Genomic DNA, 144,179 nt, shown 5'->3' with positions numbered 1-144,179 from the left:
TTTAACCGGATGGCCACGCTGTCCTCCAACTGGTTTTGGTTTTGCCACGCGTTTTTGGCCAGATACGGGCCCGGTAGATGGAACCTGTTGTGATGTTGATGCCTGCTGCGGCTCCTCCTCCTCCGCTTCAGAACTACTGCCGCCTGCACCCTGTTCCCCAATGGCTGCCAATCGGGGTCCACAACTGGGTCATCTATGACTTCCTCTTCCATGTCGTGTGCGATTTCGTCTGTGTCCACCGTGTAAGCCGGTGGTATAGCATCCGTGACGGGGCACCATAGTCTCCGCTAAGTTTGATTCTGCCTCAGTACACTGCGAGGGCAATGTTCTGGTCTGAGTCAAAGGAACAGCATAGTAATCTGGCTGTGGCTGTGCATCTGTGCACTCCATGTCCGATTCAACTTCTAATGGGCATGGCCTGTTAACTGTTTCACTGTCTAACCCAGGAACGGTATGTGTAAAGAGCTCCATGGAGTAACACGTTGTGTCTCCTGACGCATCCTTCTCTCTTGTTCTGGATGAAGAAGACAAGGAAGCAACTTGTCCCTGACCGGGAGCATCCACTGACGATGCACTGCTGTGACATTTGGCACTTTCCGAGGAGGAGGCGAAAGAGCTAGAGGCAGAGTCAGCAATGAAAGCCAATACTTGTTCCTCCTGCTCCGGCTTCAAAAGTGGTTTTCCTACTCCCAGAAAAGAGAGTGTTCGAGGCCTTGTGTAGCCAGACAACGAACCTGGCTCAACAACTCGAGACTTAGGTGCTGTATTGCTTTTACCACGACCACCTGATGCTCCACCACCACTACCATCATTACCAGCTGACAATGACCGCCCACGGCCACGACCTCTTCCACTAGACTTCCTCATTGTTTGCAAAACGTAACCAAAGTAACACTATTTGTTACTGTAAAACAACTTATAAGGTGAACTCAAACTTCTGTAGGATTTATATATACCTTTATAGGTGCCTGACACTGAAAGGAAAATCAGGCCCAATGTTACACACTAGGTTTTCTGTGGCCCAATAATTTGAGACAGATGGCACACACAGGACCAGCACTCAAGCAGAAATGCCAATCTTAATCTCCCACAATTTTTTTATTTTTCTGGGAGAATTTACCCTAAAAAAAAAAAAAAGGCCCAGTATTACACAGTGGGCTTTCGGTGGCACACAATGAGAGACAGATGCCACACACAGCAATGGCACGGAGGCAGACTTGCCAATATTTATCTCCCAATAATTTTTTTTTTTTTGAAAAGGGAGAATGTACCCCAACAAAAAAAAATGGCCAAGTATTACACAGTGTTTTCAGTGGCACACAATGAGAGACAGATGCCACACACACCAATGGCACGGAGGCAGACTTGCCAATATTTATCTCCCAATAATTTTTTTTTTGGAAAAGGGAGAATGTACCCCCCCCCCCAAAAAAAGGCCAAGTATTACACAGTGTTTTCAGTGGCACACAATGAGAGCCAGATGCCACACACAGCAATGGCACGGAGGCAGACTTGCCAATATTTATCTCCCAATAATGTTTTTTTTTTTGAAAAGGGAGAATGTACCCCCCCCAAAAAAAATGGCCAAGTATTACACAGTGTCTTCAGTGGCACACAATGAGAGACAGATGCCACACACAGCAATGGCACGGAGGCAGACTTGCCAATATTTATCTCCCAATAATGTTTTTTTTTTTGAAAAGGGAGAATGTACCCCCCCAAAAAAAATGGCCAAGTATTACACAGTGTTTTCAGTGGCACACAATGAGAGAGAGATGCCACACACAGCAATGGCACGGAGACAGACTTGCCAATATTTATCTCCCTGCTGTTATCTCAGAAAAGTATGGCAGGCAGCTGAATAAAGACTGCTGCACACAAAAGTGTGGACAAACACACAAGATAGCTGTGCAGAAAGGAAGGAAAAACAGGATTTGTGCTTTGAAAAAAGCAGTTGGTTTACACAGCGGCGTACACACAAAGCAACGCAGCTATCAGGGTCAGGGAGGCTTCTAGGGCAGCCCAATGAGCTACAGCGCTGAGGAAAAAAAAATGTAGCTTCCACTGTCCTGCAAACAAAAGGTGGTGTTGGACAGTGGAAATCGCTACAGCACAAGCGGTTTGTGGCTTTATGTACCCTGCCTATCACTATCCCTGCTTCTGAAGAAGCGGCAGCAACCTCTCCCTACGCTCAGATCAGCAGCAGTAAGATGGCGGTCGGCGGGAATGCCCCTTTATAGCCCCTGTGACGCGGCAGAAAGCAAGCCAATCACTGCAATGCCCTTCTCTAAGATGGTGGGGACTGAGATCTATGTCATCACGCTGCCCACACTCTGCGTCCACCTTCATTGGCTGAGAAATGGCGCTTTTAGCGTCATTGAAACGCGACTTTGGCGCAAAATTCACGTACCGCATGGCAGACCCCACACAGGGATCGGCTCGGTTTCATGAGACGCCGACTTTGCCAAAAGTCGGCGACTTATGAAAATGAACGATCCGTTTCGCTCAACCCTAGTCATCACCAAAACCATTCCATCCTTTCTGGCTGATTTTGAGGAAGTGTTCTCTGAAGAACTGCTTCCTCATCGTGTGTATGATTGTCCTGTGAACGTACTTCCGGGAGCAAGACCAGATTATATAATCTGCCAGGTCCTGAGAGACAGACCATGAAAGATTATATCTCAGAGAGTCTTGCAAAGGGACACATTAGACCCTCATCTTCACCTGTAGTGGCTGTGTTCTTCTTTGTTATGAAGAAAGATGGGGACCTGTGTCCCTGTTTAGACTTGTTTAGACTTTTGTTAGTTAAATCGGATTACTATCCTTCAACCACATTCTGTCCCACTCATTCATGATTTGTTCAATCAGATTGTTGGGGCAAAATGGTTCTTCAAGTTGGATCTAAGTGGAGAAAATAATGTGATTAGGATTAAGGAGGAGGGTGAGTGGAAGACGGCCTTTAACACCCTAAAAGGGCATTATGAAAATGTCATGCTTTTTGGTTTGACTAAAGCTCACGCCATGTTCCAACATTTCATTACTGACATCTTCCGTCACCTCGTGGGTAGATTTGTAGTAGTGTATCTTTACGATATTCTAATCTGCTGAGTTAGAGAAGTGTGTATTCGCCATACAAGAGTTTCAGTTCTTAGGTTTCCTAGTGTCAGCTGCAGGTTTCGGCATGGATCCTGATAAGGTCCGAGCAGTCCTGGAATGGAACCGCTCAGAAAATCTGAAAGCATTAAAACACTTTTTGGGGTTTGGAAACTATTATCGGAAATTTATCTGAAACTTCTCATCTATTGTAAAACCTTTCACTGACATGACTAGAAAAGGTGCAGACTTCTCTAATTGGTCCGACTGCGCTCAGCAGGCATTTTGTTCTTTGAAGAAATGTTATTCCATTGCGCCAATACTCATACAACCTAATGCTTCTCAACCATTTATTGTTGAGATTGATGCTTCGGAGGTGGGGTCGGGGCTGTATGGGCTCAAGGGTAGTCACCTGGTAAGTGGCATCCATGTGCTTTCTTCTCCAAAAAGTTGTCATTGACCGAAAGAAACTATGATAAAAGCCAGTGAGGGTGAACCTTTTAGAGATGGCGTGCCCAAGCGGCAACCCAAAACCCACTTACAGTTGTGTTCAAAAGTTTACACACCCTGGCAGAATTTTTGCTTTCTTGGCCTTTTTTCAGAGAATATGAATGATAACACCAACATCTTTTCTCACTCATGATTAGTGGTTGGTTGAAGCCATTTATTGTCAAACTGCTGTGTTTTCTCTTTTTAAATCATAATGACAACCCAAAACATTCAAATGACTCTGATCAAAAGTTCACATACCCTGATGATTTTGGCCTGATAACATGCACAGAAGTTGACACAAATGGGTATGAATGGCTTCTAAAGGTAACATCTGTCATGATATGTACTTTTGCCCTGTCCTGTATTTGAATAATATGCCATTAGATGTATGTAACTGTTCTCTGGTTTCTATAAGCTGTAATTTATGTATTTTCTTGTGCTGGGAGTTCACCTGTAACAATATGTCTCCTTCCCCCAATACTTGCAGCCCTAAGCTATAATGTAATTAAGCTTTGTCAACACCACCAGTGAAGGAATAGCCATTCTTCCTCACAGCAGGTGGCTAGTCAAATGTACATACTAGATAGACTAAGCGGAGCCGACCAGTCTAGAAACTTCTGGTGGACCCAACCATTGAATAGAAGGTGTGACCCCTACCCCCCTTCATGGGCAGATCCCAGGAGCACAGACAAGAGACCCATGTGTGATCTAGCCAGTTGTGTGTTGGATACTGGAAGAGAAGGAACCAAAGCTGTCTGAGGAAGCAATCGGTATCCGTGTGATTGTGGTGGATCTGTTGGACTCGTGGAAGGACTATTGTTTCGTTTATCGGGTGCGGGATTACTGGAGAGCACTTCCAGATCTGTTTCTTTACGTGGACTTCTCGTGGACTTGAAGGACATTATGGATATTTGATGTTGTATGCTCCCTGCTTTAATAAATCTCGTTGGATCGTCCCTCGGCCTGTTGTCCCTTCCTGCACTGCCGTACACCCCGTCACAACATCCTCCCCTGTGATCTGTTTGCTTGTAATCAGTGTGTGTTCATAAAAGCTTAGTGAGTTTCTGGGATCTAGACAGACTCCTGCATCTTTCATCCAGCCACTGACGTTTCCTGGATTGTGAGTCATGGGGAAAGCAAAAGAGTTGAACTGTATAAAACAGGAAAGGGATATAAAATGATATCCAGGAATTGATAATGACAGTCAGCAGCGTTGAAACTGCAATTAACAAATGGAAAATCAGGGGCTCTGTAAAAACAAAACCACGGTCAGGTAGACCAACAAAAATGTCGTCCACAACTGCCAGAAAAATTGTTCGGGATGCAAATAAAAACCCACAAATAACATCAGCTAAAATACAGGACTCTCTGAAATGCACAATAAGGAGGCACTTCAAGAAAAATGGGCTGCATGGTCAAGTCGCCAGAAGAAAACCATTACTGCGCAAATGCCACAAAGTATCTCGCCTACAATACCCAAAACAGCACAGAAACAAGCCTCAAAACTTCTGGAACAAGGTAATTTGAAGTTATGAGACCAAAATTGAACTTTTTGGCCACAACCATAAACGTTACATTTGGAGAGAGGTCAACAAGGCCTATGATGAAAGGAACACCATTCCTACTGTAAAGCACGGAGGTGGATCACTGATGTTTTGGGGATGTGTGAGCTACAAAGGCATAAGAAACTTGGTCAAAGTTTAAGGAAAGATGAATGCAGCACGTTATCAGCAAATACTGGAGGCAAATTTGCACTCATCAGCCCAGAAGCTGCGCATGAGACATATTTGGATTTTTCAACATGACAACGATCTAAAACAGAAGGCCAAGTTTACCTGTCAATGGCTACAGCAGAACAAAGTGAAGGTTCTGGAGTGGCCATCTCAGTCTCCTGACCTCAGTATCATTGAGCCACTCTGGGGAGATCTCAAGTGCGCAGTTCATGCTAGACAGCCCAGGAATTTACAGGAACTGGAGGTTTTTTTTATCAAGAAAAGTGGGCAGCTTTACCATCTGAGAAAATAAACAACCTCATCCACAACTACCACAAAAGACTTCAAGTTGTCATTGATGTTAGAGGAGGCAACACACGGTATTAAGAAATGGGGTATATGAGCTTTTGATCAGGGTCATTTGGATGTTTTGAGTTGTCATTCTGATTTAAAAAGAGAAAACACAGTAGTCTGACAATAAATGTCTTCACCCTACCACTAACCATGAGTGGAGAAAAAGGTTTTGGTGTTATCATTCATATTCTCTGAAAAAAGGCCAAGAAAAAAAAAATTCTGCCGGGGTATGTAAACTTTTGGGCACAACTGTATTTCCACCATTATTGAGACCCATTATGGTTGGTATAGGTAGTCTGAATGAACGCCTTAGTTTTTGGGTGGATCTCTATCTTCAACCATTGGTCAGAAGTCTTCCTACCTTCTTGAAAGACACTAAACATGTCATCACATCACTGGACAGTAAACAATGGCCAGTTGGATCTATATGGTTTAGTTGTGATGTAGTAAGTAGGCTTTGAGTGATATGCATACCACTGTGATTCTGGTTTCTTATCCTGCAGCATTCTGCATGATAATTTTATTGTATTGGGACCATGTTATTGGGCTCCCCATTGTTTAGTTCCTTGTTGAGTCATTTAATTTTGATAAAACGCATTGGGGCTGGTAGGTATGGGTATTTAGCCTAAGTCAGCATTACAAGAAAAAAGTAATGAGCTCACTGTGCTTCCTAATATGCCAATATGCCGAGAACTGAGATACCAGGAACCATTGGGTGCCAAGACCTGTTGGTGAAGAACAGCAATAATGGAGGAAACAAGGATGATGTGAAGCTCAACCATCCAATGAAGATAAAAACTCCTTTATGCTTAAGCCTTGAAAACAAATGGGTCAATACAAAGTATGTTTAAAAAGTGACGCGTTTTTGGAGCAAAACGACCCCTACCATGATTAAGAGCTTTTTAAGCCAGAAATGCTTCAGTTTTTATAAGTTAGCACTAAACTTATGTACTGTCCTTGTAAGGGTAGGAGTCAGTACCAGAGTATGGCAGTGGTACAAGAGTATAGCCCCTGTATCCTGTGGGAGTGCACCTGCTTTGATGGCGCATAGCTGTGAGATACAACCTCATTTCTTTATTGGGCACTAGTTATATCTAAGCGTCTTTCATTGCCCAATTATGTGGACATCTAAATCTTATCTATTTAGGTTTATGTCGATTATTATGACTCTATATGCCCCATCATAAGTGAGCACACCATCATTTCCTAAAGGGCAGTGGAATCCACTGTGGTGAGGCCGCATCTGGAGCACTGGCAACTTGACAAGGAGGGAGATGAATTGGCACAAAAGAAGATTCCTGGGTGAAAATTTTGTTTCATGGCCCCATAATCAGGTACGGATAGCCAACGCTGCAACAAAAAAGGAGGGGCAGTCCAAAAAGCAGTAGATGATGATGAGGATGAAAATTACACCAACCACATACTATAAAGTATTGTAGAAGAAACACAAAAAGAAAATTTGGAAAAAGCCTCACCCTCTGGTAAATGTAGCATTGCTCCTTATTAACACAGCATGGATCCAATACTTCTGGAGAAAATTGGCAAAAAAGGAAGAACAGGATCCACCAGCAGTTAAAAGGTTACCTCCGGTGACAGGCATTGGCTGATGAGAGACTATTACTCCCATCTGCCTACGCTTTTTGTCGCTGATAGTAGTGAGCAGGCCACTGACATCAAACACAGGTTAGCAATGGAGAAGCATCTATAAGGCATCCCCATTACTGACCCCATAGTTAGATTGTAAAAGAGACACAGCCAGAATAAAATTCTTTATTTGAAAGAAAAACACAGACTCCTTTATTTGAAATAACAATAAGAAAGCACATTTATACTCTCCTTATGCCTAATCCACCGATGCCCATGTCCCCTGGAAAAAAAACAGAAAATAAAAACCAACCATATCGTTTACCTGTCTGATATGAAGATAATACATACTGTCCCACAAGAGATCTGGATGATTTGGAGAGCAGCCACATCAGTGACAGCGCTCCAATTCAGCTGGAACACACTGACAGGAGCATAAGTGCTCCTGCTGTGTTTAGAATTGAGCTGACATGAGAAAGTTCTTGCACCACAAGTGGTGCCATAAGTCAGGTCACTGGGGTTCATCAGGTTTGATCTCCTGGGAACCTTCTTATGGCAGGTCAGCACTAGACTCAACAGCTTGTCAGTGTGTTCTGACTGGCAAGGATAACGGTCGCATCACTGATGTGACTGCAATCCAAATCATCTGGATAGTCATAGGATGGTATAGATTATATTTACAACAGACAGGTGAGGGGTACGGTAATATATTTCTTCTTTTCCAGGGGACATGGACATCAGTGGATTAGGCATAAGGTGAGTATTATGGTTATTTACAATTTTCTGTCTTTTACATGAAACATGGGCTTCAATGGATTCGGCGAAAGTTGAGTATAAATGTGCTTTTTTATTTTCATTTCAAATAAAGGAGTCTGTGTCTTTCTTTCAAATAAAGGACTTTATTCTTGCTGTGTCTTTTTTGGAATCTAAGTATGGGGTTTGTAATGGAGTTGTCTCATTGCTAACCGCTGGTCTTCATATCAGCTGACAATGCAAAGCTGACATGAACCCCTCATATGACATATTACCCCACTTCCAACCACCACAGGGCAAGTGGGAAGAGCAAGGCTAAGCGCCAGCTTTGGGGCATCTTATTGATGCTCCATTTCTGTGGAGCTTAGGGCTGATGTTCTTAGCCTGGGAGGAGGGCCAATTTCTGTGGCCCCTTCCCTGACTATTAATATCAGTCCACAGCTGCCTGTTTAACCTTTGCTGGTTTGAAATTATGCAGGGACTGTAGTTAATTTTTTTCTGGGGTACCTCCATAAAATAACCAGTAAAGGCTTTATTTGTTTTGAGCAAAGGCACTGGCTGATGACTACATGACCCCTAATTTTGCTGTTATCAGCGACAGCAGGGGTAGACTGATGGGTGTAGCAGTCTATCATCACTGGCGGTAAAAAGCTTACTGCCGGTCAGAGTCACAGCTGTGGGCTCACGCTGACATCTGACAGTGTGGCCCCGCAAAGCTCTGACTGGCAGTAACAATCTTACTACCGATCAGAGCCAGTGGTGCTTCTCGCACTGTCATCTGTTCACGACACACCGGATATAAGAGCAAAAATGCAGCAAATCTACAAACATTTCTATAGCTTCATTTTTGCTGCGTATTTTGACAGAATTGGCATGCTGCAGATTTAGGGTATGTGTCCACGTTCAGGATTGCATCAGGATTTGGTCAGGATTTTCCATCAGTATTTGTAAGCCAAAACCAGGAGTGGAACAATTAGAGGAAAAGTATAATAGAAACATATGCTCCACTTTTGCATTTATCACCCACTCCTGGTTTTGGCTTACAAATACTGATGAAAAATCCTGACCAAATCCTGATGCAATCCTGAACGTGGACACATACCCTTAAAGGCACCACAAATCCCGAAAGGAAAAATACTGATCATGTGCACAACACTTCAGGATTCTCATTGCCTTTGCTGGCATAAGGATTTCCTAGCGTTTTGGGGCCAACTCCGAGGAAAAAAAAAATGCTGCAAAAATGCACCAAAAATGTACCATGTGCATACAGCCTAACTTTTTTTTGAGGGAATGGGGAATGAAGTATTTGTATTTTGCTCAATCTTTTTTGGAGCCATTTTGCTTTTGCAGAGCCTCTTTTTCCTTTTTAATTATAGTGCAAAAAATAGTTTTATTTATCAATTTCTACACATTAGCTGCATTTTTTTTTACGTAAAACATTTTGTGTTTTTCTACTATTCTATTTTTTTCTGTTTTTCAAATGTTAAATTTTTTTAGTTAGTCCCTCTGAGTCCCTCTCAAACGTTTTGTTTTTTAAGATAGTTGACAAAAATGTTCTGAAATGCTTGTTTAACCTCGTTGTTCCTCAAGCTGTATATCATTGGATTTAGTACAGGAGTCACTACACCATACATCAGAGAAATATATTTAAAGCTAGAAGAAAAATGTTTTGTATGTCCCATATACATGGTCAGGCTTGTCCCATAAAACATAATTACCACCGTGAGGTGGGAAGCGGAGGTGGAGAAGGCTTTAGATCTACCTCCTTCTGAGCTAATATTCAGCACTGCTACAATGATACAAATGTAAGAAATGACAATAAAAATAAGTGGTGATAAAAGAGTAAAGAAGCTGATGATAACTATTGCCATCTTATAAAAGGAGATGTCACCGCATGCTAATTCTAAAAGTGTCAGAATCTCACAAGCAAAATGGTCCATCTGGTTCTTACTGCAAAACACAAGAGGTCTTGCCATAGTGGGAGCAGTTGAAATAATGAAAATTCCTGACCACATGATGACGGTGATGCTCCAACACACCCTCCAGCTCATAATGGTGGTGTAACGTAAGGGGAGACATATAGCGACGTACCGGTCATAGGCCATCACCGCCAGCAATATACACTCAGTTCCTCCGAGGAAAAGACCAATGTACATTTGGGTCAAGCAGCCGATGACTGAAATTCTTCTTTTTTTCGAAAATACATCAAATAACATTTTCGGAAGAGAATTTGAAGAGTAGCACAAATCCAAAAATGACAAATTGCTGAGAAAAAAATACATGGGTGTGTGGATCCTAGGACTGACAGCGACAGTGAAGATCAGAAAGCCGTTCCCAAAAATTGTCAACGCATAACAGATTAAAAACAAAAGGAATAACACTGTTCTTTTCGGCAAGCTTTGAGAAAATCCCGTCAGGACAAATTCACTGAATGTGGTTTGATTTCCAGGATCCATGTTACGGCTGACATTTTTTAGACTTAGAAACCTGGAAAAGAAGGCCAAGAAAATGTTGTGTTTGACCACTGAAATATGCTATCAAATTTTTTGTAATTTAGTATAAAAGTGATTATTTAAAGAAGACCTTTCACTAGCAAAAAGGCTATTCATGCAATAATTATTTAAAGTAAGCACACCAGCCTCACCTGGTCAAACAGATCTGTCAAATACTTTAGTGAATTTTGTTTTGTGAAATGTGAACACAGATCCAGTTTAAGAAGTCCAATTTCTCACAATATGAACTTAATATAACATCATAACACAAATAACAAAAACACTTCTAAATTAAATTTGGAAAATCATATATATTTTTTTAAAATCTCATCATCTCGCATCACTCGTTTAGGAATCATAAAGGGAAATGACCTTGATATGACTATAAGCTGATCTTAGCAGTGTGCAGAGTTCTGGTATTACGCTTTGTACACAATTTACTGCCAGACCCCCAATGATGCGATATTGATGACCTATTGAAATTTTGTCAAATTTATTAAAAAAGTAAATCTGAAATCTCCCATGGTCATAAGTCTTCAGCCCCTTTGCTCAGTATTGGGTAGAAGCCCCTTTTGAGCTAGTACAGCCATGAGTTTTCTTGGGAATGATGCAACAAGTTTTTCACCCCTGGATTTGGGGATCCTCGGCCATTCTTCCTTGCAGATCCTCTCCAGTTCCCTCAGGTTGGATGGTGAACATTGGTGGACGCCATTTTCAGGTCTCTCCAGAGATGCTCAGTTGGGTTTAGGTCAGGGCTCTGGCTGGTTTGGTCATGAATGGTTACAGAGTTGTTCTGAAGCTGCTCCTTTGTTATTTTAGCTGTGTACTTAAGGTCATTGTCTTGTTGGAAGGTGAACCTTCGGCCAGGTCTGAGGTCCAGAGCACTCTGGAAGAGGTTTTCATCCAGGATATCTCTGTACTTGGCCGCATTCATGTTTCCTTCAATGGCAACCAGTCGTCCTGTCCCTGCAGCTGAAAAACACCCCCATAGCATGATGCTGCCACCATCATATTTCTCTGTTGGGATTGTATCGGGCAGGTGATGAGCAGTGCCTGATTTTCTCCACACATACCGCTAAAAATTATCACCAAAAAGGTCTATCTTCCTCTCATCAGACCAGAGAATCTTATTTCTCATAGTCTGGGAGTCCTTCATGTGTTTTGTAGCAAACTCTATGCGGCTTTCATATGTCTTGCACTGAGGAGAGGCTTCCGCCGGGCCACTCTGCCATAAAGGCCTGGCTGGTGGAGGGCTGCAGTGATAGGTGACTTTGTGGAACTTTCTCCCATCTCACTACTGCATCTCTGGAGCTCAGCCACAGTGATCTTGGGGTTCTTCTTTACCTCTCTCACCAAGGTTCTTCTCTGATGATTGCTCAGTTTGGCTGGACAGCCAGGTCTAGGAAGACTTCTAGTGGTCCCAAACTTCTCCCATTTAAGGATTATGGAGGCCACTGTGTTCTTAGGAACCTTGAGTACTGAAGAAATTATGTTGTAACCTTGACCAGATCTGTGCCTTGCCACAATTCTGTCTCTGAGCTCCTTGGCCAGTTCCTTTGACCTCATGATTCTCATTTGGTCTGACATGCACTGTGAGCTGTGAGGTCTTATATAGACAGGTGTGCGCCTTTCCAAATCAAGTCCTATTAGTTTAATTATACACAGCTGGACTCCAGTGAAGGAGTAGAACCATCTCAAGGAGGATCACAAGGAAATAGACAGCATGTGAGTTTCTGAGCAAAGGGGATGAATACATATGACCATGTGATATTTCAGTTTTTCTTTTTTAATACATTTGCAAAAATTTCTACATTTCTGTTTTTTTCAGTCAAGATGGGGTGCAGAGTGTACATTAATGAGAAAAAAATGAACTTTTTTGAATTTACCAAATGGCTGCAATGAAACAAAGGGTGAAACATTTAAAGCAGTCTGAATACTTTCCGTACCCACTGTATGTTCTATCTACATGAGGTATAAGCAGTGATACTTACAGATCTTGCCTGCTTCAGCCATTGGACTGTCAGTGAGATCGCTCATTTTACTTGGCTGATGTAAATTAAAGTTTATTAACTATTCATTTGCTGAAATGTAGAAAAAAATATCATGGGAAACTGAACTCCGAAGATTGAAGGGCTCAAAGACACAGCCTGACAGGTCTACTTTATGTAGGGTAACAACAGCGCTACCATAAATGTCGAAATTTCATATAAAGTGCTTCCAGGGCATAATATGTCGATGTATATGGCACTCGTACACCAAAGCGCAAAGGTTTAATATTACATAAGCCCTAAGGCGTTTGTAAGGAGTTATGGAATATGATGGCACTAAATAACGGAATACAAAACATAATCCATAAGTTTGATTTGTTGATGTGCGTCCTTTGCTGCCGAAGCTTTCACACAAGAACAGCAAAGCTGCAAATACTCCACGATAAATGAGCGATCATCATGGGTTTTAATACAAATGGAAAAAATACCTATATTTCAGGAGAAGCTACTACGTGTGCTGCCTCCAATCCCTTTACCTTTCTGATGCCGTCTCTCGGTGCCATTTATAAGAGATCTCAGCATGAGGATAACAGGGTCAGAGACTCAGCTTTGTAAAAGAGCAATTATCTCAATATAATTAATTAATTCCTTGAACAAATTATATAAACGTCCCAAAAGAACATGCAAGAATTCTGTATTCAGCCTTAGCATTCTTTATATCTACACATGTTTCAGATAAGTTTCTCCTGTCTGAAATTTCCAATAATTTTGCACCAAACTCCAAAAGCTAACTTCATCACATTCTTTCAATTGATCAGTATCGATATTTATTTGCTTCACCATTTAACACTTTTTCATTATTCTTCATGCAAAACGCCATAAGTTAGTGGACATTTTTTTTAGCTTTATCTTACATGAAGGTGTCGGGGTCGTAACGACAAATACCCTTCCTTCACCAGTCATTCCAAATTAAACTATAAGCATGTGGTACCGGGTAAGAATGAGTCAGGCAGGTAGCTGGTTCAATCTTAGTGCATGCTCGTGGATCCACACACATGTGTGAAACCGTCACAGCAACTGAACTTTATTTTAGAATACACAATATTATATTGAGTGTTAGGGGAAGGCGTGCATTAGGCGGGGTTTAAGCTAGCATTCAGTCTTTCTGATTTGTTCTGACGTCTTCTGGTGGATCCTCCTTTTCTTCACATTCCTGAGTTTCATTTCTGAAGAAATGAATCTCAATCCTTCGGACACTAAACTGAAACGAAACTGAACACTGGCAACCATCTTTAAATACAATTACATTTGCATTAGCAAGGAATTAGGAAAAACTTATTGTTTCACAGTATAAGAGTATAAAAGTACAAAAGTATATAAGAAAGTATATTTTCACCTTGACAATCCCCCCTAAACACTAAGTTTTTCCCTTAAAGAAAGATCCTTCGAGACTGTCCATGTGATGGGAAAAGGGGAGGTGGATTTCTTCATCCAGACACCTCAGAAACTCTCCCCTAGCGAGAGGCCTCCAGGCAGCTGAACCCTTCACTAACCTCACATGGAGTTCTCCCACTGTCCCTAAACTAAATCTCTTAGCATCATCTGAGAATGGGGGTTTTGTCTACTCTCTTGAGAGGAATGTACTTAGGGATCTCCCCTGGATCAGTACCATCGTACTCTGGTGGGTCTACTTCTTGATTGAGGAAGATGCCAGTCGGAGTTGCTTTGGCAATAACCTTTTTATACAAAAGAATAACACAACAGAGGATTATCGATCCAATTACAAGGAGGGCAATCAGTACTAAACAAGCTTGTTGAAGGAATCCCTCGATCCCACCTAACCAACTGGAGAAGAAAGATGTGTCTATTCCAGCATACATGACACGTCGTCTTATTGTCCTAATTCGTTCAACTTCTTTAGAAACATTCAGGTCTTTTGGATCCTCATTTCGCCATTCTGGCTGTCTATGTTTCGTATCGTAAGTCTTTGGTCATACCGTCAATGAATGTATTTACCAATACTCTAACATCAAGTGGGTTTATGGGACTGTACTCCACGTCTTCCCATTTCAGCTGTATCCGTCCAAAGTATAGCTCTACACTCTCTCCTTTTGTCACATTTGTAGAAAATCTTAATTTGCGTCCTAGCACGTCACCTGCTTTTGTGCTCACTAACTACCTAGGCCTGCCCAGGTGTACTTATACATCCATCATATAATCATTATTTGTCTGTAAAATGAGAAAGGTTGGTTCTCAGGGTCAGCCAATTGTTTTTGCATAGCTAGCTAGTCAGAGGGCCTCCAGGGATAATACTCCTGTATCTGTCTTACCCTACCTGATGTGGTTGGTTCTCTGGTGGTGGGGAGTGACATGACATGCTGGTCTACAGCTCCTTCCCAAAAGGATTACTGTCAGCCTACTCCTAAAAGTTAATGTCCCCACTATCCACCAACCACAATCCTGTGTCAGCTTCTTATATCACTACATGTGATCTTGTCTGGACAGGATTCAGTGTAATTCTCTTAAGGCCCCGTCTCACTAAGCGATTTACCAACGATCACGACCAGCGATACGACCTGGCCGTGATCGTTGGTAAGTCGCTGTGTGGTCGCTGGGGAGCTGTCACACAGACAGCTCTCTCCAGCGACCAACGATCAGGGGAACGACTTCGGCATCGTTGAAACTGTCTTCAACGATGCCGAAGTCCCCCTGCAGCACCCGGGTAACCAGGGTAAACATCGGGTTACTAAGCGCAGGGCCGCGCTTAGTAACCCGATGTTTACCCTGGTTACCAAAAAAAACAAACAGTACATACTCGCCTTCTGATGTCCGTCAGGTCCCTTGCCGTCTGCTTCCTGCTCTGACTGAGATCCGGCCGTACAGTGAGAGCAGATCACAGCAGTGACGTCACCGCTGCGCTCTGCTCTCACTGTACGGAGGCTCAGTCAGAGCAGGAAGCAGACGGCAAGGGACCTGACGGACATCAGAAGGCGAGTATGTACTGTTTGTTTTTTTTTTTTTTACATTTACGCTGGTAACCAGGGTAAACATCGGGTTACTAAGCGCGGCCCTGCGCTTAGTAACCCGATGTTTACCCTGGTTACCAGTGAAGACATCGCTGGATCGGTGTCACACACACCGATTCAGCGATGTCAGCGGGGCCTCAACGACCAAAAAAAGGTCCAGGCCATTCCGACACGACCAGCGATCTCGCAGCAGGGGCCTGATCGCTGGTACGTGTCACACATAGCGAGATCGCTATGGAGGTCGCTATTGCGTCACAAAACTTGTGACTCAGCAGCGATCTCGCTAGCGATCTCGCTATGTGAGACGGGGCCTTTAGGTCGGGTTGCAGCACGGGTCATACAAGTGTTAGGGCCCAAGCCCTCAACTATATCCTGAAAGGCATCACAGCTATAATTGACAAATCTTTGTTCACTGTAATATATATATTTGATCCATTCAACATTTTTATTAATCTGCACCTGTGGGATTATAGAAGCAATGCCGGCATAAGTCTGGTTCTGGGCTTTAAATTGGTCAGGCACCCCCCTTGGCACTCCAATGGCATCAATATATACTAGTGGATCTTCTTCATAACTCATGTGGAGTTGACCAAAACTTCTCCTCTTTCTGGTAGGTTCATCAGGTATCTTTGGTGTACATATATTGTGTATATTTAATTAGCAAGTCAGTATCTAGAGAACTGTTCCCTTTGCAGAAACCTGTCTCAAAAATCCCTACTGGTGTACCTGTGGTGTCGTGGGAATTATAGCAGGTGTAATTGTCAGCTAATACGGTTACTTCTCCTGGGACCTTTAGTCTGGGTTCCTTATGAATTAGTGGAACATAATCTGGGCAGTCAGTGGGCTTCAAACCTTTCAACAGATTCATGACACAGGCAGTGGTGTCGTCATCAGGAAAAAGCAGTGCATGTGTGTATAGATGTGTATTCGCAGCAGCACAAGCAATACATCCTACAAAGATATTCTGGACTCTTACATTGTATCTCACCCATTCTAACCACAGGTTTTCCTTGGGGCTGTTTGTGTTTCTATGGAGAAAACTTCTTGCCAACTGAGACCTGGAATGGGGATCACTTCATTAACTACATTTTGCAAACGCTCACCTGGGCTTGTTTTAGGTGTACTGGTAACAGGGGCTTTGGTTGGTCTGAAACTAATATCCTGGAGCTGTATATGGCCTAAATTCCCATGGTATCCACTACTAAATACATAATTATAATGCCTTCCCAGTACAAATGTCTGTAGGTCAGCAGATTGGGGGCTTTCAAGATTTAGGAGGAGGGGGTGACAACTTTTACCCCATTTACAGCCCCTAAGTGGTTGCAGAAGGGCTGTTAGATGCATTCTCTCACGAAGACTCCTACCCGTCCCATCCTTGGGAACATGGCTTCACTAGGTTTATATCCCCAATCATCTCCCGTATTCCAGGCAGCATCTGACCAATAATAACGGTTATTGTTGTCATTTCTGGTAACACACATATAAAACTGGATAATTCCCTCTACCACCCGTTCAGTCTCGAGTAGTGTTGAGCATTCCGATGCTGCAAGTATCGGGTATCGGCCGATACTTGCTGTATCGGAATTTCCGATACCGAGATCCGATATTTTTGTAATATCGGATATCGGTATCGAAACAACATTAATGTAAAAAGGTGTAAAAGAAAGAATTAAAATAAAAAAAATCGCTATACTCACCTGTCCGACGCAGCCGGGACCTTGGCGATTGTAAGCGGCAGCGTTGTTTCTTTAAAATTCGCGCTTTTACTTGCTTACGTGAATTCCCGGCTTCTGATTGGTCAGGGCGGCCATGTTGCCGGGACTCGGACCAATCACAGCAAGCCGTGACGAAATTACGTCACGGCTTGCTGTGATTGGTCCGCGTCCCGGCAACATGGCCGCCATTAACCAATCACAAGCCGTGACGTCACGGGAGGCTGGACACGCGCTTATTTTGAAAAGCGCGCGTGTCCAGCCTCCCGTGACGTCACGGCTTGTGATTGGTCACGGCGCCATATTGCCGGGATGCGGACCAATCACAGCAAGCCGTGACGAAATTACGTCACGGCTTGCTGTGATTGGTCCGCGTCCCAGGAACATGGCCGCCATTAACCAATCACAAGCCGTGACGTCACGGGAGGCTGGACACGCGCTTATTTTGAAAAGCGCGCGTGTCCAGCCTCCCGTGACGTCACGGCTTGTGATTGGTCACGGCGCCATATTGCCGGGACGCGGACCAATCACAGCAAGCCGTGACGTAATTTCGTCACGGCTTGCTGTGATTGGTCCGAGTCCCGGCAACATGGCCGCCCTGACCAATCAGAAGCCGGGAATTCACGTAAGCAAGTAAAAGCGCGAATTTTAAAGAAACAACGCTGCCGCTTACAATCGCCGAGGTCCCGGCTGCGTCGGACAGGTGAGTATAGCGATATTTTTTATTTTAATTCTTTATTTTACACATTTATATGGTTCCCAGGGCCTGAAGGAGAGTTTCCTCTCCTTCAGACCCTGGGAACCATCAGGAATACCGTCCGATACCTGAGTCCCATTGACTTGTATTGGTATCGGGTATCGGTATCGGATTGGATCCGATATTTTGCCGGTATCGGCCGATACTTTCCGATACCGATACTTTCAAGTATCGGACGGTATCGCTCAACACTAGTCTCGAGGTACTTCACTACATCACAGAAATCAAATCGCCAGATATTTACTGGGGCTGTCAGGTTTACCCAGAGAATAGTGGGGCCAGAATTCTTATTTACAATAGGGGCCAAAGACGTAGGGGCGAGGATGGCCCCCATTTCCAGGATCAAAAACAACAGCAACATTTCCTTTCAGTCACTACTGTGACTAAACACTGGTTCGGTCTCTTTTACAGTGTGAGGCGTGGATCCAGGTGCTCTTTCCTTCTAGTTTTACTGCAGTGGGGGTGACCAGGATCACCGTGTGGGGTCCTTCAAATCTCGGCTGGAGACAATCTCTGCGCACAAACTTTTTCACATACACCAGGTCTCCTGGCACAAAGAGATGGTGTCCAGGAACCTTGTCTGGGTCTGGAAGAGAACTGAAGACAGTTAAATGCACTTTGGCAAGGTGTCCATGTGAGGCCTGCACATAGCTAGTCAAGTCCTGGTACTTGAGCTGCAACTGTTGTGGAAAGAAACATTCAAGATTGGGGCTCCTGCCAAACAGAATCTCATACGGTGACAGTCCTGTCTTCCTGTTTGGGGTATATCTTACTGAAAACAAAGCTAGAGGAAGGCATTCTGTCCATGGTTCACCAGTCTCTGTCATTGCCTTCTGGATTTTAAGCTTAAGAGTTCCATTTAGTCTCTCCACTTTTCCACTGCTCTGCGGATGGTATGGATTATGCAATGCTTGACTTACCCCCAGTGGTGCCATTACCTCTGACATGATCTTTCCAGTAAAATGGGAACCCTGATCGCTTTCAATGACTTCAGGAACTCCATACCTGCATATGATCTCAGCCATCAGTTTCTTTGCCGTTGTCTTAGCCGTAGCTTTGGCCACTGGGTAGGCTTCTGGCCAACCTGAAAATAAATCAATGCAGACCAACACATACTCATACGTCCCTACCCTGGGTAACTGAATTTAATCAATCTGCAGTCTCTGGAATGGGTTAAAGGGGCCGGGGAGTGTGTTTGGATGGAGTTTTCACTGTCCTACTCTGATTATGTGTGGCACATATCATGCAGCTCTGTACCTGCCTTTCTGCGCAGGTGGAAAACCCGTGGGCAATCCATTGTTTCTGTAGGGTGTCACACATGGCCGTCTTCGAGTCGTGCACATTCCCGTGCAGAACCTGTGCCATCATTGGGTACAGTACCTGTGGTAGGCAGACCTTTTCACCCCTCCCCCATAGTCCAGTGATGGTATCAGAGCAAGCCCCTATCCTTTGCCACCTATTTTTCTCCTCCTTACTTGCCTGTTCTTGTAACCGGGCTAAGATGTCTTTCAACACAAGTGGAGATGGTGGGGTGTCCAGGTGATGTACTTGAGAGGCCACAGGAGTGCTTGCTGCTTTCTTGGCAGCCTGGTCTGCCAGTGAGTTACCCTTTGTCTGTCCACCAGTGCCTTCGGTATGTGCCTTTACCTTTATGATGCCTGCTTGGGTGGGAAGCTGTAGTGCATTCATAAGTTGCTGGACTGCCTCAGCATGTTTAAAGGGGTGGCCATTTGCTGTCAGGAAAGCCCTGGCTCTCCAGATAGGCCCATAACCGTGTGTAATGCCAAAAGCATACCTGGAATCAGTGTAGATATTTACAGTCTTACCTTCTGCTAGTTTGCTCTGCTTCTTGTGCAGACATATGAGCTGGCATTGACTCTGCCTTGATTACCTCATGTTCTGAGACCACAGCATATCTGGTACAGTAGCATCCTTGGTCATCTTGGTGACGGGATCCATCTACAAAAAGCTCAAAATCAGCATTAGAATAGGCACACTAGAGACCAGCCATTTCCTAAGACATTAATTCTAGACAATCATATGGTTTGGAAACCTAATCTTGTTCCTCTGGATCCATTCTAGAAAGAAAAAGAGTGTCCTTGCTCATGTCACCTACTCCTCCCCCCTTTGGATCCAGGGGAACTAGGAGAAAAGTAGCGGGGTTCAGGACCGTGCACCTTTTCAAAGTCACATTAGCACACTAGAGTCGCAGCTGTCCAGCCATGGACATTGTCATGATTCTCAATGGCGAGAGAACATAGCCCAGCATATATGAGAACTAGCTCTTGGAAGATGGAAACTATACTGACCATGAACTAAACCTGCCGCACAACTAGAAGTGGCCGGGTAGCATGCCTACGTTTTTTTATCCCTAGATGCCCAGCGCCAGCCGGAGAACTACCTAATCCTAGCAGAGGAAAAGACAGTCCTGGCTCACCTCTAGAGAAATTTTCCCAAAAGGCAGACAGAGGCCCCCACATATATTGGCGGTGATTTTAGATGAAATGACAAACGTAGTATGAAAATAGGTTTAGCAAAATCGAGGTCCGCTTACTAGATAGCATGAAGACAGAAAGGGCACTTTCATGGTCAGCAGAAAACCCTATCAAAACACCATCCAGAAATTACTTTAAGACTCTAGCATTAACTCATAACACCAGAGTGGCAATTTCCGCTCACAAGAGCTTTCCAGACACAGTAACGAAACAGCAGCTGTGAACAGGAACAAAATGCAAAAACACACAAGGACTAAAGTCCAACTTAGCTGGGAGTTGTCTAGTAGCAGGAACATGCACAGAAAGGCTACTGATTACATTGTTGACCGGCATGAAACTGACAGAGGAGCAAGGTTATATAGCGACTCCCACATCCTGATAGGAGCAGGTGAACAGAGGGGATGATGCACACAAGTTAAATTCCACAAGTGGCCACCGGGGGAGCCCAGAATCCAATTTCACAACAGGACATGTGGCTAGATTGTACTTGGTTAAGGATACTATGTACATCGTGTGGGGTGTGGACCATCAGTGGGTGATCCAAAACAATCTCTGAAGACTTGTGTAGCAACAGCTGGACAGACAACACGGCCCGAACTCAGAAGGGGCTTCCTCTTGCCACCGTATCCAGGCGGCCGCTGTAATAAGCAACAGATCTCTGTTTGTCTCCATAAAACTGAATCAGCACACCTGTAGCATGTCCTGCATAGGTGAGCTCTGTCTGCAAGGCAGTCTGCAATACTGTACGGCAGTGCTCGGGTGTCTTGTAATCATATACGGGGCCTGCAGTGTGTAACACTATATCACAGGGCAAATTCCCTCTTTGGGTGGACATAGCGTCTCCTGGATGCAAGGGGCCATAAGTGGCAAAATATGCCTGACACTCTTGGGCTATGGCTGGGCTTCCCTTGTTAGCTATCTGTTAAACCAAACCACCTCTATATGACAGGGTAGAGTTGGCTGGGTTCACTATGGCTCCTACCTGGTGGGTAATCATGTCACCATACCCCACTGAGAAAAGAACCTGGGATTCCTGAGGTGTGATGTAGTAACGTGAATGACAGGGAATCCAAACTTCAGATTCCTGGAAAGTCTGGCCTTGTAGGTGTGAAGGTTTCACGGGAAGAGGAGATGTAGGGGCCTTTCCGGGCTGGGGGGTCTGCCATTTACACCGATTAAAGCAAGCTCTTGGTCTGAAAATTGACATGGGGCTGGGGAGGGAGATTCCCAGACAGGGTTAAAAGGGATATTTTAGTATGAGACTAGATTTGTGTAAGGTGGGGAGGGCAGGGGCTGAACTCTGATAAGGAATGAAGCTTCGTCCTTGTACTGCGGACTGCGATAGGGTGGGGGCTGTATTTGGAGCAGGGAATTGCTGTCAGCGTTTAGCAAGGGAAAGGTGGGGGCTAGTGAGCGAGCAAAAATTACTACGGCCAGTGATTTAACCCTTGTCTTTCCTGCTGGGCTAAATTCTTTTGAAAACCTTTTACTATTTTCAATGCATCATCTGGAGTGGAAATCTCAATATCGGGTCTACTACAAAAGGTATGAATGGGCTTTTTGTTACAGTGAAAATCCCAGATCTTTAAACACTACCATAAGACGCCCATAGAACTTCTCGGCAATCCAGTATATTGGTGCTTTGGGATTGAGGGGCACAGATCTTACAGTCAGGAGAAGAGGCTTAATTTCCTGGGGAGGGACCATATTATCTAACAGGGAGCCCCCCTGTTGATCTTCAATTTGCTATATATCAATCACTCAACTTGATACAGGTAATTACCAATCTTTCAATTACTTACAAGTTTTCCTCTAAGACTAGACACAGATCTATTTCACTTCCAATTTCATACAGTACTTATTGCTTTAAATATAAATCTCTCAGCGTGTACTAAACCAAGGACAGAGAAAACTTAGAATACAATACATGGTTCCCCATCCCTCTAGCCCGCAGCTCCAAGGGGAGGAATTGCAAGCAGGTCACGCAGGGATTCACTCACCCCCTCCCATCTGGTAACACGTAGATAAGAACTTTCACTGCATTCTTCAGCGCTGAAGGGAGAGCAAGAGCCCAACACTATACCCCCCTTCCTCCAGCACGTAGCGCAGATCAGGAGAAAAGAGAACTGACAAAGAAATCTCGCAGTGGTCCGCTCCCCCCCTCCCCTACACAGCACTGATAAGGGCTCATATCTTCCACAAAGTAACAAATTACAGCAGTTTTCAGACTTAATTTCTACAAAACTTTCCTATGATCCTCCGTGATCTGGGCGGAGCCCCAAAACGGCCCGTACGCACACACACGGCAGGTTTCCACCCAGGTTAGATTCTACACAACACAAACAGAACACACCTACGCTTCTGGAAAGCTCTTTCCGCCGCCATTACAGGGCGGTGGCTGGGACTACATTTTCATCATCAGTGGCACGGCGGCCATTTTACAATCTGTAAGATCACAGTTCACAGGCATTTTATAACCAAACACGGGCTCTACATTGTCTGATCCTTCCTCTCCATCAACCTATTTTCATCCTTTGTTCTTTAAGCCTCGCGCAACTCGCAGATAAGCTTCTTGACTGCCTCTTGCCCTCCCGTGACCATTGTCTTGACTTCCACAGCATCCTCATCTAACTTGTGGGGCACGGACTTCCTTTGCTTTAAGATACGCAGCATGACTCACAGAATACTACGCCCTGCTATAGCTCAGGATCGCTGGCAGCGATATCAACACTGGGTTCTACAATACGGAATCTCGCTCAACGTATTAGAAAAAGAAGAGCCTCGCGCTCAACATTTTCTGTCCCTAACCTGAACACCAGTGATTACAGACTATCCTGCCACGATATTCCAACCGTTGGGAGGCAGCCTCCTAATGAGACCCCTCCACAAAAAAAAAATAAAATATATAGGTGGTCCCCTCTCGGAACGTCTTAAGTTACCTATCAGCACAGGTGGTCCCCTCTCGGAACGTCTTAAGTTACCTATCAGCACAGGTGGTCCCCTCTCGGAACACCTTAGTTACCTGTCTGGACAGGTGGTCCCCTCTCGGAACGTCTTAGTTACCTATCAGCACAATATCACACAGGCTGCGTCTCCTATCCCTTTTTCTAAGCTGCCCCACAATCTACAACTAGCTCAATTTATCACTCCACTTCACTACTAGACAATAGTCACGGGTAGGATGGTTGAACGGAGTACAATGACCGGTGGAGGAGGTGTGGTGTACAGAGGACGCACAGAATGCGACGTCTCTCAGTTGCTGGTTCAGAGCGTGGCACAGGATCACGTTCGATCTCACCACTCGACTGGTCACCTCCCCAGACCCAAAGAGACCACAGACAAACCAATAACGGCTGAGACACTAGCAAGTGTGACACATACAGTGTATATGATCGCCACTTACCGTGTGCGGAGGGTGATCAGTTCTCGAGGTCAGCCACTACGGGTATCATCCACAGACATCCAGGCATGGGTCCAGGGGGTCTCGGATCGCTGGCCACGTCCCCCGTTGGGCTGCCAATTGTCGGGTTCGTAACGACAAATACCCTTCCTTCACCAGTCATTCCAAATTAAACTATAAGCATGTGGTACCGGGTAAGAATGAGTCAGGCAGGTAGCTGGTTCAATCTTAGTGCATGCTCGTGGATCCACACACATGTGTGAAACCGTCACAGCAACTGAACTTTATTTTAGAACACACAATATTATATTGAGTGTTAGGGGAAGGCGTGCATTAGGCGGGGTTTAAGCTAGCATTCAGTCTTTCTGATTTGTTCTGACATCTTCTGGTGGATCCTCCTTTTCTTCACATTCCTGAGTTTCATTTCTGAAGAAATGAATCTCAATCCTTCGGACACTAAACTGAAACGAAACTGAACACTGGCAACCATCTTTAAATACAATTACATTTGCATTAGCAAGGAATTAGGAAAAACTTATTGTTTCACAGTATAAGAGTATAAAAGTACAAAAGTATATAAGAAAGTATATTTTCACCTTGACAAAGGTACCATCACTAATAGATTGTAGCTGTATACTCTATTTCTACTGCCTCCATCTTCACAAGTGGTCGTTACCAGAAACCTTTATCACCATTGCTTCTGTCCAACAGTTGCCCGCCTCGTGATCTATCAGTGTCAAATCTGTACAGGAGGAGGCAGCAAGCTCAGTCCACCAGTTGTCCACCTTTTGGTCTATCAGTGTCACCTCTGCACAGGAGCATGCAGCCAGCTCAGTCCAACAGTTGCCCATCTCTTGGTCTGTCAGTGTCACCTCTGCACAGGAGGAGGCAGTCAGTTCTGTCCAACAGTTGCCCACTAGTGATGGGCGAGCACTAAAATGCTCGGGTGCTCGTTGCTCTGGCCGAGCAAAAAGGTATACTTGGGTACTCGAACCGAGCAACGAGCCCAATGTAAGTCTATGGGAAACTTGAGTGTTTTTACCCCCCCAGGGGTCCTTTTAAAGTCTAAAAACGTCTGAAAATGATGGAAACACTGCTTAAGTGACACGGGAACATCATGGGGATCTCCCCTGGAAGCATTCCTGACTCCTAGGTCTCAGCTGTAAGCAATGCTGTCAGAGTTTCACGCCATTTTTACAGGTGCACTAAAAAACATACAAAAATGAAACCAAAATGGATTTTGCTGGGAAATATGTTAAGGTACATCCTTTCCAGGGTAATGACTTGTATATAAGGCAAAATAATTAACCCCAGACCAAAATGTTCCTCCACCACTTAGGCTATGTTCACAAGCAGCATTTTTGATGCGTTTTTCAATTTTTACATTGCTTTCAACCAAGACAAATGCATTCACTGGGAAATGTCATTGTATCATGTAACAACCCTAGCTGGCCATGTGGTGTGTGACACATAAGCAGACCCATCATGTTTCTTTTCTGAAGGAGGGATTCTTAAAGTCTCAAAGCCTATTTTTAGAGGGGCATCAGGAGGCATTAATATTCTTAAAGGGCCATTATTAAACAGTGGGTCTCCTATGCTGTTATTGCCTATGAAGTGAGTGGCTGGGCTGCCAACAATTACAACGCACCCCAATACCCCTTTCACGAGAGGTTCAGGAGGGCTTCCTGAAAAAATGTTGCATTGACTGCTAGGCCTACCCTGCTATCAAGTTATATGCACCCCAATAAGCCTTTTAACCCAGGTACTGGATGGCCACAGGAAAACCAAATTCACATTCTTCAGTTGGTCCTGCCATACTGATTTCTTATGCATTGAATGCAAGGGCCACCTTGAACCAAATTTGCACACACCCCAATCCCCCTTGGAAGAAACATGGAGGAGGGCCTCATAAAAATACTGTCCCTTTACAAAGGAGCGGGTCTCCTAGACTCGTAATGCTCATACACTAAGTGTATGGGCTGACAAACATTTCCCCACGGGGGATACATTTTTTAAAAATATTTAATTGGGATCACAGACACCCTTGCCAAAAAATTGACTGTCTGTAGCAGCACGGAACACATGAACCCTGGTGATGTAGTGGTTAAAAATGATGAGAGGTGGAGGAAGGCCTCATTAAAAATTAGGCCTTATTTAAAGGAGCTTCTAGACTTGTAAAGCCCATACACTAAGTGCATGGGCTGACAAATATTTGCCCAAGGGGGATACATTTTAATTAAATATACTATGGGCATCGTAGACACCATTTCTAAATATTGGACTGCATATAGCAGCCAGAACACGTTAAGCAAGGTGATCTAGTGGTGGAGAATGAGGAGACATTGCTGAAGGCCTCATTAAAAACTAGGCCCAATGTGTTGTGAACTCCGTTTTCAGGCTCCCTCTTGTGGTCACAGATGGTATTGTGTGACTTTGGTTTTTGGCTCCCCCTGGTGGCTTGGTTTATTATCCTGCAGGTCTGGCTGGATCAGCTGCCTCGTTATCCACCAGGGAGGCTCTTATTTAGCTCTGCTTCACTTCCACTTGTTGCCGGCTGTCAATGTATTCAGTGCTATTCTGATTGCTCTTGATCATCTGGTTTTCTGCCTCTTCAGGATAAGCTAAGTTCTGTTTGTATATTTTTTGCTCATCTGCTTGCAATATGTTTTCTGTGTATGATGAGTCTAGTCCAGCTTGCTATTATGTGGTTTCTTTTTGCTGGTAAGCTCTGGGGTACGGAGTTGCTTCCCCCGCACCGTTAGTTGGTGCGAGGGGCTCGAGCAATCTCTGTGTGGATATTTTGAATAGGGTTTTGTATTGACCGCACAGTCCCCTTCCTATTTTCTGCTTTCTAGTATTAGCGGGCCTCATTTGCTAAATCTAATTTCATCTCTGCGTTTGTGCTTTCCCCTTAACTAACCGTTAATATTTGTGGGGGGCTATTCTATATCTTTGGGGGTCATTTCACTGAGGCAAGCAAGGACTTTCTTTCCCTCTAGGAATAGTCAGTTTCTCAGGCCGTGACGAGACGTCTAGGAATTTTTTAGGTAACGTTCCACGGCTACCTTTAGTTGTGTGCGGATAGGATCAGGTTGCGGTCAATCTAGTTACCACTTCCCCAGAGCTAGTTGTCCTTTAGTACTTAGCTAGTCCGACCTGCGATCCTTGCCACTGGGATCATAACAGTACAGCCGGCCCGTAAAGTGTTAATTGCATGGCAGAAGCAGGAGAAAAGAAGCCTGGAGAATTTTTTTTTTTTTGCTGCCGTGTGTCTAGCTGCTGTGTGTCTGGCTTCTCTCCTCCTCTTAATCTTGGTGTGGCTCTGAGTTCAGCTGCTGATATGGATATCCAGAGTTTAGCCTCCAGTGTAGATCATCTTGCTGCAAGGGTACAAAGTATTCAGGATTTTGTTGTGCACAGTCCTATGTCAGAGCCTAGAATACCTATTCCGGAGTTGTTTTCTGGAGATAGATCTAGGTTCCTGAATTTTAAGAACAATTGCAAATTGTTTCTTTCTTTGAAACCTCGTTCCTCTGGGGATTCTGTTCAGCAAGTTAAGATTATTATTTCTTTCTTGCGTGGCGATCCTCAAGATTGGGCCTTCGCATTGGCGCCAGGGGATCCTGCATTGCTCAGTGTGGATGCGTTTTTTCTGGCCCTTGGATTGCTCTATGAGGAACCTAATCTTGAGAACCAGGCTGAAAAAGCATTATTGGCCCTCTCTCAGGGGCAAGATGATGCAGAGGTGTACTGCCAGAAATTCCGTAAATGGTCGGTGCTTACTCAATGGAATGAGTGTGCCCTGGCTGCAAATTTCAGAGAAGGTCTTTCTGAAGCCATTAAGAATGTCATGGTGGGGTTCCCTACGCCTGCAGGTCTGAATGAGTCAATGACTCTGGCCATTCAGATTGATCGGCGTTTGCGGGAGCGCAAACCTGCGCACCATTTGGCGGTGTCTTCTGAACAGACACCTGAGTCTATGCAATGTGATAGAATTCTGACCAGAAGTGAACGGCAAAATTATAGACGGCAAAATGGGTTGTGCTTTTACTGTGGTGATTCAGCTCATGTTATCTCAGCATGCTCTAAGCGCACAAAAAGGATTGATAAATCTGTCACCATCGGTACTTTACAGCCTAAGTTTATTTTGTCTGTTACCCTGATTTGTTCCCTGTCATCTTACCCGGTTATGGCTTTTGTGGATTCAGGTGCTGCACTGAGTCTGATGGATTTGTCATTTGCCAGGCGCTGTGGTTTTGTTTTGGAGCCTTTAAAATTCCCTATCCCACTAAGGGGAATTGATGCTACACCATTGGCTACGAATAAACCTCAGTACTGGACACAAGTGACCATGTGCATGACTCCTGCTCATCAGGAGGTGATTCGTTTTCTTGTATTGCATAATTTGCATGATGTTGTCGTGTTGGGCCTGCCATGGTTGCAGACTCATAATCCAGTCCTGGATTGGAAGGCAATGTCTGTGTCAAGTTGGGGTTGTCAGGGAATTCATGGCGACGCTCCTGTGGTGTCAATTGCTTCATCCACTCCTTCTGAGGTCCCTGCGTTTTTGTCAGATTACCAGGATGTATTTGATGAGCCCAAACTCAGTTCTCTACCTCCTCATAGGGATTGTGATTGTGCTATAAATTTGATTCCTGGTAGTAAATTTCCTAAGGGATGACTTTTCAATTTGTCAGTGCCGGAGCATGCTGCTATGTGGAGTTATATAAAGGAGTCTTTGGAGAAAGGACTTATTCGCCCCTCCTCATCCCCTCTTGGTGCGGGGTTCTTTTTTGTGGCTAAGAAAGATGGTTCCCTGAGACCTTGTATTGATTATCGCCTTCTAAACAAAATCACGGTCAAATATCAGTATCCTTTGCCATTGTTATCTGATCTGTTTGCTCGCATTAGGGGGGCTAGTTGGTTCACCAAGATAGATCTTCGAGGTGCGTATAACCTTGTGCGTATTAAGCAGGGTGATGAATGGAAAACTGCATTTAATACGCCCGAAGGCCATTTTGAGTACTTGGTGATGCCTTTTGGACTTTCTAACGCTCCTTCTGTCTTTCAGTCCTTTATGCACGACATCTTCCGGGAATATCTGGATACATTTATGATTGTGTATCTGGATGATATTCTGTTTTTTTCGGATGATTGGGAGTCCCATGTTGAGCAGGTCAGGATGGTGTTTCGGGTCCTGCGTGCCAATGCGTTATTTGTGAAGGGCTCAAAATGTCTTTTTGGAGTCCAGAAGGTTTCTTTTTTGGGTTTCATTTTTTCTCCTTCTGCTATTGAGATGGACCCAGTCAAGGTTCAGGCTATTCATGACTGGACTCAGCCTACATCTGTTAAGAGTCTTCACAAGTTCTTGGGTTTTGCTAACTTTTACCGTCGCTTCATCGCTAATTTTTCTGGTGTTGTTAAGCCATTGACGGATTTGACCAAGAAGGGCTCTGATGTTACTAATTGGTCTCCTGCGGCTGTGGAGGCCTTTCAGGAGCTGAAGCGCCGGTTTTCTTCAGCTCCGGTCTTATGTCAGCCAGACGTCTCCCTTCCCTTCCAGGTTGAGGTTGATGCTTCTGAGATTGGAGCGGGGGCTGTTTTGTCGCAGAGAAGCTCTGATGGCTCTGTGATGAAGCCATGTGCTTCCTTTTCAAGAAAGTTTTCACCTGCCGAGCGGAATTATGATGTTGGTAATCGGGAGTTGTTGGCTATGAAGTGGGCATTTGAGGAGTGGCGACATTGGCTCGAGGGAGCTAAGCATCGTGTGGTGGTCTTGACGGATCACAAAAATCTGATTTATCTCGAGTCGGCCAAGCGCCTGAATCCTAGACAGGCTCGTTGGTCGTTGTTTTTCTCCCGTTTCGATTTTGTGGTTTCGTACCTACCTGGTTCGAAGAATGTGAAGGCTGATGCTCTTTCTAGGAGCTTCGTGCCTGACTCTCCAGGAGATTCAGAGCCGGCTGGTATTCTCAAAGAGGGAGTGATTTTGTCTGCCATTTCCCCAGATTTGCGACGTGTGCTGCAGAAATTTCAGGCGGATAGACCTGACCGTTGCCCACCAGAGAGACTGTTTGTCCCAGATAGATGGACAAGCAGAGTTATTTCCGAGGTTCATTCTTCGGTGTTGGCAGGCCATCCTGGGATTTTTGGTACCAGAGATTTGGTGGCTAGGTCATTCTGGTGGCCTTCCTTGTCGCGGGATGTGCGTTCCTTTGTGCAGTCTTGTGGAATTTGTGCTCGGGCTAAGCCTTGCTGTTCTCGTGCCAGTGGCTTGTTGTTACCTTTGCCTGTCCCGAAGAGGCCTTGGACGCACATTTCCATGGATTTTATTTCTGATCTCCCTGTCTCTCAGAGAATGTCTGTCATTTGGGTGGTGTGTGATCGTTTTTCTAGGATGGTCCATTTGGTGCCCTTGCCTAAGTTGCCTTCCTCCTCCGAGTTGGTTCCTCTGTTTTTTCAAAATGTGGTTCATTTGCACGGGATCCCTGAAAATATTGTTTCCGACAGAGGATCCCAGTTTGTGTCTAGATTTTGGCGGACCTTTTGTGCTAAGATGGGCATTAATTTGTCTTTTTCATCGGCCTTCCATCCTCAGACGAATGGCCAAACCGAGCGCACTAATCAGACTTTGGAAACCTATTTAAGATGTTTTGTTTCTGCTGATCAGGACGACTGGGTGACTTTTTTGCCATTGGCCGAGTTTGCCCTTAATAATCGGGCTAGTTCTGCTACTTTGGTTTCGCCTTTTTTTTGTAATTCAGGGTTTCATCCTCGTTTTTCCTCGGGTCAGGTGGAGCCTTCTGACTGTCCTGGAGTGGATGTTGTGTTGGATAGGTTGCATCAGATTTGGAATCATGTGGTGGACAATTTGAAGCTGTCACAAGAGAAGGCTCAGCGCTTTGCCAACCGCCGTCGCTGTGTGGGTCCCCGACTTTGTGTTGGGGACTTGGTGTGGTTGTCTTCTCGCTTTGTTCCTATGAAGGTCTCCTCTCCTAAGTTTAAGCCTCGGTTTATCGGTCCTTATAAGATTTTGGAAGTCCTTAACCCTGTGTCTTTTCGTTTGGACCTCCCGGCATCGTTTGCTATTCATAATGTGTTCCATCAGTCGTTGTTGCGGAGGTATGTGGTGCCTGTGGTTCCTTCGGTTGAGCCTCCTGCCCCTGTGCTGGTTGAGGGAGAATTGGAATACGTGGTGGAGAAGATCTTGGACTCTCGTATTTCTAGACGGAGGCTTCAGTATTTGGTTAAGTGGAAAGGCTATGGTCAGGAGGATAATTCCTGGGTTGTCGCCTCTGATGTTCATGCGGCCGATTTGGTTCGTGCCTTCCATGTGGCTCACCCTGATCGCCCTGGGGTTTTTTTTGAGGGTTCGGTGACCCCTCCTCAAGGGGGGGGTAATGTTGTGAACTCCGTTTTCAGGCTCCCTCTTGTGGTCACAGATGGTATTGTGTGACTTTGTTTTTTTGGCTCCCCCTGGTGGCTTGGTTTATTATCCTGCAGGTCTGGCTGGATCAGCTGCCTTGTTATCCACCAGGGAGGCTCTTATTTAGCTCTGCTTCACTTCCACTTGTCGCCGGCTGTCAATGTATTCAGTGCTATTCTGATTGCTCTTGATCATCTGGTTTTCTGCCTCTTCAGGATAAGCTAAGTTCTGTTTGTATATTTTTTGCTCATCTGCTTGCAATATGTTTTCTGTGTATGATGAGTCTAGTCCAGCTTGCTAATATGTGATTTCTTTTTGCTGGTAAGCTCTGGGGTACGGAGTTGCTTCCCCCGCACCGTTAGTTGGTGTGAGGGGCTCGAGCAATCTCTGCGTGGATATTTTGAATAGGGTTTTGTATTGACCGCACAGTCCCCTTCCTATTTTCTGCTTTCTAGTATTAGCGGGCCTCATTTGCTAAATCTAATTTCATCTCTGCGTTTGTGCTTTCCCCTTAACTAACCGTTAATATTTGTGGGGGGCTATTCTATATCTTTGGGGGTCATTTCACTGAGGCAAGCAAGGACTTTCTTTCCCTCTAGGAATAGTCAGTTTCTCAGGCCGTGACGAGACGTCTAGGAATTTTTTAGGTAACGTTCCACGGCTACCTTTAGTTGTGTGCGGATAGGATCAGGTTGCGGTCAATCTAGTTACCACTTCCCCAGAGCTAGTTGTCCTTTAGTACTTAGCTTGTCAGACCTGCGATCCTTGCCACTGGGATCATAACACCAATGTAAAGGAGCGTTTCTCCTAGACTTGTAATGCCCATACACGCAGTGCATGGGCTGACAAACATTTCCCCAAGGGGGATACCTTAAACCTTAAGACACTGATGCAATATAACTTGGTAACAGAGTTGCCAAGTGTAAAAGGGTCCAGCTAAGTTTCTATCAAATTTCAATTTTCTAAAATGCATTAGGCATAATATTGTCTTTATCTTTTCCCTATTTGTATTCTTCAACAAGAACTTTACCCCTTCCCGGCCGAGCAATTTTTCATTTTTTTTAGTTTTCGTTTTTTCCTCCTCTATTTAAATAACTTTTTATTTTTCCGTCAATATTGCCATATAAAGGATGGTTTAACTTTGAATAACACCATTTATTTTATAATGTGAAGCACTGGAAAGTTTGAAAAAAAATCTAAGTGCAAAAAAATGCAATTTCACATTTATTTGGGTTTTATTTTTAATTACCATGTTCACTATATGGTTTATGTGAACACCCTGCAAGTTTTTTTTTTATATAAGACTATGTCCTGTGTTATTGTATGTAGATTTTACGTGGTTAATTTTTAATCCATTAATGCCAGGCAATTTTTAACTTTTGCACTTTTGTTTTTGCCTTCCTTTTTCCAAGAAGCATAACTAATTTTTTTGCCAACATAGCCATGTGAGGGTATTTTTTGTCAGATAAGTTGTAGTTTTGATTTATAGAATTCATTTTACTGTGCAGTGTGTTAAAAATCTGGAAATAAAAAGGATCAAATAAAGAAAAAATGCAATTCTTCCATAGTATATTGGGTTTTGCGATGTTCATTACGAAGTGAAAATGATTCAATACATCTGTACAGTTAAAACAATAACACACTTGCATACTTCTTTTTATTGAAGTGGGAAAAAAATTGATTTGTGTTTTATTTTTATTTTATGAGACTCGTAACATTTTTTTCTATGGAGCTGTGAAAGGGCTTATTTTGGGCATGGCCTGCTGACAGTTGTTTTTTTACACTATTTTGGTATAAATATGATGTTTTCATCGCTTCATTTTGTATTGCTTCTTAAGATGGTGAACAGAAAGCTGCGAGTCTGGCATTTTCATTTTTTCTCTTTACTGTGTTTACTTCACAGGTAAATTATTTTTTATTTTGCTACATATACCAGATATGTTTATTTTTTATTTGTTTTACATTTTTGTATTTTTAATAGTGGAAAAGTTGGGTGATTAGAGCACCAGCAACTTCTCCATTTATGTGCCGTTATCAGAGATTGACAGTGGCATTTAAATGGTTAACAGCAGTGGGCAAAAGTCAGTTCCAAATGCGACAGTTACACACAGATGCCAACTATATAATTTAAGCAGGATCTGCTGAATCTGGAGCAGTCTCAGCTGCTGTGCCCGCACACACATCCCAAACTGCACCATTATGGATACATGTTGGCAGTGGATTAATCTCTTCTACTGTGAATTTATATTTATTCAGAAACAAAGGTAACACAGCTTACAACTGGTATTTCTTATAGCTTAGGATCTGAGCCTCTTGTCTGTCAGCTTGTACAGTCAAAGTAAAATGTGCTCAGATCCTAAGCTATAAAAAATATCAGTTGTAAGCTGTTTTACCTTTGTTTCTGAATAAATGTATATTCACTGTTGTACGACTGGATGGTACGGTGATTAATCCGCAACCAACAGGCTATGGGCTCAGAAAACCAAAGACCCAGAGAACAACCTAGAGAAGAGAAAACAATAGTGTACTAAGAAGATGAAGACAAAAGATGTCCACCAGCAGCAGCTCGGTGAAGTTCACAGTGCCAAATCTGACTAACCAGAAAAAACAATCCTGGAACTTCAAGGTAAAGATGCTGCTGATAAGATAAAGTACATGGAAATATACACACGAGTATAGACCTGACCCACTACCAGAAGACTGGGTAGAGAAGGATCAAAAAGTACAAATCACTATTAGTGATGAGTGAGTGTACTTGGTACTAGGGTTTTCCGAGCAAGCTCTAGTGGTCTCCGAGTATTTTGGGCGTGCTCGGAGATTATTTTTTTGTCACCTCAGCTGCATGATTTGCGGCTGCTAGACAGCCTGAATACATGTGGGGATTCCCTAACAAACAGGCAATCCCCACATGTATTCAGGCTGTCTAGCAGCTGCAAATCGTGCAGCTGCGGCAACTCAAGCATAATATCCAAGCACGCCCAAAATACTTGTAGAACACCCGAGCATGCTTGGAAAACCTGAGTACCGAGTATACTCGCTCATCACTAATCACTGTCTCTCTCAGTATAGATGATGATCAGTTGGTGTATGAATGTAATGTGAAGCTGCAGAAAGTGAATGATAAATCTCGGCAATATGCTCTATTTAATGAGAAAGCTACATTAGTCTAAGCTAAATAAGGGCCAAGATATGCAGAATTACATAAGAAATACTCTAGAAATTGTAGAGCAAGTTTTGTAGGGCATTGGGGAAGATCTAAAGGATTTCCATATTGCTGCACTACTGCTAAGTAGAGATGTAATGGCTGTTGAGAACTTTGTGTCACTCAAGTTTCATGACATCATACCAGCAGTCCAGCTGAAGCAACTACAATCTCAGTTACAATTTTAAAATAACAAAAAAAAGTTGTAGAAGTTTGGTTAGGTTCTTCAACCAATGAAATTTGGAGTATGAGGTGCAGAGGATCATGGATTCTCAGAAGGTCCAAAATTCCCTCCAATATCTTGTTCATTAGAGAGGATGTGGATCTGAGGAGAGATCCTGGGTTCTGGCTTGTTTGGTAAAGCCTGATCATTTAGTCGGAGTTTTTCATTGCAAGTTTCCTTGGAAACTTGGGGGTCCAGTGGCCCTCTAAAAGACGGGGTACTGTCACGATTCCTCCACTCAGTGTGTCTGGGACTCAGTGATGAACAGCTCAGTCATCCTATCCTGTGCTGGGGCGTGCTGAGCTTTAAGTGCTCTGATTGACAGCTGAGTTGACATATCTGAGACTGGGAGGTGCAGAGATTTCTCCAGGTGCTCCCTGTTTTTAGTAATTGCCCTGATGTTCATGTGAACTGTCTGGCCTAGATCACTGCCAGGCAAAAGATTCTGCTCTCTGGTGTGTGCTTGCCTGAATCCTCTGCTTTGTGTTCTGATCTACTGCTGTTTGACCTTTGGACCATGTTCTGACTTCCTTTTTGTTATTGCCCATTTGCTTATCCACTATTTCTTTTGTATTCTGACCCTGGACTGTGTCTTGACTTACGCTTTCACCTTTTCCCTTAGCTAACTACGTTCTCTCTTGGTACTAACCTCGGAACATCTGACTTCCTTACCTCATGAGTCATGGCCTGTCCGTGAGTTGTGACTAGTGTCACATTTTGACTGACTCTATACTTTTTTTTTCCTCACCAACGGATCCAGTTTGTAGACTTGATCACGTGGCAAATCTTACCCAAATGGTTCAGGATGTGGCCAGGGAAAACCAAAGACTAGAATATTTACAGTCCAAGCTGCATAGTCAGTTTTCTAGTACAATTAATGCTTCCCAAAGCTCTCCAGTATCGACTGTAGCAATGTCTCATGTACCTTCTAATGTGCAGTTGGTCTTTCCTGAACCAGTAGTGGCTAGTGTTGAGCATTCCGATACCGCAAGTATCGGGTATCGGCCGATACTTGCGGTATCGGAATTCCGATACCGAGATCCGATACTTTTGTGGTATCGGGAATCGGAATCGGAAGTTCCCAGTGTATGGTTCCCAGGGTCTGAAGGAGAGGAAACTCTCCTTCAGGCCCTGGGATCCATATCCATGTAAAAAATAAAGAATTAAAATAAAAAATAGGGATATACTCACCCTCTGACGAGCCCTGGTAGTAACCGGCAGCCAGCTTTGCTTAAAATGAGCGCATTCAGCACCTTCCATGACGTCACGGCTTCTGATTGGTCGCGTGCCGCTCATGTGACCGCCATGCGACCAATCACAAGCCGTGAATTCGGAATTTAGGACCTGAGAATGACGTCACGGCTTGTGATTGGTCGCGTGGCGGTCACATGAGCGGCACGCAACCAATCAGAAGCCATGATGTCATGGAAGACCCTAAACGCGCTCATTTTAAGCAACGGAAGCTGCTGGTTAACAGCGGTAAGGTGCAGGGGCCTCCGGACAGGTGAGTATATCAATATTTTTTATTTTAATTCTTTATTTTACACATTCATATGGATCCCAGGGCCTGAAGGAGAGTTTCCTCTCCTTCAGACCCTGGGAACCATAAGGGATACCTTCCGATACTTGAGTCCCATTGACTTGTATTGGTATCGGGTATTGGTATCGGCGAGATCCGATACTTTTCGGGTATAGGCCGATACTATCCGATACCGATACTTTCAAGTATCGGACGGTATCGCTCAACACTAGTAGTGGCACTTCCAGACAATTTTCTTTGGGAGAAGGATCAGTTTAGAGTATTCAGGTAGAGCTGCAGACTATTTTTTACCTAACGACCCCAGTATTCGAGGGATGAGGGTGAGAATATTCATGTCCCTATTGTGAGGGGGACCTCAGGCTTGTGCATTCTCTTTGTTCCCACTAGCCCAAGAATGGTTTTCCGTTGAACCCTTTTTTGACACCTTAGGGATGTTCTATGACAAACCTGACAGGGTCCAAGTAGCAGAGGCAAAGACCATGAACCAGTGGGGCTGCGTTAGCACCATGCCGGATCCCTGCTCTGACGGGCAGAATCTTTGGCGTGTCTCTTCACTCACCCATGCTGCAGACAGTTCTTCCCTTCCCCATGCTCTGCATGCTTCCAGCCGGTCCTCTAGCCATGTCCTTAGGGCACGCGCGCATGCGCTCCCACCTTCTTAAAGAGCCAGCGCGTGCACTTGCTATGGCTGTGGGACATTATGTATTTATTGCATCCTCCCCACTGGGGAGGTGCCTAAGCAACCTTCTTGTTTCGCTGTCGAAGTTGTGTAAGGTTGCATACTGCAGTCGCTGCACTCAACTGCAGATCCTGCCTGCTGCACTCTACTGCAGATCCTGTCAGCTGCACTCTGATACAAACACTGCCTGCTGCACTCAAATGCTGAAGTTAAGCCACCAAGTCTGCATTTTTAACAGGTTTACCAGAAGAACCAATAAACTTTCTGCTCTTCCATATGGAACCGTAATCATGGAAAATGCCAAATGCGCGGCACTATCGGAAAATGCTCTGCCATTATACATGCCTCAGTGAGTGCTTTCAGTTCAGCTTCTTGAGCAGACATCCTAAAAGGTAAAGCTTCACTTTTTGCCACCTTATATTGATCAACTATTGCACAACCTGTATGAGGTGCTTCATCTTTTTAAAACCGTGACTCATCTACATAAAGCTCTAAATCTGCATTAGGGACAGGTGTCTCTTGCACAGTGCACCCTTAACATGTCCCCCCGATTCATGACAGTACAAATGGAAAGGGACGTCATAATTTGAGATTCCTAGTGTTGGGGCTGAGAGAATGGCTTCCTTCAGGTCTGTGAACCCCTCTTTTGCTTCTGTGGTCAGTTGGTATGGCTGACCCTTGTTTCACATTGACAACATATCAAAGAGAAGCTACATGATCTGTGATGCAGAGGGAATCCATTCTCTACAGTAGCCGATCAGCCCTAGGAATGGTCTCAGTGTACTGATGGACGTGGGCACAATTGCTTGGCTTATGTTTTTTTTTTTACCTTTCTGGTGTTATGTGTTTCAGCTGAGGTGAAATGCAGTGACCTAAGAAAACAACCTTTTCCTTTTTTTTATTTATTTTGCTGTTTATCTTTTGAAACCTTACATCCTTCCTGGTACAAAAAGATTATCAAGGAATCTGATTCGATTAGACATACCTGGTTGTTCTCTGCTCAGGGGGTATTGCCTAATACACACCGGTACAGTTCCTGGCTTCAATTTGATGGATACTGGTGTTATCCTTAACAAACCAACGTCTCTTTTATCCTTTACCTGAGGGTTTTCCCATTAGAAATCCCCAAAGACTGACTCTAGAAAGCCTCCTTTCCCGGAGAGAAAACTGTGTGAGTAATAAATCAACAAACTTACCTGGGATCTGGCTTTCTGTTCAGGAGGGAGGCAGTCAATTGTTCAGTCTGAGATTAAATTATATCTTGCTGGGGCCTCCAAGTTATTAGATGAGGGGTTTCTAACCTACTCAGGTGTTCTGTCTTAGGTACCTAAGTGATGATACAATAATCAGAGAGACACACTGCTCGCTGTCTGTCCAAATAGTCTCTGTTTATTGGGGGGTTAGGGAGATCTTTTAAAGTACAAGATCAAAGGAAATATAGCATTACAGAATAATTTGGCAAAAATATAGGTTAAACAATGGGTTGTTATACACATCCTGGGATACAAGATAGATTACATGAGAAAAATGTGGGGGTGCTTCCTGCATGTCAGCGTGCTCTGGTTCAAAAGTTAAAGTTCTCAAGAGAGTTTGGCTGAACATTCATGATTTTTGGGTGGTTACAGACAAATATCGTAAAATTAAAGAAAAACAGTAACATGTCCTTGACAAATTCTGGGAAGAGATGAGCTCGGCCATGTGGATTGTCCGGGCAATTGTTTGCTTGTAGACAGATGATAACTGGAACACAGGCCATTCTTGCATAATATTATTTTCTGCTATTTTATTCAGAAAATGGAAAGAAGCCACTTCTTTAACACCATCTTATCACAGGGCACCCATGCACATTGTTCTCAAAGTAACTGTCACCGGCTGAAAGAAATTATGACATTGGTAATAGAGAACTTTTGGCCATTATGTTGGCCTTTGAGGAGTGATGTCACTTTCTGGTGTGGGCAACTCATCTTGTCATGGTTATTACTGAATATAAAAATATTTAGAATCCATCTCTTATCGTCCTGGGGATAGAAACGTCAAGGCTCATACCTTGTCCTAGAGTTTCCTTGGTGAAGGTAGTACTGAGGACTCTGTTCCTATTCTGCAATAGGGAGTGGTTATTTCTGCCATATGTTCTGATCTTGAAGGTGAGGTATTGAAGGCTCCTGCTTCCTGTCCTTTAGGGAAATTATTTGTGCCTTTACATCGTTTTCTGCTTGTCACCCTGGTAGCAAAGCTGTTATCTTGTTTCTTGTTGTTTTTGGTGGCCTAGGCTGAGTCGGGATGTTGTTGATTTTATGTCTACTTGCAATACTTGTGCACCTTCTAAGATCGGCCCATCCGGGTCTCTCCTACCTTTAGTTATACCTAATAGACCATGGGCTAATCTATCTTTGGACTTTATTACCAATGTTTCACCATCTGCATGTAAAACTGTGATTTTAGTGGTGGTAGATAGGTTTAGCAAAATGGCACATTTTGTTCCTTTATATAGCACATCCAGATAAACCTTATTCTGAGGGTTCTGAGGCCCCTGGTAGAAGGAGGGTACTATCATGAATGTGCCATATTCTCCTGGAACCTGTGGCACATCTGAGATTAGAAGATCACAGTGATTAGCTGAACACAGGTCCTCTTTAAATCTTCACATTCATTCATGAGTTAACAGGTGTGTCGTGACAAGGAAAGAATATAGAGTTGCTTGTTTTCTATTGGATCCACATCCTTCCATTCTATAAAACTGTGCAGGGTTTCCCTCCATGCCAATAGAATCTTCATTCTGTTCTTGGCTGCATTGGAGAAAATGTTCTGGGGGTCATTCTTGTCCTCTTGAGATTGTTGTATGCAGTTTGTTATGAATACCTCTTCCTTCTCATTTTAGGCATTCCTTCATGTTGCTTTTCTTCTTCGTTACTGTTAACCCTTTTCTCTTTTCTCTTTTATCCTGAGTGCCTGCTATTTGATTGTTTGATTGTGCCTTGGTTTTCCTCTGTTTGTCCAGCAGGTGTTACCCCTTTTTACTCCTGCCCCTTTCCTCCCTGAGGGGAGTGTGGGAGCTGAGTAGGATTTTGCAGCAGCACAGAGAGGTATAATAATTGGGCATCATCACCTTCAGAAGTATCCCCGAGGTTAGGGATAGACTAGGGCTTCTCTAGAGTAAGGGACAGTATGGGGTCCCTTCTCCCTGGCTTTCCTATGGGCACAGTGTGACAGCTGTAAATTGTAGGAGAAAAAATATATATATTTATAACCAAAAGTTACACAAAATCATGTTCACAACACATCTGTTAAAATAAATTTGAGTTGAATTTCATAAAATTTGCTGGCTTCATACAAATTCGAACACTTAAGAGATTCAATTGGCAATTTGAAAAAAAGCCTTAAACTTGTTTGTGACCAGTTCCCGTGCTATTTCCTACTATATCAATGCATCATTTAGTGGGCTAATCGTGTTTTACGTGGCCACATTACTTTCCCCATACTGCGTTGCAGCTATGACATCATCGTCTCTAATATTTAGGGAAAATTTCAAACACACCTCTCATCTCTAATGAGTATAGATGTCTGAATGCAAATTCACAGGTATATGGTAATTTTGTTCAAGGGAGAATTTAAACAAATAATATTTAAAAGAAATATAAAAAATATGCAAAGTTTTTGCATAACTCTTTTACTAGTCCACTTTAACAGGTACACTGTTAGGTGTTGAGTTCCGGCCGCTGCACAGTGGGAATCTCGAACAATGTCATCTACGGTGTACCAATCTTCTCAGGCCACAGTGGAGTCTGCTCAGCAGAGACGTCGGTCCCAGCATCTGGCTCAAGCTGATACTGTGCGTCTGGTTACAGCTGCCATCCTACGTTCAGCCTTTGTAACCAGCATTGATCAGCGGCGAGCAGATGTTCCAGGGACTAAGTCCTGCTTTTCATCTCCTGAGCATGCTCGTGGGATGATCTCTCATTGGAGGTCAGAGGTCACATGCTCAGGTCCTGAAGCAGCTCCGATTGGACCACCAGGAAGGTCCCGGACGGCTACAGCTATAAAAGGTTATTTCTCTGTGTATTCACAGTTGTCCGCATTGATGCAATGGACTTCAAAGCACGTGAAAAGACGTGGCTTGTGCAGCTAGACAAGGTGTTCAACGATAGCACATGTACGGTTTTAGATTCCAGATCCAAGGATCTGACGGACTTGACAAATAGATTTAAGGAGCTGCTACAGAAAAAAACCCGGTTGTGGTGGAATAAATCCTTCTTAGAACGGTATATAGCATGTGGATTGATCCCGAGAGGATTACGCATTCAAGTATTCCCTTCCTTTAACATAGAGAATGAATCCTTTAAGAATGAGTGGGAGGAAGTTGCAGCAACATGCTCCAAAGGCTTTATGACCCTCCTGATTAAGAATAATGAATCAACTATTTGTGACTTGGATAAAGAATTAGAAGGGATTCAGGAGGAGATCAATAAGATTCTTACACCAGAAACTAATGTCTCCTTTAAAAACGAACTTGATGTGGAGATTCAAAAATGGGAGAAGGAAATTGTATCCCTGAAAACTAAAAAATACCAGCGTGATGTCTCAGATGCTAAAAACAACAGAGTATATAGGTGGAGGAATAATCTATCTAATAGATCAGTCTCAAGAACTAGATCCGTTTCCTTCTCGTCAGTATCGTCCATAGACGAGAAAAGAGAGAAGGGCAACACAGGATCAGAGAGGAGCGATACATACAAGGATCGCTGGCAGAAAGTAACCAGATATGGTAATAAAAGAAAAACACCGACATCTCCTCAGAAAGACAAGAGACCTAAGAACGCCACACTTGAGGTAATTAATTTGTCACAACATACCCTTACAGAGACTCAATGTGAAGTTCTTGGTCTCGGTCTTTCTTTTTCTCCATGCAATAATTATGATTACTTTACAGCACTTAAAGACTTGAATTTATTTTCGCGAAAACTGATTTTGAAAAAACTCCACTCCCGTTCCTTATCTGAGGGAACTGTGGTGTCTGAGCAAGAGACCCTCGCCATTCTGGAGGAACTGGAAAACGAATCCGCGAACTCCCCTACAGGTATGCCTCCCCCATCGATTTATGCCAGGTCAACCACGTTCCCTCCTCTATCACTCTGCCCTCAGATAGAAATATTTACCAATCTTGTGGCTGCTGATTTAAAAACTATCAGTAACAAAAATAAGAAAGATAATCTCACATGGGGTCAGAGAAGAGCCCTGCAGGAAATACGTGAATTGCAGGATGTGGTGATAAAGCCCTCAGATAAGGGGGGGGAACGTGGTTGTATGGCCTACCGATAAATATGAAAAAGAGGCATTCAAACAGTTGCGTAATAGGGAGACATACACTTTGCTTCCGCATAACCCTCTACCGAAATTTGTGAGGGAGTTGACGGATATTTTGGAGGAGGCTCTATATCAGGGAACCATCAGTAAAAAAACCTTTGATGGGTTGGTAGTGGAATGCCCCATTTTGCCCACGTTTTACCTTCTCCCCAAGGTCCACAAAGACTCGGTTAACCCCCCGGGGCATCCGATTGTCTCTGGCATAGGAGGGCTCTGTGACCCAGTATGCAAATATATTGATTACTATCTCAGGTCGCAGGTAGAAACATTGCCCTCCTATGTCAGGGACACTACGGACGTCCTGAGGAGATTGGATGGCCTCTCCTTGGAGCCAGACATGATGTTAGTTACGGCAGACATTGAAACACTCTACACCTCCATACATCATGATGACGGGATGGAGGCTGTAACTTTTTTTCTTGAGTCAAGCAGTATTGACTCGGATGTGGTGGGCCTGGTGTTGAGGCTCTTGCAGTTCATCCTGACACACAATTGTTTTACGTTTAAGGACCCATACTACCTCCAGAGTCGCGGGACCGCGATGGGGGCGGCGTGTGCGCCCTCTTATGCTAACTTGTTTTTGGGGTACTGGGAGAGAGCTATTTTTGGAGGCGCGCACTCCGCCCCCCAAGTACTGGGGTGGTATCGGTACATTGATGATATTTTGTTTATTTGGCAAGGGTCTGAAGAACACCTCCACCAGTTTATGCAGGAGTTGAACTGCAACAGCCTCAACATCCGGCTCACTTACAACTGCAGTAGAGTGAGTATTTCCTTTCTTGACATCATGTTGCATATCCAAACTGACGGCTCCATTGGTACAGATGTTTTTAGGAAAGAAACCTCAGTTAATGCACTTCTCCATGCCTCCTCGTCCCATACTGGCTCGACTATTGGGGCAATTCCCATAGGGCAGTTTTTAAGGATGAGGAGGATATGCTCTACTGAGGAGGCCTTCGCAAAACAGTCTGTGGACCTTGGGGAGAGATTCAGGTCACATGGATATAGCAATAGGAGCATAAGAAGAGGTTTTATTCGGGCCAAAAAACAAAAAAGAGGTGATCTTCTATCATATGTACCCAAAACAAAAAAGAAGGATGAGAAAATCAGGTATATATCCACATTTAACCACCAGTGGGGAAAAATGAGGAACATCTTGAGGAGACATTGGCCCATATTAAGAACAGAACCAGTTTTGGCCAAATATCTCTCAGAAGAACCCCTGATGACAGCAAGGAGGTCAAAAAATCTGAGAGATATTTTGGTCAAAAGCCACTACGTTACTAAGACTCCTTCTATCTTTGGTGCGGGAAAAAGAAAATGGGGCTTTTTCCCGTGTGGGGACTGCCTGGCGTGTCGCAATCATGTGAGGACACTATCATTTGCCTCTGTGGATGGAAAACAGTTCAAAATCACAGATTATATCTCGTGCAGCACCACTTTTGTGGTCTACATGGCAAAATGTACATGTAATCTATCCTACATTGGACTGACCTCACGGGAACTGAGAGTCAGAACACGTGAACACGTCAGGGACATCATGGCGGCCAAGGAGGCAAAGGATGATGTACCTCTCAAGTCTATACCTAGACACTTTAAGCAGCACCACAAATGTAATCCGAAGGAATTAAGTGTTTTTGGGATTGATCATGTTAGGGGGGGAATAAGAGGTGGGGATTTGAAGAAAAAACTCAAACAACTTGAATGCCGATGGATCAGCATACTGGGCACTATGTCCCCACACGGGTTAAATGAACAGCTAAGTTTTGCGTCCTTTTTATAAGATCTCTAGTCCTGGATCCGTTTTGACTTCTTGTTTCTGGATTTTAATTTTATGTGTCTTTGTATATTTTTAGTATATTGCACGTATTTATTTCCATCACCGTCTGTTCTTCTGGGCGCGTATATGAAATCTGGATATCAAGTCGGCTGCATTCTTGGATAGATGAAGAAATTGGAAGAAATTGGAAACTAGTTACGGACATTGTCATTTATGTCATTTATTTATGTTATTTATTTGTTTAATAATAAGTAAGTACCTTGTGGCAGCAATAAGATGGCGGGGATATATATTAAAGGGTTGATTTTTAGCACAGAGTGTGGTAATATATGTGGTTCTATGTTGTTCTCTTTTTTGTATATTTACCATATATAAGTTGTGATATATAGAGGGATGGGGCCTGTATGAATATATAGGTGTTGTAGGCATAATCCCCATCTTACAATAGGGGTGTAGTGGATGCTTTAAATACATCTTTATGCACCTTTTATATATCGGGTTTTTTTAGTTTTTGGTAGGACATTTTATCAATATGTTCACATCTGCACTTTTTGCACTCTCTGCACTTTATTCACTCAGTATAAGTACTGGGATTCTTCCCCACTATATGCACACATATGAGTTGTGTCCATAGATGACTGTCACTATCTGTGACAGTCTCATTAGCACTATTATTCTTACTCTATAGGATGAATAGCCGAAATATTCGGTTTACTCTGGTTGAGATAATGTGATTATTTTACACACGTGAGAAGTTGCACTTGCTGCACCTCATTCATATTTTAGGCACATAGTGCCCTTTTTCACATTTCTCACATTTCACTTAGAGGTATGGGTGGGATCCTGCATTCCTATGGCCACAACTGTGACAACCTTATTATCTCACACTTCACATAATATCGCCACTGCTGCCCTTAGTCTCTCCCTTAAGGAAGATGGCCGCGAGTGTACGAGCGCATGCGCGCCACGGCGGTGCCCGCGGACTACCTTCCCCGGCATTTAGTAGCGGTGGAGCAGGAAATGACGTCTTGAGGGATTTCCCTCTGCCTGCTCACAGTGCCGCAGGTGCCGGGGATGGTGTGTGCGGCGTCCCGGAAATGGCGGTGTGCATGCGCCAATTACAGTGCGCGATGGCCGCTCCAGCTGACATGATATCTTTAAATACAGCCCAGTATGACACATAGGCACGTCCCCCCGAGGAAGCTCTACACGAAACGCGCATCGGGGCCGCCGGACACACACTGGCACTGACTCTGATGCGGGTAAGAATGACAGAACTGTTTGATCACCTTATATTTATGGCTGATTCATGATAAGAGATAAGTGATGGTATTGGGCTCAGAGTTACTCATGTGGAGCACTAGGCACTTTATTGTTATATTTATCAGTTACTGATTGAGTAACATGTTCCCAATAAACATCAGTTTCTGTTGTTTCTGAACCCCAGGTGCGACTTTCAGTGTGGTTGGTCTGCCATACATGTGCTAAAACGTGTACCTTGTCTGTTAAATATTTGTTGTTATATATATGTTTAATAAAATTTGTTATCTTTTTTAATTATCATTGTGTAGGGTGATTTATACTCCGTAGCTTTTTGTAGGATGTATCTGTTTTGGAGTTTTCCCTGTTATTATTTATGTCCAGTTTAGGGTGTTCCTATTTTGAGATCTGATATGCATCAGTGGTATCTGTATTCAGCTATAAAAGGTTTGCATGGCCGCTCGGCCATGCGCTGGTATAAGCCTGACTAGGTGCGTGAGTGCTGTGTGTTTGAGATTGGTGAAAGCTCCTTAATGATCTCCATCCCTTTGGTTGTTGTTTGGGTATTAGGGTGAGTGGAGGAAACCATCAGCGCCATATCAAGGCTGCACAGCCGCATTTTTATCACCACAGTGTATGGTGTGAATTCTCACTTGGACTCAGCATCTGACTCAGGGAGTCCTCAGATGCTGTTAGGGCCCCAGTTCCTGCCTCTGCACAGGGGGAATCTCGAGCCATCTCCGTGCCATGCGCTAGTATCAATCTTTGTCATGAGCTTTACGCCAGTGTGGTCATGTATGCTTCTGGTCAGGGCCCGGCTGAAATAAGCCACTAGAATACCGGCACCTCTGGTGAGGAGTTTGTTTGCATGTATTCAGGGCCCAGCTGAAATAAGCCACTAGAATACCGGCACCTCTGGTGAGGAGTTTGTTTGCATGTATTCAGGGCCCGGCTGAAATAAGCCACTAGAATACCGGCACCTCTGGTGAGGAATTGTTTGTGTGCTTCTCTGACTGCATGACCACTCACTGCTGTCAGCTCAGCAGTTAGCTGTGTACTCCTGTGAGCTTAACAGGACACAGTGCTTTTCTATCACTGCGACACTATGAAGTAACAGAGCTCGCTTATACCACCATATAGTGCCATTTGCTAGCAGCAGGTTCTCCTCCTGCACGGTGGACCCCAGGCTGCGAATGCACCAATAATAACATTTATATTTACTCCGTGCGTTCCGCCAGCCCTAACAGACATGGGCTCAAAAACCACCGAGGGTCAGAGCGAGTCCAATCACCAGTATAGTGTGGGTGAATCATAGGGATCCCTCTATTGTCTACCAGCTGCACCCTGTGACTGTTAACAAAGCACAGTCTTCATTTTGCGACTCTGTGAAGCAACAGAATTCACTTTCATTCACACTGCGTGAAGTCTAACCCACATGTGAGGAAACGTTCATCCGCCATCTTGTTCCACCATTACTTAGCAGCAGGTTCCATCTCTGCATGGTGGACCCCGGGCTGTGAATTATTTGGTGCGTTCTGCCAGCCCTAGCATACACACTCCATGAAAATACTCCTGTCATAGCCACAAGGTCTTTTCCTTGTGCATACCTAGGCTTAATATTAGAAAAGCGGACAAAGCCATAAAACACTGAAGAAACTGTACAGTTAATGTGTGAAAAGAAGATGTGACTTTATCACTACTTACGGACAAGCCATGAGGCTGAGTAGTCAAGAGGTTAGGGGTACAATAAGATGGCTAGAGGGTTCATCATAAAAAAGGGTAATTCAAAGGCATAGTCAGGTCACATTCCAAGTTCAGAATTCCATGAAAGTAGTGAATCAAGACAAAGAGGCTAGACAAACGGATGGTCAGAGGAAAGGTCCAAGATCAGGAAGCAATAGATCAGAGACAGATCACTGAAGAAGAAGGCAAACATGCAACACTGAGCTAGGGCTACAACTGATGGTAATCAGAGGCAGATAGCCTGCTAAATATCCAGGGAATCACACAGAACAGGAGACACCTGAAGGAAGCCCAGCACTCCCCTGCCCTTATAGAATGACTGGACTGTCACTCACCACACTGACAGCTCAGCACGCCCCAGTCTCCGACTGGATGGTTGAGCTCAGTGCAGGAATTGTGACAGAAGATTTTTGTGGAGTGTTTGCAGTACTTTCAACGTACCGCAAATCTAATTTTTTTAGAAAAAATTGTTGAATCTGGTGAATTTGAATTTTATAAGAGTTGCTCATCTCTTGTGACTAGTGAAGATTTGGTTAATATTTTCTGAAAGGCTCCCTTTACTTCATTATTTCTCAAGCTGTAGATCAAAGGATTTAACATAGGTGTAAAAACCATATAATTTAGAGAAATATATTTCAGAGAAGTTGAAAAACTTGCCTGTCCCATGTACATAACTATACTTGTTCCAAAGAACATAAAGACCACAGTGAGGTGGGAAGCGCAGGTGGAGAAAGCCTTAGATCTTCCGTGACCAGAATGAATTTTTATTATAGAGTGAATGATACAAATATAAGACACCATAATAAATACAGGCGGTGATAATAATGTGAAAAAGCCAACAACAACAATAGTTAGCTTATAAAAAAATATGTCACCGCATGCTAAGTCTAAAATTGCCAAAATTTCACAGAAAAAATGATTCAGCTGGTTCTCTTTGCAGAACACAAAAGGTTTTAGTAAAGTGGGAGCAGCTGAAAACATGAAACTTGCCAACCACATGATGATAGTAATGTTCCTACACACCCTCCAGCTCATAATGGTGGTGTAACGTAAGGGGAAGCATATGGCGATGTACCGGTCATAGGCCATCACCGCCAGCAATATACACTCGATACCTCCTAGAATTAGAACAGTATTCATTTGAATTAAGCAGCCAACAACTGAAATTCTCCTTGTCTGTGAAAAGGCATCAATCAGTAATTTTGGAACGGTGCTGGATGAGAAACACAAATCTAGGAAAGACAAATTACCGAGGAAATAATACATGGGCGTGTGTAGGTTTGGACTGACGGTGACAGTGAAGATTAAAAAACCATTTTCAAAAATGGTCAATATGTAAATGAAAAAAACCATTAAAAAAAGTATGATACAAAGCTGAAAATCTTGGGTAAATCCAATCAGGATAAATTCTTTAATGAACGTTTTGTTTCCAGGTTCCATGTCACTATTTACATTTCATGGCAAAAAATCCTTCAAAATATTTAACAGAAGATGTCATTAACAATGTATGATCAACTGTGAACCACAATATGCACACAAAATAATAATAATAATAATAATAATAATAATAATAATAATAACTACATAATTGTAATAAATACACTGAGTTCCGAATAATTACGCAAATTGGATTTTAGTGACATAACAATGTAATTTTTTTTTTTTCAGATAAACTCATGGATGGCCTGCTAAGATGTGTTTGATTGAGAAAGCTTTTGGATTTCAGTAAATGTGACCTCCTAATGCTGAAAATTCCACAATTTACCATTTTCAGCACTTCACAACCTATACAATGTTTGGAAACTGTTGTGCAGAAGAATTTGGAACATTGCAAAATAATCCTGTTCTGAGTGGGAGGTTTGTCCAATAAAATGTGATTTATCCTCTAACTTTTGTTGATTTGAACAATAGACTGACTCATTAGCATCCACCATATAGGAAAATCGGAGAAAAATAACATTTCATAATTTGGAACGCGGTATATATATATATGAATAATACTATAGGATTAATAATAGTATTAATTATAATGTAGTAGATAAAACGAAATAATTAAAATCATATTAATAATAATAATATATATTATTTTCATTATTATTATATTAATTATTTGTTCTTATTATTATTTTTGCAAATTTTCTAAAATTGATCTTGTTTATGAAATGGGCTCATGTTGTGAGAACTGGAGGACAGAGGCTCATGTGTCAGTGTTTAGTGTGACCATAATAACTTACACTCTACAGGAGAGAAAAGCCCCCCTGACCATGAGAGCTTACACTCTACAGGAGAGAGAGGACCCCACTGACCATAAGAGCTTACACTCTACAGGAGAGAGAGAGCGAACCCCACTGACCATAAGAGCTTACACTCTACAGGAGAGAGAGAGCGAACCCCACTGACCATTAGAACTTACACTGTACAGGAGAGAGAGGACCCCACTGACCATAAGAGCTTACACTCTACAGGAGAGAGAGGAAGGACCACACTGACCATAAGAGCTTACACTCTACAGGAGAGAGAGAGCGAACCCCACTGACCATTAGAACTTACACTGTACAGGAGAGAGAGGACCCCACTGACCATAAGAGCTTACACTCTACAGGAGAGAGAGGACCCCACTGACCATAAGAGCTTACACTTTGCAGCAGAGAGAGGACCCCACTGACCATAAGAGCTTACACTCTACAGGAGAGAGAGTACCCACTGACCATAAGATCTTACACTCTACAGGAGAGAGAGGACCCCACTGACCATAAGAGCTTACACTCTGCAGGAGAGAGAGGACCCCACTGACCATAAGAGCTTACACTCTACAGGAGAGAGAGTACCCACTGACCATAAGAGCTTACACTCTACAGGAGAGAGAGGACCCCACTGACCATAAGAGCTTACACTCTGCAGGAGAGAGAGGACCCCACTGACCATAAGAGCTTGCACTCTACAGGAGAGAGAGTACCCACTGACCATAAGAGATTACACTCTACAGGAGAGAGAGGACCCCACTGACCATAAGAGCTTACACTCTCCAGGAGAGAGAGGACCTCACTGACCATAAGAGCTTACACTCTACAGGAGAGAGGATGCTGCTGATCATAAGAGCTTACACTCTACAGGAGAGAGAAGACCCCACTGACCATAAGAGCTTACACTCTACAGGAGAGAGAGAGGACCCCGCTGGCCATAAGAGCTTACACTCTACAGGAGAGAGAGGACCCCACTGACCATAAGAGCTTACACTCTACAGGAGAGAGAGACCCCACTGACCATAAGAGCTTACACTCTACAGGAGAGAGAGGACCCCACTGATCATAAGAGCTTACACTCTACAGGAGAGAGAGGACCCCACTGACCATAGGAGCTTACACTCTACAGGAGAGAGAGAGGACTCCACTGACCATAAGAGCTTACACTCTACAGGAGAGAGAGGATCCCACTGACCATAAGAGCTTACACTCTACAGGAGAGGGAAGACCCCACTGACCATAAGAGCTTACACTCTACAGGAGAGAGAGGACCTCACTGACCATAAGAGCTTACACTCTACAAGAGAGAGAGGACCCCACTGACCATAAGAGCTTACACTCTACAGGAGAGAGAGGACCCCACTGATCATAAGAGCTTACACTCTACAGGAGAGAGAGGACCCCACTGACCATAAGAGTTTACACTCTACAGGAGAGAGAGAGGACCTCACTGACCATAAGAGCTTACACTCTACAGGAGAGAGGACCCCACTGACCATAAGAGCTTACAGTCTGCAGGAGAGAGAGGACCCCACTGATCATAAGAGCTTACACTCTACAGGAGAGAGAGGACCCCACTGATCATAAGAGCTTACACTCTACAGGAGAGAGAGAGGACCTCACTGACCATAAGAGCTTACACTCTACAGGAGAGAGGACCCCACTGACCATAAGAGCTTACAGTCTGCAGGAGAGAGAGGACCCCACTGATCATAAGAGCTTACACTCTACAGGAGAGAGAGGACCCCACTGACCATAAGAGCTTACACTCTACAGGAGAGAGGACCCCACTGACCATAAGAGCTTACAGTCTGCAGGAGAGAGAGGACCCCACTGATCATAAGAGCTTACACTCTACAGGAGAGAGAGGACCCCACTGACCATAAGAGCTTACACTCTACAGGAGAGAGAGGACCCCACTGACCATAAGAGCTTACACTCTACAGGAGAGAGAGAGGACCCCACTGACCATAAGAGCTTACACTCTACAGGAGAGAGAGGACCCCGCTGACCATAAGAGCTTACACTCTACAGGAGAGAGAGGACCCCACTGACCATAAGAGCTTACACTCTACAGGAGAGAGAGGACCCCACTGACCATAAGAGCTTACACTCTACAGGAGAGAGAGAGGACCCCACTGACCATAAGAGCTTACACTCTACAGGAGAGAGGACCCCACTGACCATAAGAGTTTACACTCTACAGGAGAGATGGAGGCCCACGTACTGATCATTACTGCACAAGGTATGATAATCTGCTGAACGTTTTAGTTGCAAGGCATTATGAGGTAACTGTGTGGCAATGGAAAATGACGTTACTCTGTCAGGCAAGTTTTTTCTTTTGGCAAACCACAAATCTTATGGCAAAATGTTTGAAGTTGCATAAAGCCGCAAATTTCAAGAAATTCGACTTAAAGTTGGTGATCTGTGCGTCGATCTGTTCTAGCAACATCTGGAAAGTTATTGAAGATGGCGACAGCAAACTTGGAAATAATTTCCAGTTGATTCATCAGATCACAACAACGAAAGCTTTAGAAAAAGATAGATTATTTCTTATTTGAAAATATATATTACATATATCAGTAACAATTACCATTTGTGATGTGGATAAATACGGTGAGTTGATGACAGCCCTTATTATGTGTCTGGCGTCTTTGCACTTCAGGTCTGACTACGTGGCATTTTAAAGTCTCTTCACGTGGAATAAAAATGTATTACACCAGAGATTACTATCCACAACAGTCATTATTTCTAATTGCATTATTTTTGTATCAAATTGTTTGACATCAATTATTTCCCGTGTGTCAATTATAAAAAGGTTAAGGTAATTATTAATGAATCCAAAATACACCATGTCCCAATGTTTATTATGGTCGTTACTGTCTTTTAAAATGGTCAAAAAGAATTTTAAAAAGTCCCTCCTTTTCAATCTTTCTGACCTGATTCCGCCCTTCATGTGTGTGATACGTCTGCTGGCTTCTTCCATTCATACCCTCAATCATCAAACAGATCGTTCCAGATTTCTGGAGTAAAATGGTTTGAATAGTTACATTTCTTTTGTGCAACTCATTTTACATTTTCTTTGACCAACTGACAATTTCTTGAAAAGTGCGCAGAACTAGGTCGAGAAAGGTTGTCATAATTTACTCCATCATCAGCTTTGACAATAAATGATCGAGATCATTGGCTTTTTGTCTCACTATTTTCGATGAAATTTTAACATTTAATATGGAGAAAAAGGTGATGTTTTACCAGTAGCTGGAAGACCGTCTTCAATCATTTTTCTCTACATTCACACAAATGGTCGGATTGTGTTTTCTGTGCATTTTGGACTTTATTAATTGGTGAGCTGGCATACATTTTCTTTTTTATCTACTTTAATAATTTATGCCATTTTTGTGGCATAGATTATGACAAAAATGTAATCCAGTAGTACTGTTTTATGGTGGCGGAAGATGTAATGTATTCAGTTAAGAGGCTCAGAGTCATTCTAGTAAGTTTGCATAGATATTTAACTGAAATGTGGAAAAGCTATAAAAATCCCCCCAACATTTAGGGTTTGTCTACATGGGCTGGAAAAACCACTGATATTCTAACTGGATTTTATATGGGAGTGTAGTACAGCATGGAATTAAATAAGATTTGAACCAATGAAGTTGATCTGTAATTTGAATTTTAAATTGAGTGGAAGGAAAAAGTGCGGTAGAAAAGGTGCACAAGCAACCGGGATAATCGCAGCCTGGAAAGGATTAAGAAAAGGCCAATCAAAAATGTGGTGGAGATTCACAAGGAGTGGACTGCTGCTGGAGTCATTGCTCCAAGAGCCTCCACACACAGATGTATCCAGGACATGGGCTACAAGTGTCACATTCGTTGTGTCAGCCACTTGTGGCGCCCCTAGGGGTATTTGCCACAAAAATAGTTATTGACACAAATAAATGTTAAAATAGCAAGACTGCACTACCATCTCCGGCCAGAAAGGGGAGCTCCAGAGATTCCCCATGATCTATTCTGGTCTGAGAAAAAGATTGGCAGTTGGGTTGAGGAGCTGAAAGTGTGAGGTCGTATAACTGAGCTCCTAACAGCCCTATGACGGATTATAGGACCGTAATACCGATAGTAGGAAAAAAGGAATAGAGAAAAAGGACATTGTGAGAACCGGGTAGTAATAACCTCTACCCAGAATAGGCGCAGAGACGGATACCGGATCCGTGGCTATATTCATTATATATAATACAGCAACCGGAAGGGAGGTGATATCAGCTTCACCAGGGTAAGACGCAGCAACAGACACAGAGTTCAGCAGTAATCCCAGAGGGGGTAAGCCGACAAAAAGGGACTCGGGTTGCCCGTCGAACCAGAGCACAGAAGAGACAGATTGGGTCGGCAGCCAGTTCACAAACAGCAGCAGGACCATACAGAAATTGCGCATAATAAGAGGTGGAAATCCTGACAGGGTCAAAGTAATTCAGGGTTCTTATACAGACTCCGGTGACAGTATTGGTGGCAAATCCCTTTATGTTGAAGTAAATTGGTTAAACGTTTCAACGCCTCAGTCTTTCATTTGGACAATAACCATCGGTCCAGGATCGGGGCCATCATAGCTGAGAAGACCTGCTGCTGATCAAGTAAGTGTCTGTTCCTTCATGATATCCCTTACATTGTGCATCGCCTGAGGCCACAGCACCGGGTCAAGCCACTAGTGACATCCCCCTTAAGAGACGGACCTCATTGATCTGGTGCTGGGTACCTCGGTCTCCCGGGCGTCACAACTGGCGTCATGAACAGGATTGAGCCAGCCCATACATCGGGTATTGTGTGCCGTAATTGGAGTCTGAAACTGTGAAAATTTGGATGAAAAATCTTGGAAATTAACTTTGTTAAAGAAAATCCCGTTCCCCATTGAAAACTATTGAAAGTGACTTTTCTCCATTGGTTATAATGGGGTAAAAATGGCTGCCATCCCCTGAAGTAATCATCTCATAACTGTCAGGCACAAAACTGTTAATCGAGCTACGTCATTACCCAAGCCCCAGTCTAACTGAAAAACTTCAAAATCCACCATCACAGAGCGTGCGGCAGTTAGAGGCAGCAGGGGGTGTGTCATTGTCATCCTGCTGCACAGAGGAACGAATCTACATTATCTAGATGGAAGCTGGGACCGGAGGGGTCTGGATTAACTAAGGAGGTACAGTATGTCGCAACACGGAGACACCGCAGCATCCGGCGACGCTAATGCAGCTGAAAGGCAGAGTGTCGATAGAGAGCCTGGCAGCGCAGCAGTGCAAGGAGTGGTGCCCATCATGCCGGTGTTAATGCCATTTACCCCGGGTGGCCCGTGGCTTCCAATGTATGAAGGTGAACCTAATACCCTTGACGGTTTCAGGGAAAAGATGCTGGCTCATTTTGATATGCTCCCAGTGGGTGAAGCTCAGCGTGTTAGTCTCCTGATGATGCAGTTAAGTGGCCATGCTAAGCGAGAAGTCACGGCATGGGCAACTGATCTAAAAGGTACTGTTGAACGCATATTTGCTGGATTAAAAGCTAAATTTGAAACCACTGCCAGCAGCAAAGCTAAAGTACAATTCTTTAATTGCAAACAAAAAGCTAATGAGGGCGTGAGAGATTTTGCCTTAAACCTGCAGGAAGCCCTTAAATCACTTACACTGGCTGAACCCATTTTTAACACAGGAGCCGATAAACTGTTAAGAGATCAATTTATTGAGGGACTCTACACCCCTTCTCACTGGGGCATGTGAGTATGCTTGTTTTTAAGAACCCTGAATTGACATTTGCCCAATTAAAGGAGAGTGCTATACGTCTCCAGCTGGCAGAGGCACCTCGGGATCAGGATCTCACACAACCCATGGCAGATGCACTTCAGCAACGGGGAATGTCAGTGACATCAGCTACATCCGGTGTCAGTGCTAAGTCCCTGGGGCCCATTACTAATGAGGCTCTTCAGCTAAAGCTTGACTCTTTAACTGATGTTGTTGCTTCAATGGCTAAAACCATGCAGGAGATGAGAGAACCCAAGATGGAGTTGGAAAACCGTAGAGAGGATGTTCCATGGATGAGGTCCCGGAGATACCCGACATGGAGAGGACGACCCCGTGACCGCTACCAACCGGATGGACAGCCCATTTGCCGCCGTTGTCAGCAGCCAGGCGACTTCGCACGAAATTGTGATTTAAATGGGAATCCCCTGGGAATGCGGGCCGCTTCGCAGGAATGAATTTTCAAGGCCCAACACCCTGGCACGACAGGTACATCGGAGGACGACCTATCATCCCTATCGTGCTGGACGGAATTCCCCTCAATGCTTTGCTGGATACAGGTTCCCAGATTTCATCTATACCATATATCCTTTATAAGAGTTACTGGGCTGAGGTAGATATTGATAAAGGACCCTCTGATGTTGAACTAAATATATGGGCCAGTAATGGTAAGTTGGTACCGAAACTAGGATTCAGGGAGATGACCATAAAGATTGGTAAAGCAGAATTGAAGAAACAGGGTATAATTGTCGTTGATGTTGACCGACAGAACTGTGAACCAACTGTATTGATAGGAATGAATGTGTTAGAGAACTGCTTTTCCGAAGTTATTTCTGTCTTACAACAAATTGCTGAAACTGCCCGATCCTGCCAGCAGAGAGTTCTCCGGAGGGAAATAAAAGTATTAATGTTAAGGCAACAGATAGAAGTTGCAGGTGGAGAAATCGGCAGTGTGAGGGTGAGTGATCCAACGTCTATTGTAATCCCACCAAAAACAGAAATGCTGGTATGGTGTAGAGCGGCCATTGGTACTAAAGGACGAGACTATCAAGCCTTAATAGAACCATCATACACCGACAGCAGACCCACTATACTCACGGCACGAGGGGTGGTCGAGGTACACCGGGGACGGGTGCCGGTACGACTTTTGAACTGTGGAGAGGAAGAGGTCACTTTGCCAAGGTACGCTACAGTGGCAAAGTTATATACTGTTGACAACAATGCCATCACAACCGTTGAGCCTTTAGAATCGACCTGTCAGGTGGAAAATAACGGCTCAGATGGAGAATCGGAGGATTGGTGCCAACAGCTAGACGTGGGTGTAGATTCAACACCTACCCATCAAAGACAAGGGGTATATAGATTAGTGACGGAATATGAACAGGTCTTCAGTAAACACCCATTGGACTTCGGACGGATAGAAGGGGTGGAACATACAATCCCCACCGGTGACCATCCCCGGATAAAAGAAAGATATAGGCCCATACCACCCGCTCACTATCAATGCGCGAAGGACATGCTGAGAGAGATGAAACAGACCGGGGTAATAAGAGATAGTTGTAGCCCTTGGGCGGCCCCTCTGGTGATTGTCAAAAAAAAGGACGGAACCATGAGAATGTGCGTAGACTACCGGCGGATTAATAACATCACCCATAAAGATGCCTATCCCTTGCCTAGGATAGAAGAGTCCTTGACTGCTTTGAAATCTGCTAATTATTTTTCCACCTTAGACTTAACAAGCGGGTATTGGCAAGTCCCTGTGGCTGAGAGAGATAAAGAAAAAACGGCATTCACCACACCAATGGGTTTAAGCGAATTTAATCGCATGCCGTTTGGACTCTGCAACGCATCCAGTACTTTCCAGTGACTGGTGGAATGTTGCCTCGGACACAAGAACTTCGAGACCGTCCTCCTGTACCTAGATGATGTGATCGTCTACTCAAAGACTTACGAACAGCACTTAACAGACCTGGCAGAGGTGTTCGAAGCCTTATCCAAGTATGGTATGAAAATCAAACCATCCAAATGTCACCTTCTCAAGCCAAAGGTACAATACTTAGGGCACATCGTGAGTTCAGAGGGAGTAGCACTGGATCCCGAGAAAATAACTGCCATAAGGGATTGGCCAAGACCTACCAACGCAAAAGAAGTGAGGCAATTCTTGGGATTAGTGGGTTACTATCATAGATTTATAAAAGGATTTACCAAATTGGCAGCGCTCTTGCAAGATACTTTGATAGGGCAGACGAAGAAACCTTCAAACCGAAACCCTCCTTTTCAGTGGAACGACGAAAGAGAAGACTCCTTTGAACAACTAAAGAAGGCACTAACCGGAGAAGAAGTTCTGGCGTACCCGGATTACCATCAACCTTTCGTCCTCTACACCGATGCCAGTAATGTGGGATTGGGAGCGGTGCTGTCACAAAAGCAAGAAGGTCGGGAGAAAGTCATCGCCTTTGCAAGTAGAAAACTCCGGCCTACTGAAAGAAATTTTGAAAATTATAGTTCCTTCAAATTGGAGCTACTGGCAGTAGTTTGGGCTGTGACTGAACGTTTCAAACACTATTTGACCGGTGCAGAATTTATTGTCTATACTGACAACAATCCATTGACCCACCTAGACACGGCTAAATTAGGTGCGTTAGAACAGCGATGGATAGCCCGGTTATCTAATTACAACTTCGTGATCAAGTATCGAGCAGGTCGCAAGAATGGAAATGCCGATGCCCTATCCCGGATGCCACACTTGAGAGATGTAGAAGAAGAAACAGGGGAGCTTGAAGAAATTGAACTACCAGCCTTTCATCAGCTCAAGGCAAAACATCGTCAGTCAAATACCTATCAGAAACAACAAGAAGTGAATTTTAATCCGTTAGCACACCATAGATGGGCTGACACCCAAGATAGCAATCCGGCTGTGAAGATAGTGAAGGAACTATTGATTGAGCAAAGTGCATATTCCGATGAGGATGCCCCAGAAGAGACGCATCAACTCTGGAAAGAGAGAGGCAAAATGTTCCTGTATCAAGGGAAACTCTGTAGAAGATACACCAATCCGAAAACACATGAATTGGTCTGGCAGATTATCGTGCCTAAACAAGATGTGAGGATGGTCCTCGAGGCTTACCACAATGGGGCTGGTCACTTTGGTTGGAAAAAGCTAGAAGTACTTCTGAGAGAGAGATTTTATTGGGTCGGGATGAGAAAATCAATCGAACAGTGGTGTAGAAACTGTGGCCCGTGCAACCTCAGAAGGAATGATCAAAAGAGCCAAAGAGCACCACTGCAGCCCATAATCACCAAACAACCACTCGAACTGGTAGCCATGGACCACGTGAAGTTGACACCGAGCCGGTCCGGTTACGTCTATGCCTTGACCATCGTGGACCATTATTCGCGCTTCTTGGTAGTAGTACCTGTAAAAGATCTGACTGCAAAAACAGCAGCCAAAGCGTTCCAAACGTACTTTTGTAGACCCCATGGATATCCGGAACAGGTTCTCACTGACCAGGGTACAGCCTTTGAATCAGAGATCTTCAGAGAATTCTGTAATATGTATGGTTGCAAAAAGATCCGGACGACGGCCTATCATCCGCAAACAAACGGCTTATGTGAGAAGATGAACCATATTGTGATAGACCGACTAAAGACTTTACCTGAAACGGAAAGGAATCAATGGCCAGAGAAATTGCCTGACTTGGTGGATCTGTATAATCATGTCCCGGTGAGCTCTACCAACTGCACCCCAGCTTATCTTATGCGTGCAAGACCCGGCCAATTACCAATCGATCTAGAAATGGGAATACTGAAACCAGACGCAGAAGTTCAAGACTCCAATTGGGATGTCGTACGGCAAAAGCAGTATCGCCAAGTGCAAGAGAGTGTGGAAAGAAGCCTCAAGCAAACCAGAGAAAGACAAGAGCGAACTTTCAATCAGAATGCTCTAGCAACTCCATTAAGACCGGGTGACCAAGTACTCAAGAGGAATCGTCGAACCAATAAACTGGATAATCAATGGGAAGCCATACCCTACACAGTTTTACCAACAAGAATGGATAATCCTAAAATGTGTCTCATTAGCAAAAACGGAGGTTTAACATCTGTACTAGTGTCAAGAGACAATCTTAAATTATGTCCGGAAACGTTGAAAGAGCCAGAAATTCTCCAGCCAGAATCAGAAGTTATTCAACCTATACAGGTTCAACCAGTAAAGGAAAAAGAGGAGGAAATGTATCACACCTGTATAGGAGACTTTCCTAAAACCTTACTAACATACCATGGTGCAGTAGTGGTTCCCATGGTGGCCTTTTATCCAACACCGAATCCAATATTAGAAGTCCCAAGACAGGAAGAGGCTGACCCCGTACTACAAGAGGTTCCAGGTCAGGAAGAACAGATTCCTGATCAGAGTGATCCCATTCACGGTGGACTTGCCAACCCCATAGTGGGGGAATTATCTTTAGCAGAGAGGGCAGATACTATATCCGCAGTAGACAGTAGTACACCACATAAAGAGACACCGCTATTACGTAGATCCCAGCGTAGTACCCGGGGTCAATTACCGGCCAGGTATGCGGATTACCAATTATAAGACTATAGTCATTGTTATTGTTCTGTAACGTTTAAGCCCAGTACCTACAGAGACTTACCTGTATGAACTTCTTGCATATTCTTTAACTTTTTATCAGCCCGGAAACACTAAATCAAAGCTCCGGAAAGACTGCTTTGTGAACTTTGCTTCCTAGTGCCTTCAAGGATAGAACTGCATTAATGGATGCTATTTGAAGTGACTTTTTACAGAATTCCATTTTTTTTTGTTTCTTTGAGTGGTTTTTGTAACTTTTCATTTTTAAGACTCTGTACATATCAATTGTTATTTCAAAATGTTATCGTCCCACAGTCCCGCAGTACTGTTCTTAACTAAGGGGGAATGTGGCGCCCCTAGGGGTATTTGCCACAAAAATAGTTATTGACACAAATAAATGTTAAAATAGCAAGACTGCACTACCATCTCCGGCCAGAAGGGGGAGCTCCAGAGATTCCCCTTGATCTATTCTGGTCTGAGAAAAAGATTGGCAGTTGGGTTGAGGAGCTGAAAGTGTGAGGTCATATAACTGAGCTCCTAACAGCCCTATGACGGATTATAGGCCGGTAATACCGATAGTAAGAAAAGAGGAATAGAGAAAAAGGACATTGTGAGAACCGGGTAGTAATAACCTCTACCCAGAATAGGCGCAGAGACGGATACCGGATCCATGGCTATATTGATTATATATAATACAGCAACCGGAAGGGAGGTGATATCAGCTTCACCAGGGTAAGACGCAGCAACAGACACAGAGTTCAGCAGTAATCCCAGAGAGGGTAAGCCGACAAAAAGGGACTCGGGTTGCCCGTCGAACCAGAGCACAGAAGAGACAGATTGGGTCGGCAGCCAGTTCACAAACAGCAGCAGGACCATACAGAAATTGCGCATAATAAGAGGTGGAAATCCTGACAGGGTCAAAGTAATTCAGGGTTCTTATACAGACTCCGGTGACAGTATTGGTGGCAAATCCCTTTATGTTGAAGTAAATTGGTTAAACGTTTCAACGCCTCAGTCTTTCATTTGGACAATAACCATCGGTCCAGGATCGGGGCCATCATAGCTGAGAAGACCTGCTGCTGACCAAGTAAGTGTCTGTTCCTTCATGATATCCCTTACACTGTGCATCGCCTGAGGCCACAGCACCGGGTCAAGCCACTAGTGACATCCCCCTTAAGAGACAGACCTCATTGATCTGGTGCTGGGTACCTCGGTCTCCCGGGCGTCACACACTCATGACCAATAGACAACGGCAGAAGAGTCTTACCTGGGCCACGGAGAAAAAGAACTGGACTGTTGCTCAGTGGTCCAAGGTGTTGTGTTCAGATGAAAGTAAATTTTGTATTTCATTTGGAAATCAAGGTCCCAGAGTCTGGAGGAAGAGTGGAGAGGCCACAATCCAAGCTGCTGGAGGTCTAGTGTGAAGTCTCCACAATCAGTGATGGTTTGGGGAGCCATGTCATCTGCTGGTGTAGGTCCACTGTGTTTTATCAAGTCAGCGCAGCTGTCTACCAGGAAATTTTAGAGCACTTCATGTTTCCTCAGCCGACAAGCTTTTTGGAGATGGAAATTTCATTCTCCAGCAGGACTTGTCCCCTGTCCCCACTGCCAAAATTACCAAGACCTGGTGTAAAAACAACAGTATCACTGTGCTTGACTGGCAGCAAATTTGCCTAACCCTAACCCCATAGAGAATCTATGGGGTATTGTCAAGAGGAAGATGAGACGCCAGACCCAACAATGCAGACGAGCTGAAGGCTGCTATCAAAGCAACCTGGGCTTCCATAACCCCTCAGCAGTGGCACAGGCTGATCGCCTCCATGCCACGCCGCATTGATGCAGTAATTGATGCAAAAGGAGCCCCGACTAAGTATTGAGGGCATTTACTGAACATACATTTCAGTAGTACAACATTTTGGATTTTAAAATCATTTTTCAAGCTGGTGTTATAAAGTATTCTAATTTACTGAGATAATGAATGACTTTTGGGTTTTCATTGGCTGTAAGCCATAATCATCAACATTAACAGAAATAAATACATGAAATCCATCACTCTGTGTGTAATGACTCTATATAATATAGGAGTTTCGCTTTTTGTATTGAAGAACTGAAATAAATTCACTTTTTGATGATATTCTAATTTTGTGAGAGGCACGTGTATCTATTATCTATTTATCTATCTACCTATTATCTATCTATTTTATATTATATATCTAGAGAAAAGAAAATGAAAAGCATCACATGCAGATAGCGTTCCTAGGTGCTGTTCCTCCAAGGCAATGACCAAACCTCAATATACAGATAAAAAATAACGAAGGCAGCACACCAGTTCAGGGTGGAAAAATGCTTCTATTTAATTGCCGAAAATGGTGACGTTTCGGCTCAGGATTGTGAGCCTTTGTTAAGCAACAAACAAGTGTCAGTGATCACTTTTAATAGGTGTATATGCAGCTCCCCAGAGTCCTGGTCATTGCAGTACTGTGGCTTCGCCGCTAGGGGGGCCATGGTACGTCTGATGGCACTGAAGGAGTTCATCTGACCAGGTATCACGTACACCAATACATTTCACAGCCGGGCCTCCAGGGGGAGCTAAGGGTTCTATTCATTAGGCCACTCCTCACATACTGGTAAAACTGGGGGTCAGGCAGGAAGTTAGGGAGAAAGCTGACTGGGTTGGAACCAGGCAACACCTTGTGGCAGAGGGTGTTGTGGGAGAAGATTCGGTAGGGTCCCTGTCAGGTTTGGGACCCTGACAGAGGCCTGGCAATGAGGAAGAACGTCACGGGACCGTGCCTGCTCAGCATAGCGGCGGTGCCCTAAGAAAGGATCAGAAGCGAGATATATTGTGCTGAGTGAGAAACGAGATCAAAGCAAAAGGAGAATACCAGTAGGAGTCGTGCTGTGAGACCGAGGCCGAGGCACAACCGGCGGCCGGAACGCCGAGGAAGTATTTCTATATAGCTCCAGGCAATACTTCAAACCAACGGCAGGACAGTCAGTCACAGGTGGGCTGTCTCACATACATCACCTATGAAGACATGGGGGGCACACTAGGAGAGGGGCGACTCTAGGGTCCCGGAAGAGCTCCGAGCCTACTCGTCATACGGGTGCCGTCCTGACCAGTCCATCAGGGAGGGACGGAGGAGAAGAACATCATCCGAACGAGTTGTGAGGGAACACGAGAAACAGACACAACAGTTGTGGGGTACTATCCCGTAAGCTCAGCAGGGGAGGACCACAACACATAGCGCTAGCAGGAAGGCACAGATTTCCACCTGCAAAGAGAACTCTGGAGGTGCCATTGGAGCGGCCGGACTTGCGCAGCCTGGTGATCTGGAATCCGGACTGAGGAGTCAGAGATCTTCAGTAAAGAGGTAAAGAGACTGCACCCCTGTGTCCTTGTGATTTACTTCGGCCGGCACTGCACCGCATCACCCCCACCGTCCTCATCTCCACAATTCACTGTGCGCCCCTCGGCAGGGTCACGGACCGGGCCTAGCCACCGTGACAACCCCAGAGCAGGGACTCAGAGGCCCGGCACCGGGTGCCCCTCGGCCCTGCGGCAGTGGGGGCGCTGCAAAACTTGGCGTCACGAACAGGATCTACTTAAGCCTAAAGAATCAGGTCATGTGTGCCTTAGAACTGTGATTTATTATACTTGGACTGTACTTTATTGCAAAGACTGTGTGCCACCATTTACCGCCAAAACCGCCGCCATTGCAGCGCTAAAGAGGGCGCAGGAGAAGAAGAGGGGCGTGGAGTAGGCGTGGACCAGCTGAAGAGCACGAAAGACAATGGCCGCCCAGTCTAAATATTTCTGCACCTTGAGGACGTGTCCGTCAGCAGCAGAGATCCGCCTCCTGATCCTCAATGGAGGGCGGAGACCGAGAAAACGACACCGCCCATGAAGGAGAGAGCGGGAAAAGGACCAGGAAGAAGAAGTCAGCGACATGGAGGACGCCATGGCCAGCCGCCCGGAGCCGGAGCGTGGGGTCGGAGTCAAGGACTCCCCCAGCTACCCGGAGAGGCACCGCAGCCAGACCTCCACAGTTGATGCTGACCTCCTGCAGACCGGAGCGGACGAGCTGATCCACCAACTCCTGCAGATGCAGCTGAGCACTGAGGCCGGGTGGAAGAAGACCCTCACCGGGAGCCTCGCCAGACGCCTGTCGGCAGCCTCGCTTGGTCCGGAGCAGGAAAGAAGGTCCAGCGCTCCGAAGCTGGAAAGCAAGGCCCTGCCGGAAAGCGAGGTGCTGCAAACGGAGGTGACGACGACGCAGCGCAAGGCCCTGCAACTGATGTTCCAGACCCCAGCGGAGAAGTTGCAGATTGGCACCGGAGGAACCGCATCTGAAGCAGGTAGGAAGAACGACCCTGCCCTGATGACTGACCTTACTCCCGTGACTGCTAGTGCCACAGCTGCTGACTCCGTTCCAGTGACTGATCTTGCAGCAGAACTACCTGCTGCCCTGACTAAGACTACCTTTGAACCGACGAGTTCCAGCACTACTACTACAGAGTGCATTATCTCTACAACTGAACTTACTACCAAAATTGACATTCGAACCCAGATTATACCTGAAAGACCGACTAGTGACCTCGATGCCGCATCGGATGAGAAGGCGAATACAGATCTCCCCAGGCCAGGGAGTGTTCGCTACCAACTGATGCCTTGTAACCTACTATGAGGATAAACCTCGGAAACCTGAATATGTAAATAGTTAACTGTTTGTTTCTTTCCTGTCATGCTGCTTTAAACCCGTCCTGGGTTAACTCTTAAAGGGATCCCTTTGTTGACCCGGGATCCCTATTGCCTTTTTGTTTGTTTTACTATTTTTTGCACAGCTATCCAGAACTGCCGCCATCATGAACAGTGCATGATACAAACTGCTTGTAAATAGTTTGCACCTTCTTAAAGGTGCTCCCTACTGGTTTACCTTAAAGAAGGACTCTTTGTGAAGATACCGCACCGGAGCCTTTGCTGAGTATGGATTGGTAGCTTGAGAAGATGTGCTACCTCATAAAGACTTGGCCCTCTCTTAAAGGGGATGTTCATTTGTGTACTTAAAGAATGGTATTGCTTTAAGACAGATAGATAGCAATAATGTTTTGAAAGAAAGTTAATGATGATGCTGATATGTATAGGTTATATGTAACTAACTCGTTGAAAGAAAGAAGTGTTTAATAATGTGTTTTGAAGTAAAGTAACTATTGGAAAGGTGCAGTAGACCCGTAGGGGTAGACATGAAGTCCTGCACAAGTGAAAGTTAGAAGAAAGATGCAGCAGACCCGTAGGGGTAGACTTAGCGTCCTGCATATTTGTCAGTAAGAAAAGTAATGATGGAAGTTTAATGTTTTAGAAGATGCTTGATGATGTGTTAAAGAATGAGGACAGGAAGTGAACCCGTAGGGGTTAGTGGTGATTCCTCCTAAGAGCCATATAGAGATGGCTCAGTGATCTTAAACTGAAGGAAAAATGATATGTTCTATACTGTGTATAGTAGTGGAAGGACAGTAGGCCCGGGCAGAAAGGGGCGGTCCTGTAACAGAAAGGAGAGGCAGTAGGTCTGGAGCCGTTAGGACAGGCGGTCCTGCAGATATAAAGTAGGAGAATGTAGCACAGTTGCTTAAGCCTTATAATGTGTTATAAGAAGGTCTTTAGTGTATCTAGCGAGTACGTCCTTAAAGGCAATGTTAAATTATTGTTCAAAGTTTTGCACTTAGTAGAATACCCGGTTGGGTAAAAGAAAGTTATTTATAGTCTGATATTTATAATATTTAACCATGTTTGTAACGTTCAAATGTCCTCACCTCCCATAAAGGGAAGCTCTGTTAAAAAGTTTACTTGTACTTGCATTTTCAAAATTGTATGTCTTTTTGCTAACCTGTATTGTTGTTTTCTTCCCAGTCCCGGAGTACTGGATTTAACCGGGGGGAGTGCAGCGCCCAAGAGTCCTGGTCGTTGCAGTACTGTGGCTCCGCCGCTAGGGGGGCCATGGTACGTCTGATGGCACTGAAGGAGTTCATCTGACCAGGTATCACGTACACCAATACATTTCACAGCCGGGCCTCCAGGGGGAGCTAAGGGTTCTATTCATTAGGCCACTCCTCACATACTGGTAAAACTGGGGGTCAGGCAGGAAGTTAGGGAGAAAGCTGACTGGGTTGGAACCAGGCAACACCTTGTGGCAGAGGGTGTTGTGGGGGAAGATTCGGTAGGGTCCCTGTCAGGTTTGGGACCCTGACAGAGGCCTGGCAACGAGGAAGAACGTCACGGGACCGTGCCTGCTCAGCATAGCGGCGGTGCCCTAAGAAAGGATCAGAAGCGAGATATATTGTGCTGAGTGAGAAACGAGATCAAAGCAAAAGGAGAATACCAGTAGGAGTTGTGCTGTGAGACCGAGGCAACATCCTACTGAGGCGCACAACCGGCGGCCGGAACGCCGAGGAAGTATTTCTATATAGCTCCAGGCAATACTTCAAACCAACGGCAGGACAGTCAGTCACAGGCGGGCTGTCTCGCATACATCACCTATGAAGACATGGGGGGCACACTAGGAGAGGGGCAACTCTAGGGTCCCGGAAGAGCTCCGAGCCTACTCGTCATACGGGTGCCATCCTGACCAGTCCATCAGGGAGGGACGGAGGAGAAGAACATCATCCGAACGAGTTGTGAGGGAACACGAGAAACAGACACAACAGTTGTGGGGTCCTATCCCGTAAGCTCAGCAGGGGAGGACCACAACACATAGCGCTAGCAGGAAGGCACAGATTTCCACCTGCAAAGAGAACTCTGGAGGTGCCATTGGAGCGGCCGGACTTGCGCAGCCTGGTGATCTGGAATCCGGACTGAGGACTCAGAGATCTTCAGTAAAGAGGTAAAGAGACTGCACCCCTGTGTCCTTGTGATTTACTTCAGCCGGCACTGCACCGCATCACCCCCACCGTCCTCATCTCCACAATTCACTGTGCGCCCCTCGGCAGGGTCACGGACCGGGCCTAGCCACCGTGACAACCCCAGAGCAGGTGTATGTAAAAAAACCTGGCACTCAACTTATTATATCTGGAGATAAGTTTTATTGTCAGCAACAAAAACGTTTCAGTCCCAAAACGGACCTTCCTCAGTTACTGAAAGTGCAAATAACATAAAGTAAAATGAACAAACAAATAAACAAAGTATTTACAATGCTGGTCATCCAGTGTATGGCAAACATGGCGGTACAGCTGCTACAGTAATACAAAACCAGTACAGAACCAACCAATATTGGCACAATGCTACTTTGAATGGTGAGTGGTTAGAACTATTGTAAGTGAGGGGGTAATCACATACCGTTAGAAGTAGAGGATTGGAGAAAGATGTGCCCGTGTAGGCAGGTGATAAATGATAATGGTAAGATAGGGCATAAGTATTGGACCAAGGAGAAAGTGGTTGTGATAATGTAGGAAAGAAAAAATATAGGAAAGAAAAAAATATAGGAAAGAAAAAATCATACCCATGAGGCTGCAGACCTTGGGTCTGTGTGAGGCTGAGTGGGCAATGCCCTAATCGGTAAAGAAAGGGGGGGGGGTTAAGGAGGGTTGCTAAACTGTAAGCTAGCATGCCCAGGCTATGTTAGAGAAAAGATGCTCGCTTTGGAGACAGGCTTACCTTGCAGAAGTGGCGTGACTGACGCGGTGTCCACCGCTAGTCTGCTGCCATCTGCTTCATGGTGTGTCACTTTATATATGTACGCCTAGACTAGAGGCCTGTGTATTGCTAAGCCGGATGTGGGCGTGTCCGGCACGCTGTGCTGTAAATTGAGGCTGTGGGTGTCATCACCAAGATGGTGGTGCGTTCCAGGGGGCGGAGTTATGCGGGTCACGCTGGGGGGCGTGTCTATTGGAGAGGATGCAGCCCTGTACATGGCATCACCAACATGGTGGTGCGTTCCAGGGGGCGGAGTTATGCGGGTCACGCTGGGGGGCGTGTCAATTGGAGAAGGTAAAGCCCTGTACATGGCAGCACCAACATGGTGGTGCGTTCCAGAGGGCGGGATTGTGCGTGTCACATAAGGGGGCGTGTCTATAGAAGAGAATGCAGTCCTGGCTAAGGAGTAGAGAAAGCCCCTATGTGAACTACAAATGAGAACGCTATCACCCCAGTGGTGGTGCGTAACAGAGAGCATACCTAGCGTATTGTATACAGAGGACATGTAAAGTAGGAGACAGTACTCCCTACATGATAATGGTGATATGTAAAGACATATCACTGGGAGGGAACGTATGCTCCTAGGTGGGTATGGATATTAGAGGACACATGGGTAGGATGATCCCTGTGAGACAGAGGTGGTTGATAGAATATGTCTGTATATATAAAAAAAATATATATGTGTATTGAAGCGTATTAATAAATATGCCAACAGAAAGAGTCACGTGGGAGGATGTAGAGAAAGGCAAAGTTACGTATAATTAGCTGAAGCAGTGCTGGTGACTAGAGGGTGAGCCGTCATATCAGAAGTGAGTGCCACATGGGAGGATTCTGGGTCCAGAAGTCAATACAGACGATTCTAAAATAACAGAAAACAGGAATTATTAGTATACACATAATAAAGGTGGCATAAAACAATAACGCAACCCCAAAATTATTCAGATGAACGCCAATAGGTCATACTCCCTGTTTAACCCTTTGGGTGTTAGGGTTTCCAGGGTATGTATCCAGAAAGCTTCCCGTTTTTTTAGGAGTGCAATCCTATCACCCCCTCTTCGTAGCGGGGGTACTGAATCGATCACCTGGTATCTGAGTTGTGAAATGGTATGACCATGGGTAGAGAAGTGATGGGGGACTGGCAGAAGTAAATTATTGCTGCGGATAGTGGATTTATGTTTGGATATTCTATCCCGCACCGATTGGGTGGTCTCCCTGATGTACAATAAACCACATGGGCATTTAATGAGGTAGATGACGAATGACGATTCGCATGTGTAATAATTTTTGATCTGGAAGCTTTTGCCCGTATGTGGATGCTGGAAAGTATTACCCTTTTGTATATTCCCACATTGGGCACAATGTAGACATGGGAATGTTCCCATTTTGGGGTGTGACAGGAATCTTGATTTTGTTGTTTGTGTGGGCCCAAAATCTGCCCTGACCAAGGTGTCCCTGAGATTCTGTGGTCTCTTAAAACATGGAAGGAAAGGGACTTTGAACTCGGGAACCGTGGGATACGCTACCGAAAGTAAAGGCCAGTGTTTTCTGATGTGTTTATGGAGGATGGAGGTAACCGGATGATAGACATGTACAAAGGGGACTCTTTTTCCCTGTTCATTACTCCGGATGCGAGTTGAAGGGTTTAGTTGTTCTTGTAGAATACGTTCAGGATAGCCACGTCGCTGGAACTTCGTGGTCATATCCCGTAAACGTTGGTCCTGTAAGTCCTGATCAGAGACTATGCGACGTACGCGTTGATACTGTGATTTGGGGATACAGCGTTTGACTGCCGGGGGATGAAAGCTATCATAATGCAAAATGCTATTTCGGTCAGTGGGCTTCACATGGAGGTCTGTGGTTAAACGACCTTCTTCATCTTTCACTACCATAGTGTCTAGGAAACTTACAGTCCTAGTGTCGTGGGTTATGGTAAACTTTATGCCTGGCCATGCTCCATTCAAAAATGAAAAAAATGTTTCCAGGGATTCCAACGTGCCCCCCCATAGGCAAAATATGTCATCTATATAACGTGTCCAGTACAGGACGTTCGAGGTAAAGAGGGGATGCCTATAGATGACAGATTCCTCGAAGTGTGCCATGTAGGCATTGGCGTACGGGGGCGCAACGTTGGAACCCATGGCAGTCCCACGTACCTGGAGGAAAAATTGATCCTGGAACAGAAAATGGTTATTGAACAAAATCAAAGTAAGGAGATCCACACATAGATTAATCTGATTAACGTCTAAACCGGCTGATGTCAGTAGATGGTGGACCGAATTGATACCCTCTATGTGGGGAATTGAGGTGTATAAGTCCTTAACATCCATTGTCACTAGGATTGTATGAGTTGGTGTAGTGCCGATTGATTGAATTTTGTTCAGAAATGCTCCTGTGTCCAGAAGGAAGGATGGGGTATTCCTGATTAATGGTGTAAGGACCTTTTCTAAATAAATGGATAGAGGGGACAAAATGGATTCGGTGGATGCCACTATCGGTCTCCCCGGGGGGTTTTGTAAGTTTTTGTGGACCTTCGGTAAGATGTAAAAAACCGGTATTACCGGGTTCCTTTTAGTCAAGAACTCTATGGTTTTGGTGTCAAGGATCCTCAATGAGGAATATTTCAATAAAGTGGCCTCTATTTTGTTTTGAATGTCCCCAGTGGGATTTCTACTGAGTTTCATGTATACCGACTCGTCCTGTAGTTGTCGTGCAATTTCCGACAGATACGTGGATTTGTCCATGACCACCAGGGCACCCCCTTTATCAGCTGGTTTTATTATCAAACTGCTGTCCTCCCGAAGGGATCTAAGGGCCTGTCTTTCAATGGGGGACAGATTAGGGGGAAAAAAGAGTCTCCCTTTCTCAATGTCGTCACGTATGTCAAGAAAAGATTGGTATACAAAGCTTATAAACGTCTCCACTGCATGCGACCCCTGCGGTGGGCGGATGTTACACCTAAGTCCCAACTGAGTAATTGAAAGGGGATTACTAGCAATGCTTACATCAGGAGGAGAAGGTGGTGTGGTGGAGAAGTAAGCCTTAAGTCTGAGGAGGCGAAAGAATCGTTGCAAGTCCATTTCTAGTTGGAAAGTCTGACATTTGTATGCAGGGCAGAAAGAGAGACCTTTCTGTAACACCTTGAGTTCAGCAATACCTAAGGACCTAGAGGAAATATTAATTACCAATGATTCCATACCATGGAGCGCGTCACTCGCATCCTGTCCGTGTTCTCGTTTTTGTTGCCGCCCCCGCCTCGTCTTCTTTGTGGGAACCGGCGCCTTTGTCCTAAAAAAGGAGCCTGGCTGGAGGAAGGAGCGTCCCGTTCCACATCGGATCCCGAGGTAGAGAAGTCTGTGGATGATCTTGGGTTCCGTGGAGGTGGACGTCTTGTAGAGGAGTTGTCGTGCCATCGATAAACTTGGTTCTGTTCGTAATCGATGGTGTCCCTGGAGAACTTGTTTCTTTTCCGGACTTCAGTGTCTCTCTTGTGTTGTTCCACTCGGGTCTGGATCTGCGTTTTGAGTGCGCTGAGTTCCTCGGGAGTGCCTGCTGTTGTTAGTTGTGCTTCGATGTTACGGATCTCTGCCGCGTTGGCCTCGATCTTCTTATGTAGAAACTCCACCGTGAGGGTCATCAAGTCAAAGGAACATTTGTTAAGAATTTGTATATACTTTGAACAATAATCAGAATTATCATGAAATAGTGTGGGACGTAAAGCCACTCTCAACCCCCTGGGGATGCGCTTAACCCTTAAATACTCGGATAGGGTGGCGCAATGGAGCTCAATGCTGGCCTGATGTCGGAGTGCCTTTTCTAAGTCCCTACCACGTGTTTCGTGCGGTGGACTTTTTAAAAAGTCACATGAGAAAGTTGATTGTGCCAAAATATTGGAAGATTCTTCCGTGTTGTAAGAGAATGTATCTGAAGACGTAGCCATCTATGGCGTGCACTCAAGTAGAGGAGGTACAAATCAAAAGTTAGACTCGTGCACAGCCTTGATTTTTGTGGTGCTCAGGTAGGTTCCAACACCATAACCATATGTAAAAAAAACCTGGCACTCAACTTATTATATCTGGAGATAAGTTTTATTGTCAGCAACAAAAACGTTTCGGTCCCAAAACGGACCTTCCTCAGTTACTGAAAGTGCAAATAACATAAAGTAAAATGAACAAACAAATAAACAAAGTATTTACAATGCTGGTCATCCAGTGTATGGCAAACATGGCGGTACAGTTGCTACAGTAATACAAAACCAGTACAGAACCAACCAATATTGGCACAATGCTACTTTGAATGGTGAGTGGTTAGAACTATTGTAAGTGAGGGGGTAATCACATACCGTTAGAAGTAGAGGATTGGAGAAAGATGTGCCCGTGTAGGCAGGTGATAAATGGTTTCTGTAAGATAGGGCATAAGTATTGGACCAAGGAGAAAGTGGTTGTGATAATGTAGGAAAGAAAAAATATAGGAAAGAAAAAAATATAGGAAAGAAAAAATCATACCCATGAGGCTGCAGACCTTGGGTCTGTGTGAGGCTGAGTGGGCAATGCCCTAATCGGTAAAGAAAGGGGGGGGGTTAAGGAGGGTTGCTAAACTGTAAGCTAGCATGCCCAGGCTATGTTAGAGAAAAGACGCTCGCTTTGGAGACAGGCTTACCTTGCAGAAGTGGCGTGACTGACGCGGTGTCCACCGCTAGTCTGCTGCCATCTGCTTCATGGTGTGTCACTTTATATATGTACGCCTAGACTAGAGGCCTGTGTATTGCTAAACCGGATGTGGGCGTGTCCGGCATGCTGTGCTGTAAATTGAGGCTGTGGGTGTCATCACCAAGATGGTGGTGCGTTCCAGGGGGCGGAGTTATGCGGGTCACGCTGGGGGGCGTGTCTATTGGAGATGATGCAGCCCTGTACATGGCATCACCAACATGGTGGTGCGTTCCAGGGGGCGGAGTTATGCGGGTCACGCTGGGGGGCGTGTCAATTGGAGAAGGTAAAGCCCTGTACATGGCAGCACCAACATGGTGGTGCGTTCCAGAGGGCGGGATTGTGTGTGTCACATAAGGGGGCGTGTCTATAGAAGAGAATGCAGTCCTGGCTAAGGAGTAGAGAAAGCCCCTATGTGAACTACAAATGAGAACGCTATCACCCCAGTGGTGGTGTGTAACAGAGAGCATACCAGGTGTAAGAGCAACTTCCGCCCACCGCAGGGGTCGCATGCAGTGGAGACGTTTATAAGCTTTGTATACCAATCTTTTCTTGACATACGTGACGACATTGAGAAAGGGAGACTCTTTTTTCCCCCTAATCTGTCCCCCATTGAAAGACAGGCCCTTAGATCCCTTCGGGAGGACAGCAGTTTGATAATAAAACCAGCTGATAAAGGGGGTGCCCTGGTGGTCATGGACAAATCCACGTATCTGTCGGAAATTGCACGACAACTACAGGACGAGTCGGTATACATGAAACTCAGTAGAAATCCCACTGGGGACATTCAAAACAAAATAGAGGCCACTTTATTGAAATATTCCTCATTGAGGATCCTTGACACCAAAACCATAGAGTTCTTGACTAAAAGGAACCCGGTAATACCGGTTTTTTACATCTTACCGAAGGTCCACAAAAACTTACAAAACCCCCCGGGGAGACCGATAGTGGCATCCACCGAATCCATTTTGTCCCCTCTATCCATTTATTTAGAAAAGGTCCTTACACCATTAATCAGGAATACCCCATCCTTCCTTCTGGACACAGGGGCGTTTCTGAACAAAATTCAATCAATCGGCACTACACCAACTCATACAATCCTAGTGACAATGGATGTTAAGGACTTATACACCTCAATTCCCCACATAGAGGGTATCAATTCGGTCCACCATCTACTGACATCAGCCGGTTTAGACGTTAATCAGATTAATCTATGTGTGGATCTCCTTACTTTGATTTTGTTCAATAACCATTTTCTGTTCCAGGATCAATTTTTCCTCCAGGTACGTGGGACCGCCATGGGTTCCAACGTTGCGCCCCCGTACGCCAATGCCTACATGGCACACTTCGAGGAATCTGTCATCTATAGGCATCCCCTCTTTACCTCGAACGTCCTGTACTGGACACGTTATATAGATGACATATTTTGCCTATGGGGGGGCACGTTGGAATCCCTGGAAACATTTTTTTCATTTTTGAATGGAGCATGGCCAGGCATAAAGTTTACCATAACCCACGACACTAGGACTGTAAGTTTCCTAGACACTATGGTAGTGAAAGATGAAGAAGGTCGTTTAACCACAGACCTCCATGTGAAGCCCACTGACCGAAATAGCATTTTGCATTATGATAGCTTTCATCCCCCGGCAGTCAAACGCTGTATCCCCAAATCACAGTATCAACGCGTACGTCGCATAGTCTCTGATCAGGACTTACAGGACCAACATTTACGGGATATGACCACGAAGTTCCAGCGACGTGGCTATCCTGAACGTATTCTACAAGAACAACTAAACCCTTCAACTCGCATCCGGAGTAATGAACAGGGAAAAAGAGTCCCCTTTGTACATGTCTATCATCCGGTTACCTCCATCCTCCATAAACACATCAGAAAACACTGGCCTTTACTTTCGGTAGCGTATCCCACGGTTCCCGAGTTCAAAGTCCCTTTCCTTCCATGTTTTAAGAGACCACAGAATCTCAGGGACACCTTGGTCAGGGCAGATTTTGGGCCCACACAAACAACAAAATCAAGATTCCTGTCACACCCCAAAATGGGAACATTCCCATGTCTACATTGTGCCCAATGTGGGAATATACAAAAGGGTAATACTTTCCAGCATCCACATACGGGCAAAAGCTTCCAGATCAAAAATTATTACACATGCGAATCGTCATTCGTCATCTACCTCATTAAATGCCCATGTGGTTTATTGTACATCAGGGAGACCACCCAATCGGTGCGGGATAGAATATCCAAACATAAATCCACTATCCGCAGCAATAATTTACTTCTGCCAGTCCCCCATCACTTCTCTACCCATGGTCATACCATTTCACAACTCAGATACCAGGTGATCGATTCAGTACCCCCGCTACGAAGAGGGGGTGATAGGATTGCACTCCTAAAAAAACGGGAAGCTTTCTGGATACATACCCTGGAAACCCTAACACCCAAAGGGTTAAACAGGGAGTATGACCTATTGGCGTTCATCTGAATAATTTTGGGGTTGCGTTATTGTTTTATGCCACCTTTATTATGTGTATACTAATAATTCCTGTTTTCTGTTATTTTAGAATCGTCTGTATTGACTTCTGGACCCAGAATCCTCCCATGTGGCACTCACTTCTGATATGACGGCTCACCCTCTAGTCACCAGCACTGCTTCAGCTAATTATACGTAACTTTGCCTTTCTCTACATCCTCCCACGTGACTCTTTCTGTTGGCATATTTATTAATACGCTTCAATACACATATATATTTTTTTTATATATACAGACATATTCTATCAACCACCTCTGTCTCACAGGGATCATCCTACCCATGTGTCCTCTAATATCCATACCCACCTAGGAGCATACGTTCCCTCCCAGTGATATGTCTTCACATATCACCGTTATCATGTAGGGAGTACTGTCTCCTACTTTACATGTCCTCTGTATACAATACGCTAGGTATGCTCTCTGTTACGCACCACCACTGGGGTGATAGCGTTCTCATTTGTAGTTCACATAGGGGCTTTCTCTACTCCTTAGCCAGGACTGCATTCTCTTCTATAGACACGCCCCCTTATGTGACACGCACAATCCCGCCCTCTGGAACGCACCACCATGTTGGTGCTGCCATGTACAGGGCTTTACCTTCTCCAATTGACACGCCCCCCAGCGTGACCCGCATAACTCCGCCCCCTGGAACGCACCACCATGTTGGTGATGCCATGTACAGGGCTGCATCCTCTCCAATAGACACGCCCCCCAGCGTGACCCGCATAACTCCGCCCCCTGGAACGCACCACCATCTTGGTGATGACACCCACAGCCTCAATTTACAGCACAGCGTGCCGGACACGCCCACATCCGGCTTAGCAATACACAGGCCTCTAGTCTAGGCGTACATATATAAAGTGACACACCATGAAGCAGATGGCAGCAGACTAGCGGTGGACACCGCGTCAGTCACGCCACTTCTGCAAGGTAAGCCTGTCTCCAAAGCGAGCATCTTTTCTCTAACATAGCCTGGGCATGCTAGCTTACAGTTTAGCAACCCTCCTTAACCCCCCCCCCTTTCTTTACCGATTAGGGCATTGCCCACTCAGCCTCACACAGACCCAAGGTCTGCAGCCTCATGGGTATGATTTTTTCTTTCCTATATTTTTTTCTTTCCTATATTTTTTCTTTCCTACATTATCACAACCACTTTCTCCTTGGTCCAATACTTATGCCCTATCTTACCATTATCATTTATCACCTGCCTACACGGGCACATCTTTCTCCAATCCTCTACTTCTAACGGTATGTGATTACCCCCTCACTTACAATAGTTCTAACCACTCACCATTCAAAGTAGCATTGTGCCAATATTGGTTGGTTCTGTACTGGTTTTGTATTACTGTAGCAGCTGTACCGCCATGTTTGCCATACACTGGATGACCAGCATTGTAAATACTTTGTTTATTTGTTTGTTCATTTTACTTTATGTTATTTGCACTTTCAGTAACTGAGGAAGGTCTGTTTTGGGACCGAAACGTTTTTGTTGCTGACAATAAAACTTATCTCCAGATATAATAAGTTGAGTGCCAGGTTTTTTTTACATATGGTTATGGTGTTGGAACCTACCTGAGCACCACAAAAATCAAGGCTGTGCACGAGTCTAACTTTTGATTTGAACCCCAGAGCAGGGACTCAGAGGCCCGGCACCAGGTGCCCCTCGGCCCTGCGGCAGTGGGGGCGCTGCATATATATTTACATACTTGATATGTGCTTTATAAAACAATTTAGGGAACATTTCATAAATGTTATATTACATATATGATATTCAATAGGTTGTGGTAATATATAGTACATATACACTCACTGGCCACTTTATTAGGTACACCTGTCCAACTTCTTGTTAACACTTAATTTCTAATCAGCCAATCACATGGCGGCAACTCAGTGCATTTAGGCATGTAGACATGGTCAAGACAATCTCCTGCAGTTCAAACCGAGCATCAGTATGGGGAAGAAAGGTGATTTGAGTGCCTTTGAACGTGGCATGGTTGTTGGTGCCAGAAGGGCTGGTCTGAGTATTTCAGAAACTGCTGATCTACTGGGATTATCACGCACAACCATCTCTAGGGTTTACAGAGAATGGTCCGAAAAAGAAAAAAAATCCAGTGAGCGGCAGTTCTGTGGGCGGAAATGCCTTGTTGATGCCAGAGGTCAGAGGAGAATGGGCAGACTGGTTCGAGCTGATAGAAAGGCAACAGTGACTCAAATCGCCACCCGTTACAACCAAGGTAGGCCTAAGAGCATCTCTGAACGCACAGTGCGTCGAACTTTGAGGCAGATGGGCTACAGCAGCAGAAGACCACACCAGGTACCACTCCTTTCAGCTAAGAACAGGAAACTGAGGCTACAATTTGTACAAGCTCATCGAAATTGGACAGTAGAAGATTGGAAAAACGTTGCTTGGTCTGATGAGTCTCGATTTCTGCTGCGACATTCGGATGGTAGGGTCAGAATTTGGCGTAAACAACATGAAAGCATGGATCCATCCTGCCTTGTATGGAGCATCTTTGGGATGTGCAGCTGACAAATCTGCGGCAACTGTGTGATGCCATCATGTCAATATGGACCAAAATCTCTGAGGAATGCTTCCAGCACCTTGTTGAATCTATGCCACGAAGAATTGAGGCAGTTCTGAAGGCAAAAGGGGTCCAACCCATTACTAGCATGGTGTACCTAATAAAGTGGCCGGTGAGTGTAATATACAATATGCATACAAAGTGCAGATAGTGCAGACAATAATAGGAACACGTGATTGCGTATAGATACACCTGCGCATTCTATTACAGGGAAAAGGTTTTTTGAATGCACATTGCAATGAAAAAGGTTTTTTTTATACAATATAAATGAAAATCTTTTTTTCCCTGTGATGTGAATTCAAAAAAATCTTTTCCCTGTAAAGTGAATACTGACAATGCAGTTTTTTTAGACGGACGAAGGAGTCGATCCACATAAGACCTAAGAAGACCCGAAGAGGTGGAAGAAGAAGACAAAAAAGAGAAAAAAACCAAGGGATGGACAAAGGACAAGGACAAAACAAAAGATTTGTTGAACATGGACACTCAGAGAAACATCTTAAGTGTCGTATCATAGACCATGTCACACTGCTTAGACGGGGGGAAGTAGGACTTAGGTGCTGAAAATTAAAGAACTAGAAAGGATTTTCAGACTTAAAACTCTAAAACTGCCCCTGAGTCTCCTTCCCAACATTTATGGATTTATTCTCTATTTATGGTTAAATCGGAGAGATAGTGTCAATTGACCTTCACTTATGTTTGATCTATAACTTATATAATGTTTGTACTAACTGCTTTAGAGAGGACAAATTATGCAAATGTGTGACTTTGAATGTACTTTCTTTAAACAGAAGATCAATATGATCAGAGAAAGCTTTGTCCCTCTTAGCTGCTCAACCCTGTTCCTCCAAAACCAGCTTCTCCACCTTGGCAGAAGATCAGCTCTCCACCCTCCTCTCTAGATCACACCTCACCACTTGCACACTTGACCCGCTCCCGTCCCACCTCATCCCTAACCTTCCTGCGGTCTTCATCCCAACCCTAACACACCTCTTCAACCTCTCACTCACAACAGGTGTCTTCCCCTCATCCTTCAAACATGCAAAGACCACACCCATCCTCAAAAAGCCCTCCCTCGACACATCCTATGTGTCTAGCTATCGCCCGATATCTCTTCTCCCTTATGCCTCAAAATTACTGGAACAACATGTCCATCTTGAACTGTCCTCTCACCTCTCCTCCTGCTCACTCTTTGACCGGTTACAATCTGGCTTCCGACCCCATCACTCAACCGAAACTGCCCTAACTAAAGTCACCAGTGACCTACTGATTGACAAGAGCAAGCGACACTACTCTGTCCTCCTTCTCCTGGACCTGTCTTCTGCCTTTGACACTATGGACTACTCCCTTCTGCTACAGATCCTCTCATCTCTTGGCATCACAGACTTGGCCCTATCCTGGATATCATCATATCTGACAGACCGAACATTCAGCGTCTCCTTCCCCCACACCACCCCCTCATTCCGCCCCTTGTCCATCGGTGTTCCTCAAGGCTCTGTTCTAGGACCCCTACTCTTCTCCATCTACACCTTCGGCCTAGGACAGCTCATAGAATCCCACAGTATGCAGTATCATCTCTACACCGATGGCACACAGATCTTCCTATCCAGACCTGACCTCACCTCCTTATTTACCAAAATCCCACACTGTCTGCTATCTCGGCCTTCTTTTCTGCTTGGTTTCTACAACTGAACATGGACAAAACAGAATTCATCATCTTTCCCCCGTTTTACTCTACCCCTCCACCAGGCCTATCTATCAATGTCAATGGCTGCTCACTTTCCCCAGTCCCATACGCCCGGTGCCTCGGGGTGATCCTCGACTCTGCCCTCTCTTTCAAGCAACATATCCAAGCCCTTGCCTCCTCCTGCCGTCTCAAACTCAAAAATATCTCCCGTATCCACGCATTCCTTGACCGCGACACCACAAAAACACTAGTGCACGCCCTTATCATCTCCCGTCTTGACTACTGCAACCTTCTACTCTCTGGCCTCCCCTCTAGCACTCTGGCACCACTCCAATCCAACACTCTGCTGCCCGAATAATCTACCTGTCTTCCCGCTATTCCCCAGCATCTCTCCTATGCCGAGCCCTTCACTGGCTTTCTGTCACCCAGAGACTCCAGTTCAAAACCCTTACAATGACATATAAAGCTATCCACAACCTGTCTCCTCCATACATCTGTGCCCTCGTATCCCGGTACTTACCTACACGCAACCTCCGATCCTTTCAAGATCTCCTTCTCTACTCCCCTCTCATCTCTTCTTCCCACAACAGCATCCAAGACTTCTCCCGTGTTTCCCCCATACTCTGGAACTCTCTACCACAATACATCAGACTCTCGCCTACCATAGAAACCTTCAAAAAGAACCTGAAGATTCACCTCTTCCAACAAACCTACAGCCTGCAGTGATCCTTAACCTACTGAACCGCCGCACAACCTGCTCTACCCTCTCCTAGTGTATCCTCACCCACCCCCTGCAGACTGTGAGCCCTCACGGGCAGGGTCCTCCCTCCTTCTGTACCTGTGTGCCTTGTTTTTTGCTCATGTTTAGTTGTATTTGTCTATATTTGCCCTCTTCTCACATGTAAAGTGCCAAGGAATAAATGGCGCTATAAAAATGTATAATAATAATAATAGTAATAGTAATAATACTTGGATATATGAGATTCCGGATATTTTGCTTGCTTTGAGCCGGAGATCCATCACAATGTGTCTGTGCAGTTTTTTCTGCCTTTGAAAGGGATGCCATGCTCAGTAGGTGTTGGATAATGAGGAGGTCAGCATGTTAGTGATGGGGTGAGAATGCGTAGGTGTGTCTATATGCAATCAAATCAAATAAATAAGGCAGCACACTGTAGCGCCAAAACCTGCAAACATGAAACATGAAAAGTGAATTTAATAATTTCCTCTATTATCTTCATCAGTACACTAGGATGTTATTCATCTGGACCTGGAGACTTGAATTCCTGATCTGATATTATTGGAATGTTTATTGTGGTATACCTTGATGACATTCTAATTTTTTTTCTGCCTGATCTGGATTCACAGTACAAGCACATTTAGGTTGTTAAACAGAAACTCAGGGAAAAGTCTTTGCTTGCTAAACTGGAAAAATGTACTTTTTCTGGTCAAAAAATATAATTCCTGGGGTTCATTGTATCAGCTGAAGGGTTTCTCAGCCCATAATCTACTAAAACTCTTGTGCATGCCCTCATCATCTCCCGCCTCAATTACTGCAACACCCTCCTCTGTGGTCTCCCCGCTAACTCTCTTGCACCACTCGAGTCTGTCCTCATCTCTGCTGCCCGCCTAATCCACCTATTTCCTTGCTACTCCCGTGTTTTTCCCCTCTGCAAATCCCTCCACTGGCTCCCAATTCCCCAACGAATCCAGTTCAAACTACTAACACTGATCTACAAAGCTATCCAACCTGTCCCCTTCCTATATCTCTGAACTAATCTCCCAATATCTTCCCTCACTTAATCTTCAATCCTCCGAAGACCTCCTACTCTCCTTCACACTTATTTGTTCCTCACACAACCGCCTCCAAGATTTCTCCCGAATATCCCCCATCCTCTGGCCTTCCACGCCTCAACACGTCCGATTATCCACCACCCTCAAATCCTTCAGACGGAACCTGAAAACCCATCTCTTCAGGAAAGCCTACAGCCCGCAATAACCATTCTGCCGCCTCACCACCAAGCGAGCTGCTGCCTCACCACACCAGAGCAGCCACCTCACCACCACCATTGCTGCCGCACCCCCAACCTTCTGTCTCTTCCTCATTATCCCGTAGGATGTAAGTCCGCAAGGACAGGGTCCTCTCCCCTTTGTACCAGTCTGTCACTGTAAACCTGTTTACTGTAAATGATATCTATAACCCTGTATGTAACCCCTTTCTCATGTACAGCACCATGGAATTAATGGTGCTATATAAATAAATAATAATAATAATAATCCCTGGGAAGGTGCAGGTTATAATTGATTGGATTCAACCTCGCGACCTGAAAGCATTGCAACGATTTTTAGAATTCAACAATTAGTATAGAAAATGTATTAGGGGTTTTTCTCAGATTGTTAAACCCCTTACTGATGTCACAAATAAGGGGGCAGATCTTAAGGTTTGGTTGTTGGATGCTATTGGCTCCATTGATTAATTAAAGGAGTGCTTCATGTCCGCTCCAGTTTTGATTCAAACCGATGTCCAGAAACCATTAATCATAGAGATTAGTGTAGGGGATGTTTTGTCTGAAGGTTCCAAATCTCTCACCAACTTGTTTTTTCTAGGAAATTTTCATCTACTTGAAATGATAATGTTGGGAATTGCAAGCTACAGGCGGTCAAGTTAGCTTTTGAAGAATGGAGACATTTTTTTGGAGGGACCTATTCATCCGGTTACTGTGGTGACAGATCATAAAAATGTAGCTTATATTGAATCTGCTACATGTTTAAAGGGACACTGTCACCTGAATTTGGAGGGAACAATCTTTAGCCATAGGGGCGGGGTTTTCAGATGTTTGATTCACCCTTTCCTTACCCGCTGGCTGCATGCTGGCTGCAATATGGGATTGAAGTTCATTCTTTGTCCTCCGTAGTACATGCCTGCACAAGGCAATCTTGCCTTGTGCAGGCGTGTACTATGGAGGACAGAGAATGAACTTCAATCCCATATTGCAGCCAGCATGCAGCCAGCGGGTAAGGAAAGGGTGAATCAAACACCCGAAAACTCCGCCCCTATGGCTTAAGATTGTTCCCTCCAAATTCAGGTGACAGTGTCCCTTTAACCCCCAGACCCCCTTCTAGATTCACTTTTTCCATCACGTTCAGACCAGGGTTGAAGAATGTTAGGGCTGACTCTTTGTCATGCAGCCTTGATCCTGTTTCTCCTCCAGAACCTCCATCCTCCATTTTTCCTCTAGGAATTGTGATTTCTATGGTATCCTCAGAATTGGAAGTTGAAATTCGTGAGGTCCAGTCATTGGCCCCATCTGCTACTCCTGAATCTAAATTGTTTGTGCCTGTGTATCTAAGAGTAAGTCTATTGCTGGAGTTTCATGATTTCATCTCAAGCAGTCACCTGTGGGTCACTGCTACACAGAAAGCTGTTGCTAGACACTTTTGATGGTTCTCCAATCTTAACGATATTAAGGATTTTGTATCCACTTGTGAGGTTTGGGCACGCGCTAAAATCCGTCATCACCGGCCGCGGAATTGGCTCCATTGCCTATTCCAGAAAGACTGTCGACTTATTTGTCCATGGATTTTATTACTGATTTGCCTTTGTGTGGTGGAAAAACTGTTATTTTGGTGATTCAGTAAACTTAGTTCCGTTATCTTGGTTACCCAATGCTGAAATGCTTTCTAGATTATTTAGCAATCATGAGGTGAGTTTGCATGACATTCTTTTGAACATTGTATGTGAATGGGGTGGTGCAATTTGTCTCTAGATTCGTTTTGTAGGAAATTGGGGATTAATTGACCTTTTTTCTCTGCTTATCACCCTGAGACAAATGGTCAGACAGAGAGGACAAATCAATCCCTAAAACAAATTTTAAGATTTTTTTGCTGCTGCCCAGCAGGAGGACTGGCCCCATTTTTGCCTCTTGCAGAGTTCTCCTTTAACAGTCGGGTCAACCAGTCCATTGGAACCCTGCCTTTCTTTTGTAATTATGGTTTTCATCCTCATTTTGATTTTCTGGGATGAGTTCTTGGTGTTTTGAAGTAGAGGTGACTATTCAGAAATTTGGAGATGTTTGGAGGGAGGTTCAGAGGAATATTGGGGTGGCAGTTTTGTCAAAAACATAAGGTCAATTGGACAATTTCGGTGGGTTCTACTTTCAAAGTTGGTGATAAAGTTTGATTATCAATCAAGAATATTAGGCTGTAAGAACCTTCGTCGAGGTTGGGTCCTAGATTTATTGACCCGTTCGAGATTCTGGAGGTATTCAATATAGTTCATAGCATCATAGACTCAGAGATTCATAGAATAGAATGGTAGAGTTGGAAGAGAAATCCTGGGTCATCTCGTCCAACCCCCTGCTGAATGCAGGATGCACTAAAACATCCCAAACAGATGTCTGTCCAGCCTTTGATTGAAGACTTCCATTGAAGGAGAACTAACCACCTCTCGTGGCAGCCTTTTCCACTTGTTGATCACCCTCACTGCCTAATCTGTGTCTCCTCCCATTCAGTTACATCCTATTGCTTCTAGACTTTCCGTGTGCAAATGAGAATAATGATGTTCCCTCTAGACTGTGACAGCCCTTGTGATAATTGTAGACAGCTATTAAGTAAATTCTCAGTTTTCTCTTTTGCAAGCTAAACAATCCCAAATTCTCTAACCGTTCCTCATAGGACATTTTTTGCAGACTGGCCACCATCCTGGTCACTCTTCTATGAACTTTTTTAAAATGTGGTGCCCAGAACTGGACACAGTATTGCAGATGAGATCTGACCAAAGAGGAGTAGAGGGGGATAATTACTTCACCTGATCTAGACTGTATGCTTTTATTAATGCAACCCAGAATTGTGTTTGCCTTTTTTGCTGCTGCATCACACTGTTGACTCATGTGTAGTGTGTGATCTATTAGTATACCCAATTCTTTTTCACATGTGCTGTTACTTTGTTCTATTCCTCCCGTTCAGCATATGCTTTTCTCATTTTTCTTTCCCAGATGTATGACTTTGCATTTCTCCCTGTTAAAAACCATTCTGTTAGTTGATGCCCACAGTTCCAGCCTGTCTAGATCTTATTGAATCCTCGCTTCTCTAGTATTAGCTATCCCTCCTAGCTTTGAGTCATCAGCAAATTTAATCAGCTTACTCTAAATTCCTTCATCTAAATCATTGATAAAGATGTTGAACATCACAGGGCCCAGGACAGAGCCTTGTGGTACCCCACTTGAGATATTCCTCTGTTATGGACCTGGTGGTTAGGAGCACCCGGAATGACCTGATGAGTAAACTAGTAATCGGGACGAGCTCTGGGGTAGTGGGAACTCTGCTAACCGCAAACCCTACTCCTATCACGCACACGAGAAATAGCCGTGGAGCGTACCTAACTCCCCCTAGATGCCTCTTCACAGCCTAAGAGCTAACTACCCCTAAAGACAGAAATAGAAGCCTTACCTTGCCTCAGAGAAATTCCCCAAAGGTAAAGGCAGCCCCCCACATTTATTGACTGTGAGTTAAGAGGAAAGTCACAAACACAGGAATGAAACAGGTTTTAGCAAAGGAGGCCAGACTTCACTAAATAGTCAGAGGATAGAAAAGGGAACTATGCGGTCAGCACAAAAACTACAATAAACCACGCAGAGTGTGCAAAAAGACCCCCACACCGACTCACGGTGTGGAGGTGAAACACTGCACCCCCAGAGCTTCCAGCTAGCAAGGAAATATCATGATAGCAAGCTGGACAAGAATTTAGCAATACTAAGAAATATGTTCAGGCAGCAGTAACAACAAATGAACAAGCAAGGACTTAGCTTCTGCTGGAGTAGACAGGTCCTCAGAGAAGTCCAAGAGAGATCTGAACCAATACTGATACATTGACAGCTGGCATGAAGTAACGATCTGAGTAGAGTTAAATAGAGAAGCCAGCATAGCAATAAACGAGGGCAGCTGGGAATGCCAACCTCAGAAACCAGCAGTTCCGCTCAAAGCCACCAGAGGGAGTCCAAAAGCAGAACTAACCAAAGTACCATTCATGACCACAGGAGGGAGTCCAAGAAATGGAATTCACAACAGTACCCCCCCCTTGAGGAGGGGTCACCGAACCCTCACCAGGGCCCCCAGGCCGATCAGGACGAGCCAAATGAAAGGTATGAACCAAATCGGCAGCATGGACATCGGAGGCAACAACCCAGGAATTATCCTCCTGACCATAGCCCTTCCACTTAACCAGATACTGGAGCTTCCGTCTCAAAATACGAGAATCCAAAATTTTTTACACCACATACTCCAACTCCCCCTCAACCAACACCGGAGCAGGAGGATCAACGGAGGGAACCATAGGCGCCACATACCTCTGCAACAACGACCTATGGAACACATTATGGATGGCAAAGGAAGCTGGAAGGACCAAACGAAATGACACAGGGTTGAGAATTTCAGAAATCTTATAAGGACCAATGAAACGAGGCTTAAACTTAGGAGAAGAGACCTTCATAGGAACATAACGAGAAGACAACCAAACCAAATCCCCAACACGAAGTCGAGGACAAACACAACGACGGCGGTTAGCGAAACGTTGAGCCTTCTCCTGGGACAACGTCAGATTGTCCACTACGTGAGTCCAAATATGCTGCAATCTGTCCACCACAGGATCCACACCAGGACAGTCAGAAGGCTCAACCTGCCCTGAAGAAAAATGAGGATGAAAACCAGAATTGCAAAAAAAAGGCGAAACCAAAGTAGCAGAACTAGCCCAATTATTAAGGGCGAACTCAGCCAATGGCAAAAAGGTCACCCAATCATCCTGATCAGCAGAAACAAAGCATCTTAGATAGGTTTCCAAAGTCTGGTTAGTTCATTTGGTTTGGCCATTTGTCTGAGGATGGAAAGCTGAAGAAAAAGACAAATCAATGCCCATCTTAGCACAAAAGGACCGCCAAAACCTAGAGACAAACTGGGACCCTCTGTCCGACACAATGTTCTCCGGAATGCCATGTAAACGAACCACATGCTGAAAGAATAATGGCACCAAATCAGAGGAGGAAGGCAATTTAGGCAAAGGTACCAAATGGACCATCTTAGAAAAGCGATCACAAACCACCCAGATGACAGACATCCTTTGAGAGACAGGAAGATCTGAAATAAAATCCATGGAAACATGCGTCCAGGGCCTCTTCGGGACCGGCAAGGGCAAAAGCAACCCACTGGCACGAGAACAGCAGGGCTTGGCCCGAGCACAAGTCCCACAAGACTGCACAAAAGAACGCACATCCCATGACAAGGAAGGCCACCAAAAGGACCTAGCCTGTTGTGAACTCTATTTTTGGGCTCCCTCTAGTGGTCACAAGCGGTACTGTGTGAGTGTTGTCTTTCTGCAGGTTGGCCGCATCAGCTGGCTCGTTATCCTGGGTTAGTTTCCTATTTAGCTCTCCTGGATACTCAGTTCCTTGCCTGCTATCAATGTATTCAGAGCTATTCAGATTCCTTCTGACTACCTTGCTCCCAGTCGCTCCATGACAAGCTAAGTTTGTTTGTTCATTTTTTGATCATCAGTGTTCATCATGTTTTTTGTCCAGCTTGCTAAAATGTGATTCCTTCACTTGCTGGTTGCTCTAGGGAACTGTATTTCTCCCCTCACACCGTTAGTTGGTGTGGGGGTTCTTGAAATCTCAGCGTGGATATTTTGTAAGGGTTTTTTACTGACCGCATAGACCCCTTTTCTATTTTCTGCTATCTAGTATTAGTGGGCCTCATTTGCTGAATCTGTTTTCACCCCTGTGTATGTGCCTTCCTCTTACCTCACCGTTATTATTTGTTGGGGGCTTCTATTTCTTTGGGGTTGTTTCTCTGGAGGCAAGCGAGGTCTTTCTTTCTCTCTAGGGGTAGTTAGTTCCTCAGGCTGGCTCGAGACGTCTAGGATTTTAGGTACGTTCACCGGCTACCTCTAGTGTGTTTGGATAGGTTTAGAATTGTGGTCAGTTCAGTTACCACCTTCCTTGAGCACGTCCTATGTTTAGTTACTTAGCTGGTACATTTGTGATCCTCAGCCACTAGGATCATAACCCCTTCCCGACCCATGACGCCTATGTGGCGTCATGGAATGATCGCGTCCCTGCAGATCGGGTGAAGGGGTTAACTCCTATTTTACCCGATCTGCAGGGAGAGGGGGAGTGGTACTTCAGCCCAGGGGGGGTGGCTTCACCCCCCCGTGGCTACGATCGCTCTGATTGGCTGTTGAAAGTGAAACTGCCAATCAGAGCGATTTGTAATATTTCACCTAAAAAACTGGTGAAATATTACAATCCAGCCATGGCCGATGCTGCAATACCATCGGCCATGGCTGGAAAACCTGAAGTGACCCCCCCACCCCACCGATCGCCCCCCCAGTGCTCCGTTATGGGGTCCGGTCCCCTCCGTCCTGTGCTCCGCTCCCCCGTCCTCCTGCCCACTCCCCCCCTGCTCCTATGTCACCCCCCGGTGCTCCGACGCCCCCCCCGTGCCCCGATCTCCCCCCCCTTATACTTACCGAGGCTCCCGGTGTCGGTCCTTCTCCTTGCTGGGCGCCGCCATCTTCCAAAATGGCGGGCGCATGCTCAGTGCGCCCGCCGAATCTGCCGGCTGGCTGATTCATTACAGGTACATTTTGATCGCTGTGGTAGGTTCTAACACAGCGATCAAAATAAAAAAATAATAAATAAACCCCCCCCCCTTTATCACCCCCATAGGTAGGGACAATAATAAAATAAAGAAAATATTTTTTTTTCTTTTTCCACTAGGGTTAGGGTTAGAACTAGGGGTAGGGTTAGGGGTAGGGTTAGGGTTACGGGTTAGGGGTAGGGTTAGGGTTACGGGTAGGGTTAGGGTTAGGGGTAGGGTTATGGCATGTGCACACAGAGCGGATCAGCCGCGGATCCGCAGCGGATCGGCAGCGGATCGGCAGCGGATCGGCAGCAGATCCGCAGCGGATCGGCCGCGGATCCGCAGCGGATCGGCCGCGGATCCGCAGCGGATCGGCCGCGGATCCGCAGCGGATCGGCCGTGGATCCGCAGCGGACCGGCCGCGGATCCGCAGCGGATTGGCAGCGGATTGGCCGCGGATTGGCAGCGGATCCGCAGCGGATCGGCAGCGGATTGGCCGCGAATTGGCAGCGGATTGGCCGCGGATCGGCAGCGGATTGGCCGAGGATCCGCAGCGGATTGGCCGCTGCGAATTCGAAGCAGTTTTCCATCAGGTTTACAGTACCATGTACACCTAAGGAAAACCAAATCCGCTGTGCCCATGGTGCGGAAAATTCCGTGCAGAAACGCTGCATTGTATTTTCCGCAGCATGTCAATTCTTTGTGCGGATTCCGCAGCGTTTTACACCTGTTCCTCAATAGGAATCCGCAGGTGAAATCCGCACAAAAAAACACATAGAAATCCGCAGGTAAAACGCAGTGCCTTTTACCTGCAGATTTTTCAAAAATCGTGCGGAAAGATCTCACACGAATCCGCAACGTGGGCACACAGCCTTAGGGTTAGGGTTGGAATTAGAGTTAGGGTTGGAATTAGGGCTAGGGTTTGAAATAGGGTTAAGATTAGGCTTGTGGTTAGGGTTACGGATAGGGTTAGGGGTGTGTTGGGGTTACAGTTGTGGTTAGGGTTGGGATTAGGGTTACGGTTGGGATTAGGGTTAGGATTAGGGTTGGAATTAGGGTTATGGGTGTGTTGCGGTTAGGGTTGTGGTTAAGGGTGTGTTGCGGTTAGGGTTGTGATTAGGGTTATGGCTACAGTTGGGATTAGGATTAGGGGTGTGTTGGGGTTAGTGTTGAAGTTAGAATTGAGGGGTTTCCACTGTTTAGGCACATCAGGGGTCTCCAAACGCAACATGGCGCCACCATTGATTCCAGCCAATCTTGCGTTCAAAAAGTCAAATGGTGCTCCCGCCCTTCCAAGCCCCGACGTGCGCCCAAACAGTGGTTTACCCCCACATTTGGGGTACCAACGTACTCAGGACAAACTAGGCAACAACTGTTGGGGTCCAATTTCTCCTGTTACCCTTGCAAAAATAAAAAATTACTTGCTAAAACATAATTTTTGAGGAAAGAACAATTATTTTTTATTTTCACGGCTCTGCGTTATAAACTTCTGTGAAGCACTTGGGGGTTGAAAGTGCTCACCACACATCTAGATAAGTTCCTTCGGGGGTCTGGTTTCCAAAATGGGGTCACTTGTGGGGGGTTTCTACTGTTTAGGCATATCAGGGGCTCTGCAAACGTAACATGATGCCCGCAGACCATTCCATCAAAGTCTGCATTCCAAAACGTCACTACTTCCCTTCCAAGCCCAGGCATGTGCCAAAACAGTGGTTTACCCCCACATATGGGGTATCAGCGTACTCAGGAGAAACTGGACAACAACTTTTGGGGTCCAATTTCTCCTGTTACTCTTGCAGAAATTAAAATATTCTGGGCTAAAAAAATATTTTTGAGGAAAGGAAACACATTTATTATTTTCACGGCTCTGCGTTATAAACTTCTGTGAAGCACTTGGGGGTTCAAAGTGCTCACCACACATCTAGATAAGTTCCCTTGGGGGTCTAGTTTCCAAAATGGAGTCACTTGTGGGGAGTTCCTACTGTTTAGGCACATCAGGGACTCTGCAAACGCAACCTGATGCCCGCAGAGCATTCCATCAAAGTCTGCATTTCAAAACGTCACTACTTCCCTTCCGAACCCCGACGTGTGCCAAAACAGTGGTTTACCCCCACATATGGGGTATCAGCGTACTCAGGAGAAACTGGACAACAACTTTTGGGGTCCAATTTCTCCTGTTACTTTTGCAGAAATAAAAAAATTCTGGGCTAAAAAAATATTTTTGAGGAAAGGAAACACATTTTTTATTTTCACGGCTCTGCGTTATAAACTTCTGTGAAGCACTTGGGGGTTCAAAGTGCTCACTACACATCTAGATAAGTTCCCTTGGGGGTCTAGTTTCCAAAATGGAGTCAACTGTGGGGAGTTCCTACTGTTTAGGCACATCAGGGGCTCTGCAAACGCAACGTGACGCCCGCAGAGCATTCCATCAAAGTCTGCATTTCAAAACGTCACTACTTTCCTTCCGAACCCCGACGTGTGCCAAAACAGTGGTTTACCCCCACATATGGGGTATCAGGCGTACTCAGGAGAAACTGGACAACAACTTTTGGGGTCCAATTTCTCCTGTTACCCTTGGGAAAATAAAAAATTGTGGGCTAAAAAATCATTTTTGAGAAAAGAAAAATTATTTTTTATTTTCATGGCTCTGCGTTATAAACTTCTGTGAAGCACTTGGGGGTTCAAAGTGCTCACCACACATCTAGATTAGTTCCTTGGGAGGTCTAGTTTCCAAAATGGGGTCACTTGTGCGGGAGCTCCAATGTTTAGGCACACAGGGGCTCTCCAAACGCGACATGGTGTCCGCTAATGATTGGAGCTAATTTTCCATTCAAAAAGCCAAATGGCGTGCCTTCCCTTCCGAGCCCTGCCGTGCGCCCAAACAGTGGTTTACCCCCACATCTGGGGTATCATCGTACTCAGGACAAACTGGACAACAACATTTGGGGTCCAATTTCTCCTATTACCCTTGGGAAAATAAAAAATTCTGGGCTAAAAATCATTTTTGAGGAAAGAAAAATTATTTTTTTATTTTCATGGCTCTGCGTTATAAACTTCTGTGAAGCACCTGGGGGTTATAAGTGCTCACTATGCTAGATAAGTTCCTTGGGGGGTCTAGTTTCCAAAATGGGGTCACTTGTAGGGGAGCTCCAATGTTTAGGCACACAGGGGCTCTCCAAACGCGACATGGTGTCCGCTAACGATTGGAGCTAATTTTCCATTCAAAAAGTCAAATGGCACGCCTCCCCTTCCGAGCCTTGCCGTGCACCCAAACAGTGGTTTACCCCCACATATGAGGTATCGGCATACTCAGGAGAAATTGCCCAACTAATTTTAGGATCCATTTTATCCTGTTGCCCATGTGAAAATGAAAGAATTGAGGCTAAAAGAAATTTTGTGTGAAAAAAAAGTACTTTTTCATTTTTGCGGATCAATTTGTGAAGCACCTGGGGGTTTAAAGTGCTCACTATGCCTCTAGATGAGTTCCTTGGGGGGTCTAGTTTCCAAAATGGGGTCACTTGTGGAGGAGCTCCAATGTTTAGGCACACAGGGGCTTTCCAAACGCGACATGGTGTCCGCTAACGATGGAGATAATTTTTCATTCAAAAAGTCAAATGGCGCTCCTTCCCTTCCGAGCCTTACCATGTGCCCAAATAGTGGTTTACCCCCACATGTGAGGTATTGGTGTACTCAGGAGAAATTGCCCAACAAAATTTAGGATCCACTTTATCCTGTTGCCCATGTGAAAATGAAAAAATTGAGGCTAAAATAATTTTTTTGTGAAAAAAAAGTACTTTTTCATTTTTACGGATCAATTTGTGAAGCACCTGGGGGTTTAAAGTGCTCACTATGCTTCTAGATAAGTTCCTTGGGGGGTCTAGTTTCCAAAATGGGGTCACTTGTGGGGGAGCTCCAATGTTTAGGCACACGGGGGCTCTCCAAACGCGACATGGTGTCCGCTAAAGATTGGAGCCAATTTTTCATTGAAAAAGTCAAATGGCGCTCCTTCCCTTCCGAGCCCTGCCGTGCGCCCAAACAGTGGTTTACCCCCACATATGAGGTATCAGCGTACTCAGGACAAATTGGACAACAACGTCCGTGGTCCAGTTTCTCCTTTTACCCTTGGGAAAATAAAAAAATTGTTGCTAAAAGATCATTTTTGTGACTAAAAAGTTAAATGTTCATTTTTTACTTCCATGTTTCTTCTGCTGCTGTGAAACACCTGAAGGGTTAATAAACTTCTTGAATGTGGTTTTGAGCACCTTGAGGGGTGCAGTTTTTAGAATGGTGTCACTTTTGGGTATTTTCAGCCATATAGAACCCTCAAACTGACTTCAAATGTGAGGTGGTCCCTAAAAAAAATGGTTTTGTAAATTTTGTTGTAAAAATGAGAAATCACTGGTCAAATTTTAACCCTTATAACTTCCTAGCAAAAAAAAAAATTTGTTTCCAAAATTGTGCTGATGTAAAGTAGACATGTGGGAAATGTTATTTATTAACTATTTTGTGTCACATAACTCTCTGGTTTAACAGAATAAAAATTCAAAATGTGAAAATTGCGAAATTTTCAAAATTTTTGCCAAATTTCCGTTTTTTTCACAAATAAACTCAGAAATTATCGACCTAAATTTACCACTAACATGCAGCCCAATATGTCACGAAAAAACAGTCTCAGAATCGCTAGGATCCATTGAAGCGTTCCTGAGTTATTACCTCATAAATGGACACTGGTCAGAATTGCAAAAAACGGCAAGGTCATGTGATCCTCAGCCACTAGGATCATAACAGTATAACAGGCCCAGAAGTGTTTAATGCATTGCATAAGTGGGATAAAGAGAAGCCTGGAGTTTTTTGTTTTTTTTTCCTCCTCTGCTGCAGTGTGTCTAGCTTGTCTAGCTTCTCTCCTCCCCTTAATCTTTGTGTGGCTTTGAGTTCAGCTGCAGACATGGATATTCAAAGTTTGACTTCTAGCGTTGATCATCTTGCTGCAAGGGTACAAAGTATTCAGGATTTTGTTATTCACAGTCCTATGTCAGAGCCGAAAATACCTATTCCTGAGCTATTTTCTGGAGATAGATTTAAGTTTCTGAATTTTAAGAACAATTGTAAGTTGTTTTTTTCTTTGAGACCTCGTTCCTCTGGTGATTCCGCTCAGCAAGTTAGAATTGTTATCTCCCTGTTACGCGGCGACCCTCAAGATTGGGCTTTCTCTCTGGCGCCAGGAGATCCTGCGTTGCTCAATGTGGATGCATTTTTTCTGGTGCTTGGATTGCTTTATGAGGAACCTAATCTTGAGAACCAGGCAGAAAAGGCCTTGCTGGCTCTCTCTCAGGGCCAAGATGAAGCTGAAGTGTATTGTCAAAAATTTCGGAAATGGTCGGTGCTTACTCAATGGAATGAGTGTGCCCTGGCTGCAAATTTCAGAGAAGGCCTTTCTGAAGTCATTAAGAATGTTATGGTGGGGTTCCCCATGCCTGCAAGTCTGAATGACTCAATGGCATTGGCCATTCAGATTGATCAGCGTTTGCGGGAGCGCAAATCTGCGCATCCTCTGGCGGTGTTCTCTGAGCAGAGACCTGAGTCTATGCAATGTGACAGAGTTCTGACTAGAATTGAGCGGCAAAGTCATAGACGTCAAAATGGGTTGTGCTTTTACTGTGGTGATTCTACTCATGTTATCTCAGCATGCTCTAAGCGCTTAAAAAAATCGCTAAACCTGTCACCATTGGTACTATACAGTCTAAATTCATTATGTCTGTTACTTTAATTTGTTTGTTGTCATCCTACTCGGTTATGGCTTTTGTGGATTCAGGTGCTGCCCTGAATCTGATGGATTTGTCGTTTGCCAGGCCCTGTGGTTTTTCCTGGAGCCTTTGGAATTTCCTATTCCTCTGAGGGGAATTGATGCTACGCCATTGGCTGAGAATAAACCTCAGTATTGGACGCAAGTGACCATGTGAATGACTCCCGTACATCAGGAGGTGATTCGCTTTCTTGTTCTGCATAATCTGCATGATGTTGTCGTTTTGGGTCTGCCATGGCTGCAGGCTCATAATCCAGTTTTAGATTGGAAAGCTATGTCTGTGTCAAGTTGGGGTTGTCAGGGAATTCATGGCGATACTCCGTTGGTGTCTATTGCTTCTTCCACTCCTTCTGAGGTCCCCGACTTCGTGTTGGGGATTTGGTGTGGCTGTCTTCTCGGTATGTTCCTATGAAGGTCTCCTCTCCTAAATTTAAGCCTCGCTTCATCGGTCCTTATAAGATCTTGGAGATCCTTAACCCGGTGTCTTTCCGTTTGGACCTCCCAGCATCATTTGCCATTCATAATGTGTTCCACAGGTCTTTTTTGCGGAGGTATGTGGTGCCTGTGGTTCCTTCTGTTGAGCCTCCTGCTCCGGTGCTGGTTGAGGGCGAGTTGGAGTACGTGGTGGAGAAGATTTTGGATTCTCGTATCTCTAGACGTAGGCTTCAGTATTTAGTTAAGTGGAAGGGCTATGGTCAGGAGGATAATTCCTGGGTTGTCGCCTCTGATGTTCATGCGGCCGATTTGGTTCGTACCTTCCACGCGGCTCATCCTGATCGCCCTGGGGGTATTGATGAGGGTTCGGTGACCCCTCCTCAAGCTGGGGTACTGTTGTGAACTCTATTTTTGGGCTCCCTCTAGTGGTCACAAGTGGTACTGTGTGAGTGTTGTCTTTCTGCAGGTTGGCCGCATCAGCTGGCTCGTTATCCTGGGTTAGTTTCCTATTTAGCTCTCCTGGATACTCAGTTCCTTGCCTGCTATCAATGTATTCAGAGCTATTCAGATTCCTTCTGACTACCTTGCTCCCAGTCGCTCCATGACAAGCTAAGTTTGTTTGTTCATTTTTTGATCATCAGTGTTCATCATGTTTTTTGTCCAGCTTGCTAAAATGTGATTCCTTCGCTTGCTGGTTGCTCTAGGGAACTGTATTTCTCCCCTCACACCGTTAGTTGGTGTGGGGGTTCTTGAAATCTCAGCGTGGATATTTTGTAAGGGTTTTTTACTGACCGCATAGACCCCTTTTCTATTTTCTGCTATCTAGTATTAGTGGGCCTCATTTGCTGAATCTGTTTTCACCCCTGTGTATGTGCCTTCCTCTTACCTCACCGTTATTATTTGTTGGGGGCTTCTATTTCTTTGGGGTTGTTTCTCTGGAGGCAAGCGAGGTCTTTCTTTCTCTCTAGGGTTAGTTAGTTCCTCAGGCTGGCTCGAGACGTCTAGGATTTTAGGTACGTTCACCGGCTACCTCTAGTGTGTTTGGATAGGTTTAGAATTGCGGTCAGTTCAGTTACCACCTTCCTTGAGCACGTCCTATGTTTAGTTACTTAGCTGGTACATTTGTGATCCTCAGCCACTAGGATCGTAACACTAGCCACTAAATCTCTGGTACCAAAAATCCCAGGATGACCAGCCAACACCGAGCAATGAACCTCAGAAATAACTCTGCTAGTCCATCTATCAGGGACAAACAGTTTCTCTGCTGGACAACGGTCAGGTCTATCAGCCTGAAACTCCTGCAGCACCCGCCACAAATCAGGGGAGATGGCAGACAGAATTACCCCCTCTTTGAGAATACCAGCCGGCTCAGAGACTCCCGGAGAATCAGGCACAAAACTCCTAGAAAGGGTATCAGCCTTCACATTCTTAGAACCTGGAAGGTATGAGACCACAAAATCGAAATGGGAGAAAAACAGCGACCATCGAGCCTGTCTAGGATTCAACCGCTTGGCAGACTTGAGATAGGTCAGATTCTTGTGATCCGTCAAGACCACCACGCGGTGCTTGGCTCCCTCAAGCCAATGTCGCCACTCCTCGAATGCCCACTTCATAGCCAGCAGCTCCCGATTGCCAACATCATAATTACGCTCAGCAGGCGAAAACTTTCTAGAAAAGAAGGCACATGGCTTCATCACAGAGCAATCAGAACTTCTTTGAGACAAAACAGCCCCTGCTCCAATCTCAGAAGCATCAACCTCGACCCGAAAAGGGAGCTAAACATCTGACTGACGCAACACAGGGGCCAAAGAAAAACGACGTTTCAGCTCCTGAAAAGCCTAAACGGCCGCAGAGGACCAATTCACCACATCAGCACCTTTCTTTGTCAAATCAGTCATAGGTTTAACCACACTAGAAAAATTAGCGATGAAGGCGACTGTAAAAATTAGCAAAGCCCAGGAATTTCTGAAAACTCTTCACAGATGTAGGTTGAGTCCAATCATAAATGGTCTGAACTTTAACAGGATCCTTCTCGATAGTAGAAGGGGAAAAAATGAAGCCCAGGAAGGAAACCTTCTGAACTCTGAAGAAACATTTAGACCCCTTCACAAACAAGGAATTAGCACGAAGGACCTGGAATACCATTCTGACCTGCTTCACATGCTGATTCTGACGTCTGTGTTCTTGCCGTTCAGTTCTGGTCAAAGTTCTATCACATTGCATAAGCTCAGGCCTCTGCTCAGAGGACTCCGCCAAATGGGGCACAACTTTGCGCTCGCGCAAACGCCGATCAATTTGAATGGCCAAGGACATTGATTCATTCAGACCAGCAGGCAAGGGAAACCCCACCATAACATCCTTAAGGGCCTCAGAAAGACCCTTTCTAAAAATTGCTGCCAGGGCACACTCATTCCATTGAGTAAGCACAGACCACTTTCTAAACTTCTGACAATATACCTCCGCTTCATCCTGACCCTGACTCAAAGCCAGCAAGGTTTTTTCTGCCTGATCCACTGAATTCGGTTCGTCATAAAGCAATCCAAGTGCCAGAAAAAAACGCATCTACATTAAGCAATGCAGGATCTCCTGGCGCAAGGGAGAATGCCCAGTCTTGAGGGTCGCCACATAACAAAGAAATAATAATTTTTACTTGCTGAGTGGGGTCACCAGAGGAGCGGGGTTTCAAAGCAAGAAGCAGTCTACAATTATTTTTGAAATTCAGAAACTTAGATCTATCCCCAGAAAACAAATCAGGAATTGGAATTCTAGGCTCTAACATCTGATTCTGAACTACATAATCTTGAATGCTTTGTACCCTTGCAGCGAGTTGATCAACACAAGAGGACAGACCCTGAAGATCCATATCTACACCTGAGTCCTGAACCACCCAGAGATTAAGGGGAAAAGAGAAACAAAACACACTGCAAAGAAAAAAAAATGGGTTCAGAACTTCTCTTATCCCTCTTTTGAGATGCATTAACACTTTGTTTGGGCCAGCTGCACTGTTATGGACCTGGTGGTTAGGAGCACCCGGAATGACCGGATGAGTAAACTAGTAATCGGGACGAGCTCTGGGGTAGTGGGAACTCTGCTGACCGCAAACCCTACTCCTATCACACACACGAGAAATAGCCGTGGAGCGTACCTAACTCTCCCTAGACGCCTCTTCACAGCCTAAGAGCTAACTACCCCTAAAGACAGAAATAGAAGCCTTACCTTGCCACAGAGAAATTCCCCAAAGGTAAAGGCAGCCCCCCACATTTATTGACTGTGAGTTAAGAGGAAAGTCACAAACACAGGAATGAAACAGGTTTTAGCAAAGGAGGCCAGACTACACTAAATAGTCAGAGGATAGAAAAGGGAACTATGCGGTCAGCACAAAAACTACAATAAACCACGCAGAGTGTGCAAAAAGACCCCCACACCGACTCATGGTGTGGAGGTGCAACACTGCACCCCCAGAGCTTCCAGCTAGCAAGGAAATATCATGATAGCAAGCTGGACAAGAATTTAGCAATACTAAGAAATATGTTCAGGCAGCAGTAACAACAAATGAACAAGCAAGGACTTAGCTTCTGCTGGAGTAGACAGGTCCTCAGAGAAGTCCAAGAGAGATCTGAACCAATACTGATACATTGACAGCTGGCATGAAGAAATGATCTGAGTAGAGTTAAAAAGAGAAGCCAGCATAGCAATAAACGAGGGCAGCTGGGAAAGCCAACCTCAGAAACCAGCAGTTCTGCTCAAAGCCACCAGAGGGAGTCCAAGAGCAGAACTAACCAAAGTACCATTCATGACCACAGGAGGGAGTCCGAGAAATGGAATTCACAACATTCCTCCAACTGGATGTGCAATCATTTATTACCAATTTTTGGGTCCAATCAGTAAGCCTGTTGTGAATCCACCTAACAGTTGCCTTGTCCATTCCATAGTTGGTCATTTTTTAAATAAGTAAAGTTTGAGATACTTTGTCAAATGCTTTGCTGTAGTAAAGATATACTATATCTACTGAGTTTCCCTGATCCACCCAGTCAATGATTATGTCATAGAAGGAAATTAAGTTAGTCTGACATGATTTATTAGTTACAAACCCATGCTGACTCTGGTTAATCACTTCATTCTTATCCAGGTACTTACATACATGTTGTTTAATAATTTGTTCAAAGATCTTTCCTGGTATAGAAGTCAGACTCACCGGCCGATAGTTCCCTGGGTCCACCTTCTTCCCATTTTTGAGGATAGGAACAACATTTGCTGTTCTTCAGTCTTCTGGGACTTTTCACGTTCTCCAAGAATTTTCAAAGATTGTGGGGAGTGGTTCAAAAATGTCCTCTTTTATCTCATCAGTACCCTAGGATGTTATTAATGTGGACCTGGAGACTTGAATTCATATATGTCAGCTAAGTGTTTCTGGATCGCCCCCCAGTAGGGCAGTGGGGTACTCGGTACCGGGTCCTTCGGTTCTCAAGGGGGATGTCATGGTGGCTGACCCAGTCCATGGCCCTAGGGATGTCTGTTATAAAAGGGGGAAAGGTCTTTAAAGGGATAATGTTCGTGACACCACCTGTGGTATTTGGTCAGGGTGACCGACGCTGCAGTAAGGGGTCCCCTGGGGTGATGTTATGGCAGCTAGATGGTATACCTTCCCACAGGTGAAGTGCATCCCCAGGGCTTCCAAGTATTTAGATGGTTGATTGTGTGAGGCGCAGTGAAGAACGAGGACACAAGGTTGCAGTCTCTTTACCTTTACTGAAGCATTCAGCATCCACAGTCCAGAGCACCAGATCACAGGGCAGGCAGAATCCGGTCGGTCTGAAGGCAAATCCAGAGTCCCCTTATCCAGGTGTAAATCAGTAGCCTTCGTTTAGTGCCTGGGTGTTGTAGTACCTTACTGCTGAGCCTCTCATAAGGTCCTCACAACTGTTGTAGATGTTCTAGATATTATGTCTCTTTCTCTGTCCCCCAGATGGATAGGAACAAACACGTATGATTGATGGTCTGAGGCTTTTTACAGGGACTGTAGCAAGCCCTGGCCCCCACAAGTTGCCACCATGCCTCCTGGGTATGGGGCGGATCAGTAACTTGAAATGAGCTGTCCTGCCAGTCTCTGGAGCAAGGCATAGAGACTGTTGCTCCCTCGGTGTTCCAGCTACCGGATCCTGCACCTCAGAAGGAGGCAGCCTTTGCAGGGCAGAACTCCTTCTGGCTTCCTCTCCTTTTGCTATGACTTCATTTCTCACCATCTACAATACAATTTGCCATTCGTGTCTCTTTCTTAGGATGCTGCCGCATGTCAGGGAGGCGCAGCTCCGTGGCCTTCTGTCTAGGCCTCTGACAGGATCCCACCCCTGTCAGGGACCCACTCTGTCAGCAGCTATTAGATGTTCCTCCTTCCCCTCTGTCTGCTTGACAGGTACTGACTGAGTGAAGCTCAGCCAGCTTCTGACTAACTTCCTATCCAGACCACCAGTTTTACCTAATTGTGAAGAGTGCCCTAATAAATAGGAGCATAGCTCCCCCTGGTGGACTGGAGTGTGAAGTGTGTTGCATGGTTTGTGGTACCTGGTAAAGAGATTTATTTTATTGCCTTCAGACGTAACATCACTCCCCCTGGTGGAAGAATGACATTACTGCAATGATCAGGACCCTGGGGCGCTGCATTTCCTCACTATCTTTCCATTTATAGATATCCTAGATTCTTCTATTCCTTCAATAGTACATTGAAGATCAGTTGATGTTACATTTACTTTCTGAGTGAAAACAGATGCAAAATAGGAATTTAAAAGTTCGGCTTCTCAACATGCTTTCTTACCATTTCATAGTTTTCATCCTGTAAAAATCCTATAGCATCTTTGACTTTTCTTTTACTTTTGACAAATTCCTAAAATCCTTTTTATTGCTTTTTACGTCTCTTGAAAGCCTTGATTCATTGTCAGCTTTAGATAATCTGATTCGTGCCCTGCAGGTTCTGCAGACATCATTATATTCTTCTTTAGATATGCCTCCCTCTTTCCATTTGATAAACATTTCTTTCTTCCTGTTTAGCATGTGTTTCAGTTCTGTGTTCATACATCCTGGTCCCATTAAATGCTTCCTATTCGTCCCTTTTTCAGTGATTGTTAAAGATTGTGCTCTGAGAATCTCATTTTTCAAAATTTCCCTTCCTTTCTGGACATTTCTGTCCTTTAGAACATTCAGCCATTTCCTACCCTCTTTCTGAGTCCCTTAAAATCTGTCTTTCTGAATTCCAAACTTAAAGTCTGAGTCCTCACTGATCTTCCTCCTCCAGTTATCCAAAATTGTATGATGGTTTGATTGCTGCCTCCTAAATTCCCAGCCACTCTTATCTCCTCAACCATTTCCTCCCTGTTTATAAGGATTAGATCCAAGGTAGCAGATCCCCTTGTTTTCTCCCCTACCTTTTTGAAGATAAAGTTGTCAGCAAGGAAGGACAAGAATTTGCTGGATCTGTTAGTTTTGCCTGAGAGAGATTTCCAACAAATGTCGGGATAGTTGAAATCTCCCATGACCACTATGTCATATTTTTTGGAGAACTTGGCCATTTGATGTATAAAGAGTTCATCCATATCTTCAGCTTGCACAGGTGGCCTGTAATAAATGCCTACAATGGTGTCCTTTCTGTTCTTCTCTCCTTGTACTCTTAACCAAACAGTCTTCACTAGTGTTGAGCGATACCTTCCGATACTTGAAAGTATCGGTATCGGATAGTATCGGCCGATATCCGAAAAATATCGGATATCGCCGATACCGATACCCGATACCAATACAAGTCAATGGGACACAAGTATCGGAAGCTATCCTGGATGGTTCCCAGGGTCTGAAGGAGAGGAAACTCTCCTTCAGGCCCTGGGATCCATATTCATGTAAAAAATAAAGAATAAAAATAAAAAATATGGATATACTCACCCCTCCAGCGGACCCTGGACCTAGCGGTGTTAACTGGCAGCCTCCGTTCCTAAGAATGAGCGAGTGAAGGACCTTCGATGACGTGGCGGCTTGTGATTGGTGGTGTGACCGCTCATGTGGCCGCTCACGCGACCAATCACAAGACCGCGACGTCATCGCAGGTCCTTGACTCGCTCTTTCTTAGGAATGGAGGCTGCCGATTGCAGCGGTTACAACCAGGGCACGTCAGAGGGTGAGTATATCCCTATTTTTAATTTTTAGTCTTTATTTTACACATGAATATGCATTCCGATCCCGATTCCCGATATCGCAAAAATATCGGAACTCGGTATCGGAATTCCGATACCGCAAATATCGGCCGATACTCGATACTGGCGGTATCGGAATGCTCAACACTAGTCTTCACAGAACTCCCAGTCTCTGAAGCTTCAATCTTTGTGCAGATATACGCTTTTCCCGTTTATTAAGTCTGTTTCTTGAAAATAAGTTGTATCCTTCTAGCCTTGTATTCCAATCATGTGTATCGTCCCACCAAGTTTCAGTGATTCCAATGATGTCATATTTCTTCTCCTGTGCTAGTAGTTACAATTCTCCTTGTTTGTTGCCCATGCTTTGTGCATTTGTATAGAAAAATTTTAGTCTGTGATCAGTTTCTCTTTCTCCAATAATTCTATTATGCTGATTTTTTTGTCTTTGTTCTTCCTTTGAACTTCTTATAGCAGAGTTACCAAAAGTAATAGTTCAATGTATGACTTTCCCTGATCTTTTGCTTCCCTACCCACAATGTTCTAGTTTAAAGCTTTATTATTATTATTTATATAGCACCATTAATTCCATGGTGCTGTACATGAGAAAGGGTTACATACAGGGTTATAGATATCAGCTTTACTGATGAGTGTGGCAAGGCGACTTCCAAATATGTGTTTTCCAGTCTTGGCAAGGTATTCAGACCCCTTTACATTTTTCACTCTTTGTTTCATTGCAGCCATTTAGTAAATTCAATAAAGTTCTTTTTTTTTCTCATTAATGTACACTCTGCACCCCATCTTGACTAAAAAAAACAGAAATGTGGTTTGTGACGCCCGGGAGACCGAGGTACCCAGCACCAGATCAATGAGGTCTGTCTCTTAAGGGGGATGTCACTAGTGGCTTGACCCGGTGCTGTGGCCTCAGGCGATGCACAGTGTAAGGGATATCATGAAGGAACAGACACTTACTTGGTCAGCAGCAGGTCTTCTCAGCTATGATGGCCCCGATCCTGGACCGATGGTTATTGTCCAAATGAAAGACTGAGGCATTGAAACGTTTAACCAATTTACTTCAACATAAAGGGATTTGCCACCAATACTGTCACCGGAGTCTGTATAAGAACCCTGAATTACTTTGACCCTGTCAGGATTTCCACCTCTTATTATGCGCAATTTCTGTATGGTCCTGCTGCTGTTTGTGAACTGGCTGCCGACCCAATCTGTCTCTTCTGTGCTCTGGTTCGACGGGCAACCCGAGTCCCTTTTTGTCGGCTTACCCCCTCTGGGATTACTGCTGAACTCTGTGTCTGTTGCTGCGTCTTACCCTGGTGAAGCTGATATCACCTCCCTTCCGGTTGCTGTATTATATATAATGAATATAGCCACGGATCCGGTATCCATCTCTGCGCCTATTCTGGGTAGAGGTTATTACTACCCGGTTCTCACAATGTCCTTTTTCTCTATTCCTCTTTTCCTACTATCGGTATTACGGTCCTATAATCCGTCATAGGGCTGTTAGGAGCTCAGTTATACGACCTCACACTTTCAGCTCCTCAACCCAACTGCCAATCTTTTTCTCAGACCAGAATAGATCAAGGGGAATCTCTGGAGCTCCCCCTTCTGGCCGGAGATGGTAGTGCAGTCTTGCTATTTTAACATTTATTTGTGTCAATAACTATTTTTGTGGCAAATACCCCTAGGGGCGCCTAGGTAATTTTGCAAATTTATTAAAAAAGAAAACCTGAAATATCACATGGTCATATAAGTCTTCAGCCCCTTTGCTCAGTATTGAGTAGAAGCCCCTTTTTAGCTAGTACAGCCAGGAGTCTTCTTGGGAATGATGATTTGGGGATCCTCGGCCATTCTTCCTTGCAGATCCTTTCCAGTTCTGTCAGGTTGAACGTTGGTGGACGCCATTTTCAGGACTCTCCAGAGATGCTCCATTGGGTTTAGGTCAGGGCTCTGGCTGGGCCAAGCAAGAAAGGTCACAGAGTTGTTCTGAAGCCGCTCCTTTGTTAAAAAAAAAAATTAACACCAAATATAAAAGCAATATATAAAAAAATACGGAAATGCATATCAGAACAAATATGTTAAACTTCACATGTCAGCGATCACAAACAAGGGGCAAAACTAAGATTTTCATTAAGCCCCTGTGGGTGTAGTGTCTGCAGGGTCCATATCCACCTAGATTCCAATTGGGCAAGGCATGTGGACAACTTGCCACCACGTATTCCAATGTCCAATGTTTGTTTTTTTTCTTGCTTAGATTTTACTATCTTTATGTCCTTTGTACCATCATGTGCCCCCATGGCTGCCTTTACTATGGACCAGATGAATGATAGGCTTCCCTAACGCTGGAACAGAGGAAGATGTGAGAGACTGTGTATATTATGGATATACACGTATGTATGATTTACTATCTGTATTATATTATATATACCCATATACAGGTGTATTCCCTAACCCGCGTTAACAATGCGATTTCGTTGATTTTAGTATATACAGATGCATGCAGGGCTGTATATTGAAAATGCACTGATTTAATAATACGCTATTCATTATATCTCCTTGCAATTTTATATACGTTTCATATGTTTACTTTGTAATTTATATTTGTATGCATCTGTAGTTACTATATCTATCTATATGTATTACCATAGTTATCTATATCCGGCCTTTTTACCATCAAATTGTTGGAGTTATATGTTACTAACTTTTTCTCCATTGTAATATACTATGTGCCACAATTTCCTCAGTACCAACAATCTCATTTTAATGTACTTAGTACTGTGGTCTCCGTGCGTCAGCTCTTTATATTATAGCCCTGGTGCTCCCAGGACTTAGTATGGGCAATTATAACGCACAATGCGCATGCGCTCCCTCCTACTCGGTCGCACTTTCCGGCAGTGGATGCTGTGCAATTTGACAATTCCAGGGTATAATATAGCACATTTTCTTTGTCACATGCTGCGCATGCGTTGCCTCACTTCCACAACGCTTATCACAATGCATAATGCACATACGTTCCCTCTTTCTCGGCCACACTTTCCGGCGGTGGACACCGTGTGACCAGGCAATGCCAGGAGACAATTTGGCACACTCTCTTCACAATTTATTGCACATGTGTTCCCTCGTTCCCGCCGGCTGCTGTACCTATGGGTGCCGGATCACATGGGGCCCCACGTGTTTTCTGTCTTCACTGCCCTGGTGGTGCGGATGATACTTTTGTATTCATATTCGATATATACCTAGTCAGCTCGATGGGTTTTCTTATGGTCGGCATGCCCCCAGCATGCAGATTATATGTTGGTTCATGTGTGTTTTGGCCACACTTTTCCTTGCCTGTTCAATTTATGCAATAAAGCAATTTTATAAGCACTATATTATGGACCTTGTGTTAGGGTTGGCGGATTGCACTGAATAAAATAAGTAATAGAGTGCAATCGCAACCGGGGGTCCACTGTGCAGAGATGTAAAACTGCTGCTAGTGTGAACAATGGTGGTGCACACGGTGAGCGAACGCTCTTACACAGAGAGTTAACGCCACAGAGTGTGAGCGAAATGCTGAGTTCCAAGCTCTCCACAGAGAGGAACGGCACAAATGAGTGCTAAGTCCTTAGTCCTGTTAACCATCACAGGACAAAGCACGTGGCCTGAACCCGCTCTGCAACAGAATCGTGTCCATTGCACACGGTAACGAAACAGGCGCTGAGTAAAGAGCCCTGACTATGGGATGGACATGCTCTGCAAACTTCAGATGCTATGCCAAGCACCTAATTGCCCGCACTGACGCTAGCTGCCTACCTACAAGTTCAGTCCCAGGCTACACGGAAGAATAGCACTTGCAGGCAGAGTGGTAGAGTCTCCAGACACCTAACCACACATTAAAGATATTAGCGTGCCCACAGGAGCCATTGGGGATCTTTTATACAAAAGGCTCCAACCCAAACACGCCCAGTCAGCCAAGACATTGCCCGCGGGCCAATCCGGAGCTGCCACATCACCGGAGCAGGAGACGTCTGACCACCAATAGGAAGACGCCACATCACGGACATGATCAGTAAGGTGATTTCTGGACTTCGGCTTCAGAGTGCCAGGCTGCTCCTGTATAACACTGGTTACAAAGGACTTGACTGGAGAACCTGCAATAAGGAGCCGTATACTATGAGCCTTAGCTAGACGCTGAGACCGACGTCTATGCTGAGCATCACCTGCAGCGGCCGAGTCAGAATGGTAGACCGCCGAGGCAGACAAGGCTTGGTATCTACCCCGTGCTGCGGGAGAATCCCAGCACCTAACATCTTGTGATTGTCTTTTGGTTCTTTCCCCTCCCTTTGATTATGTTGATTTCACAATCGGTCCTTATTGTCCTTATCCTTATATACACCATATGTATTGGAGGGTATATATACAGTATATATATATATATATATATATATATATATATATATATATATATATATATATATATAGAATATTTCCCTGTATCTGGGGATACTGAGATTAGTATTTTTCTTCCATTTAATCCTGCCAATATATCAATGCCTGTCACTAATCTTCTATGTTGATAATTAGTTATGTGTAAATTCGCATTCTAGGGAAATAGCAAAATGGAGTGATTTCTGTAACAATAACTGTCTTAATACCCATCTCTGTACCACTACACCAAAACCCTACTCTCTTTTCTGTTCGGATTTGAGGATGTATTCTCTGAAGAAAGGTGCCAGGAATTGATTTCTCATACAGCTAATGACTGGCCCGTCAAATTGTTCCATAGAGCAAAACTACCCAAATTCAGGTTATATAATCTCTCGGTTCCCTGAAAGACAGACAATGAAAGAGTATATCGTGGAAAGTCTTACCATGGGACACATCAGACCTTCATCTTCTCCAGTTGCTGCAGGTTTCTTTTTTGTCAAGAAAAAAGATGGAGGTCTGCGACCTTGTCTGGATTTTTTTGGGAGTTAAATCGTATGGCCAACCGAGACCCTTATCGTCTTCCGCTCATTCTGGATTTGTTTTATCAGATTGTTGGAGCAAAATGGTTTTCCAATATGGACCTTAGGGGACCTATAATCTGATTAGAATTAGAGAATGGGATGAGCGGAAAACAGCATTTAACACCCCTGCAGGGCTTTTTGAAAACCTGGTCATACCATTTAGTCTGAAATATACTGTATGCTAAGCCTTAGAAATTTTGTTCACTTTTCAGGAGGTGCAATCCCTGGGTTATCTGGTGTTGGCTTCAGGTGTCTAGATGGACCCTGAGAAGGTCTATTTCCATGCATTATTGGAATGGGACCTTCTTAAAAATCTTAAAGTCCTACAAAGTTTTCTGAAATTTGCTAATTATTATCGGAAGTTTATTCAGAACTTCTCGTCCATTGTCAAACCACTCACCGACATGACCTAAAAGGGTTCTGTTTGGTCTGACCCTGCCCGTCAGGCATTTAATTCCCTATAAAAAACGTATTTTCTTAGCTCCAATACTCATTCAGCCTGATGACTTACAGGAGTTTATTGTGGAGGTGGACACGATTAGAGCCATCTTATCACAGAGATCTTTTCCTGGGAAATGGCGCCCATGCACATTGTTCTCAAAGAAACTGTCACCGGCTGAAAGAAAATATGACATTGGTAATAGAGAACTTTAGGCCATTATGTTGGCCTTTGAGGAGTGATGTCATTTTCTGGAGGGGGCAACTTACCCTGTCTTTGTAATTACTGACTATAAACATTTGTGATATTTAGAATCCGCAAAACATCTTACTATGAGACAAGCTAGGTGGTCTTTATTTTTTACTAGGTTTAATTTCTACGTCCCTTATCATCCTGGGAATAGAAACGTCAAGGCTAATGCCTTGCCCTGGAGTTTCCTTGGGGAAGGTAGTACTGAGGACTCTGTTCCTATTCTGCAATAGGGAGTGGTTCTCTCTGCCATTTGTTCTGATCTTGAGGATGAGTTATTGAAAGCTCAGAGAGATTCTACTGCTTTCTGTCCTTTAGGGAAATTATTTGTGCCATTAAATCGGTTCTTGTGGATCACCCAGGTAGCAAAGCTGCTGTGGATCTTGTTTCTCGTTATTTTTGATGGCGTAGGCCGAGTTGGGATGTTGTTGATTTTTTGTCTACTTGAAATACTTGTGCGCGATCTAAGATCCCACCCATCAGGTCTCTCCTACCATTAGTTATACCTAATAGACCATGGACTAATCTAATCAGCTGACACCCGGCCATGATCAGCCGCTCTCCCCCCGGAAGCACGGCTGATCGCATTGGACGTACTATTCCATCCATGGGTAATAATTCCCAGGTCACATGAATGGAATAGTACATCCAATGCCAGAAAGGGGTTAAAAGAAATATAAAAAATATGCAAAGTTTTTGCATAACTCTTTTAGTAGTCCAATTTAACAGATATACACTCCATGAAAATACACCTGTCCTAGCCACAAGGTCTTTCCCTTGTGCATACATAAGCATAATATTAGAAATGGGACAAAGATATAAAACATTGAAGAAACTGTACAGTTAATGTGTGAACAAAATGTGACTTTAGTCACTACTTACAGACAAGCCATGAGGCTGAATAGTCAAAAGGTTAGGGGTACTGTAAGATGCCAAGAGGGTTCATCATAAACAAAAGGGTAAGGCAAAGGCATCGTCAGGTCATATTCCAAGTTCAGAATTCCAGGAAGGTAGTGAAAAAAGACAAAGAGGCTAGACAAATGGATGGTCAGAGGCAAGGTCCAAGATCAGGCAGCAATAGATCAGAGACAGAACACTGGAGAAGAATGCAAACATGCTACAACTGATGGTAATCAGAGTCAGATAGCCAGCTAAATAGCCAGGGAACCACTTAGAACAGGAAACACCTGTAGGAAGCCCAGCACTGTCCTGCCTTATAGAATGATTGAACTGTCACTCACCACACTGACAGCTCAGCACGCCCTGATCTCAGATTGGATGGTTGAGCTCAGTGCAGGAATTGTGACAAAAGATTATTGTGGAGCGTTTGCAGTACTTTCAACATACCGCAAATCTATTTTTTTTAGAAAAAATTGTTGAATCTGGTGAATTTAAATTTCAAAAGAGTTGCTCATCTCTTGTGACTAGTGAGTATTTGGTTAATATTTTCTGAAAGGCTCCCTTTACTTCATTATTTCTCAAGCTGTAGATCAAAGGATTTAACATAGGCGTAAAAACCATATAATTTAGAGAAATATATTTCAGAGAAGTTGAAAAACTTGCCTGTCCCATGTACATAACTATACTTGTTCCAAAGAACATAAAGACCACAGTGAGGTGGGAAGCGCAGGTGGAGAAAGCCTTAGATCTTCCGTGACCAGAATGAATTTTTATTATAGAGTGAATGATACAAATATAAGACACCATAATAAATACAGGCGGTGATAATAATGTGAAAAAGCCAACAACAACAATAGTTAGCTTATAAAAAGAGATGTCACCGCATGCTAAGTCTAAAATTGCCAAGACTTCACAGAAGAAATGATTCAACTGGTTCTCTTTGCAGAACACAAAAGGTTTTAGTAAAGTGGGAGCAGCTGTAAACACACAAGTTGCCAACCACATGATGATAGTAATGTTCCTACACACCCTCCAGCTCATAATGGTGGCGTAACGTAAGGGGAAGCATATGGCGATGTACCGGTCATAGGCCATCACTGCCAGTAGTATACACTCAAGACCTCCTAGAATTAGAACAGTATTCATTTGAATTAAGCAGCCAACAACTGAAATTCTCCTTGTCTGTGACAAGGCATCAATCAGTAATTTTGGAATGCCGCTGGATGAGACACACAAATCTAGGAAAGACAAATTACAGAGGAAATAATACATGGGAGTGTGCAGGTTTGGACTCACGGTGACAGTGAAGATTAAAAAAACATTTTCAAAAATGGTCAAGACATAAATGAAAAAAACCATTAAAAAAAGTATGATACAAAGCTGCAAATCTTGGGTAAATCCAATCAGGATAAACTCTTTGAAAGTTTTGTTTCCAACTTCCATGTCACTATTTACATTTCACAGCAAAAAATCCTTGAAAATATTTAACAGAAAGTTCAATGTTATTACAAATGTATGATTAAGTGTGAACCACAATATGCACATAACATAATAATAATAATTAATAACTACATAATTGTAATATATACACGGAGTCCTGATTGATTATGCAAATTGGATTTAAATTACATAACGATGTAACGATGTAATTTTAGTTTTTTTCAGATAAACTCATAGATGTGTTTGATTGAGAAAACTTTTGGATTTCAGTAAATTTGACCTCCTAATGCTGAAAATTCCACAAATTACCATTTTCAGTTCTTCAGTTCTGCTGCCTTATACTATAGGGTCTGCGTGTGGGGGGTGCTGCCTTATACTACAGGGTCTGCCAGAGGGGGTGCTGCTTTACACTACAGTGTCTGCCTGGGGGTGTGTGCTGCCTTATACTACAGAGCCTTCCTGTGGGGGAGTTGCTGCCTTATACTACAGAGTCTGCCTGTGGGGGGGTGTCAGGAATCCCACTGCGCTGCCACCAATATGTCATAGTTCACGAGGGAGGATACCTTTATCATCCCCACCACTTAGGGAGGATACCTTTATCATCCCCACCACTTACACCAATTTGTCATGAACCGGTGTTGCTTGGTTGACCCTGGTTCTTTCTGAAAGGGATTTATCTATATCCCACTTCCCAGTTCCGGTTTGAAACTTGCAGCTCTCTGGTGCCCCCTTACCCTCAAGTCAGTCAGAGTACTGCACCTAGGATAATTAGTCACCAGAAAGGCTGCCTTACTTTGTACTGGCTAAGGGGTGCACTGTAGCGAGGGCGATATAACTACTCCCAATCAGGCAGGAACAATAATTATCAATGCCGCCAGTCTCTACAAAGACTCCCAAATGCACAGGAGAAATCCACTGCCATCAGCTCTGATTTCTTAATTATTAACGGGTCCGAAGCCACCCCAAATTAGTAGCATAATTCACCTCAGAGGATGTGACAGTTCGTTATAGAGCAAAGAGAGACAAGCTTGTAAGTTTATATGTTTTACTCCAAAAAAAGGTAGGCAGTGTTCACAGAGGTATAAAAAGATATTATAAAGAAGACAAGTATTGTATGTACTGTAAATTACAAATAAATTGGAATTAAAGTTGAAAAACGCTTACAGCACATAGTGTTCAGATCATTTCATCTCATGCCTGACCATATGCTGTGGAGGAGGGGACACATCTAGATGCATATCACACATCTGGATTGCAGCTAGACCCCGGACAAACACTGGAAGGCTGATTTCCCACTCAGTTATGTCCCAGCCCAAAACCAAAGCACTTTCCGTGTAGTGACCTCACTCAGGGGCTGAATCCTCCCTTTTCTTAGAGTTATGGCAACAATTTTTATACCTAGCTCGCTGTATGAACCTCGTATACGAAAGACACAATAATCAGGAGGTGCACCACATAGGGGAGAATCTTTTAAGTGTAAACACGGCATAGTTACATGACCTGCTTACGGAGAAACCCGCTCCTTGCACTCGTTGGGTTTAGCTTCTAGCAAATTCAGGGAGTTATAGATCTCTTGATGGACATCCATAATATATAATCCTTATATCTCTAGCCCTGATCGGTTCGAATATACATAACCTTAAAAGAACAATAGAATCCCATGCTTTATATACCAGTTTTAGCCAGTATCAAGTGGGAGGAGGGAATCAGGAGTGTGGGGAGACTTGTCTATCGCAGCGCAGAGCCATATAAGTTCCTGAGGGAGGGAAAAGAAGTATAGGGTTACACATGCAGACAGAGTGAAAAGGAGAAAAGCTGTTTTTCCCTCAGGCTAAGAGGTGCTGTCATCACACACAGGCATGTGTCTGAAAAGCCATGGGCCTTAGGCATTTACGTAAAACATGGCATATTCATTTTATCTACAGGGGGTGCTGCCTTATACTATAGAGTCTGCCTGCGGGGAGGGGGCTGCCTTATACTACAGAGTCTGACTGTGGGGGGTGCTGCCTTATACTACTACAGAACCTGCCTGTGGGGGGTGCTGCCTTATACTACAGAGTCTGCCTGTGGGGGGTGCTGCCTTATACTACAGGGTCTGCTTATGGGGGTACTGCCTTATGCTACAGGGTCTGTCTATGGCGTGCTGCCTTATACTACAGAGTTTGCCTAAGGGGGTGCTGCATTATACTACAGAGTCTGCCTATTGGGTGCGCCTTAAACTACAGGGTCTGCCTATGGGGTGCTGTCTTATACTACAGGGTCTGCCTATGGGGTGCTGCCTTATACTATAGAGTCTGCCTATGGAGGTCTGCCATATACTACAGAGTCTGCCTATGGGGGCTGCCTTATGCTATAGAGTCTGCCTATGGGGGTGCTTCATTATACTACAGAGTGTGCATATGGAGTGCTGCCTTACACTACAGAGTCTGCCTATAGGGTGCTGCCATATACTACAGAGTCTGCCTATGGGGTGCTGTCTTATACTACAGGGTCTGCCTATGGGGTGCTGCCTTATACTTTAGAGTCTGCCTGTGGGGGGCTGTCTTATGCCACAGAGTCTGCCTATGGGGGCTGCCGTATGCTATAGAGTTGACAGAATGGGGGTGCAGAATGGGTGCAGCACATGACAGAATGGGGCGCAGGATGGGAGCAGCACATGACAGAATGGGGTGCAGGATGGGAACAGCATATGACAGAATGGGGGTGCAGGATGAGAGCACCACATGACAGGATGGGGACGCAGGATGAGATCACCACATGGCAGAATTGGAGTAGCACATACCAGGATGGGAGCAGCACATACCAGAATTGGGGTACAGGATGGGAGCACATGACAGGATGAGGGAACAGGAAGAGAGTAGCTCATGACAAGATGGAGGTGCACAAAACAGGACGAGGGCGCAGGATGGGGGCTGCACATGACAGGAAGGGGACGCAAAATGGTAGCAGCACATGACAAGATAGGGCACAGGATGGAAGCAGCACATACCAGGATGGAGACAATATACCAATATAAATGCTCGCCACCTGGGCGTAAAACGGGTTCAATAGCTAGTATATATATATATATATATAGATACGGTATATCTATAATACTTTATGATTAATAATAGTATTAATTATAATATAGCAAATAATAACAAATAATTAAAATCAGCTTAATAATACTAATGGCTATTATTAATATCATTATAATATTCATTATTTGTTCTTATTATTTTTGATAATTTACCTTGTTGTGAAATAGGCTCATGTTGTGAGAACTGGATGACAGAGGCTCATGTGTCAGTGTTAAATGTCGGAAACAACATCCTGGAAAAGTGTGAGGAAACCTCGTTAAAAGATTTAATTTAGCTATGTCAATTATTGACATTTATTCAGTCTATAAAGATAAATGTGAAACACTAATTAGAGATGAGTGGATCGTTCTATGAAAGATCAAGTTCAAGTCAAATTACCTGAAATTTCACATAGGTTTTAAAAGTTTGATATTCAATTCTCGGTTTGCAAAAAAAAAAAAAATGCATAGCTTCCCACACTAATGAAACACTGGGCTCACCTCATTTTGCGTTGCCGAGCGAACCTCCTCGTAATGCCCTGCAGATATGATATGTAGGAGATTATTATAACAGTTCTCAGCGGAGTACATTTTGTACAGCAGAATTTTCCATCTCCAATATCACTGGGTAAGTCTCTCTCTCCTATAGAGTATAAACTGACAATCCCGCTGACCATAAGAGCTTACACTCTACAGGAGAGAGAGGACCCACTGACCATAAGAGCTTACACTCTACCAGAGAGAGAGGACCCCACTGACCATAAGAGCTTACACTCTACAGGAGAGAGAGGACCCACTGACCATAAGAGCTTACACTCTACCAGAGAGAGAGGACCCCACTGACCATAAGAGCTTACACTCTACAGGAGAGAGAGGACCCCACTGACCATAAGAGCTTACACTCTACAGGAGAGAGAGAGGACCCCACTGACCATAAGAGCTTACACTCTACAGGAGAGAGAGAGGACCCCACTGACCATAAGAGCTTACACTCTACAGGAGAGAGAGGACGCCACTGACCATAAGAGCTTACAATCTACAGGAGAGAGAGGACCCCACTGACCATAAGAGCTTACACTCTACAGAAGAGAGAGGACCCCGCTGACCATAAGAGCTTACACTCTACCAGAGAGAGAGGACCCACTGACCATAAGAGCTTACACTCTACAGGAGAGAGAGGACCCCACTGACCATAAGAACTTACACTCTACAGGAGAGAGAGGATCCCACTGACCATAAGAGCTTACACTCTACAGGAGAGAGAGGACCCCACTGACCATAAGAGCTTACACTCTACAGGAGAGAGAGAGGACCCCATTGACCATAAGAGCTTACACTCTACCAGAGAGAGAGGACCCACTGACCATAAGAGCTTAAAGTCTACGGGAGAGAGAGAGGACCCCGCTGACCATAAGAGCTTACACTCTACAGGAGAGAGAGGACCCCACTGACCATAAGAGCTTACACTCTACAGGAGAGAGAGGACCCCACTGACCATAAGAGCTTACACTCTACAGGAGAGAGAGGACCTCACTGACCATAAGAGCTTACACTCTACAGGAGAGAGAGGACCTCACTGACCATAAGAGCTTAAAGTCTACGGGAGAGAGAGAGGCCCACGTACTGATCATCACTGCACATGGTATGATAATCTGCAGATTATTTTAGATAATGCAAAAATACCCAGACTCATATTGTTAAGTTTGCGAAGTGAAAATCGCTTAGCTGCTTATATACCACTCCATAGCCAACATATTCAAAAAGGAGAACCATTGGAGTTTTTATAAAAATCTTACTGAAAATTTTTATTTGACACAATCAGACTTTTGTAAACAGAGAGGAATAAAAAGATGTGTTATAAAAGACTCCAGAAAAGTAGCAATCAGCACAATATACACTCACTGGCCACTTTATTAGGTACACCTGTCCAACTTCTTGTTAACACTTAATTTCTAATCAGCCAATCACATGGCGGCAACTCAGTGCATTTAGGGATGTAGACATGGTCAAGACAATCTCCTGCAGTTCAAACCGAGCATCAGTATGGGGAAGAAAGGTGATTTGAGTGCCTTTGAACGTGGCATGGTTGTTGGTGCCAGAAGGGCTGGTCTGAGTATTTCAGAAACTGCTGATCTACTGGGATTTTCACGCACAACCATCTCTAGGGTTTACAGAGAATGGCCCGAAAAAGAAAAAAAATCCAGTGAGCGGCAGTTCTGTGGGCAGAAATGCCTTGTTGATGCCAGAGGTCAGAGGAGAATGGGCAGACTGGTTCGAGCTGATAGAAAGGCAACAGTGACTCAAATCGCCACCCGTTACAACCAAGGTAGGCCTAAGAGCATCTCTGAACGCACAGTGCGTCGAACTTTGAGGCAGATGAGCTACAGCAGCAGAAGACCACACCGGGTACCACTCCTTTCAGCTAAGAACAGGAAACTGAGGCTACAATTTGTACAAGCTCATCGAAATTGGACAGTAGAAGATTGGAAAAACGTTGCTTGGTCTGATGAGTCTCGATTTCTGCTGCGACATCCGGATGGTAGGGTCAGAATTTGGCATAAACAACATGAAAGCATGGATCCATCCTGCCTTGTATGGAGCATCTTTGGGATGTGCAGCCGACAAATCTGCGGCAACTGTGTGATGCCATCATGTCAATATGGACCAAAATCTCTGAGGAATGCTTCCAGCACCTTGTTGAATCTATGCCACGAAGAATTGAGGCAGTTCTGAAGGCAAAAGGGGTCCAACCCGTTACTAGCATGGTGTACCTAATAAAGTGGCCGGTGAGTGTATAATTGTAATTCCAAATTGCTAACCATATACTGTATATGGTTGTAAATTAATTAGCGGATGAAACCCCATCAGGATCAGATAAACATAACCATGCTCCCAACTGTAACTCTATAATAACTAGTCCATATTGTTCAACTATAACCCATGAGAACATGGTTAACATAATGGACCAGAAAAAAAAAAGGAGAAGCCAGCACTGCTTATGGTCAGAACGCAATACAAATGTGCACATGCACCTATTGAATTCTAACTGTAGTTCAAATATGAGACATTTAGCAAATAATTGATCAATTCTTTGAGCTACCCCGCCACTTCACGGCAATCTCATAATGGGGCAGTCTTACGCTACGTATTTTATTAACATTGTGCCATTACGGCCTCCTACATGTATTAAGAGTGAGAAAAAAAAGAGGAAAGACCACATTAAATAACATACCATAACATGCAAGCTGTACCTGGAGCATATCAGAATCACTCCCTTGGTGCCGCGAAAGGCAAGCGCAGGTAAAAGCCGATCAGGAAAATGGACTGCTAAAAATTTTTTCCTTTATTTGACCCTATTGAGAATACAAGTCTTAGATATTTTATATTTATCTTTATTATTGTCTGGCTGGGACATAGGGCTGCTATTTTAATTGTTCATCTCTAATTCTTGCTGATATATACTTTCTTGTTTTCAAATTACCTTAAATCAATGTCCACATCAGTGACATTCTGAAGGAGCAAAGTTCTAACAACATCAGGAACGTTATTGGAGACGGTGACAGCAAACTTGTAAAGGAAATAATTTCCAGTCGATTCATTAAATCACAATGAAAGCTTTAAAAAACAATAGATTATTTTGTATTTAAAAATTATTTTTTTTCCATTTAAAATAGGGAAAACTAAAATCATCATTTTTCATATATCAGTAACAATTACCATTTGTGATGTGGATATGTGTTTGGCGTCTTTACGCTTCAGGTCTGACTACGTGGCATTTTAAAGTCTCTTCACGTGGAATAAAAACTTATTACACCAGAGATTATTATCCACAACAGTCGTTATTTCTAATTGCATTATTTTTGTAACAAATTGTTTGACATCAATTATTTCCCGTGTGCAAATTATAAAAAGGTTAAGGTAATTATAAATGTATATAAAATACGCCATGTCCCAATGTTTATTATGGTAGTTGCTGGCTTTTAAAATGGTCAAAAAGAATTTAAAAAAGTCCCTTCTTTTTAATCTTTCTGACCTGATTCCGCCCTTCATGTGTGTGAAACGGCTGCTGGCTTCTTCCATTCTTACTGTGAATCATCAAACAGATCGTTCCAGATTTCTGGAGTAAAATGGTTTGAATAGTTACTTATTTTTGCGCAACTCATATTTGAGCACAAATTTTGTGACTTTTGTCATTTACATTCTCTTTGACCAACTCCGACAATTTTTCGAAAAGTCTGTAGAACTCGGTCGAGAAAGGTTTACTCCATCATCAGCTTTGACAATGAACGATCGAGATGCGTGGCTTTTTGTCTCACTATTTTAGATGAAATTTAAACATTTAATATGGAAAAAGGTGATGTTTTACCAGTAGCTGGAATACCATCTTCAATCATTATTCTCTACAATCACACAAATGGTCGGATCGCGTTTTCTGTTAATTTTGGAATTTATTAATTGGTGAGCTGGCATACATTTTCTTTTTTATCTACTTTAATAATTTACGCCATTTTTGTGGCATAAATGATGACAAAAATATAATCCAGTAGTACTGTTTTATGGTGGCAGAAGATGCAATGTATTCAGTGAAGAGGCTCAGACTCATTCTAGTAAGTTTACTGTTGTGAACTCTGTTTTCAGGCTCCCTCTTGTGGTCACAGGTGGTATTGTGTGACTTTTGTTTTGGGCTCCCCCTGGTGGCTTTGTTTGTTATCCTGCGGGTCTGTGGCTGGATCAGCTGCCTCGTTATTCACTTGGGAGTTTCCTATTTAGCTCTGTTTCACTTCTACTTGTTGCCGGCTGTCAATGTATTCAGTGCTATTCTGATTACTCCTGATTATCTTCGGTTTCAGTCTCTTCAGGAGAAGCTAAGTTCTGTTTAATTATTTTTTGCTCATCAATCTGCAATATGATTTCTGTGTATGATGAGTTTAGTCCAGCTTGCTAATATGTGATTTCTTGCTGCTGGTAAGCTCTGGGGTACAGAGTTGCTTCCCCCACACCGTTAGTTGGTGCGGGGGCTCGAGCAATCTCTGCGTGGATATTTTGAATAGGGTTTTTAATTGACCGCACAGTTCCCTTTCTATTTTCTGCTATCTAGCGGGCCTCATTTGCTAAATCTAATTTCATCTCTGCGTTTGTGCTTTCCCCTTAACTCACCGTTAATATTTGTGGGGGGCTATTCTATATCTTTGGGGTCATTTCACTGAGGCAAGTGAGGACTTTCGTTCCCTCTAGGAATAGTCAGTTTCTCAGGCCGTGAAGAGACGTCTAGGATTTTCAGGTAATGTTCCACGGCTACCTATAGTTGTGTGCAGATAGGATCAGGTTGCGGTCAATTCAGTTACCACTTCCCCAGAGTTTGTAGTCTGTTTAGTTACTTAGCTAGTCCGACTTGCGATCCTTGCCACTAGGATCATAACATTTTACATACAGCAGATGTTCTATTTTTTATATGCGGAAAAGCAATAAAAATCCCCCCCCCCACCACCATTTAGGGTTTGTCCACATGTGCTGAAAAAAACACTGATATTCTAACTGGATTTTATATGGGAGTGTAGTACAGCATGGAATTAAATAAGAAGTTAATCTGTGCTGGAAATTGAAAATAATCTAGTGGAAAGTTGAGTGGAAGGAAAAAGTGTGGTAGAAAAAGGTGCACAAGCAACCGGGATAATCGCAGCCTGGAAAGGATTGTTAAGAAAAGGACATTCAATAATGTGGGGAAGATTCACAAGGAGTGGACTGCTGCTGGAGTCATTGCTTCACCACACACAGACGTATCCAGGACATGGGCTACAAGTGTCACATTCCAGTAGCATCTTAACTGGGCCAAGGAGAAAAAGAACTGGACTGTTGTCAGTGGTCCAAGGTGTTTTCAGATGAGAGTAAATTTTGCATTTCATTTAGAAATCAAGGTCCCAGAGTCTGGAGGAAGAGTGGAGAGGTCACAATCCAAGCTGCTGGAGGTCTGGTGTGAAGTGTCCACAATCAGTGATGGTTTGGGGAGCCATGTCATCTGCTGGTGTAGGTCCACCGTGTTTTATCAAGACCAAAGTCAGTGCAGCCGTCTACCAGGACATTGTAGAGCACTTCATGCTTCCCTCTGACGACAAGCTTTTTGGAGATGGAAATGTTATTCTCCTGCAGGACTTGGCCCCTGTCCACTCTGCCAAAAGTGTCAATACCTGGTGTAAAAACAACAGTATCACTGGGCTTGATTGGCAGCAAACTCGCCTAACCTTAACCCCATAGAAAATCTATGGAGTATTGTGAAGAGGAAGATGAGGGACACCAGACCCAACAATGCAGACGAGCTGAAGACTGCTGTCAAAGCAACCTGGGCTTCCATAACCCCTCAGCAGTGCCACAGGCTGATCACCTCCGTGCCAGGCTGCATTGATGCAGTAATTGATGCAAAAGGAGCCCAGACCAAGTATTGAGGGCATTTACTGAACAGTGAGACTATGAAACTCTCTGCCGTATGATGTTGCAATGAGTGATTCATTACTTAAATGTAAGAGGGGACTGGATACCTTTCTTGAAAAGTATAATGTTACAGGTTATATATACTAGATTCATTGATAGGGTGTTGATCCAGGGATCTAGTCTGATTGCTGTATGTGGAGTCGGGAAGGAATTGTTTTCCCCAATTTCGAGCTTACTCTTTGCCACATGGGGTTTTTTTTTCCTTCCTCTGGATCAACATGTTAGGTTAGGCTATGGGTTGAATTAGATGGACTTAAAGTCTTCCTTCAACCTTAATAACTATGTTATTATGTTGCTATGCTACATTTCAGTAGGACAACATCTCAGATATTAAAATCACTTTTCAAGTTGGTGTTATAAATAGTGATGGGCGAGAACTAAAATGTTCGGGTGCTCGTTGCTTGGGTACTCGGCCAGAACCACGAGCCCAATGTAAGTCTATGGGAGTCCCAAGTATTTTTACTGCGATCCCCCCAGGGGTCATTTTAAGGTCTAAAAACATCTGAAAATGATGGAAACACTGCTCAAATGACACAGGGACCTCATGGGGATCGCCCATGGAAACATTCCAGACTCCTAGTTCACAGCCTTAATCATTTTCTTTTTCAGAGATTCATGCCATTTTTCCCGATGCCACAAAAAACACAAGAAAAAGAAACGAAAATGAGTTTTGCTTGGAAATATGTCAAGGTACATCCTCTGCAGGTTAATTGTTGTGAATTGGACTTTTTGCTCCCTCTTGTGGTCACTAGCGACATGACACTTTGAGCTTCTTTCTCTAGCTTGGTACCCACCTGGCTCGTTAGTCCAGGGGTGTTGCTATTTAAGCTTCCTGGATTTTCAGTCTGGTGCCTGGCATCGTTGTAATCAGTTCCTTTCTGTTTGCTCCTGTCTGCTGGTCCTGGTTCTTGCAAAATAAGCTAAGTCCTGCTTCCTTATTCTTTGGTTATTTGCATTTGCTCTTATTTCTGTCCAGCTTGTACCAAATGTGATTCCTGATATAGCTGGTAGCTCTAGGGGGCTGATATTCTCCCCCCGTGCCGTTAGATGGTTCGGGGGTTCTTGAATATCCAGCGTGGAAATTTTGATAGGGTTTTTGCTGACCGTATAAGTCATCTTCCTATATTCTGCTATTAGTCAGTGGGCCTCTCTTTGCTAAAAACCTAGTTCATCCTTACGTTTGTCTTTTCTTCTTACCTCACCGTTATTATTTGTTGGGGGCTTGTATCCAACTTTTGGGGTCTTTTCTCTGGAGGCAAGAAAGGTCTATCTCTTCCCTTCTAGGGTTAGTTAGTTCTCCGGCTGGCGCGAGACGTCTAGAACCAACGTAGGTACGTTCCCCGGCTACTGCTATTTGTTGTGCTAGGATCAGTTATACGGTCAGCCTAGTTACCGCTGCCCTATGAGCTGGTTTTTTGTGTTTGCAGACTTGGTAATAAATTCTGAGACCCTCTGCCATTGGGGTCATAACAGTATGCCAGGCCAAAGGTGAATGTTTAATGCATTGCAGAAGTGGGATAATAAGAAAGGAAATTCTGAGTTGTTTTTTTTTTTTTTTTTTTCCTCTTTCTTCCTCCCCTTTACCTCAGAGTGGCTTGAGCTTGCTGCAGACATGAATGTCCAGACCTTGATTACTAGTGTGGATCAGCTTGCTGCTCGTGTGCAGGGTATTCAAGATTTTGTTACCAGTAGTCCTATGTCAGAACCTAAAATACCTATTCCTGAACTGTTTTCTGGAGACCAATTTAAGTTTAGGAATTTCAGGAATAATTGTAAATTGTTTCTATCTCTGAGACCCCGTTCGTCTGGAGACTCAGCTCAGCAAGTTAAAATTGTTATCTCTTTCTTGCGGGGCGACCCTCAGGATTCGGCCTTCTCGTTAGCGCCAGGAGATCCGGCATTGGCAAATATTGATGCGTTTTTTCTGGCGCTCGGGTTGCTTTACGAGGAACCCAATCTTGAAATTCAGGCAGAAAAAGCCTTGCTGGCTATCTCTCAGGGCCAGGATAAAGCTGAAGTGTATTGCCAAAAATTTCGGAAATGGTCCGTGCTTACTCAGTGGAATGAGTGTGCTCTGGCCGCAAATTTCAGAAATGGCCTTTCTGAAGCCATTAAGAATGTGATGGTGGGTTTCTCCATTCCTACAAGTCTAAATGATTCCATGGCGCTGGCTATTCAGATTGACCGGCGTTTGCGGGAGCGCAAAGCCGCTAATCCTCTGGTGGTGTTGTCTGAACAAACACCTGATTTAATGCAATGTGGTAGAATTCAGACTAGAAATGAACGGAAAAATCATAGACGTCTGAATGGGTTGTGTTTTTACTGTGGTGATTCTACACATGTTATATCAGCATGCTCTAAACGCCTAACAAGGGTTGTTAGTCCTGTCGCCATTGGTAATCTGCAACCTAAATTTATTTTGTCTGTGACTTTAATTTGCTCATTGTCTTCCTACCCTGCTATGGCTTTTGTGGATTCAGGTGCTGCCCTGAGTCTTATGGATCTGTCATTTGCCAAGCGCTGTGGTTTTGTACTTGAGCCGTTGGTAAATCCTATCCCTCTTAGAGGTATTGATGCTACGCCATTGGCGGAAAATAAGCCGCAGTTTTGGACACAGGTAACCATGTGCATGACTCCTGAACATCGGGAGGTGATTCGTTTTCTTGTTCTGCATAAAATGCATGATTTGGTCGTTTTGGGTCTGCCATGGTTACAGACCCATAATCCAGTTTTGGATTGGAAGGCAATGTCAGTGTCAAGTTGGGGCTGTCAGGGAATCCATGGTGATTCCCCGCCGGTGTCTATTGCTTCCTCTACTCCTTCGGAAGTTCCTGGGTATTTGTCTGATTATCAGGATGTATTCAGCGAGTCCAGGTCCAGTGCTCTTCCTCCTCATAGGGATTGTGACTGCGCTATAGATTTGATTCCTTGTAGTAAATTTCCTAAGGGAAGATTATTTAATCTGTCTGTACCTGAGCATACCGCAATGCGTTCGTATATCAAGGAGTCTCTGGAGAAGGGGCATATCCGTCCATCCTCTTCCTCTCTTGGTGCGGGATTCTTTTTTGTGGCCAAGAAGGACGGATCTTTGAGACCTTGTATAGACTATCGGCTTCTGAATAAAATCACTGTTAAATTTCAGTATCCTTTGCCTCTGTTGTCAGACTTGTTTGCCCGGATTAAGGGTGCCAAGTGGTTCACCAAGATAGATCTTCGTGGTGCGTACAACCTTGTGCGCATTAAGCAAGGAGATGAATGGAAAACTGCATTTAATACGCCCGAAGGTCATTTTGAGTACTTGGTGATGCCTTTTGGGCTCTATAATGCTCCTTCAGTTTTTCAGTCCTTTATGCATGATATCTTCCGGAAGTATCTGGATAAATTTATGATTGTTTATCTGGATGATATTCTGTTTTTTTCTGATGATTGGGACTCCCATGTAAAGCAGATCAGGACTGTGTTTCAGGTTTTGCGTGAGAATGCTTTGTTTGTCAAGGGCTCAAAGTGTCTCTTTGGAGTGCAGAAGGTTCCCTTTTTGGGTTTTATTTTCTCCCCTTCTGCGGTGGAGATGGACCCAGTCAAGGTCCGAGCTATTTATGATTGGACTCAACCCACGTCAGTTAAGAGTCTTCAGAAGTTCTTGGGTTTTGCTAACTTCTACCGTCGTTTTATCGCTAACTTTTCTAGCGTTGTTAAACCTTTGACGGATATGACCAAGAAAGGTTCTGATGTTGCTAACTGGGCTCCTGCAGCCGTGGAAGCTTTCCAAGAGCTGAAGCGCCGGTTTACTTCGGCGCCTGTTTTGTGCCAGCCTGATGTCTCACTTCCCTTTCAGGTTGAAGTGGATGCTTCTGAGATTGGGGCAGGGGCCGTTTTGTCGCAGAGAGGCCCTGGTTGCTCTGTAATGAGACCATGTGCTTTTTTTTCTAGGAAGTTTTCGCCTGCTGAGCGGAACTATGATGTTGGCAATCGGGAGTTGTTGGCCATGAAGTGGGCATTTGAGGAGTGGCGTCATTGGCTCGAGGGTGCTAAGCATCGTGTGGTGGTCTTGACTGATCACAAGAATCTGATGTATCTCGAGTCTGCTAAACGCCTGAATCCTAGACAGGCCCGTTGGTCATTGTTTTTCTCCTGTTTTGACTTTGTGGTCTCGTACCTACCAGGTTCAAAGAATGTGAAGGCTGATGCTCTTTCAAGGAGCTTTGTGCCTGACTCTCCTGGAGTTTCAGAGCCAGCTGGTATTCTTAAAGAGGGAGTAATCTTGTCAGCCATTTCTCCGGATTTGCGACGTGTGTTGCAGAGATTTCAGGCTGGTAGACCTGACTCTTGTCCACCTGACAGACTGTTTGTTCCTGATACATGGACCAGCAGAGTCATTTCCGAGGTTCATTCCTCGGTGTTGGCAGGGCATCCGGGAATTTTTGGCACCAGAGATTTGGTGGCTAGGTCCTTTTGGTGGCCTTCCTTGTCACGGGATGTGCGGTCATTTGTGCAGTCCTGTGGGACTTGTGCTAGAGCTAAGCCTTGCTGTTCTCGTGCCAGCGGGTTGCTCTTGCCTTCGCCTGTCCCGAAGAGGCCTTGGACACACATTTGCATGGATTTCATTTCAGATCTTCCGGTGTCTCAGGGCATGTCTGTCATCTGGGTGGTATGTGATCGCTTTTCCAAGATGGTCCATTTGGTGTGTTTGCCTAAGCTGCCTTCCTCTTCCGATCTGGTTCCTTTATTCTTTCAGAATGTGGTTCGCTTGCATGGCATTCCTGAGAATATCGTGTCTGACAGAGGATCCCAGTTTGTTTCCAGGTTCTGGCGATCCTTTTGTGCTAAGATGGGCATTGATTTGTCATTTTCGTCTGCCTTTCATCCTCAGACTAATGGCCAAACGGAGCGAACAAATCAGACTCTAGAGGCTTATTTGAGGTGTTTTGTTTCTGCAGATCAGGATGATTGGGTGACCTTCTTGCCATTGGCTGAGTTTGCCCTTAATAATCGGGCTAGTTCCGCTACTTTGGTTTCGCCATTTTTCTGCAACTCTGGTTTTCATCCTCGTTTTTCCTTGGGACATGTTGAGCCCTCTGTCTGTCCTGGGGTAGATTCTGTGGTGGATAGGTTGCAGCGGATCTGGAATCATGTGGTGGACAACCTAAAGTTGTCACAGGAGAAGGCTCAGCGTTTTGCCAACCGCCGCCGCGGTGTGGGTCCCCGACTTCGTGTTGGGGATTTGGTGTGGCTGTCTTCTCGGTTTGTTCCTATGAAGGTCTCCTCTCCTAAATTTAAGCCTCGCTTCATCGGTCCTTATAAGATTTTGGAAATCCTTAATCCAGTGTCCTTTCACTTGGATCTTCCGGTGTCGTTTGCCATTCACAACGTGTTCCATAGGTCTTTGTTGCGGCGCTACGTTGTGCCTGTGGTTCCTTCTGTTGAGCCTCCTGCTCCGGTGTTGGTTGAGGGCGAGTTGGAGTACGTGGTGGAGAAGATCTTGGATTCTCGTCTCTCCAGACGGAGGCGTCAGTATCTGGTCAAGTGGAAGGGCTTTGGTCAGGAGGATAATTCCTGGGTTGTCGCCTCTGATGTTCATGTGGCCGATTTAGTTCGTGCCTTTCACGCTGCTCATCCTGTTCATCCTGGTGGTCTTGGTGAGGGTTCGGTGACCCCTCCTTAAGGGGGGGTACTGTTGTGAATTGGACTTTTTGGCTCCCTCTTGTGGTCACTAGCGACATGACACTTTGAGCTTCTTTCTCTAGCTTGGTACCCACCTGGCTCGTTAGTCCAGGGGTGTTGCTATTTAAGCTTCCTGGATTTTCAGTCTGGTGCCTGGCATCGTTGTAATCAGTTCCTTTCTGTTTGCTCCTGTCTGCTGGTCCTGGTTCTTGCAAAATAAGCTAAGTCCTGCTTCCTTATTTTTTGGTTATTTGCATTTGCTCTTATTTCTGTCCAGCTTGTACCAAATGTGATTCCTGATATAGCTGGTAGCTCTAGGGGGCTGATATTCTCCCCCCGTGCCGTTAGACGGTTCGGGGGTTCTTGAATATCCAGCGTGGAAATTTTGATAGGGTTTTTGCTGACCGTATAAGTCATCTTCCTATATTCTGCTATTAGTCAGTGGGCCTCTCTTTGCTAAAAAACCTAGTTCATCCTTACGTTTGTCTTTTCTTCTTACCTCACCGTTATTATTTGTTGGGGGCTTGTATCCAACTTTTGGGGTCTTTTCTCTGGAGGCAAGAAAGGTCTATCTCTTCCCTTCTAGGGTTAGTTAGTTCTCCGGCTGGCGCGAGACGTCTAGAACCAACGTAGGTACGTTCCCCGGCTACTGCTATTTGTTGTGCTAGGATCAGTTATACGGTCAGCCTAGTTACCACTGCCCTATGAGCTGTTTTTTTGTGTTTGCAGACTTGGTAATAAATTCTGAGACCCTCTGCCATTGGGGTCATAACAGTTAATGACTTGCCTGTAAGGCCAAATATTTAACCCCAGACCAAAAATTTCCTCTCCCACTTAGGCTTAGTTCAGACGCAGCATTTTTGAAGCGTTTTTCAACAACATATGCATTCACTGGGAAATGTAATTGTAACATTTATCACCCCTAGCTGGCCATGTGGTGTGTGACACATAAGCAGACCCATCTTGTTTCATTTATGAAGAAGGGACTCTTAAAGTCACAGAGCCTATTTTTACTGGTGCATCAGGTGGCATTAATCGTCTTAAAGGGTCATTATGAAACAGTGGGTCTGCTAAGCTGTTTTAGCCTATGCTGTGAGTGGATGGGCTGCCAAGAATTATGATGCCCCACAATACCCCTGTCATAAGATTGTGATAGAAATATATATATATCATGTAAATCTCACTTGCATGTATACTGCTCTATAATCATATATACTCATATACTCACAGCTAATATATACATTATAATCAATGGTTTAAAATGGCTGATATAAACTGATATAAGCCAGACAAACTGTATGGGGTTTTCCAAGCAAAAACAGGAACTTAGGCCAGAAGTCCTGAAATAATATCTAGAATATCGCTGAATCTTGCTGAAATGGCAGACCAACAGTGTCAGATGTATTAAGTGCTGATTAGATGTCTCAACTCTGTCCTAGATGCAGAGAGCTCAATTTAGTTGCTTAATCAGCAGTCATATGTGCATTAATCATAATATTCCATATATGTTTAGATAACCAATGACAGAGGAGCTAGACAATATGGTAAATAACTAAGCACCTCTAACCACCCCTAACCACTCCTTTCTATATCAAATTATAAAACTATGTATGTACAATAAAGTATCAGTATTGATGGAATGTTATTGACACAACAATGGTGTGCAGTCTCATTCCTTGAGCGCTCAAAATACTCAGTCTTATTGGGAATGGCAGCAGCACACACACCGGGATAGATTTATCCAACCCAAATTTCCATATCAAATGGCCCCCAACTGTGAGGCGTGGACGAAAAACATGGGACCCTGCTGACCGGAGAGACGGAGGTGTTGGCCACGGCCTTGATTCACGGGACGGAGACTGCGCAGCTCCATAAGTAAGGTAAGAAAATATTATCATCTTACCTGAAAGTCTCCTGTGCCCAGTCCGGGTCTATGCATCTTGCCGGTCAAGTGTGGTCACCACCGCATTCCCAGGTAGTGTAAAAAGTCCAAGCCCGTATCCAAAACCCTGGGATTTTAGTCAAGGTGTCTGCTGTGTGCCGTGTATGTGTTCTGTGTTTGTGTAAGATCCAGGAGAAGGAAGGAACAGTGACTTTTGTTTGTGGTGGCTAGGTAACAGACCGCAGGAGGTCAAATTGCTCGATAAGTTATTGCAGGATTCCCGTGCATAGGAGGGACAGGTAGTCCCGGGGCAGGTAGTCCCATGTTCCAGGCACGGGTAGTGATAACTTAGAGGGCTACTGCAGATTCCTGTAGTGCCGGCGATCCAGTCAGGACGACCGGAGTGGGGGGGTAGATTTCCCGCTTGTTGTGCTTCTCACTCAGGTGGCCCGGGCACAGGTGTGCCCAGTGCGATTGGCAGTAGTCTGTTCCCAGCACAACCTGCACGTGTCACAGAATAATTAAAGGGGCATTTCCCGGACGTCTATCTGTATCTGTATCTGTTTGGTTCGATTCATGTATTGCTGCTTTAAGAACATACAATTGTAAAATAAAGTTTTTTTTCTCTTTTCTTTTTACTTCCTCTTTTCCTTGCTGCAAGCAGAGGTATATGCATTGTAAATCACACTGTCACATCTGTTTGTTTTTTGTTTGTTTTTTTTTCCCTGGCTGTTTCTGCAATGCAGACTATGGTGTAGCTATTTGTGAAGAAGTGAAACAAATTGTATCTATCATTTTTGATGCGACATACGTGTTTTCAGATACGTGATTTTAGTGACATTGGATACAATAGCATAAGAAAAGGGGAAGTGTGTGTCTCTGACTGCGTTGAGCGCAGAGGGGAAAAAAATGTATATAGCTGTTTTAACTTTTTTTTACTCTTTTGAAAGTCTTTATTCTGTTTTTTTTATATATTTTTAAAAAAAATTCAGTTTTTTTAAGTTTTCCAGTTTTTTTTCCTTTTGTATCAAAATTTTGAGTTTTTGGTTGTGAACTAAGTTTTTGACGGTTTTTCTTATCGTTTTGGTTTTTTGGGGAGTTTTTATATACTAATTTTTAGAAGTTTTGTGTTGTTTTCTTTTTTTCCTTTTTGTGTGTTTTTCATTTTTTTGTTTTTGTCATGGGGAATAAGGTGGCCAAGCAACAGGAAAGCCTTTTACTTCCTGGAGAGAAAACAGCCCCTCAGATAGTGATAGTGGCAGGACACGAAGGTGTTAAGTATGTGAAGAATTTTGGAAGGTATAAAGTATGTGAAATTCATAAGAATGGCAGACTTCAAGCTGCGGAATGGCATGATGTAGAATAAGGGAAGTTAGCTGATGTTAAATTGCTGAATACTAATACATGGTATGAAGTAGCAGCAGAGCTTACATCATTTAGGTGGTACAGAAAGTTATGTGAGCAAAACAGGAAGTAATTTTTATGTGTATAACACGGGAGATATTGGATCTGCGCAGGTATATGGGAGTTTTTGCACAGTATGCGGTGCGCCCCGTCTCTCCCTACAGGGAGAAGGCATCATTGTTCCTCTCTATTATTCTTGTTGTTTTTCTCTATCCTCCTTTTTCTCTGTCACTCTTTCTCTCCTCATTCGTCTCTCCCACTCTCCTTTCCTCTCCTCTTTCTCCACACTATTCGCTTCTCTCTCTCTCTCTCCTCCTTATCTCTCTCCTCCACACCTTCCATCTTCTCCTCCCTCTTCTCCTCACTCTCTCTCTCCTCCTTCTCCACTCCCCCCACCACACCTATCTCCTCCTTCTCTTCCTTCTCCACACCCATCTCTCCTCCCTCTTCTCCTCACTCTCTCTCACTCTCTCTCATTCTCCTTCTGCACCTCCTTCTCCACACCCTGATTCTCCCCGTTTCTCTTTACCACACCTTTCTATCTCTCTCTCTATCTCCTCATTCTCCTTCTCCACACCTCTTTCCTCCTTCTTCAATCAGCCCCTCCTTCTTCTTCTTCTTCTTCTTCCTCTTTCTTCCTCTTCGTTGCCAGCTGGGCCTACGCCCAATTCAAACAATGTGGTGCTTACAGCACAAGGTTCCCCTTCTATGTCCCTGGCACAATCCAGCCATTGCCAGTTGTGATATTGGGGAAAGAAGGTGAAAATCCCCCTACACACAATGCAGTGAGCAGCCCCCAGACATAGCAGACAGCTCAGCCCTGGGTGCAGAGGGGGGAGTACTGACATCATCATCTACATATGCTGATAATGTACAATTTCAGCACCGGTCAGAGCTGCCTACATTCACACCAACACAGAACTATAAGCCTAATCCATCACAGCTTCAGCAAGGGGGGAGACATCCTCACAGGAAAAAAAAGATAAAATTAGTCAGTGTATGACCCCAGTACACATTATCACAACTATTCCTCTGATGAAGATGAAGAGGGAACATCATACATGCTGTTCAGTACTAGGAAAAGAAACCCACAGGCACCAAGAAAGCAGTGGCAGATAGAGGCACCACCATTTCACTATGTGCACTGCACTTCAAGTCAGATGACAATCTTCCAGACCCAGGGATGCATCCCATGCCATTTTACCGAAGAATGTAGCAGAACCAGCGAACATATGCAGCCACCTGGAATGATCTCTGTGCCATAAATGGAAACAAAAGCAGGTGATGCACTCTGGCCAATCATAAAGCAACAATTCAAACTTCCAGCAGAATTAGATGTACACGCTTGGTAGTCAGGGCCACAGCTAATTGAACAGCTCAGAGAGTGGGCCAAAGGCAGATTGTCAGGACAAGCCCTTAGCTTACATGACATGAGCCAAGGCAAGACAGAGTCTGTAAAGAAGTTTCGTGGCAGAGTAATGCAAGTATTGCAAGACTTGGGCTTCACCATTCATGACCAGATACACAGGCCTTTGTGCATGGACTTGTTATGAACTGGTGGCTTATGAGCAGCATGAGACGTGCTCTGGAGGAGGTGGCACCTGTACTGACTGCAGACCCTGAACTTAACACAACAACTAGAAGTAGCCGTGGGTTGTACCTAACACGGCCTAGACACCTCGACACAGCCGGGGGACTAGATACCCCTAAAGATAGAAACAGGAAAGCTATCTTGCCTCAGAGAAAATCCCCAAAGAATAGACAGCCCCCCCACAAATATTGACTGTGAGAGGAGAGGGAAATAACATACACAGAATGAAACCAGGATTTAGCAAAGGAGGCCACTTCTAGCTAAATAGAAAGGATAGGACAGAGTGCTATGCGGTCAGTATTAAAATACTAGAAAATATCCACCACAGAGAATACAAAATCTCCACACCTAACTAAAGGCATGGAGGGTAAATCTGCTTCTCCAGAGCTTCCAGCTTGACTGAAAAAATCCACATTGACAAAGCTGGACAAGAAAAAACATAGAAATGCACTGAACTATAAAGTCCACAGTATGTGGACTGCAAAAACAAAGCCAGGACTTATCTTTGATGATTTGGACAGAATAGCAGGAGAATCCAGGAGAGATGTGAATCCACCAAGAAACAATGGGCAACTGGCACTAACTAAAGGATCTAGCCAGACTAAATAGCCCAGTCAGAATTGGTAATAAGTGGAAGCACCTGATGACTATTAAAATCCAAAGGAGCAGCAGTACCACTTATAACCACCGGAGGGAGCCCAAGAGCAGAACTCGCAGCATTACCACTTATAACCACCGGAGGGAGCCCAAGAGCAGAATTCACAACAGTACCCCCACTTCAGGAGGGGTCACCGAACCCTCACGAGAGCCACCAGGCCGATCAGGACGAGCCAAATGAAAAGCACGAACCAAATCAGCCGCATGAACATCAGAGGCAACAACCCAAGAATTATCCTCCTGGCCATAACCCTTCCATTTGACAAGATACTGAAGCATCCGCCTCGAAAAACGAGAATCCAAAATTTTCTCAACCACATACTCCTACTCCCCATCAACCAACACCGGGGCAGGAGGATCAACAGAGGGAACAACGGGCACCACATATCTCTGCAATAAAGATCTATGGAAAACATTATGAATAGCAAAAGAGGCTGGAAGGGCCAAACTAAAAGACACAGGATTGATAATCTCAGAAATCTTATAAGGACCAATAAACCGATGCTTGAACTTAGGGGAAGAAACCTTCAAAAGAGCATGACGGGAAGACAACCAGACCAAATCCCCAACCCAAAGCCGGGGACCAACACACCGACAACGGTTAGCAAAACGTTGAGCCTTCTCCTGAGACAACGTCAAATTATTTACCACATGAGTCCAAATCTGCTGTAACCTGTCCACCACAGAATCCACACCAGGACAATCAGAAGGCTCAACCTGCCCTGAAGAAAAACGAGGATGGAAACCAAAATTACAAAGGAAGGGCGAAACCAAAGTAGCCGAACTAGCCCGATTATTAAGGGCAAACTCGGCCAATGGCAAGAAAGCCACCCAATCATCCTGATCCGCAGACACAAAGCATCTCAAATAAGTTTCCAAAGTCTGATTAGTTCGCTCGGTTTGGCCATTTGTCTGAGTATGAAATGCGGAAGAAAAACACAAATCAATGCCCATCCTAGCACAAAAGGCCCGCCAAAACCTAGAAACAAACTGGGAACCTCTGTCAGACACAATATTCTCAGGAATGACATGCAAACGAACCACATGCTGAAAAAACAACGGAACCAAATCAGAAGAGGAAGGCAACTTAGGCAAGGGTACCAAATGAACCATCTTAGAAAACCAATCACAAACCACCCAGATAACAGACATCTTCTGGGAAACAGGGAGATCTGAAATAAAATCCATAGAAATATGCGTCCAAGGCCTCTCAGGGACCGGCAAAGGCAAAAGCAACCCACTAGCACGGGAACAGCAGGGCTTGGCCCGCGCACAAAAGGACTGCACAAAAGAAAGCACATCCCGCGACAAAGAAGGCCACCAAAAGGACCTACCAACCAAATCTCTGGTACCAAAAATCCCAGGATGGCCAGCCAACACAGAACAATGAACCTCAGAAATCACCTTACTAGTCCATCTATCAGGAACAAACAGTTTCCCCGCTGGACAGCGATCAGGTTTATCAGCCTGAAATTCCTGAAGCACCCGTCAAAAATCAGGGGAGATGGCAGAAAGAATCACCCCTTCCTTGAGAATACCAACCGGCTCAAGGACTCCAGGAGAATCAGACAAAAAGCTCCTAGAGAGGGCATCAGCCTTAACATTCTTAGAACCCGGAAGATACGAGACCACAAAATCAAAACTGGAGAAAAACAGGGACCATCGAGCCTGTCTAGGATTCAACCGCTTGGCAGACTCGAGGTAAATCAGATTCCTATGATCGTTCAAGACCACAACACGGTGCTTGGCCCCCTCAAGCCAATGTCGCCACTCCTCAAATGCCCACTTCATAGACAACAACTCCCGATTGCCGACATCATAATTGCGTTCCGCAGGCGAAAACATTCGGGAAAAGAAGGCACACGGTTTCATCAAGGAACCATCAGAATTCCTCTGAGACAAAATGGCCCCTGTCCCAATCTCAGAAGCGTCAACCTCAACCTGAAAAGGAAGAGAAACATCCAGCTGACGCAACACCGGGGCAGAAGTAAATCGGTGTTTAAGCTCCTGAAAGGCAGAAACAGCCGCAGAGGACCAATTCGTCACATCAGCGCCTTTCTTCGTCAAATCGGTCAGGGGTTTAACCACACTGGAAATGTTGGCAATGAAACGGCGATAAAAATTAGCAAAGCCCAAAAATTTCTGAAGGCTCTTCACAGATGTGGGTTGAACCCAATCATGAATGGCCTGAACCTTAACAGGATTCATTTCTATAGACGAAGGAGAAAAAATGAAACCCAAAAAAGAAACCTTCTGAACTCCAAAGAGGCACTTAGACCCCTTCACAAACAAAGCATTATCACGAAGGATCTGAAATACCATCCTGACCTGTTTCACATGAGACTCCCAATCATCGGAAAAAATCAAAATATCATCCAAATATACAATCATGAATTTATCAAGATAATTGCGGAAAATATCATGCGTGAAGGACTGAAACACAGATGGAGCATTAGAAAGCCCGAAAGGCATCACAAGGTATTCAAAATGGCCTTCGGGCGTATTAAATGCAGTTTTCCATTCGTCACCCTGTTTAATACGAACAAGATTATACGCCCCTCGAAGGTCAATCTTAGTAAACCAACTAGCCCCCTTAATCCTAGCAAACAAATCAGAAAGCAAACGCAAAGGGTATTGAAATTTGACCGTGATCTTATTCAAGAGGCGATAATCAATACAGGGTCTCAAGGAGCCATCCTTCTTGGCAACAAAAAAGAATTCCGCTCCCAAAGGTGACGAAGATGGCCGAATATGCCCTTTCTCCAAGGACTCCTTAACATAACTCTGCATGGCGGTATGTTCTGGCACAGACAGGTTGAAAAGTCGGCCCTTAGGGAACTTACATCCTGGAATCAAGTCAATAGCACAATCACAGTCCCTATGCGGAGGAAGGGAACTGGACTTGGGCTCATCAAACACATCCTGGAAATCTGACAAAAACTCAGGAATTTCAGAAGAGGGGGAAGAGGAAATTGACATCAAAGGAACGTCATTATGAACCCCCTGACAACCCCAGCTAGTCACAGACATAGATTTCCAATCCAGCACCGGATTATGTACCTGTAACCATGGAAAACCCAGTACAATAACATCATGTAAATTATGCAACACCAGAAAACGACAATCTTCCTGATGTGCTGGCGCCATACACATAGTCAGCTGTGTCCAAAACTGAGGTTTATTTTTAGCCAAAGGTGTAGCATCAATGCCCCTTAAAGGAATAGGGTTCTGCAAAGGCTGCAAGGGGAAACCACAACGCTTGGCGAATTCTAAGTCCATCAAGTTCAAAGCGGAGCCTGAACCCACAAACGCCATGACAGAAAATGACGACAATGAGCAGATCAAGGTCACAGATAAGAGAAATTTAGGCTGTACAGTACTGATGGTAACAGACCTAGCGACTCTCTTAGTACGCTTAGTACAATCAGAAATAACATGAGCAGAATCGCCGCAGTAAAAACACAACCTATTCCGACGTCTGAATCCTTGCCGTTCAGCTCTAGTCAAAATCCTATCACACTGTATAGGCTCAGGACACCGCTCAGAGGACAAAGCCATCTGTTATGATCCTAGTGGTAGAGGATCTCAGAAGTTCCAGCTAAGTCTGCAAACACAAAAACCAGCTCATAGGGAGGTGGTAACTTGGCTGACCGCATACCTAATCCTAGCACACAACTAGAAGTAGCCGGGGAACGTACCTACGTTGATTCTAGACGTCTCGCACCAGCCGGAGAACTAACTAACCCTTTCAGGGAAAATCAGACCTCACTTGCCTCCAGAGAAAAGTACCCCAAAGTAAATACAAGCCCCAAACAGATAATAACGGTGAGGTAAGAAGAAAAGACAAACATAGAAATGAACTAGATTCAGCAAAGAGAGGCCCACTAATAATAATAGCAGAAAGTAGAAAGTGGACTTATGCGGTCAGCAAAAACCCTACAAAAATATCCACGCTGAATATCCAAGAACCCCCGCACCGACTAACGGTGTGGGGGGAGAATATCAGCCCCCTTGAGCTTCCAGCAAAATCAGGAATCACATTTTGAACAAGCTGGACAAAAATAAGAACAATCCAATTAAACAAAAATAAGAAAGCAGGACTTAGCTTATCTTGCAAAAATCAGATGGCCAGGAGTCAGGAGAAAACAGACATGGACTGATTACAACGATGCCAGGCACTAGACTGAGTCTCCAGGAAGGTTAAATAGGAACACCCATAGCCTAACAAACCAGGTGAGTGCCAGCCTGGGGAAAAAACAACACTAGTGCCGTACCGCTAGTGACCACAAGAGGGAGCCCAGAAATATAGTTCACAACAGTACCCCCCCTTAAGGAGGGGTCACCGAACCCTCACCAAGACCACCAGGGCGATCAGGATGAGCAGCGTGAAAGGCACGAACCAAATCGGCCGCATGAACATCAGAGGCGACCACCCAGGAATAATCCTCCTGACCATAGCCCTTCCATTTGACCAGATACTGAAGCCTCCATATAGAGAGACGAGAATCCAAGATCTTCTCCACCACGTACTCCAACTTGCCCTCAACCAACACCGGAGCAGGAGTCTCAACAGCAGGAACCACAGGCACAACGTACCGCCGTAACAAAGACCTATGGAACACATTGTGAATGGCAAACGACACCGGAAGATCCAAACAAAAAGACACCGGGTTAAGGACTTCCAAAATTTTATAAGGACCAATAAAGCGAGGTTTAAACTTAGGGGAGGAAACATCAGAGGGACATACCGAGAAGACAACCAAACCAAATCCCCAACGCGAAGTCGGGGACCCACACCGCGGCGGCGGTTGGCAAAACGCTGAGCCTTCTCCTGTGACAACTTCAAGTTGTCCACCACATGGTTCCAAATCCGCTGCAACCTATCCACCACGGAATCCACCCCAGGACAGTCAGAAGGCTCAACATGACCCGAGGAAAAACGAGGATGAAAACCAGAGTTGCAGAAAAAGGGCGAAACCAAAGTAGCAGAACTAGCCCGATTATTGAGGGCAAACTCAGCTAATGGCAAGAAGGTCACCCAATCATCCTGATCAGCAGGAACAAAACATCTCAAATAAGCCTCCAGCGTCTGATTAGTTCGCTCCGTTTGGCTATTAGTCTGAGGATGAAAGGCTGATGAAAACGACAAATCAATGCCCATCTTAGCACAAAAGGATCGCCAGAATCTGGACACAAACTGGGATCCTCTGTCAGACACGATATTCTCAGGAATGCCGTGCAAACGAACCACATTCTGAAAGAACAAAGGAACCAAATCGGAAGAGGAAGGCAACTTAGGCAAGGGAACCAAATGGACCATCTTGGAAAAACTATCACACACCACCCAGATGACAGACATACCTTGAGACACCGGAAGATCTGAAATGAAATCCATGGAAATGTGCGTCCAAGGCCTCTTCGGGACGGGCAAGGGCAAAAGCCACCCGCTGGCACGAGAACAGCAAGGCTTAGCCCGAGCACAAATCCCACAGGACTGCACAAAAGAACTCACATCCCGCGACAAGGAAGGCCACCAAAAGGACCTAGCCACCAAATCTCTGGTACCAAAAATCCCAGGATGCCCCGCCAACACCGAAGAATGAACCTCGGAAATAACTCTGCTGGTCCATTTATCAGGAACAAACAGTCTATCAGGTGGGCAAGGGTCAGGTCTACCAGCCTGAAATTTCTGCAACACACGTCGCAAATCAGGAGAAATGGCCGACAAGATTACTCCCTCTTTAAGAATACCAGCTGGCTCTGAGATTCCAGGAGAGTCAGGCACAAAGCTCCTAGAAAGAGCATCAGCCTTCACATTCTTCGAACCAGGCAGGTACGAGACCACAAAGTCAAACCGGGAGAAAAACAACGACCAACGAGCCTGTCTAGGATTCAGGCGCTTAGCAGACTCGAGATACATCAGATTTTTGTGATCAGTCAAGACCACCACACGATGCTTAGCTCCCTCGAGCCAATGACGCCACTCCTCAAATGCCCACTTCATTGCCAACAACTCCCAATTACCAACATCATAGTTCCGCTCAGCAGGCGAAAATTTCCTAGAAAAAAAGCACATGGTCTCATCACAGAGCAACCAGAGCCTTTCTGCGACAAAACAGCCCCTGCACCAATCTCAGAAGCATCCACTTCAACCTGAAAGGGAAGTGAGACATCAGGCTGGCACAAAACTGGCGCCGAAGTAAACCGGCGCTTCAGCTCCCGAAAGGCCTCCACGGCCGCAGGAGACCAATTAGCAACATCTAATAGCTCGGACCTTGACTGGGTCCATCTCCACAGTAGAAGGGGAGAAAATAAAACCCAAAAAGGAAACCTTCTGCACTCCAAAGAGACACTTTGAGCCCTTCACAAAAAAAGCATTATCACGCAAAACCTGAAACACCATCCTAACCTGCTTTACATGAGAGTCCCAATCATCAGAAAAAACCAGAATATCATCCAGATAAACAATCAAAAATTTATCCAGATACTTCCAGAAGATGTCATGCATAAAGGACTGAAATACAGAAGGAGCATTGGAGAGCCCAAAAGGCATCACCAAGTACTCAAAATGACCTTCGGGCATATTAAACGCAGTTTTCCATTCATCTCCCTGCTTAATGCGCACAAGGTTGTACGCACCGCGAAAATCTATCTTGGTGAACCAACTGGCACCCTTAATCCGAGCAAACAAGTCCGACAATAGTGGCAAAGGATACTGAAATTTGACCGTGATTTTATTCAGAAGACGATAGTCTATACAAGGTCTCAAAGACCCGTCTTTCTTGGCCACAAAAAAGAATCCTGCACCAAGAGGGGAAGAGGATGGAAGAATATGTCCCTTCTCCAAAGACTCCTTTATATAAGAACACATCGCGGCATGCTCAGGTACAGACAGATTAAATAATCGTCCCTTAGGAAATTTACTACCAGGAATCAAATCTATAGCGCAGTCACAGTCCCTATGAGGAGGAAGGGCACTGGACCTGGACTCACTGAATACATCCTGATAGTCCGACAGAAACTCAGGAACCTCAGAAGGGGTAGAAGAAGCAATAGACACCAATGGGGAATCACAATGAATTCCCTGACAACCCCAACTTGACACGGACATAGCCTTCCAATCCAAGACTGGATTATGAGTCTGTAACCATGGCAAACCCAAAACGACCAAATCATGCATTTTATGCAGAACAAGAAAACGAATCACCTCCCGATGTTCAGGAGTCATGCACATGGTCACCTGTGTCCAATACTGCGGTTTATTCTCCGCCAATGGCGTAGCATCAATTCTTCTAAGAGGAATAGGATTTTCTAAAGGCTCCAGGACAAAACCACAGCGCTTGGCAAACGACAAGTCCATAAGACTCAGGGCAGCACCTGAATCCACAAATGCCATAACAGGGTAAGAAGACAATGAGCAAATTAAAGTCACAGACAAAATAAATTTAGGCTGTAAAGTACCAATGGCGACAGGATTAACAACCTTTGTTAGGCGTTTAGAGCATGCTGAGATAACATGTGTAGAATCACCACAGTAAAAACACAACCCATTCTGACGTCTATGATTTTGCCGTTCAGCTCTAGTCTGAATTCTATCACATTGCATAGAGTCAGGTGTCCGTTCAGACAACACCGCCAGAGGATTAGCAGATTTGCACTCCCGCAAACGCCGATCAATCTGAATGGCCAGCGCCATAGAATCATTCAGACTTGTAGGAATGGGAAAACCCACCATCACATTCTTAATGGCTTCAGAAAGGCCATTTCTGAAATTTGCTGGCAGAGCACACTCATTCCATTGAGTAAGCACGGACCATTTCCAAAATTTTTGGCAATACACTTCAGCTTCATCCTGGCCCTGAGAGATAGCCAGCAATGCTTTTTCTGCCTGAATTTCAAGATTGGGCTCCTCATAAAGCAATCCGAGCGCCAGAAAAAACGCATCAATATTTGCCAATGCCGGATCTCCTGGCGCCAATGAGAAAGCCCAATCCTGAGGGTCGCCACGCAAGAAGGAGATAACAATTTTAACTTGCTGAGCAGAATCTCCAGACGAACGAGGTCTCAAAGATAGAAACAATTTACAATTATTCCTAAAATTCACAAATTTAAATTGATCACCAGAGAACAGCTCAGGGATAGGTATCTTAGGCTCTGACATAGGACTGCGAATAACAAAATCCTGAATGCCCTGCACTCGTGCAGCAAGCTGATCCACACTAGTAATCAGAGTCTGAACATTCATGTCTGCAGCAGAGCTTCAAGCCACTCAGAGAAAAAGGGGAAGAAGAAAAAAAAAAAAAAAAAACCTCAGAACTTCTTTTCTTTTAATCCCGCTTCTGCAATGCATTAAATATTCTCTTTTTGGACTGGCATACTGTTATGATCCTAGTGGTAGAGGATCTCAGAAGTTCCAGCTAAGTCTGCAAACACAAAAACCAGCTCATAGGGAGGTGGTAACTTGGCTGACCGCATACCTAATTCTAGCACACAACTAGAAGTAGCCGGGGAACGTACCTACGTTGATTCTAGACGTCTCGCACCAGCCGGAGAACTTACTAACCCTTTCAGGGAAAATCAGACCTCACTTGCCTCCAGAGAAAAGTACCCCAAAGTAAATACAAGCCCCCAACAGATAATAACGGTGAGGTAAGAAGAAAAGACAAACATAGAAATGAACTAGATTCAGCAAAGAGAGGCACACTAATAATAATAGCAGAAAGTAGAAAGTGGACTTATGCGGTCAGCAAAAACCCTACAAAAATATCCACGCTGAATATCCAAGAACCCCCGCACCGACTAACGGTGTGGGGGGAGAATATCAGCCCCCTTGAGCTTCCAGCAAAATCAGGAATTACATTTTGAACAAGCTGGACAAAAATAAGAACAATGCAATTAAACAAAAATAAGAAAGCAGGACTTAGCTTATCTTGCAAAAATCAGATGGCCAGGACTCAGGAGAAAACAGACATGGACTGATTACAACGATGCCAGGCACTAGACTGAGTCTCCAGGAAGGTTAAATAGGAACACCCATAGCCTAACGAACCAGGTGAGTGCCAGCCTGGGGAAAAAACAACACTAGTGCCGTACCGCTAGTGACCACAAGAGGGAGCCCAGAAATATAGTTCACAACAGCCATCGTATGCACAACTCTGCGCTCGTGCAAGCGCCGATCAATCTGAATGGCCAGAGACATAGAATCACTCAGACCAGCAGGCGTGGGGAACCCCACCATAACATCTTTAAAGGCTTCAGAAAGACCCTTTCTGAAAATTGCCACCAAAGCATCCTCATTCCATTTAGTAAACACAGACCATAAATTTCTGGCAGTATGATTCTTGTTGTGATTTTGCTTTTTGCTCCCTCTAGTGGTCATTAGTGTTTTGACTCTGGAGCGTCTGTCTTTTCCTATATCCTCACCTGGGCCGTTAGTTCAGGGGCGTTGCTATATAAGCTCCCTGGACCTTCAGTTCAATGCCTGGCATCGTTGAAATCAGAGCTAATCTGTTGTGCTCTTGTCCTCTGATCCTGGTTCCTGTTTTTCAAGCTAAGTCTGCTTCTTTGCTTTTTGCTTTTGTTTTGTTTGGTATTTTTGTCCAGCTTGTTCCTATCTGTATCCTGACCTTTGCTGGAAGCTCTAGGGGGCTGGTGTTCTCCCCCCGGACCGTTGGACGGTTCGGGGGTTCTTGAGTCTCCAGCGTGGATTTTTATAGGGTTTTTGTTGACCAGATAATTTATCTTGCTATATTCTGCTATTAGTAAGCTGGCCTCTCTTTGCTGAACCTGGTTCATTTCTGTGTTTGTCATTTCCTCTTACCTCACCGTTATTATTTGTGGGGGGCTTGTATCTTGCTTTGGGGTCCCTTTCTCTGGAGGCAAGAGAGGTCTTTGTTTTCTTCTCCTAGGGGTAGTTAGATTCTCCGGCTGGCGCGAGTCATCTAGCGATCACCGTAGGCATGATCCCCGGCTACTTCTGGTGTTGGCGTTAGGAGTAGCTATTTGGTCAACCCAGTTACCACAGCCCTATGAGCTGGATTTTTGAATCTCGCAGACTTACCCATTCCTCTGAGACCCTGTCCACTGGGGTCATAACAGTATGCCAGGCCAGTATTAAATGTTTAATGCATTGCAGAAGTGGGATTATAAGAAAGAAAATTTTGAGGTTTTTTTTTCCCTCTCTCATTTTTTTTTTTTTTCTTTTCCCTTTTACCTCAGAGTGGCTTAAGCTTGCTGCAGACATGAATGTCCAGACCTTGATTACAAGTGTGGACCAGCTTGCCGCTCGTGTGCAGGGTATACAAGATTATGTTACCAGAAATCCTAGGTCTGAACCCAAGATTCCGATTCCTGAACTGTTTTCAGGAGACCGATTTAAGTTTAGGAATTTCAGGAATAATTGTAAATTATTTTTGTCCCTGAAACCTTGTTCGTCTGGAGACTCTGCTCAACAAGTAAAAATTGTTATTTCATTCTTACGGGGTGACCCTCAGGATTGGGCTTTTTCGTTGGCGCCAGGAGATCCGGCATTGGCTGATATTGATGCGTTTTTTCTGGCGCTCGGTTTACTTTATGAGGAACCCAATCTTGAGATTCAGGCAGAGAAAGCCTTGCTGGCTATGTCTCAGGGCCAGGACGAGGCTGAGGTGTATTGCCAAAAATTTCGGAAATGGTCCGTGCTGACACATTGGAACGAGTGTGCACTGGCCGCTAATTTTAGAAATGGCCTTTCTGAGGCCATTAAGAATGTTATGGTGGGTTTTCCCATTCCCACAGGTCTGAATGATACCATGTCCCTGGCTATTCAAATTGACCGGCGGTTGCGGGAGTGCAAAACCGCAAATTCCCTCATGTTGTTGTCTGAACAGACACCTGATGTGATGCAATGTGATAGAAAAACCGCAAATTCCCTCATGGTGTTGTCTGAACGGACACCTGATTTGATGCAATGTGATAGAGTCCTGACTAGAAATGAGAGGAAAATTCATAGACGCCGGAATGGCTTGTGCTACTACTGTGGTGATTCTACACATGTTATCTCAGCATGCTCTAAACGTATAGCTAAGGTTGTTAGTCCTGTCACCGTTGGTAATTTGCATCCTAAGTTTATTCTGTCTGTAACTTTGATTTGCTCACTGTCATCTTATCCTGTCATGGCGTTTGTAGATTCAGGTGCTGCCCTGAGTCTTATGGATCTCACATTTGCTAAGCGCTGTGGTTTTATTCTTGAACCATTAGAAAATCCTATCCCTCTTAGGGGTATTGATGCTACGCCATTGGCAGAAAATAAGCCGCAGTATTGGACACAGGTTACCATGTGCATGACTCCTGAACACCGCGAGGTGATACGTTTTCTCGTTCTACATAAAATGCATGATTTGGTTGTTTTGGGGCTGCCATGGTTACAGACCCATAATCCAGTCCTTGACTGGAAGGCTATGTCAGTGTCTAGTTGGAAGATTAAAACACAGCAAAGACCACAAATATGGAGAATATATCTCGTATGTATTATCCTCAATACAGAAATGAAAGATTATTGGTATGCTGTGTAGATTGGTGACCACCGCCACCTAGTGGAAGAAAAGACCCAGACCACCCTACCAAGGATTACCAAAAAATATCAGAACAAAGATCTTTATTTTGAATATATAATTCATTTAACATATACAAGAGTTGCGACACATAGTAAAATATTATAAAAACTACATCATATTAAAACCAAACACAGGACCAAAAAAATATATGCATAAAATATGCAGGCCACGATATCCTAGTATATATTATATTATCTGCAGTCCCTCACCCACACTGCTCTAAAAAAATCAAGACTCAATTACAAAGAGATAAAGTGCAAAAAAATGTGCTATCCTTATGTATGTATTGCATAAGTACTGTGCAAAAAATCGCAAAAAATCTCAAAGAAATCTTTAAAAGTGCAAAATAGTGCTTCTATAGCCACCATATAGTGTACTAATCTGCACAAGACAATTAAAAAGTGCAATAGTGCCCAAAAAGAATTATATATTTATTTGTATATATATATATATATATATATATGGTGCCAAAAGACAGCAGAAAAGTGCACAGTGCCACAACTAAATCACACAAATGTGTGCAGGCTGCACACATTTGTGTGATTTAGTTGTGGCACTGTGCACTTTTCTGCTGTCTTTTGGCACCATATATATATATATATATATATATATACAAATAAATATATAATTCTTTTTGGGCACTATTGCACTTTTTAATTGTCTTGTGCAGATTAGTACACTATATGGTGGCTATAGAAGCACTATTTTGCACTTTTAAAGATTTCTTTGAGATTTTTTGCGATTTTTTGCACAGTACTTATGCAATACATACATAAGGATAGCACATTTTTTTGCACTTTATCTCTTTGTAATTGAGTCTTGATTTTTTTAGAGCAGTGTGGGTGAGGGACTGCAGATAATATAATATATACTAGGATATCGTGGCCTGCATATTTTATGCATATATTTTTTTGGTCCTGTGTTTGGTTTTAATATGATGTAGTTTTTATAATATTTTACTATGTGTCGCAACTCTTGTATATGTTAAATGAATTATATATTCAAAATAAAGATCTTTGTTCTGATATTTTTTGGTAATCCTTGGTAGGGTGGTCTGGGTCTTTTCTTTCAGTGTCTAGTTGGGGCTGTCGTGGTATTCATGAGGATTCCCTGCCTGTGTCTATTGCTTCTTCTACGCCTTCGGAAGTTCCGGAGTATTTGTCTGATTATCAGGATGTCTTTAGCGAGTCCAGGTCCAGTGCATTGCCTCCTCATAGGGAATGTGACTGTGCAATAGATTTGATTCCAGGCAGTAAATTTCCTAAGGGAAGACTGTTTAATCTGTCGATACCTGAACATACCGCTATGCGTTCATATATCAAGGAGTCTCTGGAGAAAGGACACATCCGTCCGTCTTCTTCCCCTCTTGGTGCGGGATTCTTTTTTGTGGCTAAAAAGGACGGATCTTTGAGGCCTTGTATTGACTATCGGCTTTTAAATAAGATCACTGTCAAATTTCAGTATCCTTTGCCGCTGTTGTCTGACTTGTTTGCCCGGATTAAAGGTGCCAAGTGGTTTACCAAGATAGACCTTCGTGGTGCGTACAACCTTGTGCGCATTAAGCAAGGGGATGAATGGAAAACCGCATTCAATACGCCCGAAGGTCATTTTGAGTACTTGGTGATGCCTTTTGGGCTCTCTAATGCCCCTTCAGTTTTTCAGTCCTTTATGCATGACATTTTCCGGAACTATCTGGATAAATTTCTGATCGTTTATCTGGATGATATTCTGTTTTTTTCTGATAATTGGGACTCGCATGTGGAGCAGGTCAGGATGGTCTTTAAAATTTTGCGTGAAAATTCTTTGTTTGTCAAGGGCTCAAAGTGTCTTTTTGGTGTACAGAAGGTTCCCTTTTTGGGGTTCATTTTTTCCCCTTCTGCTGTGGAGATGGACCCAGTCAAGGTCCGAGCTATTCTTGATTGGACTCAGCCCTCGTCAGTTAAGAGTCTTCAGAAGTTCTTGGGTTTCGCTAACTTCTACCGTCGTTTTATCGCTAACTTTTCTAGCATTGTGAAACCTTTGACGGATATGACCAAGAAGGGCTCCGATGTGGTTAATTGGGCTCCTGCTGCCGTGGAGGCTTTCCAGGAGTTGAAACGTCGGTTTACTTCGGCGCCTGTTTTGTGCCAGCCTGATGTCTCGCTTCCCTTTCAAGTTGAGGTGGATGCTTCAGAGATTGGAGCAGGGGCCGTTTTGTCGCAGAGAGGCCCTGGTTGCTCTGTTATGAGACCTTGCGCCTTTTTCTCTAGGAAGTTTTCGCCTGCGGAGCGAAATTATGATGTGGGCAATCGGGAGTTGTTGGCCATGAAATGGGCATTTGAGGAGTGGCGTCATTGGCTCGAGGGTGCTAAGCATCGTGTGGTGGTCTTGACTGATCACAAAAATCTGATGTATCTCGAGTCTGCTAAACGCCTAAATCCTAGACAGGCCCGCTGGTCATTGTTTTTCTCCCGTTTTGACTTTGTTGTCTCGTATTTACCAGGTTCAAAGAATGTGAAGGCCGATGCTCTTTCCAGGAGCTTTGTGCCTGATGCTCCTGGAGTCGCTGAACCTGTTGGTATTCTTAAGGATGGTATTATCTTGTCAGCTATTTCTCCTGATCTGCGACGTGTGTTGCAGAGATTTCAGGCTGATAGGCCTGATTCTTGTCCACCTGACAGACTGTTTGTGCCTGATAAGTGGACCAGCAGAGTCATTTCCGAGGTTCATTCCTCGGTGTTGGCAGGTCACCCAGGAATTTTTGGCACCAGAGATCTGGTGGCCAGATCCTTTTGGTGGCCTTCCTTGTCTAGGGATGTGCGGTCATTTGTACAGTCCTGTGGGACTTGTGCTCGAGCTAAGCCTTGCTGTTCTCGTGCCAGCAGGTTGCTCTTGCCCTTGCCTGTCCCTAAGAGACCTTGGA

At 44.4% G+C, this 144,179-nt stretch overlaps 1 protein-coding gene across 1 annotated transcript; it reads right to left on the bottom strand.

Annotated features, from left to right (window-relative positions):
* Window positions 1-9,505: 9,505 nt before the first annotated feature.
* LOC143804091 (olfactory receptor 13C9-like) lies at window positions 9,506-10,444 on the bottom strand. The gene has a single exon (XM_077281828.1). The coding sequence runs from the start codon at window positions 10,442-10,444 to the stop codon at window positions 9,506-9,508; it is 939 nt and encodes a 312-aa protein (XP_077137943.1).
* Between the last annotated feature and the right edge of the window lie 133,735 nt (window positions 10,445-144,179).

Source organism: Ranitomeya variabilis, chromosome 2, assembly GCF_051348905.1.
Source record: "Ranitomeya variabilis isolate aRanVar5 chromosome 2, aRanVar5.hap1, whole genome shotgun sequence".
NCBI lineage: Eukaryota > Metazoa > Chordata > Amphibia > Anura > Dendrobatidae > Ranitomeya > Ranitomeya variabilis.
This window is presented reverse-complemented; position numbering and strand designations above follow the sequence as displayed.

Bases quoted from the DNA above. Each gene is read 5' to 3' on its own strand.
- LOC143804091 (XM_077281828.1), bottom strand. From the start codon at position 10,444: ATGGATCCTGGAAATCAAACCACATTCAGTGAATTTGTCCTGACGGGA.